General features: G+C 38.4%; 1 protein-coding gene across 3 annotated transcripts; it reads left to right on the forward strand.

Moving 5' to 3' along the window:
* The first annotated feature begins 49,096 nt into the window (after positions 1–49,096).
* Positions 49,097–113,325, forward strand: MYSM1 (Myb like, SWIRM and MPN domains 1). 3 transcript variants are annotated; one of them, XM_037827094.1, is made up of 20 exons: positions 49,097–49,177; positions 53,573–53,651; positions 54,381–54,451; positions 56,361–56,438; positions 56,531–56,554; positions 57,675–57,753; positions 63,858–63,956; positions 65,910–66,682; positions 70,470–70,600; positions 71,775–71,878; positions 75,923–76,000; positions 78,401–78,489; positions 98,194–98,248; positions 98,646–98,696; positions 99,395–99,469; positions 100,096–100,284; positions 101,012–101,144; positions 106,263–106,368; positions 106,547–106,604; positions 107,726–113,325. In XM_037827094.1, the coding sequence occupies exons 1-20, from the start codon at positions 49,113–49,115 to the stop codon at positions 107,879–107,881; spliced, it is 2,493 nt and encodes an 830-aa protein (XP_037683022.1). In that variant the 5' UTR covers positions 49,097–49,112; the 3' UTR covers positions 107,882–113,325. The 3 variants fall into 3 exon arrangements, with proteins under 3 accessions (XP_037683022.1, XP_037683023.1, XP_037683024.1); XM_037827095.1 differs by having other exon boundaries at positions 106,550–106,604; XM_037827096.1 differs by lacking the exons at positions 49,097–49,177; positions 53,573–53,651; positions 54,381–54,451 and adding an exon at positions 56,265–56,279 and having other exon boundaries at positions 56,390–56,438.
* Positions 113,326–130,719: the final 17,394 nt, after the last annotated feature.

The following is a 130,719-nucleotide window of genomic DNA, read 5'->3' on the forward strand; positions in this document are numbered from 1 at the left end:
GCTAACACATTGTAAGAAATAATCAAATCACACTTGCCTGGGGCAAAGGGTTGCCAGCTCTAAGACAAAATATAGTACCCTGGAGGAGAAGGAAAGACTATTTCCTAGGGGAATACAGGATATTCAGATTCATGTAATTGAGGGAATTCCTAAGGCCACATGCACATGCCCAGAACAAGATCCACATTCAGAAAAGACTGGGAGGACCCTATGCTGTAGCCTTGGGCTGTTCTTTAGAGTCATTGATAAGATGACCAAGCTCTGAAGGAGATCACTTCCACAGGTCAATCTGCAAATACTGGGAGAGGTGTTTTCTTTCCTTTTTCTTTCTTTATTTCTTTCATCTATCTATCTCCTGGCAATCAAGTAAGTCTCTGTGATAACACTACCTGATACAAGTTAAAGAAATAGACACATAAGTGAATACATTCCAGAGATGACATATTAAAATATTAAAATGTCCAATGTGCAATAAAAGATTACAAGGCATTCAAAGAAATAGGAATTGGTAACTTATGCAAAGAAGCAAGATGAAGCATTAGAAACAACGAACAAGAAAAACAAACTTTGGAGATACCAGACAAAGACTTTTAATTTTAAACATGTGCAAAGAGCTGAAGGAATACATAAAGAACCAAATGAAATCAGGAAAACAGCAGTTGAACAAAAAGGAAATTTGAATAAAGAGGTAGAAATCTAAAAAAGGAATCAAACAGAAATATTGGAATTGAAGATCACAGTAACTGAAATTAAAAATTTCCTAGAAGAGTTCAATAGCAGATAAGAGCTATTGAGAATACTATAAACCAACCATACCAAACAGAAACAAATAGCACACTTCACCCTATAACAACAGCATACATATTCTTCTCAAATGCACATAGCTCATTCCATAGGATAGGCCATATATTAGGTCACAAAACAAATCTCAATAAATTTAAAAATATTGAACTCACATCTTCTCTAACCGTAATGGAATGAATCTAGAAATCAATAACAATGGCAAACTGGAAAATTCACAAATATTTGGAGATTAAATAGTACACTGTTAAATGACCAATGGGTCAAAGAAGAAATCACAAGGGAAATCAGGAAATATCTTAAGATGAATGCAAATGAAACCACAACACAAAAAAACTACAGAATACAGCAAAAGCAGTACTCAGAGGAAATTTATAACAGTAAATGCTTGCATTAAAAAAGAAGAAAGATCTCAAATGAGTAACCTGACCTCACACCTGGAGGAACTAGAAAAAGAAGAGCGAACTAAACCAAAGTGAGCCAAAGGAAGGAAACAGTAAAGCTTAGAGTGGAGATAAATGAAATAGAGAATAGAAAAATAAGATCAATGAAACCAAAAGTTGGTCTTTGAAAAGATTAATTAAATTAACAAATCTTTAGTTGGGCTGATGAAGAATAAAAGAGAGAGGATGCAAACTAAAATCAGAAATGAAAGGGGGCAGATTACTGCTGAACTTACAGAAGTAAAAAGAATTATAAGATGGTGAAAGTTATGCAGTATTGCCAATGTACTTAATATCAAAGGACTATACACTTAAAATTGTTAAAATAATTTTATTTTATGTGTATTTTACCACAATTTAAGTGAATAAGTAATATTTTAAAAGACCTTAAAAAGGTACTATAAGCAATTGTACATCAACCAATTAGATGACCTAGATGAAATGGACAAATTCCTGGAAACCGCAAATTACCTAAAAACTGACTCAAGAAGAAATAGAAGATGTCAATAGACAAATAACAAGAGAAGAAATCGAATCAACAATCAAAAACCACCAACAAAGAAAAGTCCAGAAACAGATGGCTTAGCTGATGAACTTTACCAAATATTCAAAGGAGAAGTAAAACCAATTCTTCTTGCACTCTTCCAAAAATATGGAAGAGGAGGGAATACTCCTTAACTCATACTATGAGGCCACCATAGAAGACTTAATATCATTAAGATGTCAATACTACCAAAGGCAATTTACAAATTCAAAGCAATCCCAATCAAATTCCAACAGCCTAATTTGCAGATATGGAAAAGCTAACCATCAAATTCATATGGAAAAGCCAGGAGCACCCAATAGCCAAAACATTTTGAAAAAGAAGAACAAAGTTGGAGGACTCAATTTTAAAACCCTTCCCAATTTTAAAACTTATGACAATGTGGTACTGGCACAGGACAGATATACAGACCAATGGAATCAAACTGAGAATTCAGAAATAAACTCTCACAGCTCTGGGAGAACTGGATGTCAACATGCAAAGGAATGAAAGTGAACCTCTCACACTATGTACAAAAATTAACCCAAAATGGATCAATGCCCTAAATATAAAAAATAGAACTATAAAACTCTTTTTTTTAAAAATTTTATTTTGAAATAAATTCAAAGTTATAGGAACAGTTGCAAAAACAATACAAAACCCATACACAGAACTCCAGCATACCCTGACCACCCTCCCCTGATACCCTGATCCACCAACTTTAACATGCTGTCACACTGCCATTTCTCTTTTCCTCCCTCCCTCCCTATCTATCATCCATCATCTATTGCTCTTGTCTTCTGAACATATGAGAGCAAGCTGCACACACATCCTTGAACAAACACTATAATTCACATATACATTTCCCATGAACAAGAACATTCTTTTATGCAATCCCATTAAGTACAGCTAAGAAGTTCAAGAAATTCAGCATTGATACAAAGCTTACATTCTATATTTCCTTTTTTTTTTTTTTTCTTATGTCTCAACTGTGTCCCTTTGAGCCTCCTGTCCTCCATCTTCAGATCCAATCCAGGATCATCCTTGGCAATCAATTGTCATCTATTCAGAATGTCTTTTTTTTTTTTTTTTCAATTGTGGGAACATATATACAGCCTAAATCTTCACATTCCACCCCCTCCCTAGCATTCCATTAGTGGGATTAATCACATTTAGAATGTTGTAATGCTATCACCTTCCCACCATCCATTACTAGAAATTTCCCTTCACCTCAAACAGCAACCCTACACTCATTTCTCAACTCCCCATTACCCCTTCCCCCACTTCTCATAACCCATACTCTACTTTTCATCTTTATGGTCATATTCTCTGATAATTTCTTTGTGTTTACTGTGGGGCTTAAAATTAACCTCTTGAATCCATAACAATCTTGTTTTTCTTTGATACCAACTTAACTTCAATAGGACATGTAAACTATGTTCCTATACTCCTCCATTCCCCCACCTTTATATAACTCTTGTCAAAAATTACATATTTTACATTGAGTTCAAAACCACTGATTTGTCATTAGAGTTTGTGTATTTTATATCATGTAGGAAGTAAATAGTGGAGTTAAAAATAAAAATTATTGACTTCTATTTGTATTCCATTGTGGTCAGAGAATGTACTTTGAATATATTCAATTGTTTTGTTTTTTTTTTAATTTATTGAGGCTTGTTTTATGTCCCATCATATGGTCCATTCTGGAGAAAGATCCATGATTACTAGAAAAAAATGAGTGTCTTGGTGATTTGGGATGTAAGGTTCTATATATGTCTGTTAAAATTTTCTATCTCTCTCTCTCCTTTCTTTATTTCTCTGTCGGCAAGGCTTCCTTTAGTATCTGAAGTAGGGCAGGTCTTCTATTGGCAAAATCTCTCAGCATTTGTTTGTCTGTGAAAAATTTAAGCTCTCCCTCAAATTTGAAGGAGAGTTTTGCTGGATAAAGTATCCTTGGTTGGAAATTTTTCTCTCTGACAATTTTAAATATGTCATGCCACTGCCTTCTTGCCTCCATGGTGGCTGCTGAGTAGTCACTATTTAGTCTTATGTTGTTTCCTTTGTATGTGGTGAATTGCTTTTCTCTTGCTGCTTTCAGAACTTGCTCCTTCTCTTCAGCATTTGATAGTCTGATCAGAATATGTCTTGGAGTGGGTTTATTTGTATTTATTCTATTTGGAGTTCACTGGGCATTTATGTTTTGTGTATTTACATTGTGTAGAAGGTTTGGGAAGTTTTCCCCAACAATTTCTTTGAATACTCTTTCTTTTTTTTTTTTTTTTTTTTTTTTAAATCATCATTTTATTGAGATATATTCACATACCACGCAGTCATACAAAACAAATTGTACTTTCGATTGTTTACAGTACCATTACATCGTTGTACATTCATCACCTAAATCAATCCCTGACACCTTCATTAGCACACACACAAAAATATCAAGAATAATAATTAGAGTGAAAAAGAGCAATTGAAGTAAAAAAGAACACTGGGTACCTTTCTCTGTTTGTTTCCTTCCCCTACTTTTCTACACATCCATCCATAAACTAGACAAAGTGGTGTTTGGTCCTTATGGCTTTCCCAATCCCATTGTCACCCCTCATAAGCTACATTTTTATACAACTGTCTTCGAGATTCATGGGTTCTGGGTTGTAGTTTGATAGTTTCAGGTATCCACCACCAGCTACCCCAATTCTTTAGAACCTAAAAAGGGTTGTCTAAAGTGTGCATAAGAGTGCCCACCAGAGTGACCTCTCGGCTCCTTTTGGAATCTCTCTGCCACTGAAGCTTATTTCATTTCCTTTCACATCCCCCTTTTGGTCAAGAAGATGTTCTCCGTCCCACGGTGCCAGGTCTACATTCCTCCCTGGGAGTCATGTTCCACGTTGCCAGGGAGATTCACTTCCCTGGGTGTGTGATCCCACGTAGGGGGGAGGGCAGTGATTTCACCTTTCAAGTTGGCTTAGCCAGAGAGAGAGGGCCACATCTGAGCAACAAAGAGGCATTCAGGAGGAGACTCTTAGGCACAAATACAGGGAGGCCTAGCCTCTCCTTTGCAGCAACCGTCTTCCCAAGGGTAAAACTTATGGTAGAGGGCTCAACCCATCAAACCACCAGTCCCCTATGTCTGTGGTCATGTTAGCAACCATGGAGGTGGGGTAGGCGAATACCCCTGCATTCTCCACAGGCTCCTCAAGGGGGCACTACATCTTTTTTTTTTTTTTTTTCCCCTTGTTTGTCTTTTTTCTTTTTTTTTTTTTTTTTTTAACTTTCCCTTCTTTTTTCAAATCACCTGTATGAAAAAAAAAGTTAAAAAGAAAACAAACATACAATAAAAGAGCATTTCAAAGAGACCATAGCAAGGGAGTAAGAAAAAGACAACTAACCTAAGATAACTGCTTAACTTCCAACATGTTCCTACTTTACCCCAAGAAAGTTACATAATATAGCAACATTTCAGTGAACTTGTTCCTACTACAACCATCAGAAATTAACAGACCATAGTCATTTCTGGGCATCCCCAGAACGTTAAATAGCTTATCTGTTCTTCCTGGATTATTGTTCCCCCTTCCTTAATTGCTCTCTACTGCTAGTTCCCCTACATTCTACATTATAAACCATTTGTTTTACATTTTTCAAAGTTCACATTAGTGGTAGCATATAATATTTCTCTTTTTGTGCCTGGCTTATTTCGCTCAGCATTATGTCTTCAAGGTTCATCCATGTTGTCATATGTTTCACCAGATCGTTCCTTCTTACTGCCGCGTAGTATTCCATCGTGTGTATATACCACATTTTATTTATCCACTCATCTGTTGAAGGACATTTGGGTTGTTTCCATCTCTTGGCAATTGTGAATAATGCTGCTATGAACATTGGCGTGCAGATATCTGTTCGTGTCACTGCTTTCCGATCTTCCGGGTATATACCGAGGAGTGCAATCGCTGGATCGAATGGTAGCTCTATATCTAGTTTTCTAAGGAACTGCCAGACTGACTTCCAGAGTGGCTGAACCATTATACAGTCCCACCAACAATGAATAAGAGTTCCAATTTCTCCACATCCCCTCCAGCATTTGTAGTTTCCTGTTTGTTTAATGGCAGCCATTCTAACCGGTGTTAGATGGTATCTCATTGTGGTCTTAATTTGCATCTCTCTAATAGCTAGTAAAGCTGAACATTTTTTCATGTGTTTCTTGGTCATTTGTATTTCCTCTTCAGAGAACTGTCTTTTCATATCTTTTGCCCATTTTATAATTGGGCTGTCTGTACTATTGTCATTGAGTTGTAGGATTTCTTTGTATATGCAAGATATCAGTCTTTGTCAGATACATGGTTTCCAAAAATTTTTTCCCATTGAGTTGGCTGCCTCTTTACCTTTTTGAGAAATTCCTTTGAGGTGCAGAAACTTCTAAGCTTGAGGAGTTCCCATTTATCTATTTTCTCTTTTGTTGCTTGTGCTTTGGGTGTAAAGTCTAGGAAGTGGCCTCCTAATACAAGGTCTTGAAGATGTTTTCCTACATTATCTTCTAGGAGTTTTATGGTACTTTCTTTTATATTGAGATCTTTGGTCCATTTTGAGTTAATTTTTGTGTAGGGGGTGAGGTAGGGGTCCTCTTTCATTCTTTTGGATATGGATATCCAACTCTCCCAGCCCCATTTGTTGAAAAGACCATTATGGCTCAGTTCGGTGACTTTGGGGGCCTTATCAAAGATCAGTCGGCCATAGATCTGAGGGTCTATCTCTGAATTCTCAATTCGATTCCATTGATCTATATGTCTATCTTTGTGCCAGTACCATGCTGTCTTGGCAACTGTGGTTTTATAATAAGCTTCAAAGTCAGGGAGTGTAAGTCCTCCCACTTTGTTTTTCTTTTTTAGAGTGTCTTTAGCAATTCGAGGCATCTTCCCTTTCCAAATAAATTTGATAACTAGCTTTTCCAAGTCTGCAAAGTAGGTTGTTGGAATTTTGATTGGGATTGCATTGAATCTGTAGATGAGTTTGGGTAGAATTGACATCTTAATGACATTTAGCCTTCCTATCCATGAACATGGAATATTTTTCCATCTTTTAAGGTCCCCTTCTATTTCTTTTAGTAGAGTTATGTAGTTTTCTTTGTATAGGTCTTTTACATCTTTGGTTAAGTTGATTCCTAGGTACTTGATTTTTTTAGTTGCTATTGAAAATGGTATCTTTTTCTTGAGTGTCTCTTCAGTTTGTTCATTTCTAGCATATAGAAACATTACTGACTTATGTGCATTAATCTTGTATCCCGCTACTTTGCTAAATTTGTTTATTAGCTCTAGTAGGTGTATCGTTGATTTCTCAGGGTTTTCTAGATATAAGATCATATCATCTGCAAACAATGACAGTTTTACTTCTTCTTTTCCAATTTGGATGCCTTTTATTTCTTTGTCTTGCCGGATTGCCCTGGCTAGCACTTCCAGCACAATGTTGAATAACAGTGGTGACAGCGGGCATCCTTGTCTTGTTCCTGATCTTAGAGGGAAGGCTTTCAGTCTCTCACCATTGAGTACTATGCTGGCTGTGGGTTTTTCATATATGCTCTTTATCATGTTGAGGAAGTTTCCTTCAATTCCTACCTTTTGAAGTGTTTTGATCAAAAAGGGATGTTGGATTTTGTCAAATGCTTTTTCAGCATCTATTGAGATGATCAATTGATTTTTCCCTTTCGAGTTTTTAATGTGTTGTAATACATTGATTGTTTTTCTGATGTTGAACCATCCTTGCATGCCTGGAATGAACCCCACTTGGTCATGGTGTATGATTTTTTTAATGTGTCTTTGGATTCGATTTGCAAGTATTTTGTTGAGGATTTTTGCATCTATATTCATTAGGGAGATTGGCCGGTAGTTTTCCTTTTTTGTAACATCTTCGCCTGGTTTTGGTATTAGATTGATGTTAGCTTCATAAAATGAGTTAGGTAGTGTTCCATTTTTTTCAATGTTTTGAAAGAGTTTGAGTAAGATTGGTGTCAGTTCTTTCTGGAAAGTTTGGTAGAATTCCCCTGTGAAGCCATCTGGCCCTGGGCATTTATTTGTGGGAAGATTTTTGATGACTGATTGGATCTCTTTGCTTGTGATGGGTTGGTTGAGGTCTTCTATTTCTTCTCTGGTCAGTCTAGGTTGTTCATATGTTTCCAGGAAATTGTCCATTTCTTCTACATTATCCAGTTTGTTGCCATACAGTTGTTCATAATATCCTCTTATAATTTTTTTAATTTCTTCAGGATCTGCAGTTATGTCACCTTTTTCATTCATTATTTTGTTTATATGGGTCTTCTCTCTTTTTGATTTTGTCAGTCTAGCTAGGGGCTTGTCAATCTTGTTGATCTTCTCAAAGAACCAACTTTTGGTGATATTTATCCTTTCTATTGTTTTTTTGTTCTCTATGTCATTTATTTCTGCTTTAATCCTTGTTATTTCTATTCTTCTACTTGGTTTAGGATTGGTTTGCTGTTCATTTTCTAGCTTCTTCAGTTGATCCATTAGTTCTTTGATTTTGGCTCTTTCTTCCTTTTTAATATATGCGTTTAGTGCTATAAATTTCCCCCTTAGCACTGCTTTTGCTGCATCCCATAGGTTTTGGTATGTTGTGTTCTCATTTTCATTCGTCTCTATATATTTAGCAATTTCTCTTGCTATTTCTTCTTTAACCCACTGATTGTTTAGGAGTGTGTTGTTTAACCTCCAGGTATTTGTGAATTTTCTAAGTCTCTGATGGTTATTGACTTCTAATTGTATTCCATTGTGGTCAGAGAATGTGCTTTGAATAATTTCAATCTTTTTAAATTTATTGAGGCTTGTTTTATGTCCCAGCATATGATCTATTCTGGAGAAAGTTCCGTGAGCACTAGAAAAGTATGTGTATCCTGGTGATTTGGGATGTAATGTCCTGTATATGTCTGTTAAATCTAATTAATTTATCAGATTGTTTAGGTTTTCAGTTTCCTTATTGGTCTGCTGTCTGGTTGATCTATCTATAGGAGAGAGTGATGTGTTGAAGTCTCCCACAATTATTGTGGAAACATCAATTGCTTCCTTTAGTTTTGCCAGTGTTTCTCTCATGTATTTTGTGACACCTTGATTGGGTGCATAGACATTTATGATTGTTATTTCTTCTTGCTGAATTGCCCCTTTTATTAGTATGTAGTGGCCTTCTTTGTCTCTCAAAACATCCCTGCATTTGAAGTCTATTTTATCTGAGATTAATATTGCTACACCTGCTTTCTTTTGGCTGTAGCTTGCATGAAATATTTTTTTCCATCCTTTCACTTTCAATTTCTTTGTGTCCCTGTGTCTAAGATGAGTCTCTTGTATGCAACATATTGATGGTTCATTTTTTTGATCCATTCTGCGAATCTATATCTTTTAATTGGGGAGTTTAATCCATTTACATTCAACGTTAAAACCGTGAAGGCATTTCTTGAATCGGCCATCTTATCCTTTGGATTATGTTTGCCATATTTTTCCCTCTCTCTATTAATATCCTTTATTGTACCCATACCGAATCTCTTTAGTACTGAACCTTTCTCCAAGTCTCTCTGTCCTGTCTTTGTTTCTCTGTCTGTAGGGCTCCCTTTAGTATCTCCAGTAGGGCAGGTCTCTTGTTAGCAAATTCTCTCAGCATTTCTTTGTCTGTGAAAAATTTAAGCTCTCCCTCAAATTTGAAGGAGAGCTTTGCTGGATAAAGTATTCTTGGCTGGAAATTCCTCTCTCTCAGAATTTTAAATATATCGTGCCATTGCCTTCTCGCCTCCATGGTGGCTGCTGAGTAGTCACTACTTAGTCTTATGCTGTTTCCTTTGTATGTGGTGAATTGCTTTTCTCTTGCTGCTTTCAGAACTTGCTCCTTCTCTTCTATGTTTGACAGTGTGATCAGTATATGTCTCGGAGTGGGTTTTTTTGGATTTATTCTATTTGGAGTTCGCTGAGCATTTATGATTTGTGTATTTATGTTGTTTAGAAGATTTGGGAAGTTTTCCCCAACAATTTCTTTGAATACTCTTCCTAGACCTTTACCCTTTTCTTCCCCTTCTGGGACACCAATGAGTCTTATATTCGGACGCTTCATATTATCTATCATATCCCTGAGGTCCATTTCGAGTTTTTCAATTTTTTTCCCCATTCTTTCTTTTATGCTTTCATTTTCCATTCTGTCATCTTCCAGGTCACTGATTCGTTGTTCAACTTCCTCTAGTCTTGTACTATGAGTGTCCAGAATCTTTTTAATTTGGTCAACAGTTTCTTTAATTTCCATAAGATCATCCATTTTTTTATTTAGTCTTGCAATGTCTTCTTTATGCTCTTCTAGGGTCTTCTTGATTTCCTTCATATCCCGTACTAGGGTCTCATTGTTCATCTTTAGTTCTTTGAGTAGCTGCTCTAGGTGTGTCTCTTCTGGTCTTTTGATTTGGGTGCTTGGGCTTGGGTTATCCATATCGTCTGGTTTTTTCATATGCTTTATAATTTTCTGTTGTTTTTGGCCTCGTGGCATTTGCTGTCCTTGATAGGGTTCTTTTAGGGTTTGTAGACCAGTTGAAGTCCTTATCTCTAATTTATCAGATCTACAGCTTCGTGGAGTACACTTTCTCTAACTAACCAGCAGGTGGCATCCACGAGCCACCTGTTCTCCACAAGCCAGATCTCCCCTGCTTAGCCTTTTTGGTGAGTGGGGGAGTGAGTCTTGTGGGGCCCAATTGGTGTCCCAAGCTTGCGTGTGTAGTTGGTGTTGCCTGCCCTGTATATGGGGCGTGTTTCTGGGCAGTCGGGGAGGGGGGGTGGCCCTAACAATCAAATCTCCCTGATGATCCTAGAGTTTTAAAGCTACTGCAATAGTCTAATCCTTCAGTTCAGTCCTGCCACAGTTTGTCTCTGCCACTGACCCACAAGTCTTTGGTATTGGCGTATGGCTCCTGAGACTTGCAAGTGGGCCCCTCTTCCAGGCTGTGCACCCCGGGTCCTCTGTTGAGGGATGACTGTGCTATGTCACAGGTGAGTGCCGTCCCCCCAGGGCAGTTCTGGGCTGCTGGGCTGTGTTGGGAGGCTCCCAGTCTGCTCAAATGATGGCTGAATGGGGCTCTGTTAATTCACACTGCTCCCCCTTCCCAGCTCTGGGACATTCAGCTGAGGTTGCAGGGAAGGCTAATGTCCACGCCCAGTTTTGTGGTGTGTGCCTGTTATTTGAAGCACTTCCGTCACACTGGGTTGTCTGGGGCAGCTCTGGGCTATGGGGCTGGCGATGGGCAGGAGTGTTTCCTGTCCACCAGGATGGTGGCTGTGAGCGGACACCCCCCTTTTCTTGGGAAGTTGTGTTGTTTAGTGAATTTTCTCAGCCACTGGATTATTGCCTTTTGTCTCAGAGCTCTCTTATTTCTGCTCTTGACTTGACGTGCCCAAATTTCAATTCTTTGAAGCTTTCTGTATTGAGCTTCTTAGAGTAATTGTTTTAGAAAAAGCAAAAAGGATTTAAAAAAAAAAAAAAAAAAAAAAAAAAAAAACGGCCCTCCTCAGAGATCTAATGGGTTATTGAAATGCTAACAGACAAAGCAACCAGGGCCATTAAGGAAAGGTGCCCTGGGCAGAGAGATCAGCCTTGCTTCGGGATTTGCATATGCGCCTCAAGGCCTGATCTCCGCCCTTCCCCTTTCTGTGTTCACCAGAACTCCAAAAATCCTCTGCTTTTACTTTGGAGCTTCTCGTGTTGTTTTCCTTCTATGCCCGTCTCCTCTCTGCTGGGCTGGCTGCTCTCAGAGTCTCTGGTGTCTGGCCTCAGTCTATCTATGGTTGGAGTTTGAATCAGTAGAATGAGTTTCCGATGAGAGCAGCCACTGCAATTCTCCCTTCTCCTTCCTGGAGCTGACAGCCCCTCCTCCCCCGGGACTGAGCCTGGCAGGGAGGGGCGCGGGTCCCCTGGCCGCAAAAACTTACAGATTTCGCTGATCTCAGCAGTTCCACGTTTTCATGAGTGTTGTATGAAGTATGCCCAAAGACAGATTGCTCTGTGGTGTCCAGTCCACGCAGTTCCTGGCTTTTTACCTACTTTCCTGGAGGAGTAACTAAAACATACAGCTCACCAGTCTGCCATCTTGCCCCGCCTCCCTGAATACTCTTTCTAGACCTTTATTCTTCTCTTCCCCTTCTGGGACACCAATGAGTCCTAAATTTGGATGTTTTATTTTATCTATCATATCCCTGAGATCCACTTTGATTTTTTCAATTTTTTTCTCCATTCTTTCTTTTGTTCTTTCATTTTCTGTTCTGTGGTCCCCTAGGACACTGAGTTGTTGTTCAGCTTCCTCTAATCTTGTATTATGAGTACCCAGAGTCTTTTTAATTTGGCCAACAGTTTCTTTTATTTCCATAAGATCTTCTATTTACTCTTGCAATTTCTTCTTTACGCTCTTCTAGGGTCTTCTTTATGTCCTTTATATCCTGTGCCATGTTCTTCTTCATGTTCTTTATATCCTGTACCATGCTCTAGTTCTTTGATTGTAGTTCTTTGATTAATTTTGATTTGGGTGTTTGGGATTGGGTTCTCCATATCGTCTGGTTTTATCACATGCTTTAAGATTTTCTGTTGTTTTTGGCCTCTTGGCATTTGCTTTGCTTGATAGGGTTCTTTCAAGTTGTAAAAACTATCGGTCTAATTTTTCAGAACTACAACTTGGTGGCACACACTTTCTCTAACTTACCAGCAGATGGCGTCTGTGAGTCACCTATTCCCCTCAAGTCAGTTCTCCTCAACTTTGTCCTTGTGGTGTGTGGGGAAATGATTCTTGTGGGATTCAATTGGTGAACTCAGTTTGGGTGTGTTTTTTGTGCTGTCTGCCCTGAATGTGGGGCATGAGTCTGGGTGGTTAGGGAGGCAGGGCAGCTTTAATATTCAAACCTCCCAGGTGTTCCAGGAGATTAAAGGCTGTTGCAAGAGTCTAAGCCTTCATTTCATTTTTGCCCCACATTTTCTCTGCCACTTACCCACAAGTCACTGGCACTGATGTAGTGTCCCTGGGTTTTCTGAGTGGGCCCCTTTCTCAGCTATGTTCTTCCAGGACCTCTGCTGAGGGAAGGCTGTGCTATGTCACAAGTGCACATTGTACCTCAAGGGAGGCCCCAGGCCACTGGGCCATGCAGGGGCACTCTCAGCCTGATGCTAAGATGGCTGAATGAGGCGTCTCAACCCCCCCCCCCCCGTTTTTGCACAGCTCTGCTTTCCCAGCTCTGGGACAACTAGCTGTGCATGCACCCAAGGCCACTGTCTGTGAGCAGCCACCTTCCGGATTTGGCCTAGTAGACAAGCTGCAGCCTGCCCTTGAGTTCCCCCCGCCCATCGAGTGGTGCCAAGATGGCGCCCACATCCTGCTTCCGGCTTCTGATGTATGTAACCACCCGCTGTATTCACCAATCATGCTTGTGTGCGTGGCGTTAGCCCATTGGATACACGCAAGGTTTATAAGAAAGTTCCCGGGCAAAGCTCGGGGAGACAGCCCACAAGGAGCCGTACCTGACGGCCGCATCGAGGTTGTTCTCCCCCGAGGTGTCTCGCCCCGGGTGGAACCTGTAAAGATGATGATTGCCTAGTCCCATTAAAAGTTTATCTGCTTTACCACCGCGAGTCCTGAGTGATCACAAGTGCTCCGGGTAAGACGTTGTCCGCACCCTCTCTCCCCTTATCTCTCTGGTCCCCATCGCCGGCCGACCGAGGACTCGAGGCGGGGCGGAGAAGCGCCGGACAAGTGGTGGCCCGTACGGGGAACTTCGAACCCGCAACCTCATTTGCGTTCCCCTCGCCCCGACGGAGACGTGCTCCCGGGATCCGTGGTTTGACCTCCGCGACTGATCACCGCGAGAAGGTAAGCACCCCCTTTCCATACGAGGACTAGGGCCCGTGGGCGTTCAGGTAGCCCCGGGGACTCGGAAGAGCTCTCCGAGTGATTACAAGACAGTGCCGGCTGCAAGCATGGGGCAGTCCGGGAGTTCACCCCTACTAACCCCCTTAAAGACCCTTTTGAAACAGTGGGGTATCTCAGTTAAGAGAAGCTCTCTCCAGCGATTTTTTGATGATGTGGCCACTTTTGCCCCCTGGTTTCCTTGTTCTGGCAGCCTTAATCTGCCCTCTTGGATGAAACTTGGTCGTGATATAGACCGAGCGCGCCAAACGGGTGTCTGTTTGGACCCGATTCTAGTCCTTATATGGGAGACTGTTCGTGCAGTACTTGAGTTAGAATCAGCCACAGGCCTAACTACGCCTACCGCCTTGTTGCAGGCGCGACATGCACTCCAAGAGGCTCAGTCTGTTTCATCTGCGGAGGGCTCCCATAAGGGCAAGCCGCCGGAGTCGAGTGCTAGTTCTGATAATTCTGACTCAGAATCTGAAAGTGAGGCAGATGAAGGGCCGGAAGCGCCTCCGCTGATTGACCTAGAGGGGCCTCCTGTCTCACCCACGCGGCCCTCCGCCCCACCAGCAACGGCTGCTGCGCCTCAGAGGATGCACCTGCATCCGGTGGATGGTTTCAGCGGTTCCGTAAAGGGCCCTTATAGAGGGCTCCCTCTGGCGGACATGCCGAGTACATACCCTAACCTTCCCGCGCCTACGCGGACCCTCCGCACCCTTCACCCAATAGGAGGCATTTTTGGAGGTGGAGCCCTTTTACCACATTCAGACCTTTTGGCGTTCTTGGCGGCTACCGACCGCTGCTCAATGAACCCGAACCAGCCTCCGAGATGTTCCCAGTCATTATCAATCAGCAAGCTCGTAATCATGAACCCTATGATTACAAGCTCTTGAAGGAGCTGAGGCAAGCCGTCCATCAGTACGGCCCTAACGCCCCTTACACCCTGAATATGGTTGAAAACCTCTCCGCCCTAAATCATACACCTGCAGATATCCTTCAGCTGGCTCGCTCTTGCTTGCCTCCTGGCAGGTTTATCGATTGGAAGGCGTGGTTTGAGGAGTTAGCTGAGGAACAAGCCGCAAGAAACGCTGTGGCAAGGCACGGCGGGTGGAATGCGGATATGCTTTTAGGGAAAGGTGCTCACGCCCAGAATCAGACAGGATACCCCCAGGAGGTTTATGCCCAAATTTTTCGCTGTTTCATAGGGGCTTGGAAAAAATTGACAGGGGAAGGAGAGGCGCAGGCTTCGCTTAGCGGCATACACCAGGGTCCCACAGAACCTTTTGTAGATTTTGTAGCGAAAATGCAGACTGCGGCTGAGAGGATTTTCTCAGATCCAATGGTTGCAGAAACTGTGGTTAAGCAGATGATTTTTGAGCAATGCAATAAGGAGTGCAAGGTTATCCTGGCACAGAATAAGGGAAAGAGCTTGACAGAGTGGGTTCGGCTTTGCAGGGACGCTGGCAGCCCGTTAACTAATGCGGGGCTGGCTGCTATGTTAGCCAGCTCCTTACAAGTAAACACAAAGGACCCCAGAGCTTTAGAGGTAAAGCCAAAAAGATGCTATGGCTGTGGCCAGTCTGGGCATTTTAAGAGAGACTGCCCCAATAAAGATCAACCGCCTGCCGTTCAGCACCTCCGCGGGCCACGTGCAGTCACTAGGCTGTGTGGCCGCTGCCACAAGGGGCCTCACCGCGCCGAGGACTGTAAGTCAGTCTTCAATGCGCAAGGAGTACGCCTTTCTGGTCGTCCTGAGCAAGATTCAAAAAACGGGCAGGGGGGGTCCACCCTTGCGGTGGGCCCCCAAACACACCAACGGACGATGCGGCCCCCATCCAGACCCGCGCATCTCCCGGATCAGCAGGATTGGACCTCCGTGCCACCTCCGGGCTCGTGCTAACCCCAGCTATGGGAGTCCAATTGGTGGGGACCTCTTTCAGGGGGCCCCTTCCAGTAGGAACCGTGGGGCTTATATTAGGGAGAGCATCCATAGCGTTAAGAGGATTAACAATTGTGCCAGGTGTTGTGGACTCAGATTTCACGGGTAATGTCCAGGTTATGGTGCAGTCTCTGCAGGGCACTCTGGTCATTGCAGAGGGCGATAGGTTGGCACAGCTTCTGCTCTTGCCCAGCCTGCATTCAGTCTTTCCAAGCAAGCCAGGACAGAGGGGGAATAAAAGATTTGGGTCCTCCGGAGAAGTTTTTGAGGGTCTTCAGATGTCCCTAGAGTCTCGACCCATGCTGACTCTTAAAGTACAAGGCCGAGCCTTCCTAGGTCTGTTAGATACTGGAGCCGATAGGTCGATTATAAGACAGCAAGATTGGCCCCCCGCTTGGCCAACGAACCAAGCGGAAGACACCATCAGAGGGATCGGCCAAATCTCAGCGCCCATGGTGAGCGCCATTACTCTCCATTGGGAGGATGAGGAAGGGCATCAAGGCAGTTTTCAGCCTTATGTGCTGGCCCTGCCTGTTTCGTTATGGGGAAGAGATATTCTAGCTCAAATGGACGTGACTTTAACCACTGGTTACTCTCCAACTTCTAAACAGTTGCTGAATAGAATGGGATATGTCCCGGGCAGGGGGCTGGGAGCCTCCTTGCAAGGGCGCGTGAAGCCCATTCAGGCTGACTCTAACCCCGGTAGACAAGGCCTGGGTTTTTCCTAAGGGCCACTGAGGGTGCATACCCGCCTACACCTATAAAGTTAACATGGAAAGTTAAGGCTCCAGTCTGGGTACCTCAGTGGCCCTTACCTCAGGAAAAACTTTCAGCATTGCATGCTTTGGTGTCAGATCAGTTGGAGAGGGGGCACATCGTCCCTTCCACGTCACCCTGGAACACCCCTATCTTCGTCATCAAAAAGAAATCAGGTGCGTGGAGGCTTTTACATGATTTGAGGGCCATAAATAGTTGCATGGAGCCTCTAGGACCTGTCCAGATGGGGTTGCCCCTTCTCTCAACTCTGCCGGAGCGGTGGCCTGTTGTTGTCATAGACATTAGAGATTGCTTCTTTTCTATCCCACTTCACCCTGAGGATGCCTCAAAATTTGCTTTAAGACAGACAACGGCCCGGCTTACGTTAGCAAAGCTTTTCAAAAGTTTTGTGATGTTATGGAAGTTAACCTAAAACACGGCATCCCATACAACCCTCAGGGGCAGGGTGTCATCGAGAGAGCGCATAGGACCATTAAAGAACTATTGCAAAAGCAAAAGGAGGGAATAGGTCATGGTCTGTCCCCCAGGGCCCAATTGTCTGCCGCCCTATTTACATACAATTATTTAAATGAAAACGCATCAACCATGACGCCTGCCCTACAACATACCACCCCAGGTCCTCCGCATAGAGGCCTGGTCCGTTGGAGGGATGTTCTGTCGGGGCAATGGAAAGGTCCTGACCCAGTGCTCAGCTGGGCCAGAGGCTCTGTTTGTGTCTTTCCCCAGGAACCAGGACGCCAACCAGTGTGGGTACCGGAGAGATTGGTGAGAACCGTGCAGTCGCCTGAGAACACCAAAGAACTGCAGCCTGACGGGTCGTTAAACCCCCAACGTGACCTGTTGGATCCAGTCCTCAACTCGCGTGATGAGCGGTCAAATGATGTCGACGGTGTCGACCACTCCCCAGCAGACCGGGAAGAGGGCCAGGAATATTGACCTTTTTTCCCTCCTGGTTCTCTTGGCCTAATCTGACCAACTGGGTTCTTCTTGCTGTGGGGTTATTAGTAGGTTTGATCATTGTTAAGAGTTTGCTGGAGCGTTTGTTTCAAAGACAACAGCAATTACGTGTTACCGCCATGATGGCCATGTCCTCTGCCTGTAACCCTCCTGATAACTATAGTCCCTCTGCCCAGCACCCATCCCAACCACTCGAAGCTGGGCATTCGGGGGTAAGGTTCGCAGCTAAGTATATGAAAAAATCTCGTATATAAACATTCGGTACCAGTGGCCCTAATTTTTGTCTCAGGTGGACCTCTTACGCAGAGTCCTAGTTGTGGCCAGACGGGACCCTTGGCGTTTGCACAGAGGCTCCTAGTGACGCCCTCGGCACTGGCTACCTTCTCCTAATCCTCCTGTCCCCCAGTTGCGAGACTGAGTACTGCAAGGAGGGCCACGTGGTTTCCGGCTCACGGGTTCTCCGGTCTCTATATGAAGTGAGCATTCTGGTCGGTGCCAGAGGTCCCACCTTGGTATGGCCGGGACCTAGTCCAGACTCCCCAAAGCACCAAAAATACGTTGTGGGCCATCTTGGTCCACGGGAGCACATTCATCACTGGAGACACTGGGGCATAAAAAACAAAAAAGGGGGAGATGTGAGCAGCCACCTTCCGGATTTGGCCTAGTAGACAAGCTGCAGCCTGCCCTTGAGTTCCCCCCGCCCATCGAGTGGTGCCAAGATGGCGCCCACATCCTGCTTCCGGCTTCTGATGTATGTAACCACCCGCTGTATTCACCAATCATGCTTGTGTGCGTGGCGTTAGCCCATTGGATACACGCAAGGTTTATAAGAAAGTTCCCGGGCAAAGCTCGGGGAGACAGCCCACAAGGAGCCGTACCTGACGGCCGCATCGAGGTTGTTCTCCCCCGAGGTGTCTCGCCCCGGGTGGAACCTGTAAAGATGATGATTGCCTAGTCCCATTAAAAGTTTATCTGCTTTACCACCGCGAGTCCTGAGTGATCACAAGTGCTCCGGGTAAGACGTTGTCCGCACCCTCTCTCCCCTTATCTCTCTGGTCCCCATCGCCGGCCGACCGAGGACTCGAGGCGGGGCGGAGAAGCGCCGGACAACTGTCCATGGCCAATATTGTGGCGCATGCACGCTGCCATGGGATACACTCCCCCTCACACTGGGTTTCCTGGTGTGGCTCTGGGCTGTGGGTATGGCCCTGGGCAGGAGTATCTCCAGCCCGCCAGGGAGCCAGCTGCAAGCAGCATGGTTTCTTTCTCCTTTTGGCTCTCCCCTCTAGCCCCCTGGCCCTGAGGGAATCAGCAGCAGTCTATCCTCCACTCCAGAGACCGAGAGGTTGGCACAGCCCGCTCCTGCTGTGCTTCACTGCACAGTTCTCACCGTTGTAACTGCAGCCGCTCCTGGGTTTTTATTGTTTTGTTGTTTTTTTAAAGAACTAGTCCATCTCCAAACACCAATCCCCGGTTCCCCACATCGCAGCGTGGCCACAGGACTTTCAGCCAGCTTACTCACTCGTTTCAGAATGCAGACTCCCGGTTTCACCAAGTGCATGGTCCCTGTGGTTTTAGCAGAACTTGTCCAGCTGGTGCATTGCTGAAACTGGTGTTCTGGGTCACTTTCTGGTTTTTATCTAGTATTTTTCATGGAGGTGTTTTTTCGCCCTGTCTCACCCAGCCACCATCTTAGGTTCTCCATCTATAAAACTCTTAAAAAACAAAATAAGTAAATATCATCAGTACCTTGTATTGGGCAGTGGCTTAGACTTTATACCAAAAGCATGAGCAAAAAAAGGAAAAGTAGATAAATTGGACTGTGGCGGTTTGAAGTTGTATGTACCACAGAAAAAAATGTTATTAAATTTAATTCATTCCTGCAGGTATAAACTCATTTTAAGTAGGATCTTTTGATGAGGCTACTTCAGTTAAGGTGTGACCCACCTCATTCAAATTGGGACTTAATCATATTATTGGAATCCTTTATAAATAGAATGAATACAGAGAGAGAAAGAAAAAGCCATGGGAGCAAGAAGCTGAAAGCAATGAAACTAGGAAGAAAGAAAATGGAGAGAACAGCAGATGTTGCCATGTGCTTTTTCACGTGGCAGAAGAGCCCAGGATTGCTGGCAGCCAGTCTCTGGGAAAAAAGCATCACCTTCATGATGTCTTGATTTGGACATTTTCCTCTTAAACTGTAAGCAAATAAATTTCCATTGCTTAAGACAACCTATTTCATGGTGTCTAATTTGAGAAGCCTGGGAAACTAAAACATGAACTTATCAAAATTAAAAATGTTTGTGCATCAAAAAACATTATCAATAAAGTGTAAAGACAAAATACATAATGGAAGAAATTATTTGGAAATCATATATCTGATTAGGGTTTAATATCCAGACTATATAAAGATCACCTGCAGCTCAACAAGACAAAGAGTCCAATTAAAAAATGGGCAAAACACTGTATGAGACATTTCTCCAATGAGGATATACAAATGGCCAATAAGCACATGAAAAGATGTTTAACATCATTAGCCATAAGGGAAATATAAATCAAAACCACAATGAAGTATTAGCTCACACCAACTAAAATAGCCATTATTAAAAATCAGAATCATTGGTGGTATTGTAGAATGATGCAGCCACTATGGAAAACAGTTTACCATTTCCTCAAAAAGTTAAACATAGAACTACCATATGACCCAGCAATTCCAATTTTAGGTATACACCAAAAAAAAAAAATTTTTTTTTTGAAAGCAGAGAATCAAATGGATATTGGTACAGCAATGTTCATAGCAGCATTATTCACAATAGACAAAAGGTTGAAGCAATCCAAGTGTCCATCGACAGACAGATAAATAAAATGTGGTATATACACAACATAGATATTACTTAGCTATATAAAGGAATATAGCTCTGAGACATGCTACAACATGGCTGAACCTTGAAGACATCATGTTGAGTGAAATAAGTCAGACAGAAAAGAACAGACATTTTATGATTCCACTTATAATAAATATCTAGAGTAAGGCAAATTCATAGAAATAGAAAGTAGAATACAGGTTACCAGGAGTAGGGAAATGGTTGGAGAGGAGGGAAATAGACAGTTATTGTATAATGGGTGCAGGGTCTCTATCTGGAGTCATGGAAAAGTTTAGGTAATGGATGGTGTTGATGGTAGCACAACATTGTGAATGTGATTAATACCATACTTGGGAGTGTTTGAGAAGGAAATTTTGTGTTGTATATATACTACCACAGTTTTTAAAAGAGAAAGTCTAAAATGACAATGAAAATTAAATGTAATACATGATCCTGGACTGTATCTAATAATGGAAGAGAAAATGCTCAAAAGAGCATTGTTCTGGTTTGCTAATTCTGCTGTTTTGTAAAATACCAGAAATGGATTGGCTTTTATAAAGGGGTTTTATTTGGTCACAGTCTTAAGGCCACAAAGTGTCCAAGGTAAGGCATCAACAATAGGGAACCTTCACTGGAGAAAGGCCATTGGCATCCGGAACAACTCTGTGAGCTGGGAAGGCTCATGGCTGGCATCTGGTTGCTCCCAGTTTGCGCTTCAAAATGGCATTCTCCAAAATGTTGCTTTTGGGGTGTTTTGCCCTCTCTTAGCTGTAGCTCCTCTTCAAAATGTCACTCTCAGTTGCTCTGAGGTCCTTCTGTCTGTGAACAACTTTATATGACTCCAGTGATCCAATTAACACCTACCCTGAATGGGTGGGGTAACACCTCCATGGAAATTATCCAATCAAATGTTTCACTCACAGTTGATTTAGTCACATCTCCATGGAAACACTCAATCAAAGAATTCCAGTCTAATCAACACTAATACATCTGCCCCCACAAGATTGCATCAAAGAACATGGTGTTTTGGGGGACGTAATACATCCAAACTGGCACATTCCAGCCCCTGGACCCCAAAACGACATGATCTTTCCATATACAAAATGCATTCATCCCATCACAATATCACAGAAACTTAAATCATTTCAGCAATAATAGGTAAGTACAAGATCCCATCAAAATCAGTTACAGATTGCTCTGTCCTAAGGCAAACTTCTCTTCTAGCTGTGGACCTATGAAACTTAGAACAAGTTATCTGGTTCTAATATACAAAGGAGGAACATTCATAGGATAAACATTTCCATTTCCATAAGGAGAAACAGTAAGGAAAACAGGGTTTAAGGGACCAAAAGAATTCTTAAAGCCCACAGGCATACTTTGTTAAATTTCAAAGTCTGAGAGTCATTTAGAGCCTTGGGGCTTAAGAGAGCAGGAGTCCAACCCTTTCCAAGGACCACTGTGGCAGCCCTTTTCTCTCCAAATGCTGGGGTGAGTGCTCCAACATATTCACACATTGTGGAGATCACCTTCTTCTCTGCCCTACCCTCCTCAAACATCAGGGTGCCACCCAGACTCTGCCTCTCTGGGGCAAAGGCTCTCCCCTCTCTGAACAATGGGGTGATGGCCTGGCTCTCCCCAATCCCTGGGGAATGTGCTCCACCCTATCTCGGGACTCAGGTGGCAGCACTCTTCCGGAACATTGAGGCAGAAGGCCTGCCCTTGACCTCTGGGGCAAAATCACCCTTTCCATATGCCTGGGTTGCTCTGCTCTTTTTGCCCAAGATTTCTTCACTCCAGACCTCAATTTCCATGGGTCTGTCCTTGAAGAAATTTTTCCTTCAACTTGTTCCTTGTTTGTCCCCTCCAGTCCAGAACGGCAGTGGCTCCTTCTATGCAGATGTTGCAAAAATTTCATAAGCTTGGCATACAGTCTATAGGGGTCAAAACCTTCAGACAATAGGACTCTCCACAAATCCTTTCTGGATAACTCCATCTCCAATCCTGGCTTGTACTGAAATGGCAGTCTGTTTCCATGTTTGTTTAAATCCTCACATGGGGCTGTAGCTTCAGGGGTCTCACTTTCTGGAAACCCGGAATTTTCTGAACTATCCATTTCTGGTTTCTTCATACCCAAGAGTTCATTTCTCAGCTTATCTCTGTCCTGTCACATTTTATGATAAGCTGCAAGGAGAAACCAGGCCATACTTTTGATATGTAGTGTCAAAATCTCCTCAGCTAAGTATTCCAGCTCATTGCTTTCAAATTCTGCTTTACATCTGACACCAGGACACAATGTTGCCAAATTCTCTGCCACTTTAAAACAAGGATCATCTTTCTTCCAGTTTGCAAAGACACATTCAACATTTCTGTTCAAGGCCTCATCAGAAGTATCTTTAGAGTCCATATTTCCACAAACAGTCTCTTCAAAGCAGTCTAGGCCTTATCCAACAAGCTCCTCAAAATTCTTTCGGAATCTCCCCCTTATCCATTTAAAAAGCTGTTCCAATATGTTTGGTATTTGCAAGTGCAGCAGCATCTCACTTCTGGTAACAAAATCTGTTCCAGTTTGCTAATGCTGACATTTTGCAAAACACCAGAAATGGATTGGATTTTATAAAGGGGGTTTATCTGGTTACAAAGTTACAGTCTGAAGGCCATGAAAATGTCCAAGGTAAGGCATCTACAATAGGGTACCTTCACTGGAGAAAGGCCATTGGCATCCAGAAAACCTCTGTCAGCTGGGAAATCATGTGGCTGGTATTCGCTTGCTCCCAGGTAGTGTTTCAAAATGGCATTCTCCAAAATGTTGCTCTTGGGGTGTTTTGTCCTTTTAGCTGCAGCTCCTCTTCAAAATTTCACTCTCATTTGCTCTCCAAAATGTCACTCTTGCTACTCTGAGGTCCTCTGTCTGTGAAATCCTTTATAGGACTCCACTGATCCAATTAAAACCCACCCTGAATGGGCAGGGTAACAGCTCCATGGAAATTATCCAGTCAAACATTTCACTCACTGGTTGATTGAGTCACATCTCTGTGGAAACACTCAATCAAAGAATTCCAATCTAATCAACACTAATACATCTGCTCCTACAAGATTGCATCAAAGAATATGGCTTTTTCTGGGGGTCATAATATATACAAACCGTCACAGGCATTATTGGGACAATTGAAGAAAACCCAGTGCTTGCACTGTATACTTTATAGCAATGTTAAATTTATTAAACTATAGTGAATTGTACTTACTGAGGTTAAATTAGTGAATATCTTTGTTCTTAGGAAATATATGTGGAAGCATTAAGTAGTAAAGGAGCATGGTTAGGTAACCTACTCTCAAATATTTAGAAAATCAGATAGATGCTAGATAGATAGATAGATGCTAGATGGATACAAAGAATGATATAACAAATGTGGCAAAATGTTAAAAGTTCATAAATCTGGGTATCTGGGCAGGGAGTATGTTGGAGTTTTCTGTATTATTTTTGTATTATTTTTGCAACTTTCCTGTAAGTTTGAAATTATTTCAAAAAAAAAATAAGTGTTGTAGATTTGAGAACCACTGAGATAGAGCTTTATTAAACATGATAAGGATATGGATATAATTCTAGGATGGGATGAGAAAGCTCTGGGGTTCTTTAGGAAAACTGGAACCACAGTGTGTGAGGGACTTCTATGAAAACCCATCATCCAACACTGTGGTATGTAGTCAACTCTTCTTCAGGGTACTGTGGTAAAAAAAGCCCCCTTTGCTGAGGTTCTGGTCAAAAGCAGAAAGATCTGGGTTTTGCTCAATATCAACTCCTTAAATATTGGACCAGAAAAAATATTGGATCAGTAAACTGTATAAAAGTGATTATTTTTAAAATCCACCAGTTTGCAGGCATTTAAGGGGACTCAGTTTTTCTCTTCTGAAAAATGAGAGATTTATAATAATGAATGGTAGTTTAGTATAACAAAAAGAACAAAACCTTTGGAATCTGACATAACTGGATTTAAATTTTAACTCTGCCATTTACCAGCCAGAAGAGGAAACTTCTGTGATGTAAATACACACCTTTTGTTATTCCTCACATAGAAAGGTAAAGTCTAACAGCAGGAATCATGTTTTGGGACATGCAAAGCTAGGTGTTCCAGTTTGCTAATGCTGCCAGAATGCAAAACACCAGTAATGGATTGGCTTTCATAAAAGGGGGTTTATTTGGTTACACAGTTACAGTTGTAAGTACATAAAGGTCCAAGGTAACGTTTCAACAATCGGGTACCTTCACTGGTGGATGGCCAATGGCATCCAGAAAACCTCTGTTAAATGGGAAGGCATGTGGCTGGCATCTGCTCCAAGTTCTGGTTTCAAAATGGCTTTCTCCCAGGACGTTTCTCTCTAGGCCGCAGCTCCTCTTCAAAATGTCACTCTTAGTTGCTCTTGGGGCATTTGTCCTCTCTTGGCTTCTCCTGAGCAAGAGTCTGCTTTCAATGGCTGTCTTCAACTGTCTCTGATCTGTAGTTACTCTCTCAGCTTCTTCGCATTCTTCAAAGTGTCCCTCTTGGCTGTAGCAAGTGCCCTCCTTCTGTCTGAGCTTATATAGTGCTCCAATAAACTAATCAAGACCCATGGTCAATGGCCAGGCCACACCTCCATGGAAATTATCCAATGAAAGATCTTACCCACAGTTGAGTGATCACATCTCAATGGAAACATCCAATCAAAAGCCTCCAACTCAATCAACACCAATACATTTCACCCACACAAGACTGCATCAAAGATATATGGCATTTTGGAAGACATAATACATCCAAACTGATACACTAGGTCATAAAAAACCTTGCAGCTTTCACCTGTGCCTTTTGGAAAACTTGCTTTGGGGGAATCTGGTGGCCTTGTAAGAAGTCTGATTATTCTAATTTCTGCATACTGTGAGGAAGCTCAAGCTAGAAAATTAGAGAAGTCACACTGGAGGTATGAGAGATTGAATCATGTCCCCCATAAAGACATAATTAAGTCCTATCCCCTAGTCATGTGGGTGTGAACTCATTTGTAAATAGACCTGTCAAAGATCCCATTTGGATGAGGCCAAATTGAATCATGGTGGTCCTTAATTCAATACGGCCAAAGTCCTTATAAGCAAAGGAAATTTAGTCAGTTAGAAGGAGCCAGAGAAGGAGAGTGAGATTGCCATGTGTCAGAGAATTGCTGAAAAACTAACCAGAATGCTATAGAATTTGGAGAAAGCATGGCCTTACCAAAACCTTGATTTTGGACTTTTAGACTCCAAAACTTGGCACCAGTAAATTCCTGTTTAAGCCAACACGTGTGTAGTATTTATTATAGCAGTCCTCAAAAAATACGAAAGGAGTAAAGATGACTACCCAGCCCCCAGCTGTGCCAGTCATCCCAGCCCAGGTGCCAAACGTGACTGAAGAAGTCATCAGAGGGCTGCAGAAGCAGTCACCATCTCTGACTGTAACCACATGAAAGACCCTGAGCGAGAACTACCCACCTAAGAATGCCAACAGGCAGAGGTGTGAGAGAAAATAATATATCGTTTTAGCCACTACCTTTTGGAGTGGTTTGTTATGCAGAAATAGATAGCCAGAAAGTTCTGCTACAGTAAAATTTCTGGTCTCCTCTTCTCCCCTTTACTGCCCATTCAAGTAATCAGTGGTTTGGCAATACCTTAACCTCTATTGTTCTACACTCCCGTATAGACCAGGGTTAAGGTATTCAAGGTTGCTGTTTCCACCTGGCCTGCCCTTCCTTCTCATTTTGTGACCTATGTGCATTCTCCTTTTCCTCTGTGAGGTAAGTGGCTTTTTCTTTGGGGAGGCCTGTTTGTTTGTGATTGAGTAGGTAAGTATGAGGAAGCCAATTTGACTTCAGGTTTAGGATACTTTCCCCATCCAGATCTGATATTTTACTCTTCCTCTGTGGTAAACTGAATTATGTACCCCCAACTAACACATGTTCTTAATCTTAATCCCTACAGTTATGAATCCATTGTAAATAGGACCTCATAAAGATGCTATTTTAATTAAGGTGTAGTCTATTGAATGAGGCCAGGTCTCAATCTGAATTACTGGAAGCCTTATAAAGAGAAGCAGGAAGTCATCAGGACCCTGGAAGAGAAAGGAGATCACATTGCCATGTGACGGGAAAGCCAAGGAACCCCAAGGATTGCTGACAAGCTAGCACCAGAACATTACATTCTTTGGGAAGAGAGCAAGATTTGCTGATAATTTGATTTTGGACTTCTTCAAAACCTGAGCCAATAATTCCTTTTATTTAAGTCAACCCATTGTATGGTATTTGTTATAGCAGCTCAGGCAAACTAAGATGCCCTTTCTTTGACTCAATTGGTTGAGAACCAATAGTAGAGCACAGTGGGACTGGCATCTCAGAGAGACCCCAAACTTCCCTATAGCTCTGACATTCATTAGGGTAAATTGTCAATTATTAGGCAGGTTTCTAACTTGCCCCATACCCTTGCTTATATAGAATTCTTGCCATGTTGCTAGTAATGTGCTTAATTTCCTCAAACTAACAACAAGCTAAAGGAATTATAACCATGATTGGTAAGTTGCTGGTTTTCTCTTGACATCTGTGATGGTTTGCTTACATTACTTCTTAGAAAATAAAGCCAAGCTGCTAAGCCATCATTATATCCTGTATGTGACTCAAACATGACTTCTACTTTCCTCACTAACTGTGAAGCAGATAGTGTGTATCTACTTTATTGAATTTTGTTGTACCTTTATTATTTTTTAGATATTCTTACACTGCTTCCAACTGTTCTTCCTGTTTGGGATATAGAAGGAGAATGGAAATTCTGCCAAATCTGGCATTTTTATGCCTATTCTCCATAATGATTTCAATTAATTAATTAATTAATTCTTTCATCTTTAATAGGAACCTTCTCTGAGTCAGGACCTTTGCTAGGTGCTTGGCATGGAAATATAAACAATATACTCTCAGTGCCTTCCCTTGCAGGAAAAAGAGTAGAGTTGACTATTAAACAGACCACTGCAGTTCTATATAATGAATGCAGCAAGGAAAGGCATCAGGTTCTAGGGGAAGAAAGCAGAGGCAATGTTAGGACACTTAGTTTCTGATATCCATCTTCTTTGAGCATTCAAGTGTAATTGAAAACTTTGAAAATCATTTGTGGAGGAGTTTCACCATCAGGTTGGGTGTCCCTCAAATCATCTTATTTATAAAACCTTAGGTAACAGGATTGAAGATGAAGAATAAGTCTCCAGTAAAAGCCGTGATTGCAATATACATTTATACAACAATCCTATGAAGAGTTTAAGCCAACCGAATGCATGGTTTTGTTTTAGCGGCCAAGAAACTAATACACGATACAATGTAATATTATTTGGCAATAAAAAAGAATGAAGTACTTACACATGCTACAAGATGAATGAACCTTGAAAACATGCTAAGAGAAAGATGTTAGTCACAAAAGGCCACATATTGCATGATTAAATCATGTGAAATACCCAGAATGGCTGCTAATGTATATGGGATATGTATGGGATTCCTATTGGAGGTGAAAAAAAATATTCTTACATTAGATAGTGGTGATGGTTACATAATTTTGTGAATATGCTAAAAATCACTGAATTGTACACTTTAAAGAAGAGAATTTTATGGTTTGTTAATTATATCTCAACAAAGTTGTTACATAACAGTAAAAATTAAACCCTTATTGGGGAAACAAGAAAAACACAATAGGGAGATTGTTGATGGTCTAATATTAAAAGACAAAAAAAAAGCAGGGTATGAAATTCAATACAATTACAACTGTAATACAAATGTACATAGAAGAACAAACTAAAAATCTTAGCACTGTTCTAAGTGATGAAAATACTTTTTATTTATTTTTCTCTATTTTCTCAAATGTTTATAAAACAGCTAACAGTGGCTGATTATGTATGGAGCACTTACTCCATTCCAAGCCTTATGCTAAGCCCTTTCCATCCATGATTGCAGCTGGGCCTCACAACAATCCTATGGGGCAGGAACTACAAACCCCTCTATTTTACATACAAGAAAAGTAAAACCCAGAGAGGCCTAGCAATTTTTTGGAGATCACACAACTGGTACATGACTGAAAGGGTATTCAGACTTCATTATGGCTGACTCCTTAACCCACACTGCTAGCACCCAAAGCAACTAACTTTGTAGTCTTCCTCACCTTCACTCCAAACTTAGACTTCAAAGATGTTATGCTACTGCAAATTTTTAACTTTCATTCATCTGTTCACATTTTGATACCAATGGGAAAGTAATAAGCCTACAGAGGTGGCTAAAAAGTCCAGGTCTCCCACATCTTTGGTGCAGAGGGAATACATTCCTCATTTTGAGTACAGGAATGAATTCATACAGCCCATTTAGCAACTGCTTTATCCAGGGGCCTCCTTCATTCTTTCCAGCTTTTGCTTTCTGTTATCCTTTTACTAACACATTCTCAATGACTGAATCCTAGAACTCCAAGTTTGGAAGGACCACAAAGGTCATCTAGTCCAATTCCCCCTGTGATGCTGGGGGTCCACTATCATCTCCCCAGCAAGGGTTACTCTAACTCTTCCTTGAATGCCCCTCCAAGGGCAACTGCTGCTCTCAACACCACAATCCCAGTGTGACACAGCCCTTGGTTTGGGACTCGTTCTTGCTTTGGGGGAATATACTATAAACAAACTATCCGCAGAGAAAAACAGAGCAAATGTGGTACTGTTTTTTCTTTTCCCTCATGAAAAAGGAATTTCAATGTACTGCAGCAAACTGCTTGCTCAACATCCTCAAGATATACCAGCAACAAACTATGGAACAAAATGTGACTGATGCTCAGCCAAGAAGCTCCTTGGGGTCAGGCCAGGCTGCCTCTGACCAAGAGTCGCATCCTCAGTCTACTCCAATCTCCCACATCTCAGCAAATGGCACTTGCAACCCTTACATTGCTCAAGCCAAAAACCTAGGAGTTATTCTTGTTACCGCCCTCTTCCTCACCCCCACAGACAATCTGTCATCAAATCCTGTTGATTATGCCTCTAAAATATATTTCAATTTCATATATTCTCATTCTTTCCTTTGCTACTACCTATGTCCAAACAACTATAATGTCCCATCTGGACCTTGGTCTCCCCACCTTCATGATCTTCCCGCCCACACACACCCCCCCCCCCACATTATAATCCATTAACTATCCAATATCCAGAGTGATCTTTTAAAAAGTACACTAGATAATGCCATTTTCCTGCTTAAAGCCTTTAAATGGCTTTCTATTGCCCTTAGAATATTCTTAAAAATCCTCCCTGTTGCTTCCAAGTTTCCCCATGATCTGGCCTCAGTCCAATTCCTGGCTTCATCTCATACCACTCTTTACCTCATTCATCAAATTTCAGCCCCAGTGACCACTTTTAATTCTGCCTGCCTTGAGGCTTTCATCATTTATGACCCTGGAATGTACCCCTCCCCCTGTCATCCCCTGCCTCCATTCTGATGTAGCTAATTTTGAGTCACCCTTCAAGAGTCAGTTTAAGCATCACTTCCCCAGAGAGGCCTTCCATGATTTTCCATTCTGTGTTAATTCCTTGTGAAAGTATGGGCTCTTTTCTTGCATGAAACAGAAATCCAAATCTAATTGGTTTTGCTAAATAAGCAAACAGATTTTTTAAAAGTAAATAAACAAACAAAATGGAATTTATTGATCTATGGAACTGAAATGGCTAGAGTCAGTCTTGCTCCAGGCACAATGGATCCAGGGCTCAAATAGTGGCATCATATATGGGTATCATTGGCTCTACCTCTTCATTCAGTCTTCATTCAAAAAATATTATGAGCATCTACATACCAGGCACTATTCTAGATGCCAAGAATATATCAGTGAAAGAAAAAAAGATAAAAAGCCTTGCTTTCATGGAGCTGTCATTCTAGCAAAGAAGATACACAAAAAATATTAAATATAACAAATAATTACATTCTACCATATATTAGAATATATTATCTGGTGTGAAAAAAAAAATGGAACAAGATAAGGCTGATGAGAAGTTCTGGGGGCTTACAATTCCAAATAGTATAATCACGGTAGACCTCTATGAGAAGGTGATACTTGAGCAAAGAGGTAAAGGAGGGGAGGACGAAGCCATGTGAATATCTGAGAGGAAGAGTCTCCCAGACAGAGGCAATGGCTAATAAGATAAAAACCCTTCACAAGAGCATGTCTGCCGTTCTGAGGACCAACAAGGAAGCACATGGGACTGAAGTGGAGGGAGGGAGGGAGGAGAGGGGGGAGGAGAGGATGCCAGAGTCAGCAGGGGCCCAAGCCTGGAGGGTCCCACAGGCCGTTGGAGATTTTTGACCAAGGGAGTACAAAAATCTGGCCTATATTCTAGCAGAATTATTCTGTAATCTGTGTTGAGCAGAGATTTCAGGAAGAGGCAAGAGTACAAGCAGGGGGTCCAGTTAGGAGGCTACTGTAGCTATCCAGAGCAGAGTGATGACAGCTTGGACCATGGTGAAGGTGGTAAGAAATGGCTGGATTCTGGATGCATTTTGACAAAATGAATGTGGAGTGTGACAGAAATCCCAGGATAAAGACTTCATTCCCCAACTTCCCCTGAAGCTAGTTGGAGTCACCTAATTTGTCAATTTTGGCTCATGGGATAAAGGCAGAAGAAGTGGGCAACTTCTCAGAGGGAAGGGGTGTGCCCTCCACTTTGCTTCTTACCTCCGTCTTGCTACCTGGCATTCAGCTGTGATGCTGGCAGCCCTCTTGGGTCCTGCCCGGGAGAGCAACGCCTTAGGGAGCTGCTGAGAGCCATGGAGGAGCTCACACCAGCCCTGGTCTGAAGGGTTGTTACACAAAAGAGAAAGACACTTCTACCCTATTTAACCCATTTAGGTCTCTGCTGGAGAAGTCATATGTACAACATAACTAAAATAATGGCCACAAATTATTCTTTATCTCACAATGAGTTTCAACAGGACTCTGCTTGTTATCTGAAAGTCTAGGTCAACCCAGGGAATATGATGGTAGAAATTAAGCCTTTTCGAAGTTACAAAAAGGGAGTCTAGAAATGTTAATACCTTACTTTTTATACTTACTATTTAGTTCACAAAACACTTTGCTATTTAATTCTTTCAAGCAACACTATGGGTTAGATTTTATTCTCCACTACTGATCACTCAGAAGTAGGAATCATGTCTTAATCATCTTGTGTCCTCATCTCTTGCATCTTCAGTCCAGGGCCTGGCATCCAATGCTGTTTAATAAATATTTGATTAATAATGAATTAATAAATGCCTGGACAAGTGAAAAATATTGTCTCCCATTTTTAAGATGTAAAAAAGTACAAAGGAGTTAAGTGACTTGCTGCAGACCACACAATTCACAAGTGGTGAAGAAGAAAAGTTATGTCCTCTGAGTTGACACCTTGCTTCAGATGTTACAGAAAGGAGGGGAAGGTAGGAAAAGGGGGTCGGGAGAGAGGAGAGGAAACTAAGGCAAAATAAAGAAAGAGAGAAGAAAAGAAGGAGAGATATCACTATTTTTCTGGAATGTATTATCTGAAGGGAAGGAAACAAATGCACATAGGGATTTCCTCAACTTATCAGGTCCTCAAGATGGAGCATGGCTGATATATTAAAGGTACATTAGAAGCTCCGGCTCTCTTGGGAGGCAAGCTAACATCAGAGTAGACATTTGAGCTCTTGGCCATTTGAACTCCAGAACTGCTTTAAGACACTTTCCGACTGGCAAATTCCTGACACTGATACTCTCTGGGTAATGGATACTTCTGTAAATGAAGGTCATTTAAGAAAACCAGACCAGCAAAGCATTAGGTGCTTATGATTGTTGGGAACAGAAATAGGTGGCGTGCATGATTTTTTTTTTTTCTTAAATGGTTCTTGTGTGATTTTATATCTTCCTGTTTGCATAATCTGAAGGGGAACTATTAGACCCCCCGAATTTTTTTTTTAATCATTTTGCAGCTTTGAAGTCTGTCTGCCTTACTAATTATTCAGCAGGAGAGGTTGTAAGCAGGACCAGACGATCTCAGATATAAAGAGAGAGGCAAGACCATGTGTGGTAGATTGAATCATTTCCCCACAAAGACATCTTCAGGTCCTAACCATTGGTCCTGTGGGTGTGAACTCATTTGTAAAAGGATCTTTAAAGACCCAATTAAGATGAAACCAAAATGAATCAGGACAGGCCTTAATTCAATATGGCTGAAGTTTTTACAAGAAAAGGAAATTTGAACACAGAAGTACAAGCAAGACACAGGAGGAGACAAAAAGAGACAGCTCGCCATGTGACAGAAGCAGAGACTGATTGTTAGCAAGCCACCACCAGAATTCTACCAACTTCAGAGAAAGCCTGGCTGGCTGAAACTTTTGGATTCATAGTCTCCAAACTGTGAACCAATAAATTCCTGTTGTTTCAGCCAACCAGTCTGTGATATTTTGTAATGGCATCCCTGGCAAACTAAGACACCGTGATATTCATCGCAGACTGCAACTGACTGCAAAGGGCCATCATGGCCAGACATCACAGAGCTCTCCTCTCCAGGCTTGGCAGCAGAGACTTGGTCGCTTGTGTGCTTCTTTGCCACACCCCACAGGCAGAGCTAGCACCCATTTGAGAGAGGGGCTGCTTTGAACAGAGACCTACAGTAGAATGATCTCAGCTGTTACAGTCAAACCAGGTGTCAAGTGTGTGGCGTGCAGCAGAGAACGCTGCCTTGAAGGCAGTAACATTTGTTAAGTACCTACCTTGCCCCAGACCCTGGGCTAGGCCTTTCCATGTATTTTATCTTTATTTCATTTTGCTATGTTTAATTTCATCCTTCCAACCACCCTCTGAAGTGAGGATCTTTACTCCGCATTTTACAGATGGTAAAACTGAGGGTCTGTGAGGCTGAATGCCTTCCAAAGACACAGCGGTAGTAAATGTCAAAACCAGAATTCTGTTCCATCCACTGTTCACTCCAGCAAACATCATCTTTTCCATCCTGAGAATCCACCTCAGCTCTTAAATTCAGACAAGCCAAGAGTAGACAATAGAAATAAAGAAGAAATTCCTGCAGTGGGAGGGAAGGGGTGGTGGGACTGCATGCACAGATTCTTCTGGGAAGCACCTCAGTGACTCGGTGCTGCCTTCTCATGGCCCCAGCCCAGGATGGCGAGATGCAGAGGCCCAAAGGAAAGGGGGAAGGGACCCTGCTCCTGGGCTAATGAGGTGTAACCGCTGCACCCCAGGCATCAGAGCCTTCCAAGGTCTCGGGCTCCTTTTATGCCAGGCCCAGACTAAGGCTGGAAAATCCTAGTGGTTATAGTATATTTTCAAAGGCTTATTCGGATCAGTAAGAAGAATGCCCCCAAATCTTCCCTAATGCAGTGAGGTCTGTTTCCAAGACATGGGGCTTAGAGGCCAAGAATCTTACTGGATATCATCTGAGCTGCTTAACAGAGGAAAATCACAACAAGTTCAAGGTATCAGTGACTGTGATGGAAATGAGCTTCAGTGAGCGTGAAATTAAATCAAATAGAAGCATGGAAAACCTTGAAAAATCCCTTCCTGTCTTAAATGAAAACCACAGAAAATGTATATGAATAATTCCTTGATGTTCAGTTTTTTTCTTCTGAAGTAAATCCTTTCAAAGGGGTAGAAGAGTAACAGGCAGCATGTGGCCTTCCAAACACATCCCCACATGTAAATAATTAACACGATATCTGTACCTTCAAAATTATTTTTACTACCACATTTACCTAAACAGTGATTTTTTAAAGGGGTCCTTGGTTTTCCTATAAATGTGATAGAGTATGGTCCATGGCACTGAGACAAACATACGTAAAACACATGGTAATAGCCCATTGTGGAAGATTTTCACACACTTTAAGTTTTTGAGTCTGTATAAACAAAAACATAGTAACATGATATTTTTGTTGACATTAAATATCAGTAGGTCTATTCCTTTACACCGTGTAGGATTCTGATATGGAAGATGAAATTCTCACCCTATGAAATGTCCCATGTCTTAGGTAGGATAGAAGAAACTATATGCCAAAGCAAGTAAAGAGAGATAAGAGACCTGTTCAGTTTAACTCGACAAACACTTGTTGAAAACACACAATGAACCATGTACCAGGAATTGTAACAAGTATTAGAAAGAGACAAAGTTGAACAAGTCATATCCCTGCCCTTCAGAGCTCACAATAAGTGGGAGAAATGAGAGTGCAGGAATCAATTTTGCTTTATATTTTTATAGAAGTACTATATATATATACCATAAAATTTGCCATTTTAACTATTTTTGATTGTACAATTCAGTGGCATTAATTACATTTGCAGTGTTGGGCTGCCTTAACTACCATCCATTACCAAAGGTTTTCATCACCCAAAACAGAAACTCTGTACTGATTAAGCAATAGCTCCCTACTCCTCCTTCCCCCAGATCCTGGTAAGTAAACACTATTCTATTTTCTGTCTCTATGCATTTGCTTAATCTAGATATTTGTCATATGAGCAGAATGTGATGGCTAATTTCATGTGTCAACTTGGTTAGGTTACAGTACCAAGTTTTTTGGCCAAGAAAGCACCAGCCTGATTGTTACTATGAGAGTATTTCATAGATGGATTTACATCGTTATTCAATTGATTGCATCTTAAATCCTTTTTACGGCCGAATAACATTCTATTATATGTATATACCACATTTTGTTTATCCATTCATCTGTCAATGGATACTTGGGTTGTTTCCATAGGCAGTTTTAAGTTGCATGTTTTCTCAGATCTCTGAAATTAGGAGGCCTCTTACAATTGACAGTGTGCCAAAAATTAATTGGCAATGCTTTTTCATTCTTAGTGAGACACAAAGTAATAGAGCAACTTATAATCCATTAAAATGAAAGTTTAGATTTGATGAAATATGGTAATTACTACATAAGACAGAACATAGACAGTGCTAAACTAAAGAGGTTCAGAATTTTCTTTTCAAACTTAAATGTATGACCCCTCCCTACAAGGATTTTGGTAGTTGAGGAACTTTAGTCCTACTGGGTAAATGAGGTAGTGAAGTAAGGAATACACTTAAAATTTTTTGTTGCTCACAACAATAAAACAATGAAAATCCACTGCTATTTTTATCCAACTTAAATAGTAGTGGATATTGCATAATGCATTTCAATTTATTTTTCTTTACTTTCTATTTTTTAGAATACCCCTTCTTTGGTTTTATTTACCTGCAAATAATATGCACATTTAGAGCAGTTTTGTTTTCTGGAATTTGTTCCTTCACCCAAATATTCAATTTCTTCTTGATTGCATGTCTCAAAGTTATCATCCAGTCCATGAGCCATTGCTTTCCCAGAGACATAAAACAATGTGGATGTTTGAGATGAAAAACAAACAAAACATTTGGGTGAATATTTTTTCAATATTGTCAGCTCAATATATCTGGTAAGTTATTTCTCAACCAACAAACCCTTCCACCATTTATTTTCTCCTCTTCACACCCTCTATATACTCCATGCTTCAGCCATAGCAGATTACAGCAGAACCCTAAATACATCTTGTGCTCTTCAAGCCTCTTTGCCTTTGCACAGGTTGTTCCCTGTGCTGGAATGCCCTTTCCCTATCTCTCCACTTGGAAAACTCTTGCTCAATTTTCAAAATCCATATCTAACATCACTGTCTTAGCTTGGGATTTCCCAGGAAAGCAGATCCTGAGAAAAGGGCTTGAAGACAATAATTTATTTGGGAGGTGATCCCAAGGATTATGAAGGAAGACTGGAAAGCGGGAAGTAACTAAAAAGAGAAAGACAATATGGGCAAGGTATTGAGTTGTTCCCTTCTGTGGGCAACTGGGGGTACATCCTACAGGGACTGTTTGAAGCTCTGCATGGAATGCACTTCAGAATTGTTACCTATGGAGTGGGAGAAGGAGCATTTATCCACCAGCTCATGCTCTCCGTTTACCATTGGTTGCCTCATGGAGTGTTAACACATTTGCTTTTCCAGGTTGTACACATGTCAGAAAAGCCTTGGTACAGAAAGTGAGAGACACATGGTGCTGTCAGGTTACACCTGTGCAAAGTTGATTGTCATGGCAATGGATGGAGTAAAAGGTAAGTTGAGGATAGAGACAGTACACAAGTGACCACTTTCCCATAAAGCTGAGTTTTCATGTAGAAAAATGGGCTATCTAAATAATGAAAGGAAGGACAATGAACTGAGAACTGTATTCTACCATGTGTGATCCATAGAAATGAGAATCAGTGCAAGTTTACATCTGATCTTAAACACTCCTTTAGAATCAATACAGAAAGGACTTTTTTCCTTCAACTTAGTTGCCTTCTGCCTCCCTTTACTTCCCCCAGAAAGCATAGATTCTAAATAAAAAGGCAAGCAGTAGAAGTTCCAGTGTCTCTCCTCAGTACTGGGAAAGATCTCTGGTTGTCTATTTAGGTTTACAATTTTTCTTCTCTCCATGGGTTTGTGTATTTTTTGTCAGAATCATAATTCAATTGCTTTTGAAATCTATATATAATTTATCATTTAAAATATCCATTGATTATGTGTTTATAAAACAACTTTCGTTTTCAATTTTAAAAAGTCTTGACCTTATTCTTTGCAGTTGATTCATTCTTTCTTTCATCATATAATTATTAAGTGCCAACTATTTACCAGGTGCTGTGCTAGATGCTGCAGATACAAAGAAGAGCAGAGGCTTGTTGCCTGCCCTGAAGAAACTCACAATAGTGTGACAGGCAGACATGGAACAAGCAAGAGCACTGAAGCATTACATGTGAGATAAAAGAAGGATGTAGGTGTATTAACTCGTATTCAGTTTACTGCTGAACTCACAAGGGCCAATGCTGTGCCTTACACATAATAGGCATCTTATGCTTTGAATAAACAAGTAAATGAAAGGGTGACTATACAGTGTTTCCTACTTAAGCCCCAATTACAATTCAGCACACAGTAAACATTAAAGGTCATTAAAGGTTGGTTCACTTTCTGTAAATTTTTTTAAAAGCAATGATTTTTACAGTAAAAAAAAAAAAGAGGGGGGGTGTAAGACAACAGTTACAAACTGTAGGTCAGATATAACCCACAAAAGTATTTGCTTGGCTCCATAATATAGTTTTTTAAATTTGAATTGATTTTCACAAATTAATCTTGACTTTTGGCTTCTCTTAAAAGAAAAGTCAGAAGCTCTGGCAACTCTGAGCCAGAATTCCAAAATGACAACATTTGGCTTGCCCTGAGTAGGAACCCTTCCTTTTAAAGGGAAGGAACAAACCACAGTCCCCCTGTGAATGTGGATGACCCGGGAGTGGGGGAAGAGTGTGGATTCAAGGCAGAAAATACAGTGTTTTGATTGTGGTCTATGCCTAACTTACCAGGCAACCATACACAAACCCATGCAAACTCCAACGCTCTCATCTTCCTGTTTTGCCTGTAACAATGTTCAGTAAATTTTTGTGAGATGAATAAAATATGATAAAAGGAATTTACACCTGTAAGAGATTATTTTAGAGGTCAGTTAGCCATCTTCATTTTACAAATGCAGAAACGATAATTTAGAGAGGTTGAGTAAATTGCCTGATACAATATTAACATGAATCTGTAGTGGTTAACAGATTCTACTAAAGGCTTGAGAGGACAGAGGAATTACAACATAGAATGGTAGACTGGGCCTCTGTTATTTTGCCTGTCCAGCAACCATTCCCTCTCTCTCTGGAATTCGTACCCTTATTTTATTTGGGGCACCATCACTCCTCCATAAGCCATGTGGTTCTGGTGGAACTGAGTCCACCTGGCTTCAGGAATGGCATGTGCTCCAGGCCTTGCCAACCACACCCATCCACTCAGCGCTGTTGGGGAGAAGATATAATCTTTCCATAGGGGATTGTTGAGGAGAAAAGATGTGAGCCTCACTGATGCTATTAGTACCCAACCTAAGACAGCATGATGTAATGAAAAGCTGGCAAGCTACATTTCCTTGGGTAAATTGCTTAACTGTTCTGAACCTCAGTTATCACATATGTAAACAGAAATGACTATTCCTACTGCAAAGGGTTGCTGTCTGGCTGTTAAGAGTAATGTATGTAAAATGCCTGGCACACAGTAGGGGCTCATGAATGCTGGCATCCATTTGTTCCCTTCCAAATAATGTCAGATGGATGTAACATTACTGTAATTAAAATTTAAGAAGTGCATTGGCAGACTTTCCTTATGACATATTGAGAACCGCTTTTTCAGTAGCTACCTTATGTGATTTCAGGGAATTGGGGAGGGAAAATAAAATGAAATGCAGTTTGCTTTCCTGGAACATTTCAAGTCATTTCCAATGCCTGCCAAGCAAAGCCCATAAGTTGATGTCTGCATTCATCTATTAGCTACCTCTGTACAGATAAAGAGATTTTCCTCCCTGCTCACTGGCCATTTTATTTTTAAACCGGAAACACTTTGAATCCCTGGCAATCATTTAGCTGACAGTTTGGATCATAACATAATAATAATATTAGTGAGTGGTTGCATGATACTGCTTTCAAAGCACTTTACAAATCTGAGCTAATTAGCATGAATGCTAACAAGCCAGCTTTTTATGTATTAAAATTGTAATTATACTTTGCTTTTTCAATAAAAATGTGATCTTTTTTTTGCTAGAAATGGGAGAAAACAAGAAATAAATAAGCTGCCTCCTCAATGGATTCAAACCCAATATAGTTGAAATATGAGACAGATGCTTTATTGACTGAATGTACCCCTAACAACATCCACGAGGATTTACAGGTATAATACCTCCTGCTAATTCTGTTTTAGGATCATCAAAGGAAACAGAGTGTATTAATGGTGACAGAAAATGAATTTGTAAACCCAGGATCGGTTTCCAACTTTCAAAATGACACATCCAACTCATTTCTAGACTTAAGCACCCCAAAGTAATTGGAAAATCATCCACTTGTGATTTATTCTTAAACCAAGTAAGACTATACCAGCTCACACAGTATTGTAAAATGCCCCACTCTTTCCATTGCAGCATGAAAATATAGTGAGTATTGAGCCAGAAAGTATAGAACAGAAAGACCTGGGTTGGAATCCCAATTCTGGTCCTCACTAACTATATAGCTGAAACTCTCTGAATCTATTTTCTCCCCTCTACAATGGGGATGGCAAGACTAACTTTGCAGGATTCCTGGGAGGTACAAAAGATATCCTGCCTTACACAATATCTGGGATATGACAGATAATCTTATTAACCCCTATTCATAAATTATCCTCCTCCCCTCCCCATCTAAAATTACTCTGACATTCATTCAATTTGCAGGAAAGAACATTTTGAATAAAATTTTCTTCCCCACAGAAGTGCTATACATTTTAATGTACAATTAAATTTTAAGGGAGTGGGCTAGAAATAAAAATAAAATTTCATTTTGATGAGAAAAATCTAAACATGCTATCAACTGAAAATTTTCCTTTTAACATAATATGAAATTGTAGAGGTACTTCACTTAAGTGTGGTGGTCATTTTGCCCTCTGTTCTTTGTACAAAATTACTAAAGATTGATGCGATAAGATACAACATTGTCAAGCTGCCTGGAGTTGGTGAGGGCCTCACACTTAAAGAGCCTACAGACTGGATTGTCCTCTCAATGTCTAGAGTGGTCAGATCCCAAGAAATTGATTCACACTCCCTGAAATTCATGTGGCTACCAGCATGTCAAATTGTTCATTACTTTGATTACTATAACTGCCACATGTCTATAAAGCTTGTATCACTATGAATGTGATGTGAATCCACTATGAATCCACTCCCTTGTTTCCATGGGAAGGTAAATCATGAAATCTGAAGGTTGCCTGGTGAGTTTAGAGGCAGAACAAGGAGAGTTAAGTCTGTTTCCAACATAATGGCCTCATGCCAAAAGACATGGCCATTTGTAACCATTTATTCAACAAATATTTATTGAGTGCCTCCTAGGTGGCCATCACTGTTAAGGGCCACAGGAATAAAGCAATGAACAGAACAAAATTCCTGTCTCATGGAACTTACTTTCTCTTTGTATAGGTGGTCTGACTAATGGAATGGAAAATAATAGAATCTTTTTCATCCATGCTAGGACCACAGATCTGTAATACCCTAGCTTCCCTCTCCCTTGGATATTGCTTGGAAAGGCACTGACAGCATTTACTACTGAGAATTTAAATATGTGAATTCATTCAAGCCTGACTGTTATTCCATTTCTTTAGGTTTATTTGGATATCTCTGCTCTGATGATGATGTGATTTCATCATTTAGCTCTGAGGACAATCTAATGTTTTTTTATTTCCAAGTTCTTGGGGTTCTATTCTCTGTAGCCCTGAGGGCTGAAAACATTCATATTTGATACATATGACAGAATGACAGTCTGGTGTGAGGAAAAATAGCTTTAATTTTGAAGCTGGATTTGGTTTGAGTTCCTACTCTATTAATTCTACTGTTATGTTCTTTAGAAATTTAAAAAGACTTCTCACTTTTTATTGCTTTTTTAAAAATAATACAAGTAACATATAAATACATTTTTGTTGTTAATACTCAAACTTTATTTTGTTATTTTAGAAACTGATTTAGGTTTTATACTATATATCTTTAACATATCATAGTAATATTTACCACTTCATGCATAGCATTAAGAACCTTATAATACTAACTTTGCATTTTTCCTTTCATACATTTTACTTATACATTTGTTATAAACACCACACTACATTGTTATTATTTTTGTCTAGCCAATTATCTTTGAAAGAGATATAGGTATTAAGAAAAATCTTATGTATTTACCCATGTAGTTGCCAATCCCTGTACTCATCATTCTTTTATGTACATCCAGATTTTCCTCTGATTTACCTGAAAGATTCCTTGAACATTTCTTTAAGCAGGAGTAGGCTGATCATGAATGTTTTCAGATTTTGTGACTTTAAAAATCCTTACTTTGCCTTAACATTTTTTTTTAAAGTGTTAGAAATTTTACTGAAGTTAACATTACATAAGGTCATACTCAAAACAAGTCAAACTGTAAAGAATTCCAAGCATACAAACTATCATCTATGTTAATGTGCCACCTTTCTTCTGTAAATGTCCAAAATGTACTTGGGACCATTTTGAAACACAACCTGGGAAGGAGCAGACACCAGCCACATGCCTTCCCAGCTAACGGAGGTTTTCTGGATGCCAACGGCCCTTCTCCAGTGAAGGTACCCTTTGATGATGGACACTTTATGGCCTTAAGACTGTAACTGTGTAACCAAATAAACCCCCTTTTATAAAAGCCAATCCGTTTCTGATGTTTTGCATTCTGGCAGCATTAGCAAACTAGAACAGATTTTGGTACCAGAGAAGTAGGGTGCTTCTGAGCTTGCAAATACCAAACATGTTGGAATGGCTTTTTAAATGTATAGGGGGAAGATTCTGGGAGAATTGTGAGGAGCTTGACAGAAAAGGCCTAAACTGCCTTGAAGAGACTGTTGGTGGAAATATGGACCCTAAAGATACTTCTTATGAGGACTTGAGCAGAAATGATAAATGTGTTGTTGCAAACTGGAAGTAAGGCAATCCTTGTTTTAAAGGGGCAGAGAATTTGGCAAAGTTAAGTCCTGGTGTCAGACGGAAGGAAGAATTTGAAAGTGATGACCTGGGATACTTGGCTGATGAGATTTCAAAACTAAAATTTGTGGATATAGCATGGCTTCTTCTTGCAGCTTATAGTAAAATGTGAGCAGAGAGAGCTAAACTTAGAATGGAACCCTTGGGTTAAAGAAACCAGAAACTGATGGTTTGGAAAATTCCAGGCTTCCAGGAGGTGGAATGTCAGAAGCTATAGCCCAACTTGAGGATTTAATCAAACATGGAATCCAACTGCCATTTCAGTACAAGGCAGGATTGGAGATGGAATTATCCAGAAAGGATTTGTGGAAAGTCCTATTGTCTGATGGCTTTGACCCCTGTGTGCTTCATGTGAAGCCAACAGAATTTTTGCAAGATCTTTATAGATGGAGCCACTGCTGGTCTGGACTGGAGGAGACAGACAAGGAACAAATTGAGGGAAAAATTTCTTCAAAGACAGAGCCATGGAGGTTGAGGTCTGGAGTCAAGAGGTCTTGGGCTTGGAGAGTGGAGTGGCCCACATGCATGGAAAGGATGAGTTTGCCCCAGAGTTGAGGGTGGGCATTTTGCCACAATGTTTAGGAAGAATTTTGACACCCCAGGCCCCAAAAAGAGTGGCGCACATTCCCAGGGAATTGGGGAGAGCCTGGCCACCACCCCACTGTTCAGAGAGGGTAGAGCCTTTGCCCTGGAAAGGCAGAGTCTGGGTGGCACCCCGATGTTTGAAGAGGTTGGGGCTGAAAAGGTGCTCTCCCGTACATGTGGATATGTTGGAGCACTCACCTCAGCATTTGGAGAGAAAAGGGCTGCCACGAAGGCCCTTGGAAAGGGTTGGACTCCTGGTCTCTCAAGCCCCAAAGATAAATGACTCTGAGACTTTGAAATCTAATGGAGTTTGCCCTGCAGGTCTTATGACTGTCCTTCCTTTGTATATTGGAAGCAGATTACTTGTTCTAAGTTTCACAGTCCACAGCCAGTGGGGAATTTTGCTTTTGGACAGACCACACCTGTAACTGATTTTGATGGGATCTTGTACTTAACTATTGTTACTGAAATGATTTAAGTTTTCTGATATTGTGATGGGATGAATGTATTTTGTATCTGGAAAGAATATGTTTTTCTGGGGTCCAGGAATGTGCTGGTTTGTATACTTATGTCCTCCATAACATCCATAATCTTTAATGCATTCTTGTGGGGGCAGACATATTAGTGTGGACTGGGTTGGAACCTATTGGTTCATTGTCCATGGAGATGTGACCCAACCAACTGTAGGTGACAATCCTGATTGGATAATTTCCATGGAGGCATGTTCCCACCCATTCAGCATTGGCCTTTTTTAGTTCACTGGAGCACTATATAAGCTCAGACAGAAGGAGCTCATGGCGAGCTGGAGCTGAGACAGACATTTTGAAGATGGCCATTGGAAGCTGATGCAGACATTTTGGGGAATGCCATTTTGAAATGCAACCTGGGAACAGGCAGGTGCCAGCCACGTGCCTTCCCAGCTAACAGAGGTTTTCTAGATGCCAATGGCCTTTCTCCAGTCAAGGTACCCTTTTTTGATGGACGCTTTATGGACTTAAGACTGTAACTGTGTAACCAAATAAACCCCCTTTTATAAAAGCCAATATATATATATATATATATACTTGGTTTTCTTGTGTGTGTGTGTGTGTGTGTGTGTGGTGGTGGTGGTTTTTTTTTTTTGTTTTGTTTTGTTTTCACAGTTTTATTCACCCACCATATTGTCCATAAAAATTTACTTGTTTTAATGGTACAAACAGTCTTTACAAAGTCAAATCCATCATCCATTTGTGTTGGGTAAGAAACCTATATCTTCATTTCATGGAATCTGTGTTAAAAGAACCCTGTCATGATTGTATATTATCATGGCACGCATATATTCATCCATTTTCCTCTATTCCCCCACAGTAGACTGCCATCTTGATTTCTCAGTGGTAGGGTCCATTTGAGACTTTTCAAACTGACTGGATGAAAATGCTTCCACCAATGTATATTACTTTGTGCAGACCCTTTAGAGAATTCAGTCTCAGGCTTCACATTTCTGCCAACATAAAATACAGACTTTTCCAAAGATTTCCTTCCTCCTCAAGGATAAAACTCCATTCTCAGTCTTCAAAATGGCATACATAATGACACACCTCAAATATAAGGGCTATTTTGTTCAGAAATCTCAGCAACCAAAGTAACTATAATCTTGTAAGTTACCAGGTTGGAGCGCGACCACAGGATCCTCCTGGTCTCCCACACTCAAACAGCGAACGGAGCCGCCCACCCAAGCCTCCCTTCCGTGCAGGGCCGAGCTGCAGAGGTCCCGGGGAGCCTCCAGGGCCACCGCCGCACCGGAGCTTTCAGCATCGCGGGTCGCGCCGCCCAGGGCGTCTCTGCCACCGGCTCCAACATCGGCTGGAGGCCCGCCTCACCCCACCTGCCGCTGTCCTGTTCCCACGGGCCTGCCTGCCTTCATTTTTGAAAGATATTTTTACTAGATATAGAAATCTAAGTTGACAGGGATTTTTTTCCCTTTAGTACTTTAAAGATGTTGCTTTACTGCTTTCATTCTACCATCGTTTCCACAAGAAATTTGCTATCATTCTTATATTTGTTCTTCTGTATGTAATATGCCTTTTCCTCTGTTAGGATTTCCTCTTTAATGCTGTTTTTGAACATAGTGTTATTTTCTTTACTTTTTTTTTTTTTGATTGGGATTGCTTGAGCTTCAGGGATCTGTGGGTTTATAGATTTTTCCCAAATTTAGAAAATTCTCAGCCATTACTATTCAAATATTTTTCCTGAACCAGACCCACCCCCACCCCCCACTTTTTAGAGGCTCCAATTTCCCATTTATTAGGAAGTTTGCTGTAGCTAACTGCTTTTCTGTTCATTTTTCTAAATGTTTTATTTCTCTGTATGTTTCATTTGTATAGTTTCTTTTGTTATGTGTTCAAGTTCACTAATCCTTTCTTCTGCAATGTCTAATCTGCCATCAGTCCCACCAGTGTATTTCATCTCAGTCATGTAGTTTTCATTTCTAGAAATTCTATTGCAGTCTTTGTATGTTTTCCATGTCTCTGCTTAACTTTTTGAACTTATGGAAAGCAGTTATAACTCTTGGAACTCTTGATGCTACCTCATGTATGTCTGAAATTGTGAACTTTTTTTTTTTCAGTATTTCTTCTCTCTTCTCTTCATACTGGATAACTTCTGTTTTTCACTAAATTTTTCCTCTGCTATCTCAAATCTGCTAGTGAACCTATCTAGTGAATTTATTCCATTTGTTCTGCTTTTCAGTTTTGACATTTCCATTTTTAGAGCTTCTGTTACTCTGTTGAGATTTCTCATTTGCACACTCATTCTTAGCACCTTTTCTGTTAATTCTTTGATTATATTTATAATAGCTACTTTGAAATCTTTGCTAAATCCAACATCTGGGTCTGCTCCAAATAACTTTCTATTGGCTGCATTTGTCTTGAGTATGATCAACATTTGCCTGTTTCTTTGCATGTTGAGTAGTTTTTTACTGAGTACTAGACATTATATATAACATGTTTTAGTGACTCTGGATTCTGTTCTGTTTCTCTGATTGTTGTTGGTTTTTTCTTTTAGTAGAATAATCATTTGCCTGAATTCAAGCTGTAAAATTATCTCTCTGTTGTTGTTCAGCTGCTTAGTTTATTTTTTAAACCTGGATCCCTAGGATTCTCCCTGCATCTGTGTAGATTAGTGGTCAGCCAATGATCTGGGCAGAGCTGATGCTCAGACATCTCATGCCAGAAAATTTCACTTTCCGTTACCCAAGCTATGTGTGGGTTTAGAAATGCATTCAAAGAGGCACCAAGTTCACAAGTTTCCCTGATTATTTACAAGGCTTTTAATTGTTGTTGGGTTCTCTAGGGTTCACATAAACATGCCTAGTTTAGCAAGTAGCCAGACATATATGGGGAGTTTGTTGTATCATTTCTTCTATGATTCTCTCACATCCAAAATCTCATTGAATTTCTAGCTGTTCTGCCACATACCCAGAACCAAATCTGCCCCCTCCATCAAGTAAAGCTCTGAATTTTTGCTGTTTGAATTAGAGGAAATGGGAATGCCCCAAGGCAATAAGGCCACACACTCTCTTTACTTTCCCAATGCAGTAGTAGGTTTCCAGGAAAAAACCTGCTGAAGTTGTTTCTTGTTTTGATGATTTTCAAGTGCCATGAAATGTTTATTTTCAATATTTTTCCCACTTCTACAATTATTTTCTGTGGAGGGGAATTGCCTGACAGCCTAACACCACCATTACTGGATATAGGGTCATCAGCCACACTTTTTGGAAAATGACACAAATTGAAATTTTCCCTGAGGGAGAGTATTTATAAAGTTCCACTAAACACTTAATTCTTTATGATACTTTTTGCACAAAATAATTTTCACCTAGAAAGGCTTAATTTCATTTTCCCTATTTCTAGTATGAGCCATAGGTCAGGTTCCAAAATCAGGTAAGACCTTCTACATGAATCTGTTGTTTTAAGTGAGAGTCAGTGCTTCTTTGGGTGGAGAGAGGAAGGAGTATGGAAGCATCACTGACTTACCCACTGTGGCTTTGCAGCATTCATTCTTGCCACGTGGATCCTCAAAGATGGACAGGACCTTAGGAATCATCTTCCTTGTACATGATTTGTATAGGGGGAGTACTCAGTAAAGAGCCAGAAAGGCCTAGATTCTGTTCCCTGACTTCTACTAGTTTAGATAAACAGAGAATCACAGATTTTTATTTTGATTTTTATTTTATTTTTTTACAAGATGATAAGTTAAAGTCAGGACCAGAATGGAGGTAAGGTCTTGGTCCCAGGCAGTGTCCTTGCCTGCACATTACACTGACTTTCTTAATGACCATTATTTGCTAAATCTATACCTAAAGTTCTTAAGCTTTCCCATTCCAGAGGAGTTGCCTTAACAGCAAATATAAAAATAATGTTTTGATGAAACATGAAAGACCTATGTAGATCTGAAAGTTCCCAGGGTAAACCTTGGCATTTTTTTTTTACAACACAAGATAAAAAAAGTAAAAATTATAAAGGAAAACATTAATAAACTTAATGACCTTAAAATTTTAATAAGGAAAAATTTCTGTACTTTAAAAGGCACCAAAAAGCCATCAAAAATGGAAAAGACAAGCCACAGATTGGGAGAAAATATTTATAGTGTACATAAAGAATAAAACATTGGTATTCAAAACATTAAAAAAAAGCCTCCTATAAATAAATAAGAAAACAAACAATAAAAAATTGGGCAAAAAATGCATGTAAATAGGCAATTCACAGAAAATTCAACCTTCATGTATAATAAAGTCAGGAAAACTTTTATCAACCCTACTTTTAAGCAGGAAAATACAAATGAAAACCACAATGAGATACCACTTTACATCTTTCAAATTGGCAAAAATTCAGAAATCCGATTACATCAAGTGTTGGTAAACAAATGTAGTAACGAGAATTTGTATTCTGCTTTGGGATTGAATATTGGAGAAGAATTTGACAATTCTAGTAAAGTTGAAAATGCACATATCTTATGACCCTGCAATTACATTCATACACATAAATTAAATGTGTCACATATATGTATACAGTATATAGCCTTATGCATGTACATGTGTGTGTTTGTATTTATGTATATCTTATATAATGCATTGAAAAATACAGCTTATCTTATGCTGTGAGCACAAACAAAGGTGAGATAGGACAAATTGAGAATAGTGTGGAAAATGGACTCATTTCATTAATTGATTCCTTCATTCATCTGTTCAATATTTTTTAAGCACCTCCTATGTGTCAGAACCATGCTGTATGTTGGTAGTATAAGGACTGACAGACATAGTCTTTGTCCTTAGGAAGTCACAGTCCAATAAAGGAGGCAAATAAGTAAGCCAATAATTAAATAGTGTGAGTGATAGATGCTAAGGTAAAGGAATGCGTAAGAAAAATATATAATTTCTTGAGAGGCCACACATTCTTTCAGAGAAATGGTGTTTATCCTCTACGAAGCCTAACAACATGATTTGTATAGGGAGCACTCAGTAAAGAATCAGAAGGGCCTAGATTCTGTTCCCAACTCTGTCTTTGGTTAGCTGTGTATCCTTGGGAAGTTCATTTGACCTTTCTAAGCCTGGTGGGGATTGAACCATGTCCCCCACGAAAAGGCATGTTCAGGTCCCAACCCCTGTTCCTCAGGATGAGAACCATTTGTAATTAGGACCTTTGAAGATGTCATTAGTTAAGGTGTGCCCAAACTGAATGAGATGGAGCCTCAATCCCACATGATTGAAGACCTTACAAGCAAAATAAATTGGAAAAAGAAAAAGAAACCACAAAAAGCTGGAAGCCAAAAGAGGAAGAAGAGGACATTGCCATGTGATGGAAGAGCCAAGAAACACCAAGGTTCACCAGCAGCCAGCCCCCAAACACCACAGTCTTCAGAGAGAAAGCATTGCCTTGCTGTCATCTAGATTTTGGACTTCTCCTGGCTCCAAAGCTGTGAACCAATAAATTCACGTTAAGTCAACTCATTGTATGGTGGTTGTTCTAGCAGCTGGGAAACTTAAAACACAGCCTCAGTTTCTTCTTCTGTAAAGTGTGCCTGATGATACTAGCCCGGTCTACCTCACTGGATTATCGTAAGGATTAATGGCCATAAGAGTGATTTTTTAATTGTAAAGATCTCTACAAAATAAACAATGCAATCATTAAGTTATATTTTTTAAATGTTTGTTGAATTTTAAAAGAGTTTGTTCAGCACTTACATCTCTTTTTAAAAGGAGAAAAAGAGAGAGAGAGGAAGAGAAAGAGCAAAGGTAAATAACCAGCAGGGAAGACTCCTTCGTGATTGCCACCTTCATTAGTTCACCAAGCATGGTCTGGCTCCACATTTTCACCAGGCCATTCGGGTATTTGCTGTTATTCCTACTTTACAAATGATAGAAAGGAAACACCGAAGAACTTATCCAAGAACATCAGCTCTTAAAAGCCCAGGTCTGCCACTTCCCAATGATCTTCACACTTATACGAAAGTTAAAATAACTAAACCCCACGAGCCGCGAGAACGTTTCTTCTGGAAGTCCCGCCTCCTCGGCCCAGGAGGAGCTTGACGAGACTCCAACTCCTCCCCTTGACGCATCCGGTCCCGCCCCCGGGTCCTCCACCTCTCGCGGGATATCTCGGGAGGACAGGACCGGGCCAGGTCCCATCATGGCGGCTGAGGAGGTGGATGTGGATATTGAAGGAGACGTAGTGGCGGCGGCGGTCCAGCCCGGGTGAGGCGAAGAGACCCGTCTTAGTGGTAGGGGAGAAGGGGGTGTGGATGCAAGGATAAGACACTAGGGAAGGCCACGGATCTGGCAAGGGGCGGGGATCGGAAGACCATCCTCTAGGCCAGGGTCTCCTGGCCGCCGGGCTTGTGGCCCCGGCGGCACCGCCCGTCCCGCCAGCCGGTGTTTCCTGAGTCCAGCGGGCGGCTGTCGAGAATACTCTTTCACCTTTTACCAGTGTGCTTGCGAGGGCGCCGACTTTGCCTGGAATATGGCACTTACTCCAACAATTAGGTACCTTCTTTCATCCCCTCCGTCTTAGAATCTTCCCCAGTATCCTCCGCCGCCTGCCTGCGAAAAGAACCGAGGCTTTTCGCGGCGGGTCCAGAACGGGACCTGAGCGCAGGGACCCTTATGCTATCAGTCGCAAGACGTGTAACCTTGGACGAGTCGTTTCCTCTGTTCTGGCCACAGGTTTCCTCTTCCACATGGGGATAAAACTTCCTGACTTAGAGCAGCTTTACTTAAAGGGTCAGGGCTATAGGGTTGGACAGCTCTGAGTTTACCTTCTGTATATACTGGCCCTACCAGTAACTAGCTGTGTGACCTTGGGCAAGACACTTAGCTTGTCTGAGCTTCAGACCTTTCATGTGTAAACTGAAAATCATATTATGTACCTTATAAGGTTGTTGAGGAGCGAATGAAATTATTATCGGATGTGCTTTGGCCTATGGTAGGGGCTCTGTAAATGTGTTTCACCATCAGGTTACCTTCAGTATGATAATGGTGGACGCGGGGAGGGATCACAGTTTATTTAATATTACTTCCTGCAGAACAGGCCAGTGTAGTTTTAAATAGCAACCTTCAGCTTGGAAGATCTGGTCCATTGACGCTTTGTATTTTCCACTTAACGAAATCAATACATACCATTTTAAAAATGTTCTTTCAGAGTCTCATTTTAGTGATGGAAGACGTCAAGACTGGCCAGGAATCAGAAGACCTGAGTTCTAAACTCAGCCAGCTATGTTGTTTGAACTGTGAAAATCTTCATTAATCTGTTAGGTTGAACTATATGAAATTGCCAATATTCAACCATTTTTGACCCATTTTCATGTGGTTCAACATAGTATCAGGGCTACTGTTAACTGGAGAGAAGAGTACAGCCTGGCCTATGAGGGGCTAAGATTGTGGATATGAAAGTGTTTCTGAACTCTAAAGCACTGTAAAAATGTGAGGGGTAATTAAACTCATACAGTTATTTTCCCTGAAATCTTTAAGAAGGCCAAAGCTATGCAAATGAGTAGGGAGTCTTTAATAACAATAATTGTTCTGTTATGTTTAAAATATAACAAAAGTTCTTTTATGTTTAAAACTTGACCAAATGCTTTTGCATGCTTGATTTAATTTACTTTTCACAAATCCATGAGATGGATGGTCAAGGATACTTATGCAGTCCAGAGAGAAACACTGGCCTTGGAAACACTAAATAAAGGTCATCTGAGGGCATTAACTCTATACCATTCTTCCACCATAGGTTCTTCTTTATTTTTCTGATCATATGTAATTTCCCCTTCTTCTCTCTTTCTTCTTACTCTGTTTGGGTCTTAATTCTGCTGGTGGCACTTGTGGTTATCTCATTCTTCTATAAACAGGATTACAAAGGGTTATTGGTTCCTATGTTCAGAGCCATTGCCTTGCAGGATGCCAGGGAAAATCATTACCATTACATTCTGGTGCATGGAGCCTCATAGCTTTGGGGCTTCAATCATTTGGAATTTAGTGTGGCTGGTGTCCCCTGAAGTGTGTAGTTACAACTGATGATAACATTCCTGGAACATTTGAGCAATAATGTAAAATACCCTTTTTTAGAACTTGGTAAATGATGGGTACTGTAGTTAGAAGATGGCATTAAAACTTTTTGGTTTCCTTCTTTCCTACCATTCCTTCTTATTTTCTTTTTCTTCTGCTTGTCATAGTGTTCCCAGAGGGTTTTATCTTAGTACTTCTATGTACTGTCCATACAGTCTCTGGTGATACTATCTCTCAAGGCTTCAATTTCTAGTAGGTTGAACCATATGAAATTTTCCCAATGTTCTACCATTTTTGCCTACAAAAATGACAACTTTATGCATTCATCAAATATGTGCTGATGTTTTCCAAACTTGTCACCAACCCAAACCTCTCTCTTGAGCTTCAGGTCAATTTATCCAACTCCCTGAATCGATCTATATTTGGATATCCAGCATACACGTCAATCTCAGGTTATCATTTTTCCCTCACCAAATTTGTTTTTCCATGTTCCCTAGTTAAATAAATAGCACCAGCATCCACACAGTCACTGAAGGCATAGGTCTAGACTTTATCCCTTTTCCTTACCTTCTCTTTCCACTCATGCCACACTATCAGTTATTAAGGTTCTGCTGATTCTATGTAAGTATCCTCTCAAATATATTCACTTCTTCTTTTCAGTTTGTTCCTTAGGTTAGGTTACTATCACCTCTCTCCAGTATTTTTATAATCACTTCTTTTTAACTGTTCCTTGTCTCCTTGGCCCCTTTTATTCTTTCCTGAAGTTAAAACTGTCTTACATCCAAATCTGATCACTTTATTCACTTCAGTCTCCCATTGAGTTTTATGACAAAACCCTTATTCCGTAAATCCTAAAGATCTGTGTGATCCATGCCCCACTTATCATGTTCATTCACTCATTTAACAACTATTGATTGAACAGCTTCTCTATGCCAAAGTATATAGCAGCTATCAAAAACTGAAACCAAGTCCCTGCTTCATAGAACTAGCATTATTATTGGACAAGACAGACAATAAATAAACATATGTATACACACACACATATATGACATACAGGGCATATATGACATGTGTATATGGCAGATGTGTTAGGTGGAGAAGGATGAAGAAGGGAAGGTGGTGGCTTGTCGGCTTTATCTCTTCCTTACCTAGAAAAATGATAAAGTGTAGAACTAAGGGACCTGAGAGGTTAGTGTAGATTTAGTAAAAGGCTGGATTTGAAAAAGGGAGAAGCAACAGAATTGGTAAGAAATTGAATGTAAATTATAAGGAGAAAAGGATAGGCTTAGTTTTCTGACTTGGGCAACTCAGGAGATGTAGGTGCCATTGACTGAGGTAACAGTGGAAGAGTAGCAGATTGAAAGGAAAGGTAAGTTCAGGTTTGAACATGAACAGGTTGAACATGTTGATTTGTGGTATCTGTGGAGATTCAGGGAAGATGTCCCGATGTATATATCAAAAATGTAGATACTGCTAATCTTTCTTATTGAGGAATACTCTGTGAAATAATTTCTGCAGTAAACTTGAAGTAAAATTGGTCTCATCCTCTGCACCCTTGTCAGGAGTAGATAATTGGGCAAAGATTTCCTTGTGTGGATGTAAGTCTCAGAGTCTTTCTCTATTTAGCATTCCTGGTAGCCTCTATCAGATTAGAGTTGACATTTGTGTTTAAACCTATTTGCCATCAGTACTTGAGAGAAATTATTGCTTTTAGTTCTTTATAGAGCATGGTCCACTAGTCTTATAATTTATTATAACCACTCTAGGGCTGATTGAAGATTCAGATGTATAAACCTGTTGATAAGTATTTCCAGTCTTAATGGTACAAAATTTTTACCTCCAGACTACGTCTGAAAAAAGTTGCTAGGAAACTTTATAAAAGCAAATATTATCTGTAGATTGGATACCCAGAACTTAACTTTCATGCTTTTTGCCCTTGAAGTGAACAAATATGTCTTTGGAGAATTCTTAATAATTCAGTGAAAGGAGTGAGAGAGTTAACAAAGTTTAATCCCTCAAACATAGAAAAACCCTCAAATAACCAAAGTTAAATTTTCATTTTTTTTTTCCTTATAAGAGTTATTAAAGCATGTGGTTTTTTTTTTTTTTTTTTTTCCTTATTTCTTCACTCTACTGGCCTTAGTACTTTCTATCTTGGTTCTTCTACTATACATCTGTTGTTTTTTGGTTTGGTTTTGTTTTTCATTGCAAGAGTGGTGTTGATGGTGGTTTTACACTTCAGATGTATCTAAAAGTGTTAATTGCAAAGTAGAATTCCTATATACACATGTATACTCACCAGAAAAAACCTGAAGTGTTCATGGCCACAGAGCCTATTGTGGTTGCTGCATCAAGATGTATATTCTTGGCAAACAAAAGAAGTGAACGGTTAGTCTTTGTTTAGCAATTGAGAGAGGTGGCTTACAGAAATCATGTATTTCATAGGCTAAAGAGGTAGAGCAGGCATTTCTGCAATGTCCAATCTGTTGTTAAGGGATTAATGCCTATAACCTGCCAGTTATTGTGCTGTGTAAGTTACATCCATTATCTCATATAATAATCACTTTTATACCATTTACTTATTTATTACAGAAGTGATGAAAATACATTGTCATCTGCTTTCCAACAAGATCACTATCTTGATTCCTGGAGAACTGATAATGGCCTTATTGTAAGTATTTTATGAAAATAGCAGTTACACTAAACTATTACTTATGTCCCAGAATGCCTCTTTTTTTGGATTTGGTGCTTGTTCTCTATTATCACAAAAATAATATATTGAATTACCTTGAAAATGGAGAAACTTCTTATTTCTTTTGACCTTGAAAAATGGCCTATAACAAAACTTTGGAGCAGCTATTTAGATACAAATTCTTGCTCTAATTTGTGAACCTCAGTTTTCACCCAAAAATTGGAGATCATTGGAGGGTTCATTTCTTCATTTAGTAGTTATTTATTGAGTACTCACTGGGTGCCAGACACTAGACCAGATTGGGATATATAGTTATGATCAAGGCAGACATAGTCCTGCTCTAAGGAAAAAAATAGAGTTGTAATTTTTGATTGTCTGGCAAAACAGCTGACCATCAGTAGTTCCTCTTACCTGCTAGCCATTATTACTTTATCAAGAATAGGAGTATGACCCTTGGAATCAAATGGAATTGCATGTTAAGTCTCTGTTCTTCCACTTAAAATGCTAGTAGTGCTGTGGGTGTATCAATGAAATAATAATGTCTATGTCATAGTGTTTTTGTGGGAATTAAAAAAAGTATGTCTGCATGCTCACTAAAAAGTAGCTGTTACAGTTTATAATCCGTATCATCATGTATTTTTATTTGGTTAAACATAGAAGATAATTTTTAAAAACAAAATAAAAGCACATTTCTTCTCTTTTTAATAGCCTTGGACTCTGGATAGCAGCATCAGTGAGGAAAACAGAGCTGTCATTGAGAAAATGTTGTTGGAAGAAGAGTATCCTTTAATGACTGTGAGGAAAGTAAAAGTTATAGGATTAAAAACCTATAAATGCAAAAATTATAAAGGGGGCCACTGTTAATTATTATATGGAGTAGTCAGTTGAATTTTATTTGGCTTTAGATTGCTGTTATATAATATCATGTTATCTACTTTTAGCAAGAAGCATCATTTTTTCTTCAGGTCCTGTTTTACTAAGTTCTGACTCTATTGTAATTGAGTTACTATTAGCAGCCAACTCTTTTTACTGCATAAATATTGAGTAACATTTATAGAATGTTTAAATTAGTTAGAACCTTTAGAACCAGTTCAAAAGCAGTTAGCCCCAGCCTCCATTTTCAAGGTTATATGGGCCGAAATCCAGAGATGTTAATTTGTCCAAGGACAGAGAATTAGAATATGTAAAAATTCTTATTCTACCAATTTATAAATGTTATGTGGGAGGAATATAAGTAAAAAGCACAAAACATAATACAGGATGAGGATTTTTCCCCGATGGAAATTATGGATCCTTGTTTTGACTGGTTTCTTTCAACTGTGTCTGATGTTGACAACTTAACTTCTTTGGTTGACTAATATGATTTCTAATTTCTGATTTATAGAGATTACTAATAGTAGTCTAATAAATAGTGACTTATTTTTAATTCTTTCATCTACATTTCATGGACTTCTACCCACCCCCCCCTTTTAAACCAGAATTTCTCTTTTATTTCTATTTTGGAGTGTCTGTGTACCTTTAATTATCGTAGGTTAACTAATATCTTTTATGCTTTCATATTCTTTAACTCTGCCCAAACATTGCAGTTATTGTCTAGATTATTACTTTCTGTTAGAAATATGATGTGACATATTTAAAATTAATATCGGTTTCTTTTCAGTTTTAAATGTGGCTACTAGAGAATGTAGCCACATTTAAAGTTGAAAAACCGAAGATACTAATTTTAACAATATATTTTGTTTAACTTGAATATTTAAAATACTATCATTTCAACATGTAATGGTTATAAAAACATTATTAATGAGCTATTTTACATTCCTAGTTTAGTACTAAGTTCTCAAAATCCAGTGTGTGTTGTATACTTACGGTATAATCTCAGTTAGTACTAACCACATTACAAGTGCTTGGTAGTCATATGTGGCCAATGGCTACTGTATTGAACAGTGTGATTCTAGATTAATGAACACTAAGGTAGTCGCTATTCACTTCTGGATTTGGAAACAAGTAATGAGAAAGAGCTATGTGTTCTCCTAGAGGGACAGTGTTTTCTTATATCTTTGTTCTTAGCACTTAGTACCTAACCTGGTGTTTGACACATATGTTGTGTAGTCAGTAAATATTTGTTGAATGAAGAAAATCTCAGATTAATCTAACAGTCCAACAGTAGGCTAGTTTTAAGAAGTTTGAGAGAAAAACTCCCTGGATGCCTAGTAAATTTGACCTATGTGTTTGTCCTTTTTTTATTAAGTAGAAAGTAGCTCTGAGCTCTTCTCTGTTACCTTAGAAATATCAAAACAAATACTCCCTTTTACCTTAGGAATCTAATTGAATTCGTCTGTTACACGCTTCATGCATTTTATTTAGAAAAAATATTTAAATAAAACATTGGGGATAATTCTTCTCTTAGCCATTTCTAATAGGGAAGATTAAAGAGACTAGCATTTATTTAGCATGCATTTTATATAGGCACTGTGTTGTGTGATTTCACACGTACTATCTCATTTAGTCCGTATACTAACTCTGTGAGGTCTAAACATTTTTGTCATAATTTTTGCAGACCTGGTATGCGATTTGAGAAAAATTGGTTCAGCTATAATTCATCAGTATGTGAGTGCCTACTTTATGTATCACATAAAAATTATATATGACTTTATTATTATTTTTAAAGTTTCCTTAATATTTATACAGATATTATTTATCCAAAAAATCACTTCCAGAAAAATTCTGGCTGGATCAAAAGGAAGATGATAAAAAATACATGAAAAGGTAAAATCAATTTATAATACTTTTAAAGGTCTGAATTGCATTTTTAAAACTTCTTCACAAGCTTCCTTGTTTTCTTTTTACATGTGGTGCAGTCTGCAGAAAACAGGAAAAATCATGTATGTACTTAACATTTTATATTTTCTAAATCTTTAGATTTGTTAGAAATTAAGAGGAAATTTTAAGAAAGAAATTCTAGTTGTCCTGTGGAAAAGTCCTCTTGACCTTGGGTTATACAAAAATACAAAGTTACTATAAAATCAAACTTTCTTGTATAGATTTTGGAATGCCGTCAGTATAATTTTATTTTCTAGGACTTCTTTTATGTTCCTAAGCAGGTGATTCCATCAGATTATGGAAAAGATGATTTCCTAGGGGTTTATGGAGAAATTCAAGAAGCTGCTAAATAATGTGTTATGAATTGACTTGATTTCTGTTGCTCTGTCAGTTAATTTTCAATTATTTTAAACAAATTTAATTTGAATTTATGGCTTTCAAAAATTATCTAGAGAAATTAAGTGAGCCATTTTTATAAAATCCTTTCCCTAGAATAGAAAATTTGACGTTATTTGGTGTTTATAGACATGCAAGTTCATGGTCCCTTAAAAGAGAAAGGGTGGATTTACTGAATTCATTATACAGATTTATAATTGCCAGGCGCTTGAGCACTGAGCAACCTTTGGCTTTGTATTTTGCTGAATAAACAACAAAACAATGAAGTTAATTGAAAAATTAATGGCTTTTTTAAGTTAATTACCATCACTATTTCATTTTTGATTTTTTAAAATACTGAATTTTAAAAGAAATAAGTGTAATGCCATTTTTATTTCTTTTGTGACTCAATATTTACATGGATTTACATTGGAAGAATTAAAGAGATAGTAGTATTTCTGGAACCAACTTAAACTCATACATGCCTTTCAGGATTTAGAAATGTATTAACTTCTGCTGCTTTGTATCCAGTCTGAAGAAGCCTATGTTTGTTTTCACACTGACTCCCTTTGATGTTTTTTAGTCTTACGCTCACTCAGATTTAAGTATTAAGAAACTCCTATCATCCTGAAGTAGAGAAGTGTGTGACAGGGTAAATCTCTCTCCTGAGGTAGAGGCCACAGCCTTTATATATTTTTTAAATTCTTAGACTCAAATATAGCCCATCACTTTCTATAACCATTAGCTGCATAAATGTGGAATGTTCCATTTCAGAAATTTTTTTGCAATTCCTTTTTTTCTCCTCAGGGTACACTCTCCTACAAAACCAGCCAGTTACTCAGTAAAGTGGACGATAGAAGAAAAAGAGCTGTTTGAACAAGGGCTGGTAAATAGAGCAATTTTTAATTTACAGTAAAATTATTTTAGAAGCAAATATTGATAGACTTTTAAGATTAAATTCATTTGTAGAGGCTGGAATTTCTTTTTAGTTTCAGTGATAGCATCTTTAAGTTTTCTGTAAATATTGTTTAAAGAGTAGTATGGAGAATTTTCTTAACATCTAAGTTACTAAAATACTAAGGTAGATTTGGATTGATACTTTAAGTAGTTTTCACACAATTTTTTTGTATTAAAAAAACCTAAGAAATTAAGCTTCATCTGTCTATGTGATACGAGCTACCTGAATTAAAAAGTAAAATTGCATAGGTGTATGATATTTTCTTTCAAAACAGAACAAAAACTTATTTATTTGGAGCTGTCTGGGTGATCAGCTGAGTTCTTCTTTATTCACGTTTGGCATTGCGCACACAAGTCTAAACATCTTACTGGATGTAATTGAAGACCAGAAACATTTCATTTGCATGAATGTTTCGTTGAGATCTGTTTAAATGTACTAACGTATGCGTTAGTTTCTAATAATGAAAAATAGTCCTTAATGAAGAAACCTTTAAAAAATATTCAGGAAATGATTTTACTATTGAGTAGGTTATCTCTTTTCCTTTAATATACATGTTAACCAGTATTGTCCTAATTAATTTTGAAATTATGTATATTTTTGTATTACATATATAGAATATTTATATAATGTTTATGTAAAGATTCAAGAAGGTTAATTGAAATAATCTTTGTTAACATTTCTACAGATGGTAGAAAATAAAATGGTTGTGTTTTTATAGTTAGTCATCACCATGACATCTGTATATCTGATTTTATATAAATATATAAACTGTCTTAAGGGTTTTATCTCTTCCTGAAGTTTTTTCCCCTATATTGTTCATGTGTCTAATATTGATATTTCAGATTTTTAAAAAATTTTATTGAGATTTTTCACATACCATATGGTTATCCAAAGAAACAAAGTACACAGTCAGTTGCCCACATACCATCGTAGAGCTATGCATCTATCACCACAATTATTTTTTTTTCCAATTTTTAGAATGTTTTCGTTACTCCAAAAGAGAAATAAAGACAAAAAAGAAAACTCTGTTCCTCCCCTACCCCTAACCAACCCCCATCCATTATTATCTCGTATTGGTATAGTACATTTGTTACTGTTGATGAAAGAATGTTAAAATACTGTTAACTGTAGTACATAGTTTGCAATAGGTATATTTTTTCCCTGTATACCTCTCTATTATTAGCTTCTAGTTAAAGTGTCATACATTTGTTCTAGTTCATGAAAGAGATTTCAAATATTTGCACAGGTAATCACGGACATTACCCACCACAATTTTCATTGTTTTATACATTCCCATCTTTTAACCTCCAACTTTACTTCTGTTGACATATGTGACTCTCAGCTTCCCTTTTCCACCACATTCACTCACCATTCAGTACTATTAGTTATTCTCACAATAACGTGCTACCATCACCTCTGTCCACTTCCAAACACTTAGGTTCAACCTAGTTGAACATTCTTCTCATAATAAGCAGCCGCTCCCCATTCTTTCACCTTGTTCTATATTCTGTTAACTTATATTTCATGTCTATGTGTTTACATATTTTAATTAGTTCATCAGTGAGACAGTGCAATATTTGTCCTTATGTGTCTGACTTATTTCACTCAATGTAGTGCCCTCAAGGTTTCTTCATCAATCCATTTTTCTTTTCAAGATGGTTTTGTTCACCCACCATACTTTCCATCCTAAGTAAACAATCAGTGGTTCCCTGTATAGTTACATACTTATGTATTCACCACCATCATCACTATCTATATAAGGACATCTCCATTTTTTTCCACAGAGAAGGAGGAAGAGTCAAAGAAGGTAAAGAAACAAAAGAAAAAGAAAAAACAAAGCAAAGCAAAACAAAACATGACAGCTAAAAAGCAACAAAAGGAAAGATAGAATTAAACTAAAGTAGAATAAAAGAGTCAGACAGCATCACCAATGCCAAGAGTCCTATACCCCTGCCTTATGTTCCCCTCTTACAGGCATTTAGCTTTGGTATATTGCCTTTGTTACATTAAAGGAAGCGTAATACAAAGTTTCTTTAACTGTAGTCTCTAGTTTCCATTGATTCTATTTTTTCCCCAGTACCACCCTATTTTTAACACCTTGCAAGGTTGACATTCATTTGTTCTCCCTCATATAAAAACATATTTGTACATTTTATCACAATTGTTGAGCACTCTAGGTTTCACTGAGTTATACAGTCCCAGTCTTTATTCTTTCCTCTTTCCTTCTGGTGTTCCACATGCTCCTAACCTTCCTCTTTCAACCATATTCACAGTCATCTTTGTTCAGTATAGTTACATTGCTTGCTGCCGTCACCCAAAATTGTGTTCCAGACCTCTCACTCCTGTCTTTTCCTATCTGTCTGTAGTGCTCCCTTTAGTATTTCCTGTACAGCAGGTATCTTGTTCACAAACTCCCTCATTGTCTGTTTGTCAGAGAATATTTTAAACTCTCCCTTGTATTTGAAGGACAGTTTTGCTGGATATAGGATTCTTGGTTGACGGTTTTTCTCTTTCAGTATCTTAAATATATCACACCACTTCCTTCGTGCCTCCATGCTTTCTACTGAGAAATCTGCTCATAGTCTTATCAAGTTTCCTTTGTATGTGATGGATCACTTTTCTCTTGATGCTTTCAGGATTCTCTCTTTGTCTTTGATGTTTGATAACATGATTATTAAGTGTCTTGGCATAGGTCTATTCAGAGCTGTTGTTTGGGGTATGCTGCGCTTCTTGGATCTGTAATTTTATGTCTTTCTTAAGAGATGGGAACTTTTCATTGATTATTTCCTCTATTATTGCTTCTGCCCCCTTTCCCTTCTCTTCTCATTCTGGAACACCCAAGACACATATTCATGCATTTCATTTGTCATTCAATTCCCTGAGGCGTTGCTCATATTTTTCCATTCTTTTCCCTATCTGTTCTTCTGTGTGTAGGATTTCAGGTGTCTTGTTCTCCAGTTCCTGAGTGTTTCCTTCTGCCGTTTGAGATCTGCTGTTGTATGTCTCTATTGTTTGTCATCTCTTGTGTTGTGCCTTTCATTTCCATAGATTCTGCCAGTTTTTTCAAACTTTAGATTTCTACCTTATGTTTGCCCAGTGTTTTCTTTATAGCCTTCGTCTCTTTTGTTATATGTTCCCTGAACTCGTTGATTTGGTTTTTTATTTGTTTTGGCATATCTCTTTGAAAATCTTTAATAGATTGTTTCATTAAAGTGAAGCAATTTCTCAACTGTATCTTGATCAAGGTATAAGTTTGTTCCTTTGAGTGGGCCTTATCTTCGTTTTTCCTTGTATAGATTGTAGTTTTCTGTTGTCTAGGCATGTGGTTTCCTTGATTACCCCAGTCAGATTTTCCCAGAGCACAAAAGGTTCAGGTCTCAGAATGGGGTTATATTCAGGGTGTATCTTAGAGGAATGACAGACTTTCCTGTGAGGTTTCCTGTTGCTGTGCTTTTCCTAACCTTCCCAGCAGGTGGCGCCTGTCAGCCTGTCACTCCTGACTGGTGTAAGGAGGTGTGGCTGTTTTTCCCAGGCTCTGGGGTCTGGTTCTGAAGGGAAAGCTGGACCCCACCTCCTTATTCTTAGGGAAGATACATCTCCTAGGGATTTATCATCTGCATTTGAATAGTCTCTCTGACTCTGTTATCTCCATCTGTCTGGGTCAGAGGGCTGCAAACTGAAAATGGCTGTGGCTCTGTCTTCTGAGCCCCTGAGGTTGAGAGAGTGAAAAAGGGACAGAAAGCCCCCTTTTGGAGCCAGTACATGGCCCCCCAGTTTCATTCGTTGGCCCGAGGTAACACCTGGTCTTCTGGGCTCACCCTCCCAGTACAGATGAGTCTTCTGGTTCTTTAAGGTCAGTCATCACTAAAAGCCTCTGTCTGTTTGTTGGGGGTTTGTAGCTTGTATTCAGCAGTCTACATTTGTTAATTAAAACCCCAGTTGGAGCTCAGCTGAGCTATGTTTGCTTGCTTAGTGAGTACATCTCTACCACAGTGAGGTTTTGCAGGGGTGGGGGGCTCCTAGCTCAGGTCTGCAGTTTTTACTTGTAGATTCTGTGCTGCGATCTCAAGCATTCCTCCCAATCCAGGTTGGTATACAATGTGTGGACAGTCACAGTTGTCCCCCAGCTGTTATTCTAGATTATTTACTAGTTGTTCCTCATTGTTTATTAGTTTTTCCAGGGGACTGACTAAATTCCACTCCTCTCTATGCCACAATCTCACCCTTCCCCAAGCGATATTTCAGATATTTTTTATATTGGTATATATACTGTGACCAGTTATTTATTTAACGTTGCTGACAACTTTGGGGTTTTGCCTCTTGTCAAAGGCTACATTTATTTCTGATACAGACAACGGGTTGTGAACTTAAGGTTCACTTTTAGGTTGCTATTGTTGGTGATAGGGACCGCATTTTTGTATGAATAAAGTGCCTAAAATTATAGGATGTTATATCTCCCTCTTTTGTCTCAGCCTTCATTTCCTTTTGTCTGAGGTAACAATGTCCTCTGATCTTTGTGTGTCTTTCCATACATATTTTGTCTGTATATAAGCTAGTGTGTATTTGTTTATACAGAGATATCTGGATATCTCTCTATATATAGAGAGAGATTTTAAATTTGGAGTATTTTTCCACCAAGAAACATGGAACTCTTGGTTGTATCCCCAGCCTTTTTAGCATTGATGTAGCTTACATATTGACTGTATTGTCTCAGGCTTGGGAGAAGGGGATTATGTGGTACTGAAAGGTGAAGGAAGGTTTTTTCCTTCCCTTTTTGGGGCATTCGGTGGTCCCTTTGCACTATTTTGAAATTGGTGTACGTTTTCTTTGCTCCTTTTTAAAATATTCCCTTCCCAGTTGGTCACATTTTATGCAGATCTCTTCTGTTTCCAGAAGTTTCTCAGGTTACCAAGTTTTCTATTTGTTTCATCCTACAACAAAACTAATTCTCCAGGAAGTTGATTCCAGCTAGGTGTTAGTTAAAAGCAATCTTAAATAATTCATTTATATTTATTATTAATTTTTTCAGAAGTACTTTCATTTTTAAGGTATTTTCCATTTGCCACAATATCTAATGAACAGAATGTGGTAAAGTGTATAAATTAAGGTTTATTGGGTCAAATCTCTGAGGATAATTTGATACCATTAGGCCTGACTGCCTGGCCTATAGATCAGGCCTGAATCAGCTTCCCTGAGCTGTAGCTGCCTTTTGTTTTTTTTTCCCCAGAGTTTTTAGAGAATTTGGAATGAGTAGAATTGTTGAGCTAATTTGAAAAGTAGAGAATATCTTGTGATGGGATGTCATAAAGAGGATTTATGAATCAGATGATAGTTAAATGTGATACTTAAAAATTCCTTTTAGTCCTAAAATTGTATGAGTTCCTTTTTGTACTTCAGAACACACAGACACTTTCTCAAGTTCTAAGCTTTTTCCTACCACAGCTTCAGTGTTCAGCAAGTGCAAGGCTTTTCATAGTAGAGGAATGTAGGGAGGTGTTGACTGCAGGTGTGCTTCATTGGTGATTCAGTCTTCTGGGTCAGTACATTTCATATTGGTATAGAATAAAGGTATCTGCTATGAGAAATGTAGTGGTTGTTGCAAAAGATGGAATTTGGGGAAAGCAAAATGTTATTTTGAAGTTAATTTAAGGACATACACTGTTGATCCTGTAAATGGAAAGTGTAACCTGCTTCCCTTTCAAACATTTCTTTTAAAAAGTTATCTTAGACTTGGAAACTCATACCGTGTAATATGAATGTGTACTGTTAGGTAATAGACGTGATGGATCTTCATTTAGATAGCTATTTTAAAAATGAGTTTCTTAATCATTTTAAGTCAGTTTTCAGAAGTCCATATTCCAAAAGAAGAATGTGGGCTTTGATTTTAAAAGCTGAGTCTGTATAGGAGGCTTCATTGTGTATTTATAATGAGTCATTCTTTTCATTGTTGTTTTTTTTTTAATGTGGCAGTTACATGGAATGCTAACAAGTAAGTTAATCAAAAGCACTTTTTTTCCATTTTGATAACATAGGCTAAATATGGCCGAAGGTGGACCAAAATTGCAAAGCTAATTGGAAGTCGTACTGTTTTACAAGTGAAGAGTTATGCTAGACAATACTTTAAAAATAAGGTAAGCAGAATATAAATATCCTAGTTAATAGTGATAATATTTAGAATAAACAAAATTAATAAGCAGAAATCGTTCTTTTTAATTCAAACATAAAGTCTTATTAAGTTTCTATAATGAAAATATCTTATAGCACATAAAGTATTATACATGTTTATCTTTAAAAACTCCCAAGTATCTCTTCATTGTTTTGCTATTAAAGAGGTACTCGTGTTATTCCACTAAATTTCAGACAGTAAAATTAGACAAAATATTGATAGCTCAAAAACATCCTATAAAGCAAATAGTATTTGTATTAGTCAGGGTTCTCTAGGGAAACAGAACCAACAAGAGATATCTGTAAATACGAGATTTTACAAAAGTGTCTCACACAACTGTGGGGATGCACGTAGAGCAGGCTATGAGCTGGCAACTCCGATGAAGGTCTTCAGTGAACTCCCTGGGAGAGGCTGGCTGGCTGAAGAAAAAATGAAAATTCTCTCTTCTCCCTTAAAAAAAAATACATATATATATATATCTTCAACTGATTGGATTAAATCCAATTGATGGGATTTCTCACTGTGGAAGACACTACCTTAGTTGATCATAGATGTAACCAGCCACAGATGCAATCAGTTGACTGATTCAATAAACCCAGCCAGGAAATGTCGAAATGTCCTTGCAGTAATGCTTTGGCCGGTGCTTGCTTGACGAGACAACTAGGCACCATCACCTGACCAAGTTGACATATGAACCTAACCATCACCGTTTTGCAAAGAGAAAACCTTAAACATCTTGTCTTACTGTTTCCAGTATATAATATCATTTCTTTTTAAATATTTGCATTACAGAAACTTTAAAGAATTATTAGAACTTAAGGACTATAAATGCTAATATAGTTCTGAAGTCTGTTTAATAGCAACAAAACTTTTACAGTTGTGAAGAATTATCTGAAAACTTGAATGAATCGCAGTGTTTGGAAAAGTGTAGTTATGGTCTGGTTCCTTAATCTTTCAAGCAATCTCTGCTGTATTCAGCCATATATAGTTTTGATATTTTGGATTTATTAATATGTTTTGCTTGAGTTCTGTGAACATAATTATATAGAATTTGGAAGTGTCTTAAGTGAAATTTGGTATAATGAGCTCTACCTTGTACGTAAAATGTCTGACATAGTGTCACTTGGGCATAGGTGTTAAATAATAGAATGGATTCACCATACATCAATCATCTGCTGTCTTTTAACTAAATAAAAACATTTTCACGGCAGCTCACCAAGACTGAGTTATTATGGAACAGAATAAAGCTTAGCTTGGTTATTTTTATTCATGTGTCTCAAACTGGGACATGTATAATTATAGGCTATTTGAGATACATTGTGGAATTTCAGTTTTACTTAAAGACTTGGGGTAGAGGGATGCCTTTTAATATTAAAACATATTAATATATTATGAAATACAGTGCAAACTTTCATGTGAATTTTTAAGATAAAAACAGGAGATATAATATATATAGCATGAAAGATACTTGAAGCTGTATGTCCAAATCTCCTTTCCCTCCTACTACCCTTTTGTTTTCCGCTGTGCATTAACCACAGGTAACCACAGATATGTGATCCTGTAAAACTTTTTTCGAAAATTCTGTATATAAAGAAATTAGCCTTTATGAATTTTTTTTATGTTATAGAATACCTTAATATGACAGTTATTGGCTCATTCTTATGGATGGTCTAAGCCCAAACCCTATTTTAAACTTAATATTGAAAAGAAGTAACTAATTAGTTCAATCAAGGTCATGGTTATTTGATTAATAAAGGTTACCAGACTATGGGTGACTCAAATATATTTATGGAAATTTGAAATGATGGTGGTTGTAAAATGTAATTTTAAACTCTTTTTAAAAAGTAAAGTAAAAGTATGTCAAATATTCCATTAACATTATCAATTTAATATCATTTTATCCTGATTTTTTAATAAGGTAAAATTAGATGGTCCAGAAAAAGAATCACCAAATCAGAAGACCAGCACTGATCTTCAGATTAAAAATGAGGATGAAGGAACAAAGGCATGGACACCATCAGGTTTAAGGGGACGTGCTGATCCCAACTTGAATGCTGTAAAAATTGAAAAGTTATCTGATGATGAAGAAGTGGACATCACAGATGAAGTAGATGAGTTGACTTCTCTAGCTCCCCAGAGGAATTCTAACAGTGGTCTCTTATTAGACATTCCTAATAGTAAAATTCATGATACCAATCAAGGAGAATTCATTGCTTCTGACAGACAGAAAGATCCCTTTTCTAAATCTTCCAAGGAGTATTTTCAGAATATGAAGCAAGGTGAGCTAGAAACACTCTCTAGCTCAGGAATTACATTAGGAACTGAAAAACAGAGTACCAGTGACAAAAATTCAGTTGAATTAAATGATCAGAAATGTAATAAACTGATTAAAAACTGTGTCAGGCATGATGGAAATGAAATAACGAATGATGCCAGGCAATTGCCTTCTCCAAAACCTTGGGAAGTTCACAAAACTTTGAGTGATAATGAAATGCTTTTTCATTCTTCTTGCCAAATGGAGGAGGAGAACCATGAGGAAGAAGCACTTAAGCCACCAGAACACGAAATAGAAATAGATAGAAATATCATTCAAGAAGAAGAAAAACATGCAATTCCTGAGTTCTTTGAGGGGCGCCAAGCTAAAACACCAGAACGCTATTTGAAAATTAGGAATTACATTTTGGATCAGTGGTAAGAAAGAATTATATTTTAGATGGTATTGTCAAACTCATGACTCTGGAATATTTTAATTAGGTCTATGCAGAATTTAGTATTTTACGTTGATAGTGATCCAGAGAGCTTTCAAATATATCTCATTTGCATAAGCAAGACTTTAAATTTCTCACAATGAAACTTTTTTGAAAGCTTTGGTAAACATTGTCAAGATAGCTATCATAGCCCATCTGTTCATTAGAGTGTTTGGGCCTGGAAAAAAAAGGGAATGAAAAAAAAAAAATGAAACAATTTCTTAGCACAATGTTAGGAAGATATAGATAGAGAACACTTCCTCTGCAATGGAAAAAGGAGAGAATGTCTTCCCAAGTTTATTATAACTTTGAAGTACAAAGAAAGCAAACTTTCATGATAGAAGGAGAGTCTCATTAAATGTAGCTAGGTTAAAGAAACCTTTCACCTGAAGGTTGCCTTAAATGCTTTAAATTTTGAGCTTGTTGGCATAATATGCTAATAATTCCTTCATCCAGCTTTATCAGGATATAGGAGTTTCCTGGTATATGCAGTTTGCCCTCTAAATCATTGGTACCTTTGATTTGAAGTTTTAATGGGGCTTAGGATAGCCCAAAAAACTTCCAACCTTACTAGCCTAAGTACTCTGAAAGTAATTTGAATTTTTCTTAATGGCTAAATTAAGCCATCATCAAACATTCGTAATTGTTATTTCAAGAGCTACTGTATTGTGCCACATACAATGAAATTCACAGTTCCTTATAGTAGGGATTCTGCCTTATTCCTTGTTTTTCTTTTCGGTTAAATCAGGGGTCTTCCCATCTTATTCCATTAGCTTTCTGCAATAACCTAGAAAGGCTATGAAAGGAAAAAAAAATGGGCTTGTTAAATCAGTAATTGTCATTTTAACCACACAACATTAAGTCATTTGGCTTTTAAAAGTAGCTGTATTCTAAAAGAAGATTTTTGTTCTTCTTGACTTGTGGCTGTCTTGCTGATGGGTGAGATTACTAAAAGTACAGTTTGAGGGTAAGAATGGCATTATAGTAAGAAGGCTTTTAAGGAACAACTCTTGACATTTATAAATTGCTTCACAGTTTACTGAAAACTTTCCTGTATCCTCTCATTTGATTCCTCACAACCATCCTATGAAATAGGTGGTATTATCTCTATTTGCTAGAGAAGGATTCTGAGGTTTGAAGAGGTTGATGGACCTGCCTTTAATTATACAAACAGCCAGTGACAGACGAAGAACTTCAGTCCAAGTCTTAACTCTAAATCAGATTCCCTATTGTACTATATAGCCTGATTCACACTTTAAGACAAATCAAATTAGATCTCTCGTGGTAGCTACTTTTGTTTAGGGAAGTAGCAGTATGAAAGGCCAAAATCAAAGGACTTCAAACCAGTAACCAACAAAAAAATACATGACAGTTTCCTAATGTCATTGCCTTAGTTCATGAAATGATCCCCCAGACCAATTAGGTGTTGCCGTTTCAACATGGAGGTTTAGCAAGACAAAATATGAAAGCAAAAAAAAAATATTTTAAACAGGAACTTAAATCTGTTCTCTTCAGAAATAGAAGAGAGAATGGTTAGGAACTGGAGGTGGTAATGAAAAATAGAAGAGTTAAAAGTTTTAAAAATGAAAAGAGGCTGCCAGATTTTTTGTGGCTAAAAGATACTTCCCATAAACACATAGAATAGACTGCCTGTTTAGGGGAATATCTTTATTAAACTGATAATCACTACCATTTTTGAATGCCTACCAAATGCCATGTATTGGATTTACATCATCTCCAGTCCTCTCAAAAACCTTACAAGGCAGGTATTGTCTTCATTTTACAGATGAGAAAAATGAGGCTCACAGAGGATAAGGAACTTGTTCCAGGTCATATTAGGCAAAGGCCATTCCAGAGTCTGCAGTTTGACTTATCATTTTCACAGGGTCTTCACCCTGACTTTCCATTCTGCCTTGTTTGTGCTTTCCCCCAAATTTTTCTCAAGAGAAATCAGAGAGGTGTTCTTTGACCACCTTGCCTGAAACAACTCAGATATCTCCTCCTCCTTATTTTCTGTTCTCCTGTCCTAGGTTTATCTTCATAAAACTTACTAACACTAAAAATATTATATTTTTATTTGTTTATTGTCTGTTCTCCACCCACTCCCCCACCCCCCCCAAAAGTAGTCTTGGCTCCATGAGGGCTGAATTTTATCTGTTTTGTTCATTTTTAAATTCCTAGTTCTTAGAACAATGTTTGGAATATAGAAGGCTCTCAATAGTTGTTGGAGGAAAAAGAATGAACAAATGAATCATCACTGTTACGAACAGATATTTATAGAGGCCTTACCATGTATTGAGCACTGTGCTAAATTATTGAGTTCTGTTTAATGCCTTTTTAATTCAGTAATATTTAATTAGACCTACAGAGTTCTTAAGACTTTTGTAGTTTCTTGGTGGCCAGTTATCCTGAATTCATTCATGATTTCTTGCTTTTATTTGTACAGTTTGTTTCCTTGTGATTCGAGATACACTGAAATCTCAGCTTTCCTATGAAAATTATGATACCCTCCTAGATCACAAAGTACTTTTTTCCTTCCCTTAACTTCTATAGATTTTGTGATTTTTCAATTTGGTTTCTGCTTGGAGAGCCTTTCCTAAAAACCCCATCTAAAATAATCTGGCTGTTTCACTCTGTGCCCTTCTCCTTACTTTTCTTGTTAGCTCCTACTGCTGCCTGACAATATAGTATATATTATTCATTGATTATTGATTATCTCCTCCATTAGAACATATTGTTCATCTCTGTATCTGAATTGCCTAGAACAATGCCTGGTGTGTAGGATGCAAAATAAATATATTTAGAATAAAATAATGACTGAAGAAGAAATACATATATTGTAAGATATATTTGAATATCTGGTTTATAATATCTGCACTTGAGTCCTGACTCTGTCACTTGCTTAAGTAAGTGCTTTAATCCCTCTGACCCTCTTGTTTCCTCATCTTTAAAACAGGAATAATAACATCTACCTCATAGGGTCCATGTGAGGATGTGTAACTCTCAGTACAGCATCTGGTATAACTCATTAAATGGTTGCTGCTATTAAGTTCTGTATTACTCTCAGATTTAAATTGTACCATCTAGCATGGTACATTAGGTATATTTATTAAATATTCATTCTATTATATAAACCTCTTGTTTCTTTCATAGTCTGGGAGCTTCTTGATTCTTTTTGAATCCTCTATAATCTATTTCTCTTTTCCACTTATAGTAAACACTTAATATTTATTGGCATAATGATTAAAAACTATTATAAGCCTTTTAAGCATTTGTGAAATAACTAATTATTAAAAGACATTGTCCTGCAAAATAAGACTAGGCAAACCTAAGTAATATATTAAAAATTGGGAAAGTGTAATATTAAATACTTCCAATATGATAATATCAAAGGGCCCTTTTTATTTAAAGATTCAGGCTTGGATTTGGAGCTGTAGATAAATAAGCTTCTAACTTCCAGATCCTGGGGTAACTGGAATCTATTGAATTAAATATTGGGGAAGAAATAATATTTGTACAAGTCATACTATGTGAGTTATTGCATCATCTAAAAATATTTTATTTCGGGAAAAAAGTACTCCTGGGTATTTTGTATTAGCATTGTATGTACTACACATTTACACATTGAGGGGGGTAAAAATTTAACATATTTCAAATATTAAAAGTTTTCCCCAGAAATCTTTATCCATGCTTTTTTATCCAAAATAATTGTACTTCCGTCTCTTAATTAGGGAGATATGCAAACCGAAATACTTAAATAAGACCTCAGTACGTCCTGGCCTGAAGAACTGTGGGGATGTTAATTGTATTGGACGGATTCATACATACCTCGAGTTGATAGGAGCAGTCAATTTTGGATGTGGTAAAAATTAAAACCCAACAACATCTTTTACTCAACACTTTTTATCCTTACAGCACCCGTTAATTTCTTTGGTGGTTAAAATTCAAGTAAATCTAGGTATAGATACAGAATTCAAAGAGATTTATTATTAAATAAATGCTTTATTGAGATTTTGCTGTAAAACAGATTTCTATTGGTGAAACTATATTTCCCTTTGACTTAAAATGAAAATTGGTGGTGTAATTTTAAAGGGAAAAGTATTCAATCTAAGTAACAGAAATAATCTAAGATTGCAGTTCTTTGTCAGGTAAAAATAAAATTATTTTATGAAAAGTCTGATTATAGCTCATTTGATTTGCAAATACTGTATTAGTGTTAGAAATGCTGTCTAGCAGTATTTAAATAAAGGATATAATTTATGAGCCTTATGAGCCTCTACACTTTATTGTAATAAAAGTGTCAAAATATTTTTTCATGCAAGAAAGTTTCTTTCACCCTGCGTTTTCTCTAATGTAAAGTTGACGAATATGCATATTTTACGTTTATTCTGCCTTTTTAATTGAAATAACGTGACACAAAGTTTTTGAATAAAGATAATAGTCATAGTTACAAAGTGATAATGCAATTAGAACCATGTAACCCATGATTTGGGGAGAATATATCCTGTATTCTGTATCTTTGAAAATGATACAACTAACCAGAAAAATTCCAGTCAGAGATTATTTCACTTTATATAGAGAAGATAGAATTTATGGTCTGCGCTAGGGTCTGCCCTTCATTCCAGTGTCTTTGTTTGCCAGTAGCACTGTATATTAAGACTGACTTTTCAAGAAAAGTAAGATATTTTAGCTTCCTCAGCCACTGAAAGGTTAAAAAAAAAATGAAATGTTTTCTATACTGTACTTCCAAGGTTAGCAAAGTAGGCTTAGCACTTATTTAATCAGAACTTAAAAGTTACCCATTTCCTAAATATTCCATTTAATTGTGATTTCCTTATAATAATAGCATTACTTTGAGAACTAATGAACAACACATCAATTGTATGTTTGTGGAGTAAAATGGAAGCATAGAAGATCAGCTATAAAGGAACTTAGAAATTGGCTTACAATTTAGAGTCAGTGTAGATATGTCTTCCTATTTAGCAAAAAGTTTTCATAAGATAATAGTTTGTTTTGTTTTTCCTGAATTCCAATAGAACAGGCTATATATAACAGGCCACAACCAGTTGATAAAGTACGAATCAGAGACAGAAAAGATACAGTAGAAGCATACCAACTTGCCCAGCGTCTGCAGTCTATGGTAAGCAGTTACCCTCTCATTGAATGGTCTCTCCAAATTGTTACTTACCCTGTTAAGTAAGGGATGCCTTCATCTCTTTAACTTTTCAGCAAATCACTCTTTAGTGGAAGAACTTTTGTATTTCACCATAGCTATTCACTATTCTGGCTTCCAGTCAGTTTCATGTTGGTTTATAAGGCAAATCCAAACCAAAAGATCCTCAAAATTCTTGGCAAGCTTTATGCAGAAGCATGATGCTTTACTAAAGTGGTCTTAGGGCCTTGGTTTGATATATAAATCTAATGTATCTTTTAAAACTATATAATTATGCTCTTTTCTTTCTTTCAGTTAATTTTTTTTAAAAAATATTACCTCAGAATCAGCTTTTTGGAATAGCTCTCCAGAATAATTTAGCCTTTGTTTTTTAATTCTTGGAGTTAGTGAGTTTTACAGTGTTTTAAAATCCATGAATCTCATTTAAAAAATAAATGATCCAACAAGCCTCCTGGAGGGCAGTCATACTATGACCTTATTGGTTTTACTAATTAAATAGGTTACACTGGTAAAAGGTGAGAAAAATGAAAGTATAGATGATAGAAGAGATATTTTTCTTAGAGTATTTAGGCTTTAAACCATTTCTGCCCAGTTTTACTAGTAAGAAAGGATTTTTCTAATATAGTTGTTAGGGGCCAGTTGTGCTCTCACCTGGCAGCAGGTTCTTTTTTTTTTTTTTAACTTTTTATTTTGAAGTACTGTCAAACTTACAGGACAGTTATAAAAATAATACAAACCCCATACATAGAACTCCATCGTATCCCTATCTTCAGGATACCCAGATCCAGCAATTTTAACATTTTGACACATTTGCCATATCATTTTGTTATCCATCCGTCTATTTATAGTCCATTTTCTGAACACTTGAGTGTAGATTTATACATTATGTTCCTTGAACACTCACTGCATTTCCTAAAAAATGTAATTTCTTAAGAACATACACATTTTCCAAGAACAAGGGTATTTACTTATGTAACTACCTTAAGTGCAGTTATCAAGTTCAAGAAATTTAACATTGATAATATAAGTATTCCAGTTTTTTCATATGTTCCAATGATCTCCATTTGAGCCTTTTGTCCTCCCTCGTTAGATCCTAACCAGGATCATATATTGCATTTAATTATCATTGTCTCTTTAGTTGCTGTTTTTTCTTTTAATCATGGGAATATACATACTACATAAGCTTCCTCATTTCAGTCACTCCCAAGCATACCCATTCAATGGCATTAATCACATTCACAATATTGCAGTCCTCACAACACCTTCCATTACTAAAACTTTCCCATCTCCCCAAACAGAAACCCTACATTAACTCTATTCCCCCCATTTCGTGCCCCTGGCAACCTGTACTATACTCTGTCTCTATGAGGTTGCATGTCCTCTGGTACTTTCTTTGTAGTTACCATAGGGCTTAATTTTAATATCCTTAATCTATAGCAATCTTGGTTCCTTTGTACCAACATAACCTCAATAGTTACATATAAATTATGTTTTTATAGCCTTCCATCCCCCCACCTTTATGTAGTTCTTGTCACATATGACATGTGACATTATACGTTATATCCAAAACCATTGATTTATCATTACATTTTATACATTTACCTTTTTGATCCATAGGAAGTAAAAAGTGGAGTTACAAACCAAAATTACAGTAGTACTGACATTTATATTTACCTGTGTCATTACTCACCAGAGAGCTTTATCTCATCACGTGGCTTCAATCTGTTGTCTATTGTCCTTTCCTTTCAACCTGCAGAATTCTCTTTAGAATCTCTTATAGGGCCAGTCTCGTGGTGACAACTCCCTCAGCTTTCATTTATCTGGGAATACTGTAATCTCTCCCTCTTTTTTGAAAGACAGTTTTGTCAGATATAAAATTCTCAGCTGGCAGTTTTTTGCTTTCACCTCTTTAAATATGTCATCCCACTGCCTTCTTGCCTCTATGGTTTGCAATGAGAAATTGGCACTTAATCTTGTTGAGGCTCCCTTGTATATGACACATTGCTTCTCTGTTTTGGCATTCATGTTATAATCAGACTGTCAGATGACATGGTATGGGTCTATTTGGGTTTATCAAAATTTGAGTTCCTTGAGCATCTTGGATATATGTATGTTATGTCTTTTGTTAAATTTGGGTAGTTTTGTGCCATTATTCAAATTTTCCTTCTGCCCCTTTTTCTCTTTATTCTTCTGGGACTCCCACAATGTGTATATTGGTGTGCTTGACGGTGTCCCACAGGTTCCTCAGGCTCTGTTCTCTTTACTTTATTCTTGTTTCTGTTCCTCAGACTGAGTGATTTCAATTATCTTCAGATTCTCTGATTCTTCCTCTTGCCAGTTCTAATTTGCTGTTGAACCCCTGTAGTGAATTTTTAATATTTGTTACTGTGGTCTTAGCTCTGTTTGCTTCCTTTTCATAATTTCTATCTCACTATTGATATTCTCTTTGTGTTCATCTGTCATTTTCCTAATTTGACCTTGTATTCCTTTAGTTCTTTGAGCATATTTAGGACAACTTTTTTAAAGCCTTTGGAATGTCCCAGGTCTGGCCCTCCTCATTGATGGTTTCTAATGCTTTAATCTTCCCCTTTTCCTGGGTAATCACTTCCTGTTTTTTGTAAGCTTTTTAACCTTTTGTTGAAATCTGGACATTTGGATATTTTCGTGTGTCATCGCTAGAATTTAGATTCTGAGCCATCTGTTCCTTAAGCTTCTATCCAGCTACTGTTATGCAGAGTTTTCTTGAATGCCAGGAGCTAGCAACAACAACAAAAAAAGTTAAAAAAGGAAACAACTTTCCCAGTCTATGCAGATGAACCTGTGCAAGTGCTCCCTTCAAGGCTTATCCATACAGTGAGTTTAGAGAGTAGCTCCAGGCCAAAGCATAGGGGCTCCTCTGATCCTTTCTGTTCTTGTGACTTGTCTTGGGCATTCACATGTGGCCCTAGGAATTACCCTGTTTACATACTTCTGTATGTCCTCTCTTCCTAGGAAACCGTTTGTTCATAGTCCCAGGCACTGAACTGTATGTCTTACAGCCAGTAATCCCTTGCCCCAGGTACCATGATTTACTGCCTTCTGACAGTGTTATGTAGGAAAGCTCTGTGAATGGCCTACATGCAGGGCAAGTTCTGGGACAGCAAGTCCCTCAGGCCACTCCAAAGTTACAGGGCCAGACATACTTGCTCCCAGTATGTGCATGAGGGTTACTCTGCTCCTTCCAGAACTGGGACCATGGATCCACTGGAAGCACAGGTCAGCTCTGTGGTGAGCCAGTGAGGGGCTAGGGATGGGCCAGCCAGGGTGTCACAAGATCCTACCACTTTTAAGTGGCTTTTTTCTTGATTTGGTGCTTGCCCTGTGTTACTGGAATCCTTTAACTATTGCCAGATCTTGAGGTAGATGTTACTGCCAGGCTTCTGTGGGGAACAGAGCCCTGAAACATCTCACTCCATCTTGATTGGGGTGGGACCTGTTCCATTTTTAAGGCCCTCAGTATTGAGGTTGGTCAAACTAGATGTTAGTAATCAGTCAACCAACTTTGTAATTTTTCATTATTTGCATGACTAGGCAATCTTTTCCTTTTTAAGACTGAGTTATAATTATTTTTGCTTCTAGGTTTCAATATTGTGTCTCTTGTTATGTGTTCTTGCAAGTTTTCTACCATAAGTGGTAGATAGGGAAGTCATTTTCTTGGTAGATCTTTTTGGTCTTAAAAATGTTTTTATCCCAGTGTTTTAGCTCCCAAGTGGTGAAATAAAATAAAAATTAAAGAAGAAATGCTAGCAAAATATAGAAAGTAATCACTTTTTAGTTCTAAACAGAGTGCTAACTATTGAACATATATTAATAAAATAAAATCTAGTCAGAAATTGCTGCTTAGGGATTATAGTTTTAGATGGATAAATTAATTGTGTTTTAGAATACTACCTTTTTGGTTTTCTGGATTTATAAGCTTTGATTTCTCCAAGTTAATCTGGTTACCTTTGCTTAATTTTAATCTCGTTATAGCGCACAAGGAGACGAAGGGTTCGAGACCCTTGGGGAAACTGGTGTGACTCAAAGGACTTAGAAGGACAAACATTTGAGGTAACTTTGACATTTTCAAATAATTCATTCATGAAAGCTGTTTTTTCAGTATATATTTGTATATTTTAATATATAATTTACACTTGTTTCATGTATACAAGTGTTCATTCCCATGTTAATTTGCCTAGAAGTCACTAGTAAACAACAAAGTAGAAGGTTTTAGTGCTGTAGTTAAGTGGAAGTTTGACTGATTTTCAGAACTCTGATTCTCTGAATCCAAGTTCTTGTCCCTATCTTAAGAATATCTGCCAGGGTGTCAGGAAGTTGGTATGCCCTGTTCATTTTAGGAAACATTTACTGAATGATGCTCTGATATGCCAAATAAAATATTATTCCAAGCATTATACATAAATTGAATTACAAATATTGAAGTGTTTTTTTCTGTTAGTAAAAACCATGACCCTAATGACTATGAGTGTATGTGTATATTCTATATTTATATAATCTATTTGTGAGCATCCAGTGCAATAGAATAGAAAGAATGTACGAATGTACGCTTACTGGCTTTGTTACATTGAGCAACTGCTTAACTTCACTGAATCTCATACTTTTAAAATTTGTAAGTGTGGATAATAATACTGCCCCCATAGGATTGTTGTGAAAATTAAATGAAATAAATGAGATAAAGTGTAAAAGGTCCTAGTATAATGCCTTGTATGAACTAGGCATTCAAGAAATGTTAGTTCTTTTGCCTCCAGCGCATTCCCCAACCTCACACCTGAATACTCTTCTAGCCACAACAATTAGTAATACATGGTTCCTGCACATTAAAAGTTATATGTCTGATAGGAAAGGTAAAATCCATTGGAAGTTTCATAAGATTGGTCCCAAGAAATATAAGGTCTTCTCAAATGGTGTGATCAGGGAGGATTTCACAGAAGATACAGTGTTTCATTGGACTTGAAGAATGAGTAGGAGGATTTCAAAATGTAGAAAAGTAGATGAGGCCATCCCAGGCTTAGGGAGCTTCATAAGCAAAGGTGCAGCAGCCATCAGAAAATACTATACATATTCTGGAAAATACAGACCAAACTTTTCACAGTGGTAACATTTCTGAGGAATGAAGGGGGAAATTTTACTTCATATACATAAATGGTAATATCTGGCCATTTTAAAATGATTTTTGTAATAAAAAGCTTTTAAGAGTTAAAAACCTAACTCCACTGCTTGTTAGGTGATTCTGGGTATCACGTAGCTCTTCTGGGTCTGAAAGTTGTTTCTTTCATAAAAGAGGGAAAATAATACCTATAATTCTGTTTTCATATTATGCTGTAGAGAAAACCAAGTAGATTTTTCTTTTTAAAATGCTTTTTAAGCATTAAGTGCAAATAAATATGATATCATATTATGATTATACATAATTTTCCAAAGGAAAAACATTTTTTTCTCAATCTGTAAGTTATCCATATATGATAAAGGTTATTTAGAGGAAATAATTTTAAAACCACAATTATTGGCTTAACTATCATGAGCAACAGAGTGGTCAATGGGGGTTAATGTACAGTTTAGAGAATAAAATATTTTCTAACGAGAAGTAACCAAGTAGAGAAAACTGGAAATTCCTTGATTTAAAATGTGTAGAATGACAATATCCATACTGATATTTGAAAGCATTTAGAAATTTGAAGATTATATGTCAGAAAAGATCTGTTCCTTTTGAGAGAATTCAAACTTTCACTTATAGACAAAAATCTAAAAACTTATGAACATTAATTTGGATCACAGAAATCACTGCATCATAAAATTCATGGGATGTAAGAAACTCCTCTGAAAAGAAATTACTGTATGGAAGTAAAAGTGGTATTAGCAATAATTTTTAAAGTAGCATTACTAGGTATTAATACATTAACATGAAAATAAAAGCAATATTTTTGTAAAGCAAAAAAAAAAATGTAAGGTTGGTAGTAGGCATGGAATTAATAGAGATTTATTTTATTTCATAAATACTTACACAGGACTTACTATGTGTCAGGTACTATTGATGCTATTTTGTATACATTAACTCTTTTACTCTTCACAATAACACCTTGATGTTACTATGATTATTATTATTGTTACAGTTTTAAAGATGAGGAAACTGAAGCAGAGCCAGGCATTCTAGCTCCAGAATCATGCTCATAGTCATTATGCTATACTGTTTCTCTGTTGTAAACAAAAACTCAACACAGTAGGAGTTGGTGACTAGATCAAGTTTGGTATGGCTATGTATTTTAAAACAGTATTTTTAAAAATATATTATCTAGCATTTCTATTTGTTAGTAACCAGAAGGAGACATCTGTATCAATAGTCTGTCTTGTTCTCATACATGCTTTAAAATTTGGTTTCAAAGGAGTATTTTTATTCATTCTGCCTCTCAGTGGTTGATGGACTCTTTGATCAACTGGCACTTTATGTTTTAGCATCTCTCTGCTGAGGAATTGGCAAGGAGAAGAGAAGAGGAAAAATGCAAACCTGTTAAATCTTCAAAAGTGCTAAGACCAACAAAAAGGTACAGCACTATGTTACATAAGTGTGATTTTGTTTTTAGCTTACACAAATAGAAAATATATAGAAAAAAATATCCAAAATAACTGCATTACATTGTTCACATTAAGTTTTAAAAAATGAAATTTTTGATTTCACTAACTATCAATTTGTGAGACCTTGAGCAAAAGTTTTAAATATGTTCAGGTTTGGTGAACATAAGATCCAGTATATGTTATACAGGGCCCAAGTTTATGCCACAGACAATTCAACTCCTTAGATATTATGGACAGGAAACCTAATAGAACAACTAGTTTCTCTGTTTGGGTACTGCTGATTATTAGTAAGATTTTTTAATAGTAAGCTAAAATTTGTAACTTTTGACATTAAAGACTACCAAATAAGTTAAATCATATTACATAATATCCTTTCGGGCTCTTAAAGATATTCCTCTGAAATTTTCTTGTTTAAGCTAACCATATCCAGGCCCCTCATGTTTCCCAAGTTTTTTTACCTTGATTTTTTAGGTCCCACACTTCCTTCAGATGCCACAATGCGTTTATAATAGTTTGTCAGTGTCCCTTCTAGGATGAGATATCCAGGAATGCCATTAGATCATTTTCAGTGGAAAGAAGCCTGATACATTAACTCATTTAATCCTCATAACAACCCTATGAGTTAATGTTATTACTCCAATTTTACAGATGAGGAAACTGAGAGGCACAAAGAGGTTGTATAATTTGTTCATACTAGTTAGTGCTGGAGCTATGATTTAAACCCAGGTATTAAAGCTTAAGAATCCATACTCCTAACCATTACACCATATATTCCCTCTCAAATATATATTTTTTTAAAACACAGTTGTTATGACAATAAATTAAATGAGATAAACTATGTAAATAAAAACATAAGACACAGTCCTTGACTCTTTGTAAGCCCGGAGTCCTTATCCAGTAAGCCAGGACTCCTTATTTAGTATTCACATAATGCATTTTCTGAATCTAAATGTGAGACATATTTTCGTGATTTTCAGTTCATTGTTTCAGCTTGTAAGGATCTTTTTTTTTAATTCATTTTATTGAGATATATTCGCATACCATGCAGTCATACAAAACAAATTCAGTTGTTCACAGTACCATTATATAGTTGTGCATTCATCACCAAAATCAATCCTGACACCTTCATTACCACACACACAAAAATAACAAGAATAAAAATTAAAGTGAAAAAGAGCGATTAAAAAAGAACACTGGGTCCCTTTGTTTGTTTGTTTGTTTTTTTCCTTCCTCCACTTTTCTCCTCATCCATTCATAAACTAGACAAAGGGGAGTGTGGTCCATATGACTTTCCCAGTCACATTGTCACCCCTCACAAGCTACATTTTTATACAGTTGTCTTCAAGATTCATGGGTTCTGGGTTGTAGTTTGATAGTTTCAGGTATCTACCTCCAGCTACCCCAATTCATTAGAACTTAAAAAGGGTTGTCTATATTGTGTATAAGAGTGCCCACCAGAGTGACCTCTCGGCTCCTTTTGGAATCTCTCTGCCACTAAAGCTTATTTCATTTCCTTTCACTTCCCCCTTTTGGTCAAGAAGATGTTCTCCATCCCACGATGCCGGGTCTACATTCCTCCCCGGGAATCATATTCCACTTTGTCAGGGAGATTCACTCCCCTGGGTGTCTGATCCCACATAGGGGGAAGGGCAGTGATTTCACCTGCCAAGTTGGCTTAGCTAGAGAGAGAGGGCCACATCTGAGCAACAAAGAGGCATTCAGGAGGAGGCTCTTAGGCACAATTATAGGGAGGCCTAGACTCTCCTTTGCAGCAATAGTCTTCCCAAGGGTAAGTCCTGTGGTAGAGGGCTCAACCCATCAAACCACCAGTCCCCTATTTCTGTGAGCACATTAGCAACCATGTCAGGATCTTTTTGAATCCAGTTCTCCTGTTCTCATATCAGCCCTCACAGCTTTGAATCATCAGCATGTCAATAAACTTGCCTTTTCTGCCATTAATCACTGATTAAATAATAAACCTAAGTTTGTTGTTTAATCAGCTGTAAATTACCACTGTTAGCCCATATTTCTTCATCTTATGCATAAGGATAATCATAGCAGTTGTCTTGCTTGAATTCAGATAAATTATATTTGAGTCTTTATGCTAGTCTGCTAGCATAAAATATTCCTATCAAAATATAATTTTAGATTTACTTATGACATTTTCACCAATTCATTATTTTCTTAGTAGTCAACTCTTCACATGCTAAAGGCTTACAAATCAGCTGTTTAATAATTTGTATAGAAGTTTGCCAGTATTCAAATCTAATTCCTCTGTTGTATTTTTTAAATTGCACTATTTAATGGCTTTTAGAATATTCACAGGATTGTACGTCCATCACCACAGTCAGTCTTAGGACATTTTTATAACCCTCAAAAGAAACTCTACACCCTTAAGCCTTCAATCTCCATTCTCCACCCTCCAACCCTAGGCAACCAGTAACCTACTTTCTGTTTCTATGGTTTTGCCTATCCTGGACATTTTGTATAAATAGAATCATACAATAGTGGTTTTGTGTCTGATGTCTTCCATTCAGCATAATGTTTTCAAGATTCATCCATGTTGTCTGATGACATGGCTTTCTATGGCTGACTAACATTCTTTCGTATGGTTATACACATTTTGTTTAACCATTCATCAGCTGATGGACATTTCCACTCTGCCATATCTTTTTTTAAAACTTCTTAATTTTGAAATACTTTCAAACTTACAGGACAGTTACAAAAAAATATATGAACTCCACACAGAGAATTCCAAGATATCCCTACCACTGCCTAATATGAAGATCTACCAATTTTAACATTTTGTCACATTTGCCATATCAGTCTGTCCAGCCATTCATCCATCCATTTTTTTATCTATCCATTTTCTGAACACTTGAGTATAGGTTGTATTCATCATTCACCTTAAGTACTTAATAGTGCCATGTGCATTTCTTAAAACAAAGATTTTCACTAATGTAACCACCTTAAGTACAGTTACCAAGTTCAGGAAATTTAACACTGAAATAAAGCTTGCAATCTGCATTCCAGTTTTTTCATATATCCCAATAATGTCCCTTTGAGCCTTTGTCCTGCCTTGTTATAGCCCATCTAGGATCATGTATAGCATTTAATTGTTATCATCTCTTTACTTGCTCTTTTTCTTTTTTTTTTTTTTTTAAATCATGGAAACATATATACAACAAACTTTCCCATTTCAACCACTCCCAAGCATAACATTCAATGGAATTAATCACATTCACAAAATTGTGGTACCCTCCACAACTCCTGTTTACGTCTCTCCAAATAGAAACCCTATTCCCATTATGCATTACTTCTCTATTTCACCCACCCACTGCCCCTGCAACCTGTACTTTACTTTTTGTCTCAATGAGCTTGCATATTCTCTGATATTTTCTTTGTATTTACCTTGCAACTTAATTTTAACATTGTAAATCTGTAACAGTCTTGTTCCGGATCTTACAGGGAAAGCTCTCAGTCTTTTACTGTTAAGTTTGATGTTAGTTGTGGGTTTTTAATATATGCCCTTTACCATATTGAGGAAGTTTCCTTCTGTTGCTAGTTTTTTAGTGTTTTTATCAAGAAGGTGTGCTGGATTTTGTCAAATGCCTTTTCTACTACAGTTGAGATGATCATGTGATTTTTTTTTTATCCTTCTATTAAAGTGGTATATTACATTAATTGCTTTTCTTATGTTGAACCACCCTTACATGACTGGGATAAACTCCATTTGACCATAGTATATATAATTCTTTTAATATGCTGTTGGATTCAGTTTCCTAGAATTTTGTTGAGGTTTTTGCATCTATATTCATAAGAGACATTTGTAATTTTCTTTTCTTGTGGTATTTTTATCTGCATTTGGTATGAGAGTAATGTTGGTCTTGTAGAATGAATTAGGGAGTGTTCCCTCCTCTTCAATGTTTTGGAAGACTTCAAGCAGGATTGGTGTTAATTCTTATTGAAATGTTTGGTAAAACCCCCCTGTGAAGCCATCTGGTTCTGGGCTTTTTTTTTTGGAAGGTTTTTTGATTGATGATTCAATCTCTTTACTAATTATTGGTTTGTTGAGATCTATTTCTTCTTGAGTCAGTGTAGGTTGCTCATGTTTCTAGGAATTTGTCCATTTCATCTAGGTTATCTAATTTGTTAGCATACAGCTATTCATAGTATCCTCGAATAGTCTTTTTTATTTCTGTGGGGTGAGTAGTAGTATGTCCTCCCTTTCATATCTGATTTTAATTATTTGCATGCTGTCTCTTTTTCTTTGTCAGTCTAGCTAAAGGTTTATCAATTTTATTTCTCTTTTCAAAGAACCACCTTTATTTCATTTATTCGTTCTTTTTTTGTTCTTTCATTGATCTCCACTGTGATCGTTGTTATTTCCTTCCTTATGCTCGCTTTGGGTTTACTTTGCTCTTTTTTTCTAGTTCTTCCAGTTTAAAGGTTAGGTCTCTGATGTGAAATCTTTCTTCTTTTTGAATGTTAGCATTTAGAGCTTATATATAAAATTCCCTCAGCACTGCCTTGGCTGCATCCCATAAGGTTTGTTATATTGTGTTTTCATTTTCATTCACCTCAAGAAATTTCCTAATTTTCCTTGTGATTTCTTCTTGGACCCACCAGTTGGTTAAGAGCAAATTGTTTAATTTCAACTAATTTGTGAATTTTCCGTTTCTCACTCTGTTGTTGCTATCTAGCTTCATTCCATTGTGGTTAGAGAAGATACATTGTATGATTTCAATATTTTTTTAATTTGTTGAGCTTTGTTTTGTGACCTAAGATATGGTCTGTCCTGGAGAATGAGCCATGTGCCCTTGAAAAGAATGTGAGTGAAGTGTGCTGTATATGTCTGTTAGCTCTATTTGGTTTAGAGTATTGTTCAAGTCTCACAGTTCCCTTATTCATCTTCTGTCTAGGTGTTCTATCCATTATTCAAAGTGGTGTATTAAAGTCACCTATGTAGAACCATCAATTTCTCCCTTCAAATCTGTCAGTATTTGCTTCATATATTTTGAGGTTCTACTTAGATGCTTGTATATTTATAATTGTTACGTCTTATTGAATTGACCCCTTTATCAATATCTCAGTATATTTGTCTCTTAAAGGTTTTTGATTTAAAGTCTATTTTATCTTATATTATTATAGCTACCCCAGCTCTCTTTTGGTTACTACTTTTGTGGTATATTATTTTCCCATTCATTGACTTTCATCCTACTTATGTCTTTGAATTAGAGGTAAGTTGCTTGTAGACAGCATATAGTTGGGTCATGCTTTTTTATCTCTTCTGCCAGTCTCTGCCATTTGACTGTAGAGTTTCATCCATTTTCATTTAAAGTCACTACTAATAATGCTGGGCTTTCTTCTGCCATTTTGTTGTTTAGTCTTTGTCCCTCAATTCTTCCATTAATGCTTACTTTCATATTTATTTGATTTTTTTGTATTTTATCATATTGAGTCCCTTCTCATTTCTATGTGGATATATTTTTCATATATTTTCCTTGTGATTACCATTGCATTAAAGTTTGACATCCTAAATATATAACAATCATAAGTGATTTTGTACCCACTTGACTTCAGTAGCACACATACACTGTTCCTATACCCCTTCATCCCCTCGTCTTTTTTTTGAACTTGTTACAAATTATGTGTTTATACACTGTATGTCCACAACCATAGATTTATCATTACATTTTATGCATCTGCATTTTAGAACCTGTGAGAAGTAAAAAGTGGATTTACATACCAAAAATACAATGCAATAGTACTGGCATTTGTAATTACCCAAATGGTACCTTTACCCGAGGTCTTTTTCATGCTGCTTTGAACCACTATCTAGTGTCCTTCCTTTCAGTCTGAAGAACTCCCTTTAGCATTGCTTGTTGGGCAGGTGTAGTGGCAGTGAACTCCTTCAGCTTTTGTTTATCTGGGTATGTCTTCATCTCTTCTTCCTTTTTGAAAGAAAATCTTGCCGGATGTAAAATTCTTTGTTGTAAATTGTTTTCTTTCAGCACTTTAAGTATTTGAACCCACTGCCTCCTTGCTTCCATGGTTTCTTTTGTGAAATCTGAACTTAATGTAATTGGAACTCCATTATAACATAATATTGCTTTTCTCTTGCAGCTTTCAGAACTTTCTCCTTGTCTTTTGCATTTGATGATTTGATCAATATATGACAGGACATAGTTCTCTTCAAGTTTATCCTGTTTGGTTTTCTCTGGGCTTCTTGGATGTGTACATTCACATCTTTTGCTAAGTTTGGAAAGCTTTGACATTTTTTTTTTCTTTGACTATTCCTTCTGCCCCTTTCTTTCGTCTCCTTCTGGGACTCCCATAATGTATATAGTGGTACACTTGATTGTGTCCCAGAGGTCTCTTAGGGTGTTTTCTATTTTTATAGCTCTTTTTTCTTTCTGTTCCTCATCCTGACCCATTTCAATTGTCTTGTCTTTGAGTTTGCTGATTCTTTCTTCTGCTAGCTGCAGTTTGCTGTTAAAACCCTCCTGGGAATTTTTCATTTGAGTTATTATGGTCTTCAATTTCAGTAGTTCTGTGTGGTGCCTTTTTAAAATTTGTCTCTTTTGGAAATTTTCATAATTTTCATTCATTGTTTTCCTGATATCTTTTTGTTCTTCCTCTGTATTTATCTTTATCTCCTTGAACATATTGAATATCATATTTTAGAAGTCTTTGTCTGGTGTCTGTGTAGTCTGGTCTTCTTTATTGGTGTTTTCTGGAAAAGGGCAGAAAGAAAACATTTCCTACGCTTTGTAGATTGACCATGTCAAGTGGTCTCCTTCAAGGCTTATCAATACACTGAGTATAGAGAATAGCTCCAGGGTAAATGTAGGGATATCTCTGATACTTTCTATGCATGTGCCTTGGGCACACGTGTGTGGCCTTAGGAAATACCCTGTTTACACAGTTCCAAATTGTTCCTCTTCCTTAGGAAACAGTTTCTTCACAGTCCTGGGCACTGCACCGAATATCCTACAGCCAGCAATCCCTTGCCCCAGGCAGCACGATTTGATTGCTTTCCCAGAGGTTCTGTAGGCAAGCTCTTTGAACTGCCTTCTACACTAAGGACAGGTTCTGGAATGGTGACTCCCTCAGGCCACCACCGTCAGAGGTTGGACCAGACATACATGCTCTCAGTATGTGTTCGAGGGTTACTCAGCTCAGTCTAGAACTGGAACCATGGAGCCACTTGGGGAGTGCAGATCAGTCTCGGTACTGAGCTAGGAAGGGGAGAAGGAAGGGGCCTGCCAGGGAGCCATGACATCCTACTGCTTTTATTTTTTTTTTTATTTATTTTTTTTTTTTAATTCAGTTTTATTGAAATATATTCACAAACCATACAGTCATCCATGGTATACAATCAACTGTTCACAGTATGATCATATAGTTATGCGTTCATCACCACAATCTATTTCTGAACATTTTCCTTACATCAGAAAGAATCAGAATAAGAATAAAAAATAAAAGTGAAAAGAGAATACCCAAACCATCCCCCCATCCCACCCTATTTGTCATTTAGTTTTTACTCCCATTTTTCTACTGATTTTTTTTCAATTTTTTAACTTTGTTTATCAAAACATTAAAAACAAACAGGCAAACAACAACCAAAAAAACCCCACAACATTTCAAACAAAGCAATGGATTAAGGAAAACAAATAAACTAAAATAACTACTTTGCTTCCAATATGTTCCTACCATACCCCAAGAAAATTAATAAACCATGTCCAAACAGAGGAGTAAGAAAAACAATCTAAAATAACTACATTGCTTCCAACATGTTCCTACCATACCCCAAGAAAATTAACAACCCCTAAGAAAACAAAGGAATAAGAGAAAAAAAAAACCTAAAATAACTCTATTGCTTCCAGCATGATCTTACTATATCCAAGAAAGTTTACAAACCATAATCATTGCTGAGCATTCCCATAACATTGAGATTACCCTCCATAGTTTATCTGTTCTTATTAGATTATCATTCCCCCTCCACTAATTGGTATCTCTAGGTCCCGTACATTCTACAGTATAAAACATTGTACATTTTTCACAGAATTCACATTAGTGGTAACATACAATATCGCTCTTTTTGTGCCTGGCTTATTTTGCTCAGCATTATGTAATTTTTTTTTTTTTTTTTTTTTTTTTAATCTTCATTTTATTGAGATATATTCATATACCACGCAGTCATACAAAACAAATCGTACTTTCGATTGTTCACAGTACCATTACATAGTTGTACATTCATCACCCAAATCAATCCCTGACACCTTCATTAGCACACACACAAGAATAACAAGAATAATAATTAGAGTGAAAAAGAGCAATTGAAGTAAAAAAGAACACTGGGTACCTTTGTCTGTTTGTTTCCTTCCCCTATTTTTCTACTCATCCATCCATAAACTAGACAAAGTGGAGTGTGGTCCTTATGGCTTTCCCAATCCCCTTGTCACCCCTCATAAGCTACATTTTTATACAACTGTCTTCGAGATTCATGGGTTCTGGGTTGTAGTTTGATAGTTTCAGGTATCCACCACCAGCTACCCCAATTCTTTAGAACCTAAAAAGGGTTGTCTAAAGTGTGCGTAAGAGTGCCCACCAGAGTGACCTCTCGGCTCCTTTTGGAATCTCTCTGCCACTGAAGCTTATTTCATTTCCTTTCACATCCCCCTTTTGGTCAAGAAGATGTTCTCCGTCCCACGATGCCAGGTCTACATTCCTCCCCAGGAGTCATATTCCACGTTGCCAGGGAGATTCACTCCCCTGGGTGTCTGATCCCACATAGGGGGAAGGGCAGTGATTTCACCTTTCAAGTTGGCTTAGCTAGAGAGAGAGGGCCACATCTGAGCAACAAAGAGGCATTCGGGAGGAGGCTCTTAGGCACAACCATAGGGAGGCCTAGCCTCTCCTTTGCAGCAACCGTCTTCCCAAGGGTAAAACCTGTGGTAGAGGGCTCAACCCATCAAACCACCAGTCCCCTATGTCTGTGGTCATGTTAGCAACCATGGAGGTGGGGTAGGCGAATACCCCTGCATTCTCCACAGGCTCCTCAAGGGGGCACTGCATCTTTTTTTTTTCCTTGTTTTTTTTTTTTTTTTTTTAACTTTCCCTTCTTTTTTAAATCAACTATATGAAAAAAAAGTTAAAAAGAAAACAAACATACAATAAAAGAACATTTCAGAGAGACCGTAACAAGGGAGTAAGAAAAAGACAACTAACCTAAGATAACTGCTTAACTTCCAACATGTTCCTACTTTACCCCAAGAAAGTTACATAATATAGCAACATTTCTGTGAACTTGTTCCTACTATATCCATCAGAAATCAACAGACCATAGTCATTCCTGGGCATCCCCAGAACGTTAAATAGCTTATCTGTTCTTCTTGGATTGTTGTTCCCCCTTCCTTAATTGCTCTCTATTGCTAGTTCCCCTACATTCTACATTATAAGCCATTTGTTTTATATTTTTCAAAGTTCACATTAGTGGTAGCATATAATATTTCTCTTTTTGTGCCTGGCTTATTTCGCTTAGCATTATGTCTTCAAGGTTCATCCATGTTGTCATATGTTTCACGAGATCGTTCCTTCTTACTGCCACGTAGTATTCCATCGTGTGTATATACCACATTTTATTTATCCACTCATCTGTTGAAGGACATTTGGGTTGTTTCCGTCTTTTGGCAATTGTGAATAATGCTGCTGTGAACATTGGCGTGCAGATATCTGTTCGTGTCACTGCTTTCCGATCTTCCGGGTATATACCGAGAAGTGCAATCGCTGGATCGAATGGTAACTCTATATCTAGTTTTCTAAGGAACTGCCAGACTGACTTCCAGAGTGGCTGAACCATTATACAGTCCCACCAACAGTGAATAAGAGTTCCAATTTCTCCACATCCCCTCCAGCATTTGTAGTTTCCTGTTTGTTTAATGGCAGCCATTCTAATCGGTGTTAGATGGTATCTAATTGTGGTCTTAATTTGCATCTCTCTAATAGCTAGTGAAGCTGAACATTTTTTCATGTGTTTCTTGGCCATTTGTATTTCCTCTTCAGAGAACTGTCTTTTCATATCTTTTGCCCATTTTATAATTGGGCCGACTGTACTATTGTCATTGAGTTGTAGGATTTCTTTATATATGCAAGATATCAGTCTTTTGTTGTCCGGCGCTCTCTCCGCCCCGCCTCGAGTCCCCGGTCGGCCGGCGATGGGGACCAGAGAAATAAGGGGAGAGAGGGTGCGGACAACGTCTTACCCGGAGCACTTGTGATCACTCAGGACTCGCAGTGGTGAAGCAGATAAACTTTTAATGGGACTAGGCAATCATCATCTTTACAGGTTCCACCCGGGGCGAGACACCTCGGGGGAGAACAACCTCGATGCGGCCGTCAGGTACGGCTCCTTGTGGGCTGTCTCCCCGAGCTTTGCCCGGGAACTTTCTTATAAACCTTGCGTGTATCCAATGGGCTAACGCCACGCACACAAGCATGATTGGTGAATACAGCGGGTGGTTACATACATCAGAAGCCGGAAGCAGGATGTGGGCGCCATCTTGGCACCACTCGATGGGCGGGGGGACTTTGGAGCAGGTTTACAGCGCATGCGCTATGCCCGTCCCGGGAGACGGCTCTCCACATCTCCCCCTTTATTATTTATATCGACCCAGTGTCCCCAGTGATGAGTGTGCTCCCGTGAACCCAGATGGCTCACAATTTGTTCCGGTGCTTTGGGGAGTCTGGACTAGGTCTCAGCCATTTAGCGGCGGAGCCTCTAGCACCGACCAGAATGCTCACCTCATATGGAGACAGGAGAGTCCGTGAGCTGGAAACAACATGACTCTCCCTGCAGTGCTTTGCCTTGCAACTGGGGGACAAAGGCGGGGGCAGGGATAGCATTAACCAGAGTCGGAGGCGTCACTAGGCGTCCCTATGCATTGGCTAGAGTCAAGTCTGGCCACAACTATGACTCTGCCTTAGGGACCTACCTGAGACAAAAATTATGACTGCTGGCGTCGCCCGTTATACCCGGGACATAGCTGCGCGCTTAGCTACAAACCTCGCTCCCGAGTGCCCCGCCCGAGGCGGCCAGGATGGGGTATGGCCATCAGAATGGTCGCTGTTGGGGGTATCAAAGGTGGAGGACATAGCCATCATAGTGGTAACACGGTACTGCCGCGCTTGAAACAGGCGTTCTAGCAAAGATTTAACAATGACTAATCCCACCAATGGTCCCACCATCAAGAGAATCCAATTAGTCAAATTGGGCCAAGAGAACCAAGAGGTGACTTGGTCCCACAGATTTTTTACAGTCTCGCCCAGTGTGGAAAGGTCGAAACTAACAGGCTTCAATTCCCTAATGTTCTCAAGTCCCTGAAGGCCGGAGGCTTGGTCCAATGGCCCAGGCCGTATATTCGTTGGCGTTTCTGACAGCTGCTCCCCGGCCTCCCCAGGTGATGCCACGGTTCCCACCAGTCTTTCCGGAACCCACACTGGTTGACGTCCTGGTTCCTGGGGAAAAACACAAACAGAGCCTCCGGCCCAGCCGAGCACCGGGTCAGGGCCTTTCCACTGTGACGTGGAGGGAGCGATATGGCCCTTAACAGTCTCCCATATAAGGACTAGAATCGGGTCCAAACAGACACCCGTTTGGCGCGCTCGGTCTATATCACGACTAAGTTTCATCCAAGAGGGCAGATTAAGGCTGCCAGAACAAGGAAACCAGGGGGCAAAAGTGGCCACATCATCAAGAAATCGCTGGAGAGAACTTCTCTTAATTGAGATACCCCACTGTTTCAAAAGGGTCTTTAAGGGGGTTAATAGGGGTGAACTTTCAGACTGCCCCATGTTTGCAGTCGGCACTATCTCTTAATCACTCGGAGAGCTCTTCCGAGTCCCCGGGGCTACCTGAACGCCCACGGGCCCTAGTCCTCGTATGGAAAGGGGGTGCTTACCTTCTCGCGGTGATCAGTCGCGGAGGTCAAACCACGGATCCCGGGAGCACGTCTCCGTCGGGTCGAGGGGAACGCGAATGAGTTCCCCGTACGGGCCACCACTTGTCCGGCGCTCTCTCCGCCCCGCCTCGAGTCCCCGGTCGGCCGGCGATGGGGACCAGAGAAATAAGGGGAGAGAGGGTGCGGACAACGTCTTACCCGGAGCACTTGTGATCACTCAGGACTCGCAGTGGTGAAGCAGATAAACTTTTAATGGGACTAGGCAATCATCATCTTTACAGGTTCCACCCGGGGCGAGACACCTCGGGGGAGAACAACCTCGATGCGGCCGTCAGGTACGGCTCCTTGTGGGCTGTCTCCCCGAGCTTTGCCCGGGAACTTTCTTATAAACCTTGCGTGTATCCAATGGGCTAACGCCACGCACACAAGCATGATTGGTGAATACAGCGGGTGGTTACATACATCAGAAGCCGGAAGCAGGATGTGGGCGCCATCTTGGCACCACTCGATGGGCGGGGGGACTTTGGAGCAGGTTTACAGCGCATGCGCTATGCCCGTCCCGGGAGACGGCTCTCCACATTTTGTCAGATACATGGTTTCCAAAAATTTTTTCCCATTGAGTTGGCTGCCTCTTTACCTTTTTGAGAAATTCCTTTGAGGTGCAGAAACTTCTAAGCTTGAGGAGTTCCCATTTATCTATTTTCTCTTTTGTTGCTTGTGCTTTGGGTGTAAAGTCTAGGAAGTGGCCACCTAATACAAGGTCTTGAAGATGTTTTCCTACATTATCTTCTAGGAGTTTTATGGTACTTTCTTTTATATTGAGATCTTTGGTCCATTTTGAGTTAATTTTTGTGTAGGGGGTGAGGTAGGGGTCCTCTTTCATTCTTTTGGATATGGATATCCAACTCTCCCATCCCCATTTGTTGAAAAGACCATTATGGCTCAGTTCGGTGACTTTGGGGCCTTATCAAAGATCAGTCGGCCATAGATCTGAGGGTCTATCTCCGAATTCTCAATTCGATTCCATTGATCTATATGTCTATCTTTGTGCCAGTACCATGCTGTTTTGGCAACTGTGGCTTTATAATAAGCTTCAAAGTCAGGGAGTGTAAGTCCTCCCACTTCGTTTTTCTTTTTTAGAGTGTCTTTAGCAATTCGAGGCATCTTCCCTTTCCAAATAAATTTGATAACTAGCTTTTCCAAGTCTGCAAAGTAGGTTGTTGGAATTTTGATTGGGATTGCATTGAATCTGTAGATGAGTTTGGGTAGAATTGACATCTTAATGACATTTAGTCTTCCTATCCATGAACATGGAATATTTTTCCATCTTTTAAGGTCCCCTTCTATTTCTTTTAGTAGAGTTATGTAGTTATCTTTGTATAGGTCTTTTACATCTTTGGTTAAGTTTATTCCTAGGTACTTGATTTTTTTAATTGCTATTGAAAATGGTATCTTTTTCTTGAGTGTCTCTTCAGTTTGTTCATTTCTAGCATATAGAAACATGACTGACTTATGTGCATTAACCTTGTATCCCGCTACTTTGCTAAATTTGTTTATTAGCTCTAGTAGCTGTATCGTCAATTTCTCAGGGTTTTCTAGATATAAGATCATATCATCTGCAAACAATGACAGTTTTACTTCTTCTTTTCCAATTTGGATGCCTTTTATTTCTTTGTCTTGCCGGATTGCCCTGGCTAGCACTTCCAGCACAATGTTGAATAACAGTGGTGACAGCGGGCATCCTTGTCTTGTTCCTGATCTTAGAGGGAAGGTTTTCAGTCTCTCACCATTGAGTACTATGCTGGCTGTGGGTTTTTCATATATGCTTTTTATCATGTTGAGGAAGTTTCCTTCAATTCCTACCTTTTGAAGTGTTTTTATCAAAAAGGGATGTTGGATTTTGTCAAATGCTTTTTCAGCATCTATTGAGATGATCAATTGATTTTTCCCTTTTGACTTGTTAATGTGTTGTAATACATTGATTGATTTTCTTATGTTGAACCATCCTTGCATGCCTGGAATAAACCCCACTTGGTCATGGTGTATGATTTTTTTAATGTGTCTTTGGATTCGATTTGCAAGTATTTTGTTGAGGATTTTTGCATCTATATTCATTAGGGAGATTGGCCAGTAGTTTTCCTTTTTTGTAACATCTTTGCCTGGTTTTGGTATTAGATTGATGTTAGCTTCATAAAATGAGTTAGGTAGTGTTCTATTTTCTTCAATGTTTTGAAAGAGTTTGAGTAAGATTGGTGTCAGTTCTTTCTGGAAAGTTTGGTAGAATTCCCCTTTGAAGCCATCTGGCCCTGGGCATTTATTTGTGGGAAGATTTTTGATGACTGATTGGATCTCTTTGCTTGTGATGGGTTGGTTGAGGTCTTCTATTTCTTCTCTGGTCAGTCTAGGTTGTTCATATGTTTCCAGGAAATTGTCCATTTCCTCTACATTATCCAGTTTGTTGCCATACAGTTGTTCATAGTATCCTCTTATAATTTTTTTAATTTCTTCAGGATCTGCAGTTATGTCACCTTTTTCATTCATTATTTTGTTTATATGGGTCTTCTCTCTTTTTGATTTTGTCAGTCTAGCTAGGGGCTTGTCAATCTTGTTGATCTTCTCAAAGAACCAACTTTTGGTGATATTTATCCTCTCTATTGTTTTTTTGTTCTCTATGTCATTTATTTCTGCTTTAATCCTTGTTATTTCTTTTCTTCTACTTGGTTTAGGATTGGTTTGCTGTTCATTTTCTAGCTTCTTCAGTTGATCCATTAGTTCTTTGATTTTGGCTCTTTCTTCCTTTTTAATATATGCGTTTAGTGCTATAAATTTCCCCCTTAGCACTGCTTTTGCTGCATCCCCTAGGTTTTGGTATGTTGTGTTCTCATTTTCATTCGTCTCTATATATTTAGCAATTTCTCTTGCTATTTCTTCTTTAACCCACTGATTGTTTAGGAGTGTGTTGTTTAACCTCCAGGTATTTGTGAATTTTCTAAGTCTCTGATGGTTATTGACTTCTAATTGTATTCCATTGTGGTCAGAGAATGTGCTTTGAATAATTTCAATCTTTTTAAATTTATTGAGGCTTGTTTTATGTCCCAGCATATGATCTATTCTGGAGAAAGTTCTGTGAGCACTAGAAAAGTATGTGTATCCTGGTGATTTGGGATGTATTGTCCTGTATATGTCTGTTAAATCTAATTCATTTATCAGATTGTTTAGGTTTTCAATTTCCTTGTTGGTCTTCTGTCTGGTTGATCTATCTGTAGGAGAGAGTGATGTGTTGAAGTCTCCCACAATTATTGTGGAAACATCAATTGCTTCCTTTAGTTTTGCCAGTGTTTCTCTCATGTATTTTGTGGCACCTTGGTTGGGTGCATAGACATTTACGATTGTTATTTCTTCTTGCTGAATTGCCCCTTTTATTAGTACGTAGTGGCCTTCTTTGTCTCTCAAAACATCCCTGCATTTGAAGTCTATTTTATCTGAGATTAATATTGCTACACCTGCTTTCTTTTGGCTGTAGCTTGCATGAAATATTTTTTTCCATCCTTTCACTTTCAGTTTCTTTGTGTCCCTGTGTCTAAGATGGGTCTCTTGTATGCAACATATTGATGGTTCATTTTTTTTGATCCATTCTGCGAATCTATATCTTTTAATTGGGGAGTTTAGTCCATTTACATTCAACGTTATAACCGTGAAGGCATTTCTTGAATCAGCCATCTTATCCTTTGGTTTATGTTTGTCATATTTTTCCCCTCTGTCTATTAATATCCTTTATTGTACCCATACCGAATCTCTTTAGTACTGAAACTTTCTCCAAGTCTCTCTGTCCTTTCTTTGTTTCTCTGTCTGTAGGGCTCCCTTTAGTATCTCCAGTAAGGCAGGTCTCTTGTTAGCAAATTCTCTCAGCATTTGTTTGTCTGTGAAAAATTTAAGCTCTCCCTCAAATTTGAAGGAGAGCTTTGCTGGATAAAGTATTCTTGGCTGGAAATTTTTCTCACTCAGAATTTTAAAAATATCGTGCCACTGCCTTCTTGCCTCCATGGTGGCTGCTGAGTAGTCACTACTTAGTCTTATGCTGTTTCCTTTGTATGTGGTCAATTGCTTTTCTCTTGCTGCTTTCAGAACTTGCTCCTTCTCTTCTGTGTTTGATAGTGTGATCAGTATATGTCTCGGAGTGGGTTTATTTGGATTTATTCTATTTGGAGTTCGCTGAGCATTTATGATTTGTGTATTTATGTTGTTTAGAAGATTTGGGAAGTTTTCCCCAACAATTTCTTTGAATACTCTTCCTAGACCTTTACCCTTTTCTTCCCCTTCTGGGACACCAATGAGTCTTATATTTGGACGTTTCATATTATCTATCATATCCCTGAGGTCCATTTCGATTTTTTCAATTTTTTTCCCCATTCTTTCTTTTATGCTTTCATTTTCCATTCTGTCATCTTCCAGGTCACTGATTCGTTGTTCAACTTCCTCTAGTCTTGTACTATGAGTGTCCAGAATCTGTTTAATTTGGTCAACAGTTTCTTTAATTTCCATAAGATCATCCATTTTTTTATTTAGTCTTGCAATGTCTTCTTTATGCTCTTCTAGGGTCTTCTTGATTTCCTTTATCTCCCGTACTATGGTCTCATTGTTCATCTTTAGTTCTTTGAGTAGCTGCTCTAGGTGCTGTGTCTCTTCTGGTCTTTTGATTTGGGTGCTTGGGCTTGGGTTATCCATATCGTCTGGTTTTTTCATATGCTTTATAATTTTCTGTTGTTTTTGGCCTCGTGGCATTTGCTGAACTTGATAGGGTTCTTTTAGGATTTGTAGACCAATTGAAGTCCTTATCTCTAATTTATCAGATCTACAGCTTCGTGGAGTACACTTTCTCTAACTAACCAGCAGGTGGCGTCCATGAGCCACCTGTTCTCCACAAGCCAGTTCTCCCCTGCTTAGCCTTTTTGGTGAGTGGGGGAGTGAGTCTTGTGGGGTCCAATTGGTGTACCAAGCTTGCGTGTGTAGTTGGTGTTGCCTGCCCTGTATATGGGGCGTGTTTCTCGGCAGTCAGGGAGCGGGGGGTGGCTCTAACAATCAAATCTCCCTGGTGATCCTAGAGTTTTAAAGCTGCTGCAATAGTCTAATCCTTCAGTTCAGTCCTGCCACAGTTTGTCTCTGCCACTGACTCACAAGTCCTTGGTATTGGCGTATGGCTCCTGAGACTTGCAAGTGGACCCCTCTTCCAGGCCGTGCACCCTGGGTCCTCTGTTGAGGGATGACTGTGCTATGTCACAGGTGAGTGCCGTCCCCCCAGGGTAGTTCTGGGCTGCTGGGCTGTGTAGGGAGGCTCCCAGTCTGCTGAAATGATGGCTGAATGGGGCTTTGTTAATTCACACTGCTCTACCTTCCCAACTCTGGGACAATCAGCTGAGGTTGCAGGGAAGGTTAATGTCCACGCCCAGTTTTGTGGTGTGTGCCTGTTATTTGAAGCACTTCTGTCACACTGGGTTGTCTGGGGCAGGTCTGGGCTATGGGGCTGGCGATGGGCAGGAGTGTTTCCTGTCCACCAGGATGATGGCTGTGAGCGGACACCCCCCTTTTCTTGGGAAGTTGTGGTGTTTAGTGAATTTTCTCAGCCACTGGATTATTGCGTTTTGTCTCAGAGCTCTCCTAGTTCTGCTCTTGACTTGACCTGCCCAAATAGTAAGTCTTTGAAGCTTTCTGTATTGGGCTTCTTAGAGTAATTGTTTTAGAAAAAGAAAAAAGGATTAAAAAAAAAAAAAAAAAAAAAAAACGGGCCCTCCTCATAGATCTAATGGGTTATTGAAATGCTAAGAGACAAAGCAACCAGGGCCATTAAGGAAAGGTCCACAGGGCAGAGAGACCAGCTTTTCTTCGGGATTTGCATATGCGCCTCAGGGCCCTTCCCCTTTCTATGTTCACCAGAACTCCAAAATTCTTCCGCTTTTATTTTGGAGTTTTTCGTGTTGTTTTTTTTCTATGCCTGTCTCCTCTCTGCTGGGCTGGCTGCTCTCAGATTCTCTGGTGTCTGGTCTCAGTCTATCTATGGTTGGATTTTGGATCAGTAGAATGAGTTTCCGATAAGGACTGCCACTTCAGTTCTCCCTTCTCCTTCCCGGAGCTGACAGCCCCTCCTCCCCCGGGACTGAGCCTGGTAGGGAGGGGCGCGGGTCCCCTGGCCGCAAAAACTTACAGATTTCGCTGATCTCAGCAGTTCCACGTTTTCATGAGTGTTGTATGAAGTATGCCCAAAGTCAGATTGCTCTGTGGTGTCCAGTCCACGCAGTTCCTGGCTTTCTACCTACTTTCCTGGAGGAGTAACTAAAACATACAGCTCACCAGTCTGCCATCTTGCCTCGCCTCCCCCTACTGCTTTTAAATGGTCTTTTTCTCAGATTCGATGCTCACCCTGTTTCTGCAATCCTTTAACTTTTCTGGAGCTTTGAGAAAGATGTTTCCACCAGTTCTTTCTGGTTGCTCAAAGCTTCTGTGGGATGGAGCCCTGAAGCATCTCTCCAGTATCTTGATCAGGGAAGGCTAATTCCTCTCTTTATGAAGTTCGCTATTTTTTGTTTTTTAAAAACCAGCCTAATAGAAATACTTATCACTGGAACTCCAATAACTTTCCCATTCTCTGCAGCAACTCAGGAAGTGTTAACATTGGTTCCACATGATGGTTCATCAGTGCTGTGGGATATTCTGCCCTTATAGCAGCCATGTGTTCTCTTTCTAATTTATCAGCTGTCTTGGCCTGTAGTTCCTTTTTATTCATGCTGATTAAGCACTTTTAATTTGAAGCTCTTTCTCCATTCAACAAATAGATTTTTTGAATGCCTACTATGTGTCAGGTACTGTTCTAGCACTTAGGATACAGTATTAAGCAAAATAAAGTATGTTCTCCTAGAGCTAATAGTCTTGGTAAAATAGGAATTAATAGTACTGCTTTTTTTCCAGTTGTATTAGCATAAACATATTCTGTGTTTTTTTGTTTCCTTTCTCTGAATGCAGTCCTGAAAAAACCTTTTTATTTTTCCTAATATTTTTCTCAATCTCAATTCTTTACTGGTCAAAATTTTTTTTAACATTTCTCTCAGTTTACACAGACTTTTGTATCTAGCCTTACTCAGATATCCTCTTTCCATCTTTTTTTTTTCCTTTTAAAATAAGAGTTTTTCTTAGAACTTTCTATATGCATTAATTTTTTTTAGCAGAATTGTTTGCCATTCTTTTAGTTACAAATATTTATTGAGTCCCTATGACGTGTTGGGCATATTCTATTGACAAATTTTTTTGAGAAACTTCTGTCTTTCTTGAGCTTTCTTTCAGGTCTCATGTCATGGTATCAGTTATATTTTCATTGAACTTTTTGAATTCTGCTTTCAGTGTAAAACACTGAGCATTTATAGTGGTCACAAGACCATTTATAATGTTCCCTTCTTTGGGTGTTAAATGAAATTAAGACAGCAGAATTATCTTCTCCAAAGTTCCTGTCACTAACAATTTCTTTGTCAAATTCAAAAGAACAGTGCTTCTTTCAAATGGATTGTATGGCATGTTGTAAAAAATTTTCCTAGTGTAATAGTTTTCTCGTTCAGGCAGAATTTGTTCGAGATTATTCATATACTTTTTTACGTTTGTAAATAAAAGTTATTTTCCTAATATTTTTATTGTGATTATATTAGAATATATTTTTTTCTTTTTCAGCTCATTTGATCCCTTCCAACTGATACCTTGCAATTTTTTCAGTGGAGAAAAGCAGGTACATTTATGCATGAAATGAATGAACATGAATAATGCCTCCTGTCAGACATGAAGTACTGTTTTATTTATACTCTATGTGTGCAAGACACTGGGTTAATCTGGAAATAAAAAGTTGTAAATATAGTTCCTGTTTTTAATGAACTTGCAATCTATTTGGGAAAAGGAGGCATATGTATGTAAAAACATTGGAAAAGGCAAGATTTGTGAAAGGACAGATGAGTGATACAGATAGAAAATAAGAGTGGAACTTCTCTATGCTGGAGTTGCACTGAGCCTTGATTGGTGGTTAGAACTTGGTGGGGTAGGGAAAGGAGGAAAAGGAGGATATTCCAGTTTAGGAAAACAAAATTTCCATTTTTATGCCCGTCCATTTTTTTTTTTTTTTTTTTTTCCAGGAGCCATTTCAGGTGAAAGTGGCTTCAGAAGCACTTTTAATAATGGATTTGGTAAGGATTATCTATTGTGTTTACTTAGTTATTCTGATTTCTATTCTTGTATATTTTTATTACAGGAGTAAGAGAGAGTATGGAAGACGTATATTTTGGATCTTAAGTGTCCTCTTTTACAAGGAATCTAAAAATAAGTCTTTTCTTTTGGAGAAAAGCCAAACAATTGCATGTTTCCATATTTTAGAGAAAATAAATTAATGTGAGTTTTTGCAGACTGTTTGTCATCATTAACCCTATTTTCATTTCCTAATATCCTGTCTGCTGCTTCTAGATAACAACAGCATAGCATAATTTGGAGGTTGCTTGTTTCCAGTAAACTACTGATACCTCCAACAGTTGTGTATCTGTTTAGGGTGTTTTTCTATAGAACGGCCCAGATTTTTACTTTTCAGCCTTGTAATACCTTTCCTCAGTAGGGAAAGCAAGTGGTATCTTCGTTTCCTAGGTGAAAAAGTGGATCTTGAAGTGTTTAAATGTTTTGTTGAAAGCTTTTCAGCTGGCAGCAAAGATAGACCAGGAATCTGAGTCTCTGTGCACTTAGCCTAGCATCTAGTTCCCCCACTATGCTACTTCATTTTAGTAAAGCATAATTATCATATTTGTGAATGACTCTCCTATAATAAGTGAGTTTTTTCTAATTTTTTTGTCAGGTGGGTTTGTGCATTTAGGCTAAATCTGTCTTGTATTTCTTTTAGCATGCTCATGTTTCTATGGCGGAAGTGATTGGTCTGTTAGGAGGAAGATACTCAGAAGTTGATAAGATAGTTGAAGTAAGTTCAGTTTTTAAAAACTTGTTTTAATTATTTAGTCCTGCTTCTGTACCAAATATTTTATTCAGTGGATATAATTAAAATACAGACTCTACATAAGATATGAATGAGAATATGCAAATATAGAAAGTTAAATCTTCCCCCAAACTGGCTTAACATTCCTTATATTGAGCACCGGTTTCCTTTTGCCACCAAGAGAGAGAGAACGCTGCTAGGCCCTGGATCCTCATTAACTTCACTAATAAAAACCTGCAGCTCCTAACGGGCCAGAAAATTTGTACTAACACTTGTAGTTGAAACTTGGTATGTGTCATTCTGTTGAAATTGTCATCATAGATAAGAGTCATGGGAATTCAAGTACTTTTGTATGGGTATTATGTGGGCTGACCTGGAAAACAAACCATTATTATGACCTTGTTTGAGTGGAAAAATGTGTTCTGAATTCCTAGCATACAATCACACTTTTGGAGTGTAATTCATTTGCAAGTTAAAGATTGCCTATGATAATCAGATAAAAGGCTTGGCTCTGAAAAACTTCTCTATCCATGTATGAAAGAACCAAAACATTAAAGTAAATAGAATTAACAGGATTTCAGTATAATCATGTGAGGATTAATCCTTTGTAGGTATGTGCAGCAGAACCGTGTAACAGTGTCAGTACAGGACTACAGTGTGAGATGGATCCTGTATCACAAACACAGGCCTCAGAAACCTTGGCTGTTAGAGGCTACAGTATTGTTGGATGGTATCATTCTCATCCTGCCTTTGATCCTAATCCTTCCTTACGAGATATTGACACCCAAGCCAAATACCAGGTGTGTTTATAGGCATTATGTGTTTATATTCTGTAAATGACTGCATGATCTCCCTCTCCCCACATTGCTTTCTATTAAATAGATTATACTGTGTAATGTTTCTAGCAATGTATTGCACTTCTAATATTCTTTACATCTCAGGTTTTGAAATAACATTTTTTTCTGATCACAGGAATAATACATGTTTATATAAGCATTTGGAAAATCAGCCATTTTGTTTAATATAGACAAGCTATGAATGTAACAGTGATAAGTACTCCCAGAGTGTTTAAAAACTGATGGAAACAGCTAGTGAGTGTCAGGGTGTAATTGAAATAATTGAAAATGTAATATATTTTGCATCTTTGAATAAAACAAAAGTTTTATCTTATTTTGCAATTTTATTTTTGATATGTGAATATTTTTGCCATTAAACAGCTGTTTATAAATTATTACCGTATTGATAGGAGGGTAGTGAGTATAATTAGGAAATATATTCATAGCAAATGTAGATTTTGCATGCCAGGTGATTTTTTTAAGGATTATTTCAGGTTGAGATAAACACATTTTGGCCTGAAAAATTTACAGAATGAAATAAATATATAAGACATTTCATTTAGTTGCTCTGGGGATATAGATTTTAATGTACTTTTTTTTTGGTTCCTCTCTCACCATTAGGTATTAAAATAAGTTGGTTTGGATAAATATTGATTGATCTAAACTTATTATACTTTTCTTTTAATTGTAGAGTTACTTTTCCAGAGGAGGTGCAAAGTTCATTGGAATGATTGTTAGTCCCTATAATCGAAACAATCCTTTACCTTATTCTCAGATTACTTGCCTGGTTATAAGTGATGAAATTAGCCCAGATGGCTCCTATCGTAAGTTTTCAACAAAAACAACTTCATCTTATTTTCTACCCTCATTTCTTCATATCTTATAAATCAAGGAATTTACATCTATGCCAGACTATTTGACTAGCTGAGGGAAAAGCCCTCAACTAAGGAATCACTGTTTGTGTACTAGCTAGTGCAGCCATCCTCTTCCCCCTTATAATACCATTCAGGTCTCTATTCTGTTACCATGACCACTGGGCCAAAGCACTGAAACATAGAGTAAAGTAATGGCCAAGCAGTGTGTATGCCGGGACACTGGAGTTACTGCACTAAACAAAACAGACAAAGGCTCTGTTTTCATGGAAAAGTTATGAATGCAGACTGGTTTTCTCTCTGCTTTGGCATGCAAATCAAGGAAAGTGGCCACCCTCCAATCAGTTTTCCATAACCTCCCAGTTGAGATTTAATAATAACTCTATTTCCAAATCTCTTAATGCCCATTCTTTCCCAAGAAAGAATTTGTATGGCTTAGCCCTTCTAATGACTTGGTTCCTCTAGGGTTTATGTCCACTTGTGGTCCTATTGCCTATGACTGGAAAGGGAATTAGTGTAGCAAACATGGGAAAGGAAAGGGATGTAAGAAGAGAGTGTGGATGGAAAGGAAATGAGTGGAGGAAACAGTGGGCATCTCTAGTGTATTTCCTCCCTCTTCTCCCTCCTTACTATTACTTCTATCATCTAGGCCTTCATTATTTTATTCCTGGACCACTGTTGCAGCCTCCTGATAGGTCTCCTTGACTTAAATCTTACCCTCCTAAAATTCTTTCCTACTAGTTACCAGAGTGATCTTTCTGAAGTATAAATTTGGTCCCATTACTCCTCTTCTTAAAATCCTTCAAAGGTAATATACATGGTAAAACAGGTTATCTAGCATGGTATTCAAGAGCCTTCCTGTCTGATGCCTTCTCCAGCCCTATCTCTCATTAATTGATGCCTTGCACTTAGTTATTCTAATATGTCTAGATCAAACCTTGCTGATTTATGCTTCAACACTTTTGTTTGTCCCTCTTTATTTTATCCTCTCCAGAAAGTCTCCTTCCCAGACTAGGTGGTATTCTCTTCCTGGGTACCCATAATCTTCTGGACACTGTCACTACAATTAGTTACCACACTGTTATTTTTTCCTCAATAAACCATGCTATTTGAAAGTAGATACTGTATTAGACTTATTCTCTATCCTCAGCTTCTAGCACAAGGCCTGACATAAAATAGGTACTAAGTGAATATTTGTTTAATAAATTACTTTCTCTGCTTTCTTAATGATGTAACTCAGATGCCCTTTTTTGGTAAAGACTTCCCAGCACCACCCCCATATCATTCACTAATAGTCATTGTGTCCTCTTTACATCCGTCATACTTTTTCCCTGCCTTCATGGCTGCTTTTTTTTTTTTTTTTTAAATAATTTATCTGTTTGTCAAGTCTTAGTAAACTGTGAACACCAAAAGAGCAGGGACTATATATTATTTGTCTTTGTATCTTCAGTAGCACTTAATCAAGGCCCAAAGTAAATCCTCATGTCTATGGTCAGTTAAATTTTGACCAGGGTGCAAAAATCTTAAAATGAAGGAAAAACTGTCTCTTTGACAAATGGTGCTGGGAAAACTGGATAGCCACATGTAAAAAAATGAAGTTAGATGCTAACCTTACTTCACGTATAAAAATTAACTCAAAGTGGATCAAAGACCTAAATTTAATAGGTAAAACTATAAAACGCTTGCAGAGAAAACATAGGGACACATCTTCACAACCTTAGATTTGTCAGTGTTTCTTAAATATGACACCAAAAACACTGGCAACAAAAGAAAAAAATAGATATTGGACTTCATTAAAATGTAAAACTTTTGTGCCTTAAAGGACACTACCAAGAAAGTGAAAAAATAAAAACCCTCAGAATGAGAGGAAATATTTGCAAATCATGTATCTGATAAGGATTTAATACGCAGAATATATAAAGAACTGCTACACCTCAACAAAAAAAAAGACAAACCATCCAATTAAAAAATGGACAAAGGACTTGGATAGGCTTTTCTCCAAAGAAGATATTCAGTTGGCCAATAAGTACATGAAAAGATGCTCAATCAGTATCGTCATCATTAGGGAAATGCAAATTAAAACTACACTGAAATTCCATCTCACACCCAGTAGAATGGCTGTTATTTAAAAAATGGAAAATAAAAGTGTTGGTGAGAATATGGAGAAATAAGGTGCTCATAAATTGTTGGTAGGAATGTAAAGTGGTGCTGATATTGTGGAAAACAGTTTGACAGTTCCTCAAAAAGATAAACATAGAATTACCATATAACCAGGCAATTCCACTTCTAGGCTGCTATTTTTTTTTATTTTTTATTTTTATTTTTTTTCCCAAAAAATTGAAAACAGGAATTCATACAGATTCTTGTACACTAATGTTTGTAGCAGCATTATTCATAACAGCCAAATGGTGGAAACAACCCATGTCCATTAACAGATGAATGGATAAACAAAATGTGATATATCATAAATGGAATACTTTTCAACAATAAAAAGAAATGAAGTTCTGAAAAGAAATGAAGTTCTGATGAACCTTGAAGCATATTAAGTGAAATAAGCTAGACACAAAGGGACAGAGATTGTATGATTTCACCAATATAAAATACATAGAATAGGCAAATTCATAGAAAAAAAGTAGATTAGAAGTTACCAGCAGCTAGGCGGAAAGGGAATGGGGAACTTAATGGGTATAGAATTTCTGTTTGGAGTGATAAAAACATTTTGTAAGGAGATGATGGTAATGGTTGCACGCAGTTGTGAATGTAATTTGTGCCACTGAATTGTATACTTAAAATTGGTTAAAATGGGACATTTTATTACATATATTTTTCCACAATAAAAAATATATAAGTATCGGATGGGATTACTGGTAGATTAGGCATTGCAGAAGAAGGAATTTGTGAATTTAAAGACATAGCAACAGAAACTATCCAAAAAGAAAAGAGAAAAAATAATTCCATAAGGTGAACAGAGCAACTGTGCACTGTGAGACAATTTCAAGAGACCTAATATACATGTAATTGGAGTCCCTGAAGTGGTGAGGGAAGACAAATTATTTGAAGAAAAAAGCCCCATATTTCCCAATTTTGCTAAAAACTAAACCCATAGATCCAGAAGCTCAATGAACTTCAAGCACATGAACATGGAGGAAACTATACCAATGCGTATCATAATCAAAATGCTCAAAAGCAGTATTCTCTAAAGAGAAAATCTGAAACAGCCAGAGAGGAAAAAATCATGATGTACATGTATAGAGGAACAAAATTAAGAATGATGGCAGATTTCTCATCAGAAACAATGCAAGCAAGAAGACAGTGAAGCACTGTTTTTAATACTAAAAAGAAACTGTTAACCTAAAATTCTGTAGCCAATAAAATATTTTTCAAAGTAAAGATGAAATAAAACTTTTTCAGACATACAGGTTCTGAAAGAATCCATCACCAGCAAAGCTACACTACAGGAAATGTGAAAGTCCCTTGAAACAAAAAAATGTTATCAGATGGAAATATGGATATATACAAAGAAATGGAAAGCACCTGAAGTGGCAACTACATAGGTATATTAAAAGATTGTTTTTCTTATTATTTTTATCTTTTTAAAAGATAATTGACTATTTAGACAAAAATAGTAACAATGTAGTGTAGTGTTTATAACAGATAAAAGGAAAATGTATCACAACAATACCACAAAGGCTAGGAGGGGAAGAATGGAAGAATACTATCCTGAGGTTTCTACACTGTATGTGAAGTGGTATCAACTGGAGGTAGACTGTGTGATAATTTAAAGAAGAGTACTATAAACTAAACAACCATGAAAAATAGCAAAACAAAAAGGAATAGCTAATAAGCCAACAATGGAAAGAAATGGAATCATAGAAAATCCTCAGATCAAAAGGCAGAAAAAGAAGACAAATCAAGTAAAGAAGAGATGGAACACATTGAAAACAAATAGCAAGAGCATAGTTTTAACCCAACAATTATCAATAATCACATGAAATATAAATGGTTCAAATCTTAACTCTACCTCATTAATAGTTATATGACCATGAACAGGTTATTTACCTTCTCTGTCTCAGTGTTCTCATGAAAACAATGGGGACAATAATGGTAGCTACTTCAAGAGGACTGTGGGAGATTTAATGGACTTCATTCACATTAAATGAAATACCTAAAGCCTAGCACATATTAAGCACTACATGAGTGTTACTATGATGATAATGATGATACTGACCTTTGGTAATGAATCAGCTAAGCTTTTCTTTTGTTACACTGCAGATTTACACAGAGGTGTTAAAGGATATGTGAGAAATCTCTAAGGAAGCTCATCTTTTGGTATTTTTTCTTTTCTAACTGTGTATATTATAACCACTCCTTGGGCTCCTTTCTTTAGAGCTCGGCATGACAGCTTTGACTCAAGTGCAGTTTCTTTCTTTCCAGAATTAGTCATGCCTTTTCCGACCTCTTCCCTGTCTGCTCTTAGATTAGTGCCAGTGGGGAGGCGGAATGAGTGTGGATTCAGAAGTCAGGCAGATCTTCTGGGGTTTAAAATCCAGGCTCTGCTACTTTACTAGTCTAAGCAGATTGTTTGATCTGTTTCCACCTCAGTTTTCTTATCTGTAAAATAGGAATAATGGTATCTCCTTTACAGCATTTTGCAAGTTTAATAACCCATATTAAAAAAAAAACTTATAATTAGGGTGATAATATGTTTTCGTTTGCCTAGGATAGTCCTGATGTAAGCCTGTGGTTTTTGCATAATTATTAATAGGACCCCCCTTTTCACTAAAAAAGTCTCTTGGTTCAAACATAAATTATGTACCATCCTACCTCTACAGTGCCTTGCATAGAATCATCATGCAAATGACACTTTCACTTTTTTTTTTATGAAGAGCTCAGCAGTTAATATGCTTGATGGACCAAGGTCAAGCAATAAATACTTAATGAATGCTCACTGTTTAAAGTGCCTTTCAATTGGTTTGCCAAGCTGTGTTATGAAGAGAAAGTTTAAGGTTAAAAGGAGAGTGGAAATATAAGAAAGAGTTGATGAAAATGTGCCTCTTTATGCTTTTCTAGGTTTACCTTACAAATTTGAAGTACAGCAGATGTTAGAAGAACCTCAGTGGGGATTAGTGTTTGAAAAGACAAGATGGATAATAGAAAAATACAGGCTTTCCCATAGGTACGTGCTATGATTTGAGATAGTTGCACATCTGCAGTGGTTCTCATTAAATTATGTTTTAGAGAAAACTCAAGTTAAATATAAAATTGTGATATATGGCCTCACAATATAGTTTATTACAAACTGATTAGTTTATAGTATTTGTTTCATCAGTTTGTTTTCATATTTCTTCGTACAGCAGCGTCCCTATGGATAAAATCTTTCACCGGGATTCTGACCTGACTTGTTTGCAGAAGGTAAGCTGCCTTCATTTTAATTGGTTTCATTGTTCACAGATTCTAAATCTCAGTATGTTTTCCCATGATGCCTAGTGCTTTGTGTATATATTTTCTGTATATTTCTTTTAGTGCTTTTTCCTTTCTCAAATTGATTTCTAGGAGATAATTAGTGATGTGTTGTGTTGCCCAAGCTTGCATATAGAAATACTGCTACTTTAGAATAAATTTGTCAGTGTTGGTTGATAAATTTCTTAGCAGCTTACTATTGTACACAATGGAGAACATTTTTCTCATTGTATTAAATTCAGAAGCACCGTGTTTCCAGTTTAGCCTTAACTGTTGATCATTTTTAAGAGTGGTGGTATAAATACAACAGTTAAATTTAAATGGTCATTTTTTTTAACTTTCTGGTAGTAAATAAGGCTTTTGAGTTATTTTTTCCAGTTTTGCTTCTATAATGAGTTAAGACCAAGGGACTGGCAACATCTGTCTTTTTTGTTAACTGTTTTTTTGATAGCAATTTAGAAATAGGTAATTTAAACATACTGTTTCTTTTTAATGTTTTTTTTTAACCCCTTTCTGTTACATCTACTTTTTGTGTGTGCTGCTGGAAGATTAATTTGCTCATTTCCCAGAAAACAGACTCTAGCAACCTAATTTTCAAATGATAGACCGTGTTTGTATGTACATAGATTTTTATCCTACAAGGTTATCCTGCTTTGTAAAATGTAACTACTAAAAAAAGAAGAGCAAAGTCATCAAATTTGTCCAGAATATAAAGTATCATATATACAATTCAAGTTTTGTGTCCTTATGTAAAATCAGAAAAGAGCTAACTTAACCATTCTTCAACAGTGCTTTCCTACACTCTGGCTGTCCAGTTAATAAACACAAGTTAATCTTCAACCACATTTAAGGAGAGTGTTTCTCCTTTGAGAATTAGGAAATGTGAGGTTTAGAGAGGGATAAAATATTGATAGTAATGCAGACTCTCTTCTTATAATATGTTCTTAAATATAAACTTTAAGTTAATATAAAATATTAAATATAAAACTTTAAATTATATTTTAAATATAAAACTTTAAATTATATTTTATTAAATATAAAATATTAAATATAAAACTTTTCTTTTCAACTAGCTTTTGGAATGTCTAAGGAAAACTCTGAGCAAAGTGACCAATTGCTTCATTGCTGAGGAATTTTTGACTCATGTAGAAAATTTGTTCCTTTCCAATTACAAAAGCAAGCAAGAGAATGGAGTGGCTGAAGAGAACTGTACTGTGGGTCTAAAGTAATTATTTTAAAGTAAGATATTTTAATCTTGATACGATAGATCCTGCTTTCAAAGTCATAACTTTAAAATTATTAGGGTAATTTTATTAACAGTGGCAAAACTTTGGTTTTATTTTTTTCTGTAGTTCACAAAACCTAAAGTTTGCCATATAAATCATGTGAAAAGAAAGAGATATGGACTTATTTTCCTATAGTAATTATCAGAGTGTTATGTAAACCAAGGTCTGCCAAAATGTTCTAGTCGTACCATGGTCCGGATGCAATGCAGTAGACTCTGAAAACTTGCAAGGATGGTGTGGTTTATTATCATGTTCAGGTAGATAAGTGGAATGTGGTTCTAATTTTTATCTCTTTCCTGAGTCAGTCATTTATTAAATTCCATATTTGGTATCTCATAACTCATTAGAAGCACTTCCATTCTTCCCATATGTTTTGGTAAGGCTTGTTTATGAAATGAAGTTTGGATGGATGGACTGAAAATAGTTGAGAACTACTGATTTAATAAATCTAGCAACATACCATGGTGAGGTGTGAGAGGCATAAGTAGAAATCTTAAAAGAGTTAATAATCAGATGAAAGACCCAAAAGAAAGAATCAGATTTCCAGTTTTTTAATCATAGATATTTGCTTCCTTCTTATTTTATAATAACTGTACCATTGGATATGCCATTTTATCAGCTATCAGAAATAGTTTTAATGAATTTTGCATATGTAAAATAATTATAGTTCAACTATATGTCCACTTACGTTAATGCGTGTGTGATAAAAGCTCATTTAACTGAATCACAGGAAATCATAACCCTCAAACCATATATATTTTTTTTGTATCAGGAAAAAGAGGCAAATTACACTAAAGCTTGAATGAATCAGAAATTTAATTTTTAAAAGCACAAAAAAGCCTTCTAGGACATACTATGCATTCAGCCCAGTTTCCCATACTTTTTGAATCTAGAACAGAGGTCTGCAAACTTTTTAAATAAAGGACCAGATAGTAAATAATTTAGTCTTTGCAGGCCACATGCAGTCTCTATCAGACATTCTTCTTTGTCAAACTAAATTAACATGATTTGATCAATGTCACACAGTAAAGCTGCTAGCAGAATTAGCTTAAGTATCCATGGCAGCATCTTAAGGAATCTTATGCTTATTTGCATCTGCTAAACTGTGGGAACAGAAATGCTTCATGAAACAATCGTTCTTAATACAGACATAATGTAAATTTTAGGAAACAACAATCCTTTGAAAATGTAAAAACTATTCTAAGCATGTGGGGCTCTCAAAAAAATAGGCTGCTGGCCATTATTTTACAACCCCTGATTTAGAGAATTGCAAACATTTGAATTTATTTTCAGATTGATGATCCTGAGATGTTGCATCATCTTTAGACAGCAAAAAACTTAAAATTGTGATTTACATTTAAGTGCATTTTCAATGAAAGTAAAGTCATTCTGCCTGATTTATTAAAATTTAATAGATTTTAGTTTATTTCCATCAAACAGAGAATTGATTTATACCCATTTTGCAAACATTCCTGTTAATAACTGTTTTGTTGTACCTAAACTATGTATGATTCTGTAATTTTTCTTTTTGGGGTTATAATCATTAGTCAAGGAAGAATAAGGCAGTGTTGGAACTGGCAGTCAGCCAATTTGTCTCAACCTTGTGACTTTGGAGAATATACTTTACTTTTTCTGGGCCTAAATTCTTCTATGTAACTGAAATCTATAATTAACTTCCCAGTATCCTTCTAGGTCTAAAATTTTATGGTTCATCCTAATTGTTTGACAAATCACCTGAAATTTTATATTTTGAGAATTATAGTTCCTAAATTAACATATCTTTTTAAGGAAAACTGGTAGTATTTTCCATTTCTCTGTTTGCATTTAGGATAAGCAATAAAACATTTTATAAAGCAATTACTTTTGAGGATGGGGGTATGTGAACTCTAGATCAGGAATCAGGAAACCTGAGTACTTATCCTAATTCTTCTACCAGCTTTACTGTGTGACATTGATCAAATCACATAACCTGTCTGGTCTTTAGACTCGTTGCCTATAATTTAAGGGTCTGAACAATATGATTTGGTGTTGTCTTCCAAGTGCAGGACTGTGATTCTATGAAAGGCAGTAATTCATTCTTTCATACTCTTCTTCGTTGACTTTCCTCATTGTCCCACAGGGGAACAGATAACCCGAAAGTGGTATTAACTTTCTTGATTGACATTTCCCCATAATATTGATGAATTTGGGCAATGAAAAAAATGGAAATTGTTAAAAGTTCTGTTCTCAAATCTCTGTCTTTCTGCCTGCCAGTGGTTAACCATATTTGCTAACCAGCCACCTAAGCCATACTGTGAGGAATTTAAAGTTGGTAATCTTCAGGGTTTAGGGCCTTGAGAGCACAATTTTTAAAATAATATTTGATGAGTACTTTTTTTCTGATTATGGAATTATGCTTGTTTTAGAAAATTTTTTTAAAATATAGAGAAATATAAATAAAATTAAAATTTCTCAATCCTACTACCTAGAAAACCAGTTAACATTTTAGTATAAATCCCCCCTTTTGTTTCTGACAGTATAATTTTAAAACATTAAAATTGATCTTTTCTTTCCTTCCTCTCCCATTCATTTTCCCTACTTCCTGTTTTCTCTTGTCATATGGTTAAAATATATTTGCAACTGCAGTTGTTCACATTCCTGTCACTCCTAACCTTGCACTGCTGAAGGTAGTTGTAGCCAGTCCCTTAGAGAAGTCCAGAACTGAGTTGGAGCATAATACTGGAAGTTCAAGAGTCAGGGTCTCAAATGATGTTTTTTCCCCTATCTCTAATAATGTTTAAAGAAGTGAAGATAGGACTTGAAAACATCCAGTTCTCTTCATCCTGATTCTCTTCTATTACACAATAACTATATAAAATGAGCTTAATTTTTTTTTCCTTTTTGTCCAGCTTGGCTAATTAGGAAATGGACACTAGTACTGTCCCAAGATTAGAGCTAATTCTCTAAAAATCTAATCCTAAAGGTGACATTCAGAAAAAGAAAAATCAGAGGAACAGTCAACGAAATCAGACTTGCCTTCTGCCTCCCATTAGTTTAGACTTTTATCCCTTCTCTTATCCTTTTAAGTGATCTTCAGTTTCTATTTCCTGCAGGTAGTTTGGCCTTATATTAGTGATGCATTATGACTTTTGTGGACCCTGGGCACTTGTATCTTCATGGGCCCCTTCCTCCATAATATATATAAACTTAAATTTTATAACTGTTGGTTTGAAATGAACATATTAATATTATGTTTTAAAATATTTTGTGGGCCTCTGTAAGTATTGTGGGCTGGAGGCACTGTGCCTGTTCTGTCTAATGGATTAGTTGGCCTTGCATATATTCTGAAGATTATCATTGGAAAAATGGCAGTTACTACCCTCTCCTCTGCCCCTGCCACAATACACCACAGGGCAGTTTGCCACCCCAGCCAAGAACACTGAAATTCCCACTACTGCATAACTATAGACTTGAACTTCATTCCTTACTTCCGTAACCAAAACTAAGGAGTATTGCTTGGGACCATTCATCTTCAAAAAGATAGGACGCAGGGGTCAATTTATTTTTCAGGTAGACACTTTTGTTCTGTTCCTTTATCTTTAGTTTTGAAACTCATGCTGGCCATACTTCAAAGGGGAACATCCTTTCCCTTTCTTTTCTCCCTTCATTTCCTTCAAACTCTTCCTTCATCTCTACTCCCTCTACTTCTTACGTCTCTCAGCGTACAGGTACAAGCTCATTCATTGTATCATTTGTTGAAGGCTAGGCCTGAACAGACCATTCATATTTACCCAGAGCAGTTCACTGCTACCCTCAACCTTCTTTCCATAACCTTCCTTCCCACTCAGGAGTGGGGTGAGGTCTGTGACATGCAAACAGTGGGGCAGGGCCAGAGCCTCTGAGGTATCTGGGTCATCTAGCTTTAACATGCCAACCTGAGCAGGCCTCCTACTCTTGGATTTGCCTGCTTCCTATTTATCTTGCCAGGCCCTAACAAGGTGAGCTGTAGGACTTGGAAGCACTGATAGTAGTCAGAATCAATTAATAGTCAGATTGATGCTCTATCCTGAAACTATAAAAGAACGAGATGATGCCTGACAGTCTGTAATCTGCCACTCCTGCCTTCATCCTCAAGTTATCGACAGGTGTTCATTGACTGATTTCTCAGTAGAAATTCGGCCAAGTATCCAGTAGAAATTTGGCCAAGTATCCAGATTTCTTTTTTTTTTTTTTTTTTTACCTACACCTTCCTCTACCAATAGTTAAAAGACTAAATCTAGGGTCACACATTTAGGAAAATGTATTTCACCCAAGCACAAAGGAAAAAAGCACACATAAATTTTTTAAATCATCTGCTCTATCAGGATTAATATAGAATTTTACAAAGAAACTTGATATGCATCTCGTTTACCAGTAGTTTAATAGTTTTCTTACATGTTAATGCAATATTTTTTAATATTTCCAGAAAATGACTGGGGGAGAATAATGTAATATACTTTAGCTTATTTCTTGACCTTTTCTTAGATGATTTTATTTGTGTTACTCCTCCCAACTTTTTTTCTGTTTTTTTTTGTTGTTGTTGTTGTTTTTTCATTTAACCTGTAGTTTGTGCTTTCTGTTATTTTTGGAATCTTTTAACCACTTTTAGTCCTTTCTGGAATAAGAGAGGGGGTAAATATACTATCCCTGCTAAGGAAGAGGAACATAAAACTATCCATAGAGGCTGTGAGTATGCCAAGGACTCTATATGGAACAAATCTGAGAAGGTAAAATAAACTCATAATATCTGGGTTGTTTTTAATTTTTTTTAATTTCTGGGGGAAAATTCCTGATTTGCTTTCTCTTGATTTCCTAGAGTAGGCTTTTAGGAATTAAAGAAGTCTATTAAATACAATTTCATAGGTTGTATTCCTATTTCATAGGTTACCTACTACAGAACATTTGTTTTACCTATGATTTATAAAATGGTATTTAAAGTCTAGCATGATTTAAATAGATAGGTTATATATCTTCAAATTTGTGGAGCTGACCTGTAAATTATGTGTTTATATAGACATAGTGCATGATTATTGATAAACCTGTTGCTGTTATATTTCCCAAATGTTATCAGTATTCATGGACTTTTCACTAATTTGAATTTTGAAATGTTCTGTAATAAAATATAATGATCTAAACTATTTTGTACATTTAAATAAGATGCCGTTTTGTATATATCTTCATTAAAGAAGACTATAAGTATTAGAATTATGAAAGATTTTCTTCACGATTGAAACTCCTCCCTCAATACCTAACTGTATATGTAACATATTAAAAAATATCTGATTTTAAGCTTAGAGATTTTATCATGTAGTAAGCATTAAGGGGAAACATACTGAAGATTCCATTTAAATAAAATTTTTAAAATAAAATGGTGATCCTGTGCTCCTTTTCTCAATTATTAGCATATACACATTGAATTGAAAAAAAAAATGCCATATTAATTCAGGAAGCATTTGTTGAGTATCTGTTATGTTGAGCACCTTTGGAGACACAAAGGTGAGTAAATCTTGTTTTCTCCCCACAAGAAGCCTATTGTCTAATTAGTGGGGAGACAGATAAGAGCCAACATGAGTAGCTAAGACATTAAGATACAAGGTGGAATTGGCTATAAATGCCTAGAAGAGACTTCAGGGGTAATGAGTGATTAGACAAATGAGAGAGAATACTCTGGAATGTGAGCAGTAAGATGAATTCCATGGCCAAGGTTGCCTTTAAATAGCCTGGTAGGGTTTGGTTAAATGGCACATGGGAGAAGATGTTCCAGAGACGTGACCTTTGCACAAGCATGGAGGTAAGGAAAGAGAAAATTTAGAGATTGGGGAGAGTTTTGGGCTAAAGTTGGGTATATGAAGATATTATGAAAGTAATACAAATTCAGTCATCTATCTAAAGACTATGCAAGGTATAAAGTTAGTGAAAATCCCACTAAAATCAATCTTAAGTGGCTTGAACTTTCCAGTCTTTTTTCTAAGCATATTTAAAACCTATACATTTAAAAAACAACAGGGTATGCCATCTATCTGCTCTAATTGAGGCTATCTCCCCAAATCAGCATGTAAACTACTCATTCTTTACAATGGGTACATAGTATTTCATTGGGCAGATTTGCCATGATTTATTTGACCAGTTTTCAATTCATGAACTTTAGGTCATTACCATTTTTCTGTTGGAAATATTTTTTGGACACTTGTGTTAATATTTCTAAGAATAGATTCCTACAAGTTTATATGCTAGATCAAGTGATAGATCCTTTAAATTGCTAATTTTGATAAGCTATTTTTCCTCATAGTAGTACAGGTGTGTTCATTATCTTGTTGACAGAACCAATTTGAACTCAGGAACCTTAATGATGATAATTTAGGTGGCGAAGTACAATGAAATTTGGAGAGTTCTAATTCAATGGCACATTTATTTCATGGCTAGTTAAACATTTGTTATAATTCTAACCACACTCAGCCTGTGGCTCCACAGGCCAATATTGGCCCACATCCTATTTGTACCATAATGGTTTTGCTTACTTTTGCTGATGTTTTATATCACTGATTCTCAATTATCTTCCCATAGAATACTAGAGTAAATAAAATATTTTCCCATTTTGCAGAGAGAGATAGCTAAATAGAATATTTGTTTTTTTTTTTTGTTTTTTTTTTGTTTTTTTTGTCTTCCATATTTTTTCCTGCTATCAAAAACTAGACTTAATAACTTTAATATCTATTACTGGCTATCAACAATTATTTTCCTCCCACCCCTCATTAACAAGGTTGCCCCAAAATAAAGAATTGGAAAGTTTAACAAAGCAAATTAACCACTTAGTTGTGGTCTACCATATCAGTTCAGCAAGTTTAATTTATCTAGATCAGTAATTATTGAACTTTTTTCCTCTTGTTCCAAAATACCTGATAGATAAAACTCTGCAATAATTGTGGCCTTCCTATACCATCCATAACTAACGACAAGTATCAATATCATACCCCATTTGTGTAACAAAACATGATACAGTAATGGAAATGTTTTGATAAGACATTTTTTCAGAAGAGATAAAACTATTTTCTTAATCACAGAAAAGAGGGCTAATCTTTTCCCCCACTTGTATTTCCCGCTCAAATTCCCTCCCTCTCATCCCCCTTCTCCCCACTCCTCTTCCTCCCCACTTCTCCTCCTCCCACCTCCTCCCCTCCCCCTTCCTCCTCCTCCTCCTTCCTCTTTCTCCTCTTCCTTTCCCTCTCTTTCTCCCTCCCTCTCTTCATCTCTCCCCTTCCTCTCTCCCTCTCCCTCCTTTAATGCAGGGCTTCAAATTGGATTCCTGCATCATGGAGTTGGAGAGTATATTCAGATAATTACAGCTAGCTGCTATAACAAAACCACCTGTAAATTTCAGTGTCAACACAGTAAAAGTTTATTTCCAGCTCACACAAAATCCAATGCAGGTGTTCCTGATTGGGTGGTTCTCCTGGGCAGCTTATTTCCAATAGGTAACTCAGGTCCCAAAGCTATTTTCACTTGTGGCTCTGCTATCTTGTGGCTCCAAGTAGTCCAAGTGTCATCCATTTACAGACAAGCTGAAAGAGGAAGAATGGAGATTTACACACCTCTACTTAAGTACTTGGCTTGTAAGTACATCACTTTTGCTCACATTCCTTTGGCAAGACTAGTCATATGGTCCCACCTGGATGCAAAAGGGACTGCTAAATGGAGTCCTGAATGGGCAGCTCCTCTGCAAACTTCTACGGTAATGAAAGGGGAACATGAATCTTTGTTGGTGACTAGTCATCTCTGTAACTGACAGCTTGGGTTGATTTTATAAAATGTTATAAATTCATCTTTAAATGGGCTTAAAAATCTGTGCCTGAGACCCCAAGATACTAAAGAAAAGTTGACATGAAATTTCCTTAAAGTCATAGCTCTCATTAAAGGAAAATGAATCATTTACCCTCCTTAAATTAAAGAATGTTAGAGCTGGAAAGGACCTTAGATACTTTCAGCTTAAGAGTCCTACCTTTTAATATGAGGAAACAGGACCACACAAATGAAGCAACTTGCCCACAGTCACATAACCAAGTTTGTAAGCAGATTGAGATCCAGTTCTGCTGCCCAACCTGAGTGCTATTTATTGGGCCATACTTTAGAGTTATTCCAAATTATTTCCAATTTTGTGGCATAAACAGCTACTCTGAAGATTTTATGTGTAATTCAAATGCCCAATATTTATGTTTTAATCTAAAATGTAATTCTGACTTAAAATCATAAGCTCTTTCTAATAAAATGCCCAGAACATAACTTTTATGGAAAAGTTGACTAGAGAATTACTATTAAAAGTGATATAACTAATGGGACTTTAATGCTTTACCTAATATATGCTTTCTAGTTTTATCTAAGATTATCAAATTCCCAAATCTTGGTGGTTTGCTTATAAATCCACGAAGTCCATTTGTTGTTCAATCTTAATGAAAACATTAATGTCTGAAGCCACTAGAGGGCGCACTGTTTCAGTGAGTGTTTCAGCACAACATTCAGATAAGTAATGTAGAGCAACCTAACAAACTCAGAAACGATTGCACATGTGGCTGAATTTGTAAGTTACTTAATACATGAACTTGTCCCATTCCTTGACATTGTGTGATCTAGGGATGAATTTCCTTGTTTCACAGTCTCTCCAGTTTAGCCATTTCCATTTTCAAAAGTGTTTTATATAGGTATAGCATCCATGCATTTATAGATACAGAACTAATTGCCTTAAATACAGTATCACACTTGATCAGTGCAAAGAGTTTTATTGCTCCCTTTAAACTTAGCCTTAGAGTGCTTAAGCAATTTATCCAAGTTCATGTAACCACAAGGTGTGAAGACAAGATACAAAGTAAGATCTATGATTCTAAAGTCAGTGCACTCCACTATTATGGTATTGGTTTCAGACCTGGAAGAAACCCAAGGAACAATTTAGTTCAGTCTCCTCATTTTTAAATGGGAAAGCTGATACCCAGATCCATTTAAGGCCAGAATTGGGGCTTGGTCTTCCCATTCCCTATCCAGTGCTCCTGGATCACACCTCACAGGATTCCCTGCCCTCCCTGGACAACCAAAAAAATCCTGTGCTCATAGGACCTGCACCATGCTTTGCTTCAACAAAGTACAGGGATTAGTTGTCTGTTACCTAGCTAGACAAGAGAAGAAATGGACCATATGGATACAAATTGTGCTCCAACATGGTTCTCTATCTTCACCATGAAGGCCAAGCTGGGGTGTGAATTCACAAGAACACCTTGCCATTTCAAAAGGAGTTCCTTTCCCTGCCTCCACTCAGGCCCTCTCCATCCTCTGCACTACAGCCAGAAGGAGTTTTTTATGAAGCACAAATTTGAGCATGCTACTTCTCTGCCTAAAATTCTTTAGTGGCTCCCTGAACTTTCTACACCAAGTCCAACCTGGAATCATGGGAGACCCCTATAATATGCCGTAGCCAACTCGACCTCACTTCTTCCCAGTCCTCCTCTCCCTCCCAACACACACACATGCACATTCGCATTCATACTCTTTGCTCCAGTCATACTGAGCTATTGGTGAATCCAAACACGCAGTTTGACCCCATCAGGTCCATGCCCCTTCAGTAGATCACAGTCTAGTGGGGACAGCAGAAAAGTAGAGACAAGTGGAAGCCAGTGTGACCAGGGAAGTGGTAGAGTGAAGAACGGGGGGTTAGAGGAGCCCAGACAAATGGAACTAATCCAGTCTGGAGTGAAGAGTGCCATCAAGGCATTCTGGGGCTGGCTGCCAGTGATCCTTGGTCTGTGGCTTTTCCATCATATGACAGTGTACATGGTGGCATCTTCTTTCTCTTCCAGGTTCCACTGGCTGCTCCCTGTGGCTTTCTCTTCTCTCTCTCTTCAAATTTCATTTCCCTTTGCTTGGAAAACCTCCCCTGTCCCCCCATTGTCTTCCTTCTATAAGGCCTTTGAAATTCAGTCCAAACATCACTTCTCCTAGAAGCTTGCCCTGATGGCACTCTTCACTCCGGACTGGATTAGTTCCATTTGTCTGGGCTCCCCTAACCCCCTGTTCTTACCTCTATCACTTCCCTGGTCACACTGGCTTCTACTTGTCTCTACTTTTCTGCTGTCCCCACTAGACTGTGATCTACTGAAGGGGCATGGACCCTGCTTCTTAAATTTTGTGTCCCCAATTCCTACTATAATACCTAGCATTTGATGAATGAATAAATGATTTGTGAAAGAAAACGAAAGGAAAGAATAGAACAGAAGGCAGATCCTTGGGGGTGGAGTGGGGGAAGGAATCAGTTCTATTACACTCAGATGCCAGATTTTCTTATTTCCTACTCTAAGGATGAAAAATGAACTGAGGCAGGACTGTTTGTTCTGATAAATGAGTCCCAGAGAATGGGTGGGAGCTGAAAGCCACAGAGAAGCAACATCTCATTAGCTTAAGTGCAATAAAAGCTTCAGGAGACATGAATCAACTGATTAGCAAGGCAGCTTGCTCTAGAAGATATATTCTCTTGCAATTTCCTCAAAAACACAAAGGCAGGTGAGATTATAACACTATAAACATAATTGCATTTTCTAATCAAAAGTGCAACATAACTTGGGTAATTATGAAGCTTCAGCAGCTTTTCCACTTTACATCCTGAGTATTTTATCACTGCAAGTGGAGGTGGGTGGGGGGAACTGCTCAAACATTGTGATCCATGAACTTGTGTTCTTTTTCGTGGGGCCTACATCCGGAGAAAATTACTCAAAATGAAGAAGCAGGCAATAAGTTAGCATCCATTTAGAATGACTTGGTGATTTGAGGTGAGACAATCAAATGGGCTCTGTGTTCTTTGGGCAAATTGTGTTTCTCTGTCAGGGAAATGGGGACCAGGATTACAGCATCCTCAGACCTGGCTGAGTGGGGCAGGGAGAGATGGCTCCAACTCCAGCTTCAGCTCACTTCAGAGCCTTGTCTCCACTTTGGAAGATGCACATATTACTGCACTACCTGTTCACTCAGGGAGTCAGCACAGCCAGCTTCTCTGCCTAGGGGCAAATAGAGGACTTTAAACCTGGGCAGACCAATTTACCAATAATGGGCTCTGTGGAAACAGAAGAGAGATCCCCCTGCTCCTTTGGAAGGAAAACAGAAAACAGGAAGTTATCAAAACAATAACAGCAACAAAACAGGTCTTGGAGGGGCTGGAGGGCTCTTTTCATTACTGCAGAAGGAGAACAAAAGGATTCTGCCCCATAGCTATGGGTGAGCAACAGCTTTTCCTCCTGATCCAGGAACACAGAATCCAGCTGTGTGTCTTGCAAGGCTCCATGTAGTATACAATTTCTTCTAGTTTTGCAGAAAGGCAGGGCTGTGCAGGTAGAGCCCTGGATTTCTGGTCAAAAGGGTATGCTGTAAATGGAGAGCAGGATTTGGACAGGCAGAGAAGGGAGAAAAGGCACTCTAATCAGAAGGGAGAAAGGGACTGAAGGCACAGAGGCAAGAAGGGGCAGTGCCCAATGGGGCCACATGATTTCCAAGCAGCCAGTGTGTTCTGTGTGTGGCTTGGAGTCAGGAGCCACAGAATGAGATGGGGAAACAGGATCAGATCCTTGAGGGTGTCAGATGCCATTTTAGAGAGGGCTGTATTCATGATCCTCATGAAAAGAGATTCAGGCAATCAACAGTCAATATCTTCAACCCCTAAACTGAAGGGGTCCCACTAAACCAATATGGGTCAGGCTTTTATTTACCTAGAGATCTCTGTTGAAAGGAAGTCTTACATAAAAACCAAGCATGTGAGGGGAAGAGCGGGATTTGCGGAGCGCGGCGCCGCTGCCGGGAGCCGGCGGCCCGAGAGTGACCGTGTCACGGCGGGCGCCGGCGGAGCTGCGGCGTCGCACCCGCCTCCTGGAGGAGCTCAGCCCCGGCCAGGCCCGGCCCATTCCCGCCCCGCGCCGCCTCCCCGCCGCAGCCGCAGCCGCAGGAGCGCTCCCTGCCCACCCCGCCCCCGCGGCCGAGCCCGGGAGTCGAGTGGGAGTCGGCCGGCTGGCGCCGGCAGCGCCGGGACCCCGCGGGGGACACTGCAGCCGGAGCCCGGGAGGGGCCGCGCTGCCGCCGTCTGAACTAGGATGTCCCGACATGAAGTTACTCCTCCAGGAAAGTAGGTAGAAAGCCAGGAACTGCGTGGACTGGACACCACAGAGCAATCTGACTTTGGGCATACTTCATACAACACTCATGAAAACGTGGAACTGCTGAGATCAGCGAAATCTAAGCCCAATACAGAAAGCTTCAAAGACTTGCAATTTGGGCAGGTCAAGTCAAGAGCAGAAATAGGAGAGCTCTGAGACAAAACACAATAATCCAGTGGCTGAGAAAATTCACTAAACACCACAACTTCCCAAGAAAAGGGGGGTGTCCGCTCACAGCCATCATCCTGGTGGACAGGAAACACTCCTGCCCATCGCCAGCCCCATAGCCCAGAACTACCCCAGACAACCCAGTGTGACGGAAGTGCTTCAAATAACAGGCACACACCACAAAACTGGGCGTGGACATTAGCCTTCCCTGCAACCTCAGCTGATTGTCCCAGAGTTGGGAAGGTAGAGCAGTGTGAATTAACAAAGCCCCATTCAGCCATCATTTCAGCAGACTGGGAGCCTCCCTACACAGCCCAGCAGCCCAGAACCGCCCTGGGGGGATGGCAATCACCTGTGACATAGCACAGTCATCTCTCAACAGAGGACCCGGGGTGCACGACCTGGAAGAGGGGCCCACTTGCAAGTCTCAAGAGCCATACGCCAATACCAAGGACTTGTGGGTCAGTGGCAGAGACAAACTGTGGCAGTACTGAACTGAAGGATTAGACTATTGCAGCAGCTTTAAAACTCTAGGATCACCAGGGAGATTTGATTGTTAGAGCCACCCCCCCCCCCGACTGCCCAGAAACACGCCCCATATACAGGGCAGGCAACACCAACTACACACGCAAGCTTGGTACACCAATTGGACCCCACAAGACTCACTCCCCCACTCACCAAAAAGGCTAAGCAGGGGAGAACTGGCTTGTGGAGAACAGGTGGCTCGTGGACGCCACCTGCTGGTTAGTTAGAGAAAGTGTACTCCACGAAGCTGTAGATCTGATAAATTAGAGATAAGGACTTCAATTGGTCTACAAATCCTAAAAGAACCCTATCAAGTTCAGCAAATGCCCCGAGGCCAAAAACAACAGAAAATTATAAAGCATATGAAAAAACCAGACGATATGGATAACCCAAGCCCAAGCACCCAAATCAAAAGTTCAGAAGAGACACAGCACCTAGAGCAGCTACTCAAAGAACTAAAGATGAACAATGAGACCATAGTACGGGAGACAAAGGAAATCAAGAAGACCCTAGAAGAGCATAAAGAAGACATTGCAAGACTAAATAAAAAAATGGATGATCTTATGGAAATTAAAGAAACTGTTGACCAAATTAAAAAGATTCTGGACACTCATAGTACAAGACTAGAGGAAGTTGAACAACGAATCAGTGACCTCGAAGATGACAGAATGGAAAATGAAAGCATAAAAGAAAGAATGGGGAAAAAAATTGAAAAAATCGAAATGGACCTCAGGGATATGATAGATAATATGAAACGTCCAAATATAAGACTCATTGGTGTCCCAGAAGGGGAAGAAAAGGGTAAAGGTCTAGGAAGAGTATTCAAAGAAATTGTTGGGGAAAACTTCCCAAATCTTCTAAACAACATAAATACACAAATCATAAACGCTCAGCGAACCCCAAATAGAATAAATCCAAATCAGACATATATGGATCGCACTGTCAAACACAGAAGAGAAGGAGCAAGTTCTGAAAGCAGCAAGAGAAAAGCAATTGACCACATACAAAGGAAACAGCATAAGACTAAGTAGTGACTACTCAGCAGCCACCATGGAGGCAAGAAGGCAGTGGCATGATATATTTAAAATTCTGAGTGAGAAAAATTTCCAGCCAAGAATACTTTATCCAGCAAAGCTCTCCTTCAAATTTGAGGGAGAGCTTAAATTTTTCACAGACAAACAAATGCTGAGAGAATTTGCTAACAAGAGACCTGCCCTACTGGAGATACTAAAGGGAGCCCTACAGACAGAGAAACAAAGAAAGGACAGAGAGACTTGGAGAAAGTTTCAGTACCAAAGAGATTCGGTATGGGTACAATAAAGGATATTAATAGACAGAGGGGAAAAATATGACAAACATAAACCAAAGGATAAGATGGCTGATTCAAGAAATGCCTTCACGGTTATAACGTTGAATGTAAATGGACTAAACTCCCCAATTAAAAGATATAGATTCGCAGAATGGATCAAAAAAAATGAACCATCAATATGTTGCATACAAGAGACTCATCTTAGACACAGGGACACAAAGAAACTGAAAGTGAAAGGATGGAAAAAATATTTCATGCAAGCTACAGCCAAAAGAAAGCAGGTGTAGCAATATTAATCTCAGATAAAATAGACTTCAAATGCAGGGATGTTTTGAGAGACAAAGAAGGCCACTACGTACTAATAAAAGGGGCAATTCAGCAAGAAGAAATAACAATCGTAAATGTCTATGCACCCAATCAAGGTGCCACAAAATACATGAGAGAAACACTGGCAAAACTAAAGGAAGCAATTGATGTTTCCACAATAATTGTGGGAGACTTCAACACATCACTCTCTCCTATAGATAGATCAACCAGACAGAAGACCAATAAGGAAATTGAAAACCTAAACAATCTGATAAATGAATTAGATTTAACAGACATATACAGGACATTACATCCCAAATCACCAGGATACACATACTTTTCTAGTGCTCACAGAACTTTCTCCAGAATAGATCATATGCTGGGACATAAAACAAGCCTCAATAAATTTAAAAAGATTGAAATTATTCAAAGCACATTCTCTGACCACAATGGAATACAATTAGAAGTCAATAACCATCAGAGACTTAGAAAATTCACAAATACCTGGAGGTTAAACAACACACTCCTAAATAATCAGTGGGTTAAAGAAGAAATAGCAAGAGAAATTGCTAAATATATAGAGACGAATGAAAATGAGAACACAACATACCAAAACCTATGGGATGCAGCAAAAGCAGTGCTAAGGGGGAAATTTATAGCACTAAACGCATATATTAAAAAGGAAGAAAGAGCCAAAATCAAAGAACTAATGGATCAACTGAAGAAGCTAGAAAATGAACAGCAAACCAATCCTAAACCAAGCAGAAGAAAAGAAATAACAAGGATTAAAGCAGAAATAAATGACATAGAGAACAAAAAAACAATAGAGAGGATAAATATCACCAAAAGTTGGTTCTTTGAGAAGATCAACAAGATTGACAAGCCCCTAGCTAGACTGACAAAATCAAAAAGAGAGAAGACCCATATAAACAAAATAATGAATGAAAAAGGTGACATAACTGCAGATCCTGAAGAAATTAAAAAAATTATAAGAGGATACTATGAACAACTGTATGGCAACAAACTGGATAATGTAGAGGAAATGGACAATTTCCTGGAAACATATGAACAACCTAGACTGACCAGAGAAGAAATAGAAGACCTCAACCAACCCATCACAAGCAAAGAGATCCAATCAGTCATCAAAAATCTTCCCACAAATAAATGCCCAGGGCCAGATGGCTTCAAAGGGGAATTCTACCAAACTTTCCAGAAAGAACTGACACCAATCTTACTCAAACTCTTTCAAAACATTGAAGAAAATGGAACACTACCTAACTCATTTTATGAAGCTAACATCAATCTAATACCAAAACCAGGCAAAGATGCTACAAAAAAGGAAAACTACCGGCCAATCTCCCTAATGAATATAGATGCAAAAATCCTCAACAAAATACTTGCAAATCGAATCCAAAGACACATTAAAAAAATCATACACCATGACCAAGTGGGGTTTATTCCAGGCATGCAAGGATGGTTCAACATAAGAAAATCAATCAATGTATTACAACACATTAACAAGTCAAAAGGGAAAAATCAATTGATCATCTCAATAGATGCTGAAAAAGCATTTGACAAAATCCAACATCCCTTTTTGATAAAAACACTTCAAAAGGTAGGAATTGAAGGAAACTTCCTCAATATGATAAAGAGCATATATGAAAAACCCACAGCCAGCATAGTACTCAATGGTGAGAGACTGAAAGCCTTCCCTCTAAGATCAGGAACAAGACAAGGATGCCCGCTGTCACCGTTATTCAACATTGTGCTGGAAGTGCTAGCCAGGGCAATCCGGCAAGACAAAGAAATAAAAGGCATCCAAATTGGAAAAGAAGAAGTAAAACTGTCATTGTTTGCAGATGATATGATCTTATATCTAGAAAACCCTGAGAAATCGACGATACAGCTACTAGAGCTAATAAATTTAGCAAAATAGCGGGATACAAGGTTAATGCACATAAGTCAGTAATGTTTCTATATGCTAGAAATGAACAAACTGAAGAGACACTCAAGAAAAAGATACCATTTTCAATAGCAACTAAAAAAATCAAGTACCTAGGAATAAACTTAACCAAAGATGTAAAAGACCTATACAAAGAAAACTACATAACTCTACTAAAAGAAATAGAAGGGGACCTTAAAAGATGGAAAAATATTCCATGTTCATGGATAGGAAGACTAAATGTCATTAAGATGTCAATTCTACCCAAACTCATCTACAGATTCAATGCAATCCCAATCAAAATTCCAACAACCTAAAAAAAAAAAAAAAAAAAAAAAAAAAAAAAAAAAAAAAAAACCAAGCATGTAAAACAGATAACAGCCAAAAAGTAGAAACAACCCAATTGCCTATGAACTGAAGAATGGATAAACACAATGTTGAATAATATTCAACAGAGTAATATTCGACATTCAGCAATTCATGGACAATTGGGTTGTCCATGAATGGATAAACAGAATGTTGAATAATATTTAACATTTTTATGGCTGAATAATACTCCATACAATAGAATATTATTCAGCCATAAAAATGAGCAGTTCTGATACATGCTACAACATGAATGAACCCTGAAAATATTGTGCTCAGTGAAAAAAGCCAGACACAAAGGACCATACGTTGTGTGATTCTATATGAAATGTCCAGAATAGACAAATCCATAGAGACAAAATGTAGATTAGTAGTTGCCAGGTCTGGCAGGAGTGGGAATGAGGAATGAGTTCTAATGGGTATCTGGTTTCTTTTAGGGGACAATAAAAATGTTCTGGAATTAGAGAGTGGTGATGATTGCACAACCTTGTGAATATACTAAAAACCACAAATTAAAATGGTGAAATTTATGTTATGTGAATTTTATGTATATATACACTGTTTGTTTTATCTCAACAAACAGATAAAGCAGAACTGCTCTGGCTAAGGAGGAAGCACCGTGAAGCACCGTGCCCCTCCCTCACAGCTGGCCCTGATCGTTCTGATGTCTCAATCTCCTAGTATAGAGTTTTCGAGCCTGATTTCCTGAGCCTGGGAGCCAACTAAGAGAAAGATATGGGGGTGGGGTGGGGGGTAAAGCAGGGGTTTCAAAACTGAGCATGGAAAGTTTTTACTTAGTTCTCCTGTTTTCTTGCCATTAGCCATAGCTATTGTCCCCCAAACCAGAAATGTTCTGTTTAACCCTCTCCGGAGACCGAACATACAATGACCTGTTGAGGTTGGGGAGGATCAGATGCAGGGTGAGGAAGCAGGAAGGCAACAGGGATAATTGCTTCTTAAGCACACTTTCTACCAGTCCTCCTCTTTTTATCCCTGTTTTCATCCCTAATTCCAGATGCACCTGGTGTTGTAAATTCTGCTCTTGTCACTTCTGTCAAAACCAAACCACCAGAAACCCTTCAGTGATGGAGGGCATGGAGGCTAACCAGGCATGGCCCATCCTTCATCTTTAACCCAGAGTCCACCATGCTTTTCTGTATTTTCCAAATTCCCTTTGATTAGCATACATTATTTTTATAATATGGAAAAAAAAAGAAGAAAAAGATAGATGGACATTTTAGAGGTCAATTCGAAAGGACACGGAAACTGCACACACGTGTGAGGGAGAGGCAGGAGCCTGGCATGACTCAGAGAAATGGCAGGATGTGGAGATACGGAATCAGATACAAGAAATAGGTCAGATGGTGATTAGCCAGAGTTTAACTTGCTCTATTCCATAGGGAAAGACTGACTTCAGAATGACCATGAGGTATGCAGTATAACAAGGGGCCATACTCAATGTCCCGGGTGCCCCCTGATCTTGGAAGCTGGAGTCACTTGATACCTTCCCTTCCCTTCCTCCCCACGCTTGGCCCTTCCCTATATTCTGGGATCTGTTTTTACACTAGTGGGATAGGGAAGAGATATAGGGCATCTTGGGCCCTGCAGTGTCTAGCATCCAGGCAGCCACAGACTCCTTTCTGACTCATGCCCCAATCCTAATAACTACCCCATGGAGAAGGCCCCACCTTAAACCCCAATTTCAGCACCTGCCTATGCAAACACATTTCTGAGTCCACATGTGGTTCCCTGCTCCTGGTGCCTTCCACCACACCCTGAAATCTAAGCCAGAGCCCAAACCTTGTAGCTAAATCCCTGTTGGCTGTGGACAAACCTCTCTAATGGCAGCTTTGAAGTTTCTCCAGATACCCACCCATCCAGAACCAAAGTTCTGCTTAACTCATGAACATTCACAATCAACAAAGAAGTTAAAAATACCCAACACCATCTCTACTTCTGGAGACTTGAGGTAATGATTCAAGAGTAAGAGAAAAGCATGTTTCATCTGGTCTATTCCAGACTTACCCTCAAATGGACCTCCACCCCAAGGTAAAGCCCAGATCTGGGCTGTCTTTCTGAAGCTTTGTAAACCACTTAAAAGCCGGCTGTTTTCTTCCCAGAGTCAATGGGCAAATTTTCCTGTTGCCCAATTTGGACCTGATGTAGGGAAGGCCCTATCTAGAGCTTACTGAGCCATTTTTGTAACAAGTTCTCAGGAGAGACTGGATATGAACCAGTATTTTCTGTAATCAGATCTTACTGGCTCTCTACTAGTAATTAATAAAGTGTTTTTAGAATGTTAAAGATGGTGAGGTATCTGGTGGGAGAAACAGAGAAGATGTCTAAGGAAGACACCTTCTGGCTATTGTTATTCTTGTGGTATTAGTGACAAGGCTGCCTAGGATTGAACTCCACCTCCACTGCTTACCAGGCGTGTAACCTTGGGCAATCTTTCTGTGTCTCAGTTTCCTCACTTGTAAAGTGGGGTTACTAATAGTGCCTGACTTGTAAGGGTATTGCAAGGATTAAATGAGTTAATGCATGCAAAATACTCAGAACAGTGCCTGGAATAGAGCAGGCACTCAATAGATGCTAGCTATCATTAAAATTGCTGGTATCGTTGTTATCATCATTATTAGTTATGTTATTCTTATTTAGGCATCATATAGGAAAGGGTTCAGTATGAGAAATACAAATCATTGTAGGTATTTTATGCAGGAGGGAATTTAATGCAGGGAATTTATTGCTTACAAAAACATTGGAAAGGGGTTAAGGTGTGAGATCTAGGGAAGATATCCAGGAATGACCACTGGGTGATTCTTACTGACCAATTAGGGGAGCTAGAACCACTAAGACCACCATTAGAGCCTTCTGGAATGAAGAAACTACTTCTGCAAGTGCCTCTGAACACTAGGAAGCCATAATGGTGACCACCCAGGGAACAGGAGGCCAATCAAACAGCCATCATCACTACAAAGGCAGTTACACACAAAACTCAAATTTCCACAGTCTATCTTGCCAGCAAAACTTTCCTGAAATGGACAGGATGATGACTTCTCCATCACTTCCACTTCCAGATCTCCTAAAAGAACATCTAAACCAGAACCTAATTAGCATGCAGAACTCTGATAGTCTGGGAAGAAAAGATGTTAGCTTTCCAACTATTCCAACTAGAAGGGTAGAACAGAGATTAAGAGAGCCAATCCAGAATTACAGTGCAAGCAGCCTTATGTGAAGGGATTATTAAGCAGAAGGCACACCTTCTGTATAGAGGGTAGGACTTACCTGATTTCAGTACCCTGAAAAGGGACTTAAGTATAAACAGAGAAGGCTATCTTGCCATTCATCATGAAGTTGAGTCTATGTTGTGAGTAGAAATATATCACCTAAGAAAATAATGGAGACTATTCTTGTAATCTTGGGTGGGGAAAATCCTTTCAAACAAATCACAAAAACTAGAAGCCACAAGAATAAAATATTTTTTAAAAAAAGAAGTTATAACTTTTATATGAAAAAAAAAAAACCCACCACAAACAAATGTTACTGTTTGCTAAAGCTGCTGTTATGCAAAATACCAGAAATGGATTGGCTTTTATAAAGGGGATTTATTAGGTTACAAATTTACAGTTCTAAGGCCATAAAAGTACCCAAACTAAGGCATCAACAAGAGGATACCTCTACTGAAGGAAGGCTAATGGCATCCAGAACACCTCTGTCAGCTGGGAAGACATGTGGCTGGTGTCTGCTGGGCCTTTGCTCCCAGGTTCTGGTTTCAAAATGGTTTTCTCCAAAATCCCAGAATCTGGGATTCTGTCTCTCTTAGCTTCACTCTCTCAGCTCCTTTGCATCCTTGCTTGTTCTCCCAGGGCATTCCTCTCTAAGTGTCTGGGGGTCCTCTCTTAGCTTCTCCAGGACAAACTCTGGCTTCATCTCTTAGTTTAGTATCTCCAAACAGCTTTCTGTCTTCATCCAAGCATCTGGGCCTGTGTTGGCCCCTGAGCTTTCTTAAGGACCCACCTTGAATGGGTAGGATCATACCTCCATGGAAATAATCTGATCAAAAGGTCTCACCCACAGTTGGGTGGGTTCCATCTCCATGGAAACAACCTAGTCAAAAGATCCCACTCACAATAGTTCTGTCCCCACAAGATTGCATTAAAGAACATGGCTTCTTATGGGGTACTTAACAGATTCAAACCAGCACAACAAAGTAAAAATGCAAGCAACAGGTTGAGAGAAAATATTTGCAACTCAAATAAATAATTAATATCCACAATATATAAAGAGCTCCTTCAAGACAATAAGATTGAAACACTCAACTGCAGCAGGTCACCTAAATGCTTTTTCATAGCCTGGTATGTTAAACATACTGTATCCTCTGTCAGGAGTGCCTTTTACCCCTGGAAAAGCCTTATTAATAAAGACTGTTACTACTGTCTCTCCTGATTCTCCTTGTGGATATGATGGTGCACAACCAGATTTCCCTTCAGGAAGGAGGAGCTATCATCCAAGCCACCAGAACAGCTCCTTCCACTGGGAACTGCCTTCTGCAGAAAGAAGCCACCTTGCCCAAGTTTGCCCCACCTCCCTGGGGCAGACTATATCCAGTGACTGGTGGATGCTTGGATACAAATGTCCAGAGCACCTGCATCAACTAGGACAACTCAGTAGACTCAAGCCAGTTCTAGGCTGAGGCTCCTGTTCAACTTTTCCCTATGCCCAACCAATCCTGCTTCACTCACCCCTTATAAGTATTCCTGTGAGCACTTCCTAGTAAACCTCCCATATATAAATCTCAGAGTCTCGGAGTTTGTTTTCCATGGAACCTGAACTGTGACACTATCCTTTTGATGGTTTACAGATTTTTCTACAATGATATGTGTGGATTTAGTTCCTCCATTTCAATAGCATCCACACCACAATTTTGTTACTCTTCCCTTTTGATGGACATATAGGTCATTTTTTTTTCTGCTTTTACAAACAGTGTTGCTATTAATATTATTTTTTACATATCTCCATAAGCAGGTTTGAGTTTCTCTGGTGACACATATACTCAGAGGTGGAACTGTTGCTATATGGAACTTCAAGTTTATAGATATTTCTCTTCAAAGTATTATCTAGTGGCACTCCCACCAGCCTTACATGAATAAGAGTAACTGTTTCTCCATACCTCACTTGTTGTTGTCAGATTTTTAAATATTTGCCAGTCAGATGGGAGGGAAATGCTCTTTTGTTGGTGTTTTAGTTGTAACTTCCCTGGTGGCTAATCAACTTGACCATCTTTTCATCTTTGGGGGCAGGGGTAGCATATGGGTTTCCTCTCCTGAGAATTAGATGTCTATAACTTTTGCCCATTCTTATATTAGGTTGTTTTGCTTTTCTTGTCCATTTATAGGAGTTCCTTATATTCTGTCTGAATAAATAGAGATCCTGTTGGTCATAGGAATTGCAAAAAGTTATCTCCCTCTCTGTAGTTTCTCTTTTAATTTTTAAAGACTTTTTAACATATATAACTTTTTAATTTTGAGATAATTGAAAGTATTTTTATTATTTGCTTTATGACTTAGGAGATTTTAGGTGGGAGAGCAAGTTTCCAACCCTAAGGCCATAAAAATATATTCCTGTATTTTCTGCAGAATATATAGCTAATTGTCTCACCTCATTTATTGAATCCCTTTTCCCACTGATTTAAACTGTCATATGTTAAATTCCCATATACATCTGGCTTTGTTTGGGCATCACTATTCTTTTCCATTGGTCTGTTTGTCTATCCTTGTGTTAATACCTTACCAGCTTAGTTTCTAGAGCTGTATAATAAGTCCTGGTCATTAATGCAGCACATCTTCCTCCTCATTCTTTTTTTCAAAATTGTCTTTTCTAACCTTGGGACCTCTAGTAACCCATATGAATTTTAGAGTTAGCTTGACAAGTTTCACCAAAATGACAATGACAACAAGCTTTTGGGAATTTG

The sequence above is a fragment of the Choloepus didactylus genome, chromosome 2 (assembly GCF_015220235.1).
Source record: "Choloepus didactylus isolate mChoDid1 chromosome 2, mChoDid1.pri, whole genome shotgun sequence".
Taxonomy (NCBI): Eukaryota; Metazoa; Chordata; class Mammalia; order Pilosa; family Megalonychidae; genus Choloepus; species Choloepus didactylus.

Bases quoted from the DNA above. Each gene is read 5' to 3' on its own strand.
- MYSM1 (XM_037827094.1), top strand. From the start codon at position 49,113: ATGGCGGCTGAGGAGGTGGATGTGGATATTGAAGGAGACGTAGTGGCG. The intron at 53,652-54,380 runs GTAAGTATTTTA...TCTTTTTAATAG, and splicing joins GAACTGATAATGGCCTTATT to CCTTGGACTCTGGATAGCAG. The intron at 54,452-56,360 runs GTATCCTTTAAT...ATATTTATACAG, and splicing joins AAAATGTTGTTGGAAGAAGA to ATATTATTTATCCAAAAAAT.